The following is a 143452-nucleotide window of genomic DNA, read 5'->3' on the forward strand; positions in this document are numbered from 1 at the left end:
GGAATATATGATGAACCCAGAATTTCAGCATCTGAAACAAGATACTTTTTGCCTTAAAATGTAAGAGGCCTCCTAGATGAAACTGAAAGTAAGGATGGGAGAATCTTTCAGCCTCAGTTTCTCTCAGTTTTTCATTTTTCCACTCTTCAATTGAGTTCTCCATTCCTACATCAGTTTATGATTTAAAAATAAAAAAGGCCTTTGTGAAAATTCACCAGCGTTTTAGTGCAAAATTCTCTTAATGTACCTCATGTTTGTATGCAATGTTCCCTAATATACAAGCTGTTTGTGAAGAACACGACTTAGGCATCACCGTAAATAAGCAAATGCACCACCCCAAAAGAGGACAAAAACACAGCATGGATTTGCACAAAAATGGCACAGATGCAAATGGGGAAATTGCCTCTATCGTTTAAATAGAAATACATCTCACTGTAGCGGAGATACTGTGACCATGTGAGCTATGAACTTGCTCAGTCTACTCTCTCATGGACACCTTCAAGGCACTTCAAGAAGAGACAATCCTTCAAATAGAGGCCAATCAACTTTACCTAAGGACCTCTGGATGCTCTATGCGCATCAGAATGAAGTGGGAATGAATTGATGGAATCTTGAGTGATTATATTTGGCTGGGTGGGGTCCACATCCTCTCCCAAAACTAACTTGGTACCTTACCTTAACAAGAACCTAGTCTGATTGCTTGGTTAAACGAATGCCACCGCATTTAATTTTGATTACTGATTCCAGTAGAATTGGGAGTGGGTGTGCGAATGTTGAAATGCATTCGCCTAGATGTTACAGTGGTCACACACAATAAACATTCCAAATCACCAAGTTGATCACGTAAGTGCTTATTTGATTATGAAAATATGCCTTGGAGGCAGTAAACAAACAAGATTATGCAAATGCCCTTGAAAACCCACCGCTCCCAGGATAGGAATTCATCTTGCAAAGGTGCTTGGTAATATCATCTGCCTGTTCAAAATACACCTTCGCAAGGCTCCTGATAGTTCTTGAATCTGTTTTTAATCACCTGTTGGCTTGCTATAATACAACCAGGTTTTTAAACTGTTATAAGGATTTATAAAATGGATGCACTGTAGATTGAATGTTTTCTCCCCGCTCAGCACCCTGAACAAGTTACAATTTATTTTATGACAGAGGTAGGGAACTTCTAGACAGTGTTCCCCAAACTTGGGTCTCCAGCTGTTTTTATTAGAGTAATATTAGAGTGTTGGACAGTGAACTGGGAGCCCAGGGTTCAAATCCCCACTCAGCCATGAAGCTCACTGGGTGACCTGGAGCCAGTCACCATCTCTTAGCCTAACCTACCTCACAGGGTTGCTGTGAGCATAAAGTGGGGAGAAGGGAGAAATATGCACACCACCTTGAGGTCCTTGGAAGACAAAGGTGGTCTATAAGCATAATAAGTAAGTAAAAGGAGGATTTACAGCAGGGCAACAAAGGGGGATTTTGTGAGCCCTTATTGTTGCAGGGACATGGGTGGCGCTGTGGGTTAAACCACAGAGCCTAGGGCTTGCCGATCAGAAGGTTGGCAGTTCGAATCCCCGCGACGGGGTGAGCTTCCGTTGCTCGGTCCCAACTCCTGCCAACCTAGCAGTTCGAAAGCACTTCAAAGTGCAAGTAGATAAATAGGTACCGCTCCGGCGGGAAGGTAAATGGCGTTTCCGTGCGCTGCTCTGGTTCGCCAGAAGCGGCTTAGTCATGCTGACCGCATGACCCGGAAGCTGTACGCCGGCTCCCTTGTCCAGTAAAGTGAGATGAGTGCTGCAACCCCAGAGTCGTCCGCGACTGGACCTAGTGGTCAGGGGTCCCCTTTATCTTTACCTTTTATTCTTGCTAACAGCCTTATAGATGCCTATAGTTCAATGGTCTGAGGACCTCACTGCCCTAGCTGCATTTGAACACATTTCTTATAAATGTTTTTTAAATTACAGTGGGTGTCTTGACGGATATTGTATCCTCAAAGTAAGCTGATGTCCCCCCCCCCTTTCCCCTTTCACCCATTTTTCTTTCTTTGTTACAAAACAATTAATTTCAAAAAATTACAAGAGATGGAAAATGTTTCCTTGGCCCTGCAAACGGTAAGCGGCCTCTTTGTAAAAGCAGGCAAATGAAGTTCGTAAAACTGACAGATGAGTAAAGATGTCATGATAAAACGGCAGGGAGTCAGATGCAAGAGTTTATAATGGCAGCTGGTGGCTCACACTGGCTTCCTGACAGTGGGTATAAATTTGATTTGCTGCTCGGCATAATTGAAAGCATGATGAGGCTCCCATTCATTTTAATGGATTGGCGTCGAGAGCATTGAGATGGATATTTCCAACGTGTCGTTACTCCAAGGGCGGGGGTGGAGCAGAGGCGGCCATGCTGAATCCAAAGCTGCTCCATTCCCCCTGAGAGGAAAAGAAAGCTCCACCTCCCACCCTGGTTGGCGTGAGTGACAGCACTTAGGATACAGTGGTCAATCTACCGCTCTGCCCCACTTTGCGCCAATGCTCCCCGGCCAGGTTAGGAATGCTGTGAAAGTGTCCCAGAGTAACTTCACACACAAACTTTAGGCCTCAAATATCCCAAAGATTGCCTCCATTCCTGAAGACACCTTCTCAAGACTGACAAGAGGGGGCCCTCAAGAGGCCCATGGGCCAGAGGTTCCCAACTGGTACGGTGAGCACCCGCCCCCCCAAAAATTGCTATTGGGTGTCCCAAAACACAATGACAGTGGCTCTTACTTGAGAGTTAGAAAGAGAACTTTATTCAGGATAATAACAGTACAGGCTTAGTAACAAGCACTGGGTCCAGAAGTCGTGGTTCCAAGGTACACCAGTGTGGTGTAGTGGTTAAGACCAGTAGACTCATAATCTAGTGAACCGGGTTTGCTTCTCCGCTCCTCCACATGCAGCTGCTGGGTGACCTTGGGCCAGTCACACTTCTCTGAAGTCTCTCAGCTCCACTCACCTCACAGAGTGTTTGTTGTGGGGGAGGAAGGGAAAGGAGAATGTTAGCCACTTTGAGACTCCTTTGGATAGTGATAAAGTGGGATATCAAATCCAAACTTTTCTACTCTTCTTCTTCTTCCATTGTGCCCATCACACCACCTACTCCATCTTCAGAGTTGTCAGATACTGCAGCCCTACATCTCCAGAGAAGGGTGTCCTGTCCTCATCTCAAGACACCTGCCCCATCACCAAGGTCCCAGAGACACCAGTGGAGCTGGTTGCCAAATCACGCCAGATCCTGATGGAACCAACCAAGCAGCCCAGGACAAGTGGTTTCTTACAAGTTTGAGCAGTAGTCTGGACCTTTTGCATCTTCTCTGGGCACAGAGGCCTTGGCATTTGTCTGATTTTCTTCACGCGTGGCAGATCATGATTATTAAGTAGCAGACAGCTTTGTTAGCAGCCTATTGTCAGCTGGCAGGGGCTTTTTCTCCAGGAGCAGAGATATTGACTCTGTTTCTTAGCCTCCTGGGATGCGCTATCAAAAGTTTGCTGAAATAATATAGATCATTGTTAGTGCAGTCCTTCCAAACAGAGATAAAGCTGCCTTCAAAGGAGCGGCTGTCAGAGCTATCTCAACAGCCTGGGATATATAGGAAGGAATGAATGAATGAGAGAGAAAGCTAAATGCTAATATAAAAATACTTGGGCATGCAGCAGTCTATTGCTCAGGCTCCTTACTGAGCCTGCTCTGTGACACAGCGTGAAATAAAGATGGCATTTTTAAATAAGTAATGTGGCCTTTCAAAGCAAATTCCCTTCCTTGGGAGGGAGGAGATAAAGGTCTGCCCCAAAGGGGCTTCCCTTTCAGTTTTGTATATAAAATTTCCAAAATTTGCACTCTGCACCTTCAGCACCATTTGCTGTTCCCAGGGTGGCATATGAGAAGATTTGATAAAACTGCAACAGTGTGTTGCTATGCAAGATTGTCATCTGTAAATGACAGCAATAAAACAACAGTGCAACAGAGATTTTTTAAATTTTATTTTTAATCCTCTAGTGCCTATTGAACTACCGGCTCTGGACAAAGATGCTTCCATTTCAGCAGGTGTTTAAAAGAAATCATTTACAAGTTATTTCAATTGATCTTATTCACATGGGCGTAACCAGGATTTAGGTTTTTTTGGGGGGTAGGCTTTATGTTGGGGGGCAGTATTGAGTTATTTGTGACACAATTGGTCAAGTATTTTCATTTCATTTTATTTTACTGCCCCCCTGGCTACACCCATGCTTGTTCATTGTATTAAAAAAAAACCACACACTTTTGATGTACACTCCTTAGAAACTTTGGCAATTAGATTGTATATGAGTAGTTTAAATAAAAATTAGAAATAAACATTGGAAGCATGCATGTCCACTTAGAAAGAAAGTCCCACAGAGTAAAATGGGGCTTGACTCCCAAGCAAGCATGCCTACGATTGCACCATTAAGTTCTAAGGCTGCAAGTCCTATGTGGCTGACTTGGGAGTGAACTCAATGGGACTTTAGTGGCTGGGGAAACCCAGCCAGATGTGTGGGGTATATTATTATTATTATTATTATTATTATTATTATTATTATTATTCAGATATCCACAAGGTAACACTGTCAATAGGTAAAAAATCCTGAGGAAAGGCCTACTTTTGTAATGATAGGATTCTGTAAACTAAAACCAACCACAATGTGGTACTCAACCAGCATACTCAGATGTTCAGCGAAGGACGGTCCCCCTATTTTCCAGGGACAGTCCCAGATTGACAGAAACCATCCCAATTTGATCCCGAAATGTCCTGCTTTTCCTTAGGACATCCCTATTTCCTTTGGAAATTTTTCTCTTGATACTGTTTCATGATACAAGCAATTCTTAGTGCGTTGGAAGAAGAATTTTCCATTGTCCATCCTGAACCTAACGTGTGATGGCTATCTGCAAAATACCCTCTTATTTGCTTCCTCCCCGCCCTTTATGCTTCATCCTTAACAAGGCTCAATCCCTCTCACCTTTTCTCAGATGTCTCCTGATGGATCGGTTGCCATGGGCCTTACTTTCTTCCAAATATATCCACTGACTCATGTTGATAAACACTAGCAGAGGAAGACAAGCTTTGGGGTGTGAATTACAGCTCTTCTTTTTTTCACAGCGCAGTGAGTGATAGCAGAGCCTTGTCAGCATTTTATAAACAGAGGATTTCGATACACATCCTCCTGGGTTGGAATTTGGGGGCTGAGATGTTCCATTATCCTGGGAAAGTGCTGATATCCCCGGTAATGCGCTAACAGTTTAACTTTTGGCAATGGTTTGCCCGGAACCAATCCCAAACATTCTGCATTGTGTCCTCATACTTTATTACCTCTCTACCGGCAGCAGGATCCAATCTCAAGAACATGGAGCTTTTAATATTACTCTTCCCCCGGAGAAGATGAGAGCTGCCTTGTGTATTTATGAATTTATTTATAAGGGAAGAATTTGACATTTGGCATTGAGGATGCTCCCCAGATTCTCTTCCTCTCAACTTCTCCCTGTATTTTGGAATTACGCTGTCTTGTTTCCAAAGCACCCCATTAATGGGTTGGTTTCCAAACCAACCAATTAATAATCTTGCATTGCTCCATTAAAAAAAATGTACAGAGCATTGAGCATGCAAAGCTCACAGCAGTCTCTTCAGCATATCTCCTTTCTTCCTCTACATTTCTGACATGTGCACTGATGAAACACAAGGGAAATCTGCCACTTAGTTCTATTTTTTAGTGTTATGGTTAGCTGTACCCTTCTGCCTGATACTCTGAAAAATACTCGGAGTCGAGTGTGGTTTTTATGCTCTTTATTCAGCTCATAGTAGTGAGGAATGAAAGTTCCCCCCAAATATCTGTTTTATATACATTATTTACACAATGGGCCGGACATGATTGGCTAATTCCTGGATTCTCCTGTAGGCCAATCAGGTTGTGGATTCACTTCCACCTGGAGCTGGATTGGGGGGCTCCTGCGGACCAATCATACTGCTGCATTGTTCTAGGACCAATCAGACTGCTGCATTTTAGATCCTATTGTTCTAGGACCAATCAGACTGCTGCATTTGGATCCTATTCAACTCAGTACATAACATACTCCATTCCATTTCATTTTCCCCACCCTGGTTTTCCATTTCACTCTACCAGCAGTCTGTTAACATTCTGTGGCCCCTGAGCATGCCCAATTGTTTGACATTATTTTGGGTCACCCCCTCTTTAAAAAAAGGTACTGTATGCCTGTAAACCTCAGGGTTCCCCGAGTTTTGCTGATACCTTCCTCTTGTGTGTAGGGGTTGTTGTTTTAGCTGCATTACGCACCTGAAAACTGGAAATAGAATGGTGCAAAAAAAAAAGCAATCTTGATATGATTGTGCATAATGTTATGCTATTTTAATTTATTTAATTCCTATCCCTCTCTTCCCCACAAAGGGGCCCATCAAGATGTCTTTTGTATTCAGTTTTATCAATGCCTTTTCCTCCCTACACTTGCCCCAGCTGAATGAAGAAGGAAGTGGTGATTGTGATATTGGTATCTGCCCACCCACAATATCATTGGGCATTTGTGAACACACCCATCCATTGCTAGGACCACTTCGATCTGTTTTCAAATAGATGCACCGTGGGGTAATGCAGAATCCATCTACAATGAGCTTTTATTTTCAGAACAAAACCGGTTTTTCAAGAAGCTCTTTTCAGAGGTAAAAAAAAATATGCAACAAATTCAGCTTGTGTAGAAACAAAATAAAAAAAATTTCCTTCCAGTAGCACCTTAGAGACCAACTAAGTTTGTTATTGGTATGAGCTTTGGTGTGCATGCACACTTCTTCATATACAGTGGTACCTCGGGTTAAGTACTTAATTCGTTCCAGTGGTCCATACTTAACATGAAACTGTTCTTAACCTGAAGCACCACTTTAGCTAATGGGGCCTCCTGCTGCCGCTGTGCCACCGGAGCATGATTTCTGTTCTCATCCTGAAGCAAAGTTCTTAACCTGAAGCACTATTTCTGGGTTAGCGGAGTCTGTAACCTGAAGCGTATGTAACCTGAAGCGTATGTAACCCGAGGTACCACTGTACACTGAAACAGAAGTCACCAGACCCTTATATATAGTTAGAGAGTGGGGAGGGGTATTACTTGTGTAGAGCCTTTGTAAAAAACAACACCCACAAGTAGTCAGTGAGTCTAGAACACAATAATTCTAGAATAAAATGCTGTGTGTCTATTCAGCTACATAACTCTAGTATAGGATTGCACTGTTAAATAATAATCATTAGACCATCCTATTTTGTTCAGTTTTCTGAGACGCCCCTGATTTGATGATCAGCTGTTCAGAAGTCCCACTGTGTTCTGCCCCCTTCCACTATCGGTTGTATGTTTTCCCCATTCTCCACCAGTGATTATTCAGCTTTGCGGCTGGCGAAGGAATGTCCTCAGAACAAATTCCTGTAGACAGTTTTGTGCAGCAATTAGCATACTGACAGGGTTGGAGCATGCAGGAAAAAGCAAACCAAAGGGAAGCTAATGAAGTCAGAAGACCGCATGTTGCCACCCCATGAACTGGAGAGGAGAGGAAGGAGAAAGCCACCTGCCTTGAACATGTCCCGGAGGCCACTGCATCAAATGCAGAGAGAGCAAATTTGTTTAAGAAGCCAGAGACTCCAGATATTTTGCCCTATTTGTTGTCAGAGAGGCTAATTAGGTCAATGTAGGCCTCGTCAAATGGGGATGGTGCTTGCCTTTGTTCTGTTTACCGTACTATAGATATCCTGCCAGACAGCAAAAGATGGAGCTCAGCATAACCACAGACTGTGTTCATTGTACCTGGCTCTTCCCTCCCTCCGACATTTCCCTGATTAAATGGCTTCTATCTTAAGTTATAAAAAGGGACACAGGTGGCGCTGTGGGTTAAACCACAGAGCCTAGGACTTGCTGATCAGAAGGTCAGCGGTTCGAATCCCTGCGACGGGGTGAACTCCCATTGCTCGGTCCCTGCTCCTGCCAACCTAGCAGTTCGAAAGCATGTCAAAGTGCAAGTAGATAAATAGGTACCACTCCAGCGGGAAGGTAAACGGCGTTTCCGTGCGCTGCTCTGGTTCGCCAGAAGTGGCTTAGTCATGCTGGCCACATGACCCGGAAGCTGTACGCTGGCTCTCTCGGCCAGTAAAGCAAGATGAGTGCCGCAACCCCAGAGTCGGCCACGACTGGACCTAATGGTCAGGGATCCCTTTACCTTTACCTATCTTAAGTTATAAGAATGTAAGAAGAGCCCTACTGGATCAAGCCAAAGTCCTGTTTAGTCCAGCACCCAGTTCTCACTGTTGCCAACCAGATGCCTATGGAAAGCTCAAAAGCAGGGCCTGAGTGGAAGACCAACTCTTCACACTTTTCCCACAACATGTATATTTTCATACCTTTCTATCATGTGCTTGCAGGGATTCCCAAACTTGGGTCTCCAGCTGTTTTCAGACTACAGTTCCCATCATCCCTGACCACTGTCTTGCTAGCTAGGGATGATGGGAGTTGTAGTCTAAAAACAGCTGAAGACCCAAGTTCGGGAAACACTGCTTTTACAGGGTGAGAGTCAGTGCCGTGTCATCCTATGAAGGCAACATCAAAAGTCACACACACACCTTATGGGAGATTCCCATACTGTAGCTGCTCGCCATGTCACCATTTCCCCTCCTTAAAGCTAAGCTCCTCCCAGATGGCCTGAGGCTTTCGATATTTACATCTGGAAGATGAGTTGGAGCCATTCATCAGCTCCCACCATGAAGATACCAGTAGTGGAAGGTCCTTTGTTGTTTTTTAGTCGTTTAGTCATGTCCGACTCTTCGTGGTCCTATGGACCAGAGCATGCCAGGCACTCCTGTCTTCCACTGCCTCCCGCAGTTTGGTCAAACTCATGTTTGTAGCTTCGAGAACACTGTCCAACCATCTCGTCCTCTGTCGTCCCCTTCTCCTTGTGCCCTCCTTCTTTACCAACATCAGGATCTTTTCCAGGGGGTCTTCGCTTCTCATGAGGTGGCCAAAGTACTGGAGCCTCAGCTTCAGGATCTGTCCTTCCAGTGAGCACTCAGGGCTGATTTCCTTAAGAATGGAGAGGTTTGATCTTTTTGCAGTCCATGGGACTCTCAAGAGTCTCCTCCAGCACCATAATTCAAAAGCATCAATTCTTTGGCCATCAGCCTTCTTTACGGTCCAGCTCTCACTTCCATACATCACTACTGGGGAAACAATAGCTTTAACTATATGGGCCTTTGTCAGCAAGGTGATGTCTCTACTTTTTAAGATGCTATCTAGGTTTGTCATTGCTTTTCTCCCAAGAAGCAGGCGTCTTTTAATTTCGTGACTTTTGTCACCATCTGCAGTGATCATGGAGCCCAAGAAAGTAAAATCTCTTCCTTGCCTCCATTTCTTCCCCTTCTATTTGCCAGGAGGTGATGGGACCCGTGACGGGAGGCGAAGGTCCTAATGATGCACAAAGCATCATTGTTTACAGAAGACTTTGTTAGCAAAGTCACTAAAAACATAGATGGAATCCAGAGAGAAAAGTCGCAATAGCTGTTTACTAAGCAAACTGAATGAAAACAGTGTATAATTTGAGGATAAAGGAACAGAGAGCTTTCGACTGTCAGTACAGGCCTTGTATAGGGCAGGGAAACATACAACCAAACACATCAAGGAAAAATCTCCTCTATCCCTTCTTGGCTAGTTGACTTTAACATTAACAGAATTAATATTAACAGAATTAAGTTACAAAATGAAGGATCCCTGCTGTTGCCTTTGTAACAGACTTAGCATTCTTTATTTCTCCTCTGTTTTCAGAAGCAGAAATCGGGTGTTTTCTGCCTGTTTCTGACTTCCCCTTGTTTTGGAGACCGAGGGCTGAGCAATGTGCTAGCAAAAGCCATTCCAGCCAGGGATTTATCTCCCTCTTAAGAATGAGGCATCGCGCCACTCCACATTTTCAGTTCAGCATGGACAGAATTGTTCCAGGACAAATTATGGATGGCAGCCCAGTGCCTGCTCGCGCTTTTCTTCTTATGCAGGAGGAGGCACAGCCTCAATCCCATATTATAGCTCGATAATGAGCATGATTTTATTTCCATTTCATTTTCTTCCCCATCACCAGATTTGTCTTTGTCTTCCGTCCTCTTTACAAATGTTAATTCTAGCTAATATCTCAACTGTAGTCATTTCCCTGCATTGTCATTTGCAAGAGAACCGCTCTGTTATTTTTTGCAAAAGAAAGAAGAAGTAGGAATTAACAATGTGCTGAAGCAGCTGCAATGTGCCGAGAAAGCTACAAATAAATGACTGATGAAGACGACCAGGATAATAATCATCTATTCTGCAAAAAAATAAAAAATAAAAAAGTTGCCTGAACTAGTTGCCAGCTAAGTCCTGACTTGATATGTTCCCCAAGTAAAGTTATTTGAGGGCTTCTGGAAATTTCAAGTTAAAAATAATATGACAAGAGCTGTCATATTAACCCTCGGGGTGATTTCACACTAGGTATTTTGTGGGGAGCTGCCATGCTTAATTCACTCCCATTTTATGGGGCAGCTACATGACACTGGGTGCCACACAACTGTCAGAATTTTGCAGAGTGGGGTTCCAATGGCATATTATAGGTTTGTGCACTTAAATTGGACTCCTCCAGAGGTTCTTTTTATTGTGCATTCATGATGATTTGTACTCATGATGGTATCTGGGGTGGTTATAGGTGACCCCAACTTTCAACACTATTTGTGCCCGTAAATGTATTGGGGCAGACGTACTGCTTGGTTTCCAGTCGGTGCTTGTCCCATAGCTTCCTTCTGAAATCTCATCACTTTTCATTCCACAAATGTTCCGACTTCTTCTGTCCCGCTTTGTTGCCGTGTAGCACAAGTGTGCCCCTGCTGATGGCAATAATGCAGTAACACTGGGGTAGCATCGCAGAACAACTAATCAAATTGAATGATGTGAGGAAGGTGTACTAAAAATTGGTGGGGAAAATTTGCAGCTCTGATGACAATTTATGTTCACTGTACAAGTATGTCAAGGGTTAAGACTCACAGAGAGCTGAATTCCTAGAGAGAACACCTCTTTGATGTCATTTCCCTTGAATCCTGTGGTGGGAAACTTAAACAAAGGATTTTAATCCTTCGTATTTCCGCGTCTCAGATCGTCCTTTTTCATTTGCCTGCTGATGGAGATGGATGTGTAGTTTGCTCTCTTTGAGAACAAACACCAACTCCGCACATTTTAGAATGTAGAAAGTAACTTTTAAAAAATTGCTGCTTGCCTCGTATTCTTCCATGTGCTTTGCTGAATCCAGGCAAGACTTAAATGTGAGGAAATGTTGTATTCTCTTATTATAGAGTCTGTTGCTTGAATGCTTTTGTAGGAGGGAAAGAATGGGAGGGAAATCCAATCCCTATTTAAAGGCATACCTATCTAATTATTAGTTTCAAAAACACTATGCAAAGCAAACACATCCAGCCTTGGAAATCTGAATTTTGCAATGCACTTCTTCAGCCAAGGAATGTACACGAAAAGACATATACTGGGGTCAAATGTGCCTCAAAATGCATCTATTCATGAAAATAACGTGCACAATGCACTATATATAGGTAGTGCTTTTTTTTCTGAGGGTGCTCAATGGTACGGCGTACCAGAACCTTAAAAATATTAAAAGTGTGGCACTTACTGTGACAACTTCATGTTATATAAATATTAGGGAACGCATGCTTCATAAAATGTGTATATAAGGCAAAACTGCATGCAAAAAACCCCCTGCATGCTAGGGGGAAAATTGCACTAAAATGCTGATGAATTTTTGTAATTTTTTTTTTTTTAAATGCAAGCTGATTTGGAAATATGGAGAACAAAGCCTAAGATTGGCAAGATGAGGGAATGTAATTGACAGGTTTGCCCACCCTTGGTTGCCTGGAGAGCGGCTCTTGACCCACTCAGCCCCCCCCGGGTCACTTATACCTGTAGCTCAGCTGCCAGCTTCTTTGTTACATGGTGCCTCAGGCTTCCTCCTAACTATGTTGTGCACAGGTAAACTTGGATAAAGCAGTCATATGAATTGCTTGTCACTGAAAGTAAGTAACAGGGGATACTCCAACTTGCAGCCTATGAGCTTTGTGGATTGTCAGATGCTACCCTCCCCAAATGGTGGAGGAGACTCTTAAGAGTCCCATGGACTAATTCCCTGGAAAAGACCCTGATGTTGGGAAAGGTTGAGGGCACAAGGAGAAGGGGACGACAGAGGACGAGATGGTTGGACAGTGTTCTTGAAGCTACTAACATGGGTTTGACCAAACTATGGGAGCGAGTGGAAGACAGGAGTGCCTGGCGTGCTCTGGTCCATGGGGTCACGAAGAGTCGGACACGACTAAATGACTAAACAACAACAACAACACCCTCCCCAAATGCCCCATCCGTGTCTAGGTGTGTGCAAAATAGAAATGAAAGAGAGCTGCTCTTCCTGCTGCTCTCTGGGTTTGCAAAGAAGGAAGTGTACAGGGAGAAAAATTTCAAAGAAAGAAAAACGTGGCCTTTTATAATATGCACATTCTTCGTAGAAGCACAAATGCATCTCAGGGGGACATTTGGCGATCTTTACTAAGCTATTGGATTAGCCGCCACTGTGACACGCAGAAGGGACGCATTGCCTTCCAGCTAATTCAATCATGGGCTCATTTGGCTTGCTATTTAATTTGACCCCCCTGGAAATAGCCATTTGCATTTGGGGTAGCGAATGGCTTCACTCCCATCTTGTGATCCATTCGGACATAATTCACTTTTCGATAACATCTAGGGCACAAAAGCAGGCATTGGATTTAGAGCACTTTTTAAACTAGTGGAGGCTGATGAATTAGGGTGAATGGGGTACTGCGCCACCAACCTCGATCTCCCTCAGCAAACTCCCACCTGCCTGTTTTCTTACTTACAAGCAATCCAGGTGGTGGCACTGCCTGTCAGCTTCCTCCTCCTCTGTCCCTTGTAGATCTCAGCAGGGAGAAGGATGGGGGAAAACTAGAATTAGTTGGCTCTGCTGTCACTGGCTCTGGCGCCCCCTACTGTTGGACCTCCTGCATTCTGCCCTATCAGTCCCAGTGGGCACCAGCCACCAATGGGGAGGAAATATGAGCACCCCACAAGCAAATCAGGATGAATGCTCAATAAAGATAGGATCTCCTCTAACTTTTGCGTAAGCTTTGTGCAAGCACTTGAGGCTGGGTGCTGAATAAATAGGTCATTTGGAGGAGCCTGCAACCAACAACAGCAAACAACTGCAGCTGGAAGTTCACCATTCAGCACCAGCTTTCTTTGGCGAAGTGTGAATGATAATTACAGTCAATAAGGCATCTCCATTTTCTTTTCTTAGTGCAAAAAAAAAAGCGTGCCTCAGTGTGAATGTACTCTTTGTCCTCTAAGTCATGCCAGATCTGGGCTACTTTCTGACTGGTTTCTAGAACAATTGGAGGGGCCTGAACAGCCTTCTGGAACAGCAAAAGATGCTGCTGAGGCATCATTGCCTCAGGCTGGCTGGGATTGTTCTGCAGTGAAAGATGGAAAGCAGGATAAATAGTAGGTCAGCTCAAGTTAAAGCACAATGCTGGCTTGGTTTGCTGTAATGTCATCATTCAGCCGCCGGGACTGAGAGCCATCTCTCCCGCTCACTCACCCCCCCCCCAGCCAATGAATGGCGTCGGATCTCACTAATATTACTTCAGTTCCAGTGAGTCAATATTCTCTTCGTTGATAGCTCTCTGCACTCGTTTCTTATAGAGCTGTCATGTTGTGCTGCATCTGTTATGCTGGAGAAAGTTTACTTCCAAAGTGGAACTGCTATAGCAGCTGCAACCAGATTGACTTAGAATAAGCTCTGGGGTTTCTTTTCTCTTCTTTTTTTACTTTTGTGCAGAATCAATATGTTTATCTGTTGTTTCCTGTATGCATTGCAAGTGCCGCTGCATTTTTAGAACAAATATCTGTATTGTGTTTTTAAAAAGAGAGGGGAAAAGGAAACAAAATGGCATTTGGTATAGATGGCATTTGGGCAGCATCCCACCCTGCTGACTTGAGTCATCATCATCATCATCAACATCATCATCATCATCATCATCATCATCATCATCATTTATTAAATTTCAATACCACCCTTCACCTGAGGCAGGCAAAGGCAAACTCGGCCTCCAGATGTTTTGGAACTACAATTCCCATCATCCCCGACCACTGGTCCTGTTAGCTAGGGATCATGGGAGTTGTAGTCCCAGAACGTCTGGAGGGCCGAGTTTGCCTATGCATACCAAAGTAACAAATAATAACCAGGCAGATCAATGGAAAGCTTAACTTTGACTTCAGCAGGGTCACCACAAGGATCAATGAGAGACAAGAAGGCTGTAGCCCTGTTCAAGCAACATGACGTGTACATGAGGGGGGAGGGGGAAACGAGGGGAGAGATGTGAGCACACCTTCTGGTCCATGTGAACAGCCCCCTATTGTATATAGGTAATCAGGGATCCTGTTTTTTTGTTGGTCACATACTGTAGTCTATATGACTACAATTTTGTACATGGCTAGGATCTGTTCACACAGCCTAGTGAATCTGCACAGGTCTGGGGCAGGGCCAGCTGACCCTATTGTAACCATGCATGTATTATCCTATCCAGTTTTTATTTTTAATTAGTTAATTTCCCATTAACTCACCTTTTAGGTGGTTTACAATGTTAACTGTATTAACAGCAACAGTGAACTAAAATTCCACATTATTAAAACAACAGTCAAATTGCACTATCGTCATGCCATGTGAAACAGGGCTAGTTATTATTTTATTTTCATTATTCATTCAATTTGCATATATCACCCTTCATCCAAAGATCACAAGGAGGTTCACAACAGAAAAATACAAAACGGATACAAAATAACACAAATACAAAAATAAAACTAATAAATCCCTCCCCTCCCACAAACACATGTAACAGGCTATAGAATGTTAATCGGCCAAAGGTCTGGTTGTAGAGAAACATTTCTGCTTGGCTCCTAAAGACATGTAATGAAGGCACCAGGCAAGTCTCCCTGGGGAGAGCATTCCACAAACGGGGAGCCACCGCAGAAAAGGCCCGTTCTTGTGTCGCCACCCTCCAGACCTCTATGGAGGAGGAACACAAAGAAGGACCTCAGATCATGATAGCAGGGTCTGCGTTGTTTCATGTGGGGAGAGGCAGTCTTTGCCCTGCTTTACAGTATTGTAAAACCATGGCCTTAGGAGATTTCCTTCTACTTTTACAGCTTTATAGCCATGCCGGTGTCATCATTACAGTTTGATAAGCTCCTGCTACGAGTTTCCAGTCCATAATCTCTAAATATCGCAGGGGGCGGCTTGAGCATTTGCAGACAAATGTTTTTTCAAACCTGCTAATAATCCTCCTAGTTGCAGAATGTGCATCTGCACCACTGTTGCCTAATGATAGGTGGATATGGTGTTATTGCTGGACAACTTCTTTGTTCGGTTGTTTCCCTCGTGATGTTGTATGGTCTAATTCCGCCATCTAGTGAGCAGAGCCCCTAATGCACACTAGTTCCTTTTATATACAAGACAAAGAGGCCTTGTGTTACTTGAATAATGGATACCTCCGAGACAACTGTCCCTCTTTGGTTTGTGCCTCTGTGTAAGGGGGCTGGCCTTTCTATGTTTCTGTACGTGCACCATTCTGATTCCTCCTATTATGACACTTGCACTTTCTGTATGTAAACCAGTCTTCCTATTACGATAAAAGGAGCTCTGTTCTCTGGGTCAATCTGAAGGTTTTCACTTTTAAGCCCTACTAAATGGTAATTCAAACACAGTGGTGTGACCTTGCAGCTATCACGTCCCCTATCCATAATACCTCCATCTGATTTGCATCTGTTATGGAACAATTTGCCCTCATCCACCCCAAAGCCACCATCTGACACTAGGGGTTGTGTGTGTGTGTTGTGGAGTTTTTATGTTTATCTGGTAGGTACTAGATGGGGCCATTGCTTTGTTTATTCTCTGCATATTGCTGATTTTTTCTTACTGTTATGTGAGGATGGGCTGGTGTATTGATTTTTTGTTCCCAATACCTTGTATGGAATATTAATGTATTGTACGATTCCCCCCTATTCTATGGTATATTTATGCATGTATATACATATATAGGGCAGAAGGGGCTTGTCAACCTGGGAATTTAGTGCATCTGGGAGAAGAACTCTGATCCCAAACCTCTGCTGCCTTGTGGCCATACTCATTTGTGAGAAAGGCTTCAGGAGTAAACCCTGATGAACAATTGGTACTCACTGCCTTGTGGGACATCTTCAGGAAAAGAAAAGGCTAAGGACAGTTGGATGGCAGGTCCTCCAAGTGTCCCTATTTTCCAGGAACGTCCCTGATTTAGAGAAGCTGTCCCAGTTTCTGATTTGGTCCCAGAATGTCCCACTTTTCCTTAGGATGTCCCTATTTTCATTGGAGAAATGTTGGAGGGTATGGAGTTATCTGACCTCAGAGGTGCCTGAAGGCAATCCTGTATAGGCAAGTTTTTTAAAAAATGTTTTATTGTGTTTATATATATGTTGGAAGCTGCCCAGAGTGGTTGGGGCAACCCAGTAAGATGTGTGGGCTATAAATAGTAAAATTATCGTCATGGAATAGGATGTCCCTATTTTCATTGGAGAAATGTTGGAGGGCATGGGATGGTGCCTTGTACGCCCCCTTCCAGCAACTCCTGCTGCCAAACTGGTGCCAAATGTATTGCTCTGCTTTCCTTAGGACATCAGTGAGGCCAAGTGGGGGGTCTTGTTGTCTGGGCAGCCCAGGACCTCCATACACACTGCCTGTGCCCTGGAGAGGTCACTTTGGTGCTGCTAACACAGCAGCAGTTACAAGTTACCCATCTCTACAGCCACAGCAGGTGCTGTGATTCTCCAGGAGTTGGACTTCACCCCAGGAGGCGCACTCCATTGTCTCTCGAGACAGATGGATTCCAACAATAGCACCACACCCAGAAACAAAGAGTGGGTAACCATTGCGATCTTCAATGGGGTTGTTTCAGGACAGATCACCACACCTTTATAACATCTGCGCTGCTGCTAAACTCTGGGATAGGTGAAATATCTACAACAACAAAATAATCAAATGGAGTTGTGTGACTCAAATTCGGTATACTAGACCTAATTTATTTTAAGCAGTGTTGGCTAAATTTGCTTATGGGGCCCGAAGCTTAAGCTCCATTTCCTTCATAGTGATTTCATAGCCCCATTAGTTTCATAGCCCCCAGGTGGAGGGCCCAAAAGGATTCTCCACCTCTGCTTTAGGAGAGTGTCAGCACCCAACACCTTCCGGCAGTTGCCAGGCCCCCAGTGTTTCTTTCCATCATTTGGGAATTATGCTTTTTAAAAAAACAAGAACACATGAATGCACCAATACATCTTGATGTTCTCCTCTGAAATTGATAATTAAGTAATTTCAAGCTGTGTGTGGAATGTTCGTACTGGTCTTGAGTGTCTCCAGGCACACATCAGTTTAATGGGGTTGTGTGTGTGTGTCAATTATTCTCTTATTATATTGGAAAATTTTATATATATATATATATATATATATATATATATATATATATGTGTGTGTGTGTGTGTGTGTATATATATTAAAAGACCATGCAGTCCTCCCTCCCATATGCACACATAGTTATTATTTATTCATTTATTGATACTCTTTCTTATGTGCATTGTGTTTTACCAAGAACGAGAGGGCAGGTCCCTGCAGCAAAAGACTTCACAGTCTGAAAATAGACACTAGGCAGACAACGGAGGGAGGGAAGGAAATGATGGCAGTGGTAAAACAATGAAAGAAATACGTTATTATTTCTGTCAACAAGGCTGAGGTGCTAAGCACCATCGGATACAGTGGAATTGATTTCTGAGTAAATTTGCACAGGATTACACTGGTTATAGGAAATGTGGCTGGACTACAACTCCCATCATCCAGTGGTGAAGCTTCAAGCTCTGGCGGGGGGGCGGAGAGCAGGCAGGGGCGTTGCTGGTGCGCATCCCAGGGACGTGGCGTGCCGCCTGCAGGGGTGTGGCACCCAGCGGCGGGGGGGGGCAGCCATGATGGCACCCCATCGGGATCTTGCCACCAGAGGTGGTGCGCTCCCCCCACACCCCTGTTCCTCTGCCAGTGCCATCATCCCTTACCATTGGGGGTTGGAGCCTGGCAAATTTCTGGAGGACCATAGGTCCCCCACCACAGCAGAACAGTATTGAGACTGCAGGGTTTGTGTATTTAGATATACACAATGCTGACAATATCAGCAGCAAAGAAGGAGCAATAGCGATAGAGCCACGTTCTTCTACATGAAGGTCCCAGGCTCAAACCATTATCTTTTCAGCTAAAAGCAACTGATGAGTGTGGCGTTTGCCTCCTAGGTGGGTCATAAGGAAAGGGTTAAATGAGTGTGATGTGATTGGCCAGTGGGAACCCGAGGGGAGGAGTAAAAGTTAGAGTTGGACGTGTGTGGAAGTCAGTTGAGAGTTGGAGAAGGAAGAGGGAGGATAGGTTTGTGGGTTGGTAGAGTTGTGTGGTGAGAGAGTGAGAGGAACTGTTAGGTGGAGTCAGATAGATAGTTGGGATAATCAGTTTGAAGTTGTTAGGAAGTTGAAGTTGCTTATAAAAATAAACTTGATTATTTGTTAATGTTAACAACTGTCTGGACTCCATATGTACCCGAGAGCGAAGAGGTAATCACAGTGGTGGCACAGGGATCAATAGACCGTTAAACGTCCGGGGACCCTGTGTGATCGCTACAATGAGTAACACGCTTCTCTGCCTGGGACCCTGCAGAGCTGCTGCCAGAGTTAACAATACTGGGTTAGAGGGAAAACAAAAAATTTTTTTCCTTCCAGTAGCACCTTAAAGACCAACTAAGTTAGTTCTTGGTATGAGCAACTCATTACCAAACTTAAAACCATGGAGAGACCTGGTCTGAACAAAGACATTGGATTCTTATCTCATTATACATGACAAAGCCATTTTTCACCTTCTCACCCCTTGCTTTTTCCTGTAAGACCTATTGCAGTCGTTAAGAGTCGTCAACCGGCTCATCACAGCTATCTGCCAATCACCCATTCCCACCACCCTTCTGATTAATACCCCTCCCCACCTTCTCACTATATAGAAGGATCTGGCAACTTCTGTTTCAGTGTATCTGAAGAAGTGTGCATGCACACGAAAGCTCATACCAAGGACTAACTTAGTTGGTCTTTAAGGTGCTATTGGAAGGAAAAAATTTTTTTGTTTTGACTATGGCAGACCAACCTGGCTACCTATCTGTAACTGGGTTAGAGGGAGCAATGGTTTTACTAGATATAAGGCAGCTTCCTATGTTCTTAATAATCTATCTTATGAAAGTCAGCTGCTTCAACTGTCCTTATTTTCTCTTATCTGTACAATCTCCAGTTAAAGATTCGCCATGACTGGAAACAAACTGACAGCTGCACTTTTGCAGATCTGATATCAGGGTGGACAATACTGGGCTAGATCCCCCTTTCCTATTTTGAACATGTTTTATATATTTACTGTCTGTTATTTTGTTGTAGACTGTTCTCAGGGGTTTTACTGATGGGCAGCATAGAAACTTCACAAAACCAAATACTGTAAATCTGTTTGACTTAGGGTCAAGGCAATTTGTTTTATATGTAATGCATGTTTACTGCATGAGCCTCGTGTACAGGCTAAGAATGGCAACAAAAAGCTACAACACAAAAGGAAAAGGAGAGGGAAGAGGAAAGCCTGCTGCAAAGGACCAGCGTGAATGATCAGGAGCCCAATGAAGCTTGTCACTCAGCCACGTCAATGGAATGGGCCCTGTTTCCCATGCCTTCTCTGCTGTACGTACCCTCTCTGATGCCTGGCCACACCTTAAGGTTGGAGGTGGCAGGCGCTACAATTGCGTGGCCAAATATGCAGCAAGCAAGGGTTGTTCAGGAGGATTTCAAGGAAGACAACCAAAGCAGCAGCAAGCCTGTGCCAGCTTACTGGGAAGCAAGCCTTTGCGCAACACAGGAGAACACACGTCTCCGTAGACAGGGGTGCCAACTTGAATAAAATATTGGGGTGGGGGAAGCCCAGGTAAGCCTCATCCTGCAGAACTGATCATAATATGCGGCACACGCACACCATTTGGGCAGCAATGCCCATCAACTTGGGGGGGGGGTGGGCGGCGGCCCCCTCAAATATTTTACAGCAGTACCTCAGGTTAAGTACTTAATTCATTCCGGAGGTCCGTACTTAACCTGAAACTGTTCTTAACCTGAAGCACCACTTTAGCTAATGGGGCCTCCTGCTGTTGCCGCGCTGCCGGAGCCCGAGTTCTCTTCTCATCCTGAAGCAAAGTTCCTAACCTGAAGCACTATTTCTGGGTTACTGGAGTATGTAACCTGAAGTGTATGTAACCTGAAGCATATGTAACCTGAGGTACCACTGTATTGTTGTTGTTTAGTCATGTCTGACTCTTCGTGACCCCATGGACCAGAGCACGCCAGGCACTCCTGTCTTCCACTGCCTCCCGCAGTTTGGTAGCTTCAAGAACACTGTCCAACCATGTCGTCCTCTGTCGTCCCCTTCTCCTTGTGCTCTCAATCTTTCCCAACATCAGGGTCTTTCCAGGGAGTCTTCTCTTCTCATGAGCTGGCCAAAGTATTGGAGCCTCAGCTTCAGGATCTGTCCTTCCAGTGAGCACTCCGGGCTGATTTCCTTCAGAATGGATAGGTTTGATCTTCTTGCAGTCCATGGGATTCTCAAGAGTCTCCTCCAGCACCATAATTCAAAAGCATCAATTCTTCGGCGATCAGCCTTCTTTATTGTCCAGCTCTCACTTCCATACATCACTATTGGGAAAAATATTTTATTGGGAGCCCCTAAAGGAAGTCGTCCCCTGGCATCCGGCTCCTACGTCCACAGACCTGCATACGATCGCGAGCCTGTACGGCCTCCACGGCTCATCCTCGGCGCCCATCTAACGCACATGCAATTTATTCATTCATGCACTCACTCCATTCATTCTCGGCCCGCCCGTCCTTCTCCCCGCCCCTTGTCAAGCCCCAGCTAATCAGAAGCGGGCCCAGAGAAGAAGGCGGGCGGAGTGCTCGCGCCAAGCTCTGCGCAGGCGCGCTTCCTCATGAAAATATGCCTATGTATACATGTTCTGGAGCCCGCCGGCGCCTGGCTCCTCCTCTTCCTCCCTGCTCTTTCCCCATCCCCATCCCATGTGTTCTAACCGCGCGGTGCCGGCTTCACGCGCTCGTGGCGCTGCTTCCCCCTCCTCCGGTTCCGGCCTCGAGAGATTCGGCGCAGGCGAGGCGGGCGGGCCGTTTTTCCTCCTCGGCTTCGCGGGTGAGGGGAGCGCGAGGGGGGAACGGCCGTTAAAAGGGGCGGGGGCAAAGCGCGCGCATGTCGTGGCTGGGAAGGGGTCGCGGGGCGCGAGCTTCGAGGCTGCCGCGTGAGGAGGCGGCCAAACTGTCGGCCCCCCCCCCCCGCCAGAAAGGAGAGTCGAGGGGGGAAGGCGGTTAGACTGAGCTGAGGAGAAGGGCGAGCGAAAGGGGTCGCCTCTTTCCCTCAGCCAAACCCTCCCCATAGGCTGCCTCGTCTGTGGGGTCGTTCCTCTCTTTCAAGGGGGCCGCCTCCGTCCTTTGCGTACCACAGATGCTCAGCGATGCTGGATTTTTTTTTGGGGGGGGGAAGGGTGGGCGTTGGAGTCCAGAGACGACCCCCTCCCAAAAAACCCCTCAGCAGACGGATCAGGAGAGCTCCCCCCCCCGCCCCCCAGTGCAGAAGAGGTGGCTTTGCCCCGTATTTAGATACATGTCAGGGAAGGAGCTGAAGCATCATGAAGCCCAGTTGTGTCAGATTATCTATCTGCCCCACAGTTGGTGCTGGTTTTTGGTCAGCATGGCCTAGAGAGGTTGAAGTGTTGGCTCTAGGAATGGCAGAGACCCAGGTTCAAATTCTCGGACCTCCCCCCTCCCATGAAGGTTTACTTTCTCTGACAACCTTTTCTGCCTCGCAGGGTTGTTGAGAGGATAAAAGGTGTGCTTGCTTGGAGGAAAGGGAAAAAAATAATTAGGAGTACACCCCCTTCCTTCTTTTTTCTTGTCGCCCCTCCTGCTTAAAGAAAGGCCTCTGATCCCATCCTCAGTTGAATTCTGTGCCTCAAGAGGTTCCTATTAATGGTGTGCATTCCAGCCATACCCTAAACTGGGGTGATATTGCTGGTAATATTTCAAAACTTAAATGAAGATTATATTTTTTACCCTTTTATCTGATTGAGATTTTTTTGGTTCTCATCGATCTTCTCTTTCCCTGGTCTCTTTCCTCCCACCCTCCCCTACCCCAATTAATCCCCCCCCTAAATTTCTTGCAATATTTGTGTGTGGGGCAAAAACAATGGAATGTGCCTGGAGGGGCATCAGATGTGTTGGATATGACATGCATTCCAACTAAACGTACCATGGCAGCTTTTCCAAAACTTTATTTCATATGAACAGATGAAGTAATCTTTAGACTTCCCGCATCCCTGTGTTTGCTGCAATAGACAAACAGAATTGCTATGCTGTAAGTTTCATCAAATGCAAGTAGGCTGTGGACTGTGTAAGCCGATACGTTTGTTTATGACACTTTTACTATACAGTACTGTCCTTCCAAGGACTCTGGGATAATGTAAGTGGTTCATCTCTTTTCATTTTATCCTTGCAATGGATTAGTGACCGATGCAGGATCATCCAGAGGAACCATATCTCTCCCTTCTAGTCTAAGAAGCTAACCACTGTGCCACACTGGAACTTTCTTTTCCCACAGGAGTAGCCACGTCTCTTACAGCAGTTGTCAAGGTATCTGGCTCTTAAAAGATTGAACACATTTATTATGGCATAAGCTGTTGTGGACTAATGTTGATTTCATCAGATGCAATGTAGTCCACAGAAACTTGTGCCATGATACATTTATTAGTTTTTAAGGCTATTCATTCCGTTTGCTGTTGCTTGTGACTTAAGACACAATTAATATGCTGGATTTTATGGTGATGCAGGAGTCCTTTTGGCCCCACCCAGTCACATTACCACTATCATACATTTATATTCTTCTCCCTAATTCCATGCTGGAGGACACTGAACTGGCAGCAGTGGAGGAATTATGTCTACCAGAATGCCTCTTCAGAGATCTTACCGAGGTCAACCCCAAACTCTGCAAAATCATGCTGTTTGCCAGGGCTTTTAATCTGTGAAGATTTTCCTTTTTTGAAAGCACTGCTGGATGTTCCTGCTAGTTTATACACTATTGTTTTATTATTTTTGTTTATATTCAGATTCTAAATTTTATTTTGTAAGCAACCTTAATTTTTAAATATATATCAAAGGTGGATTAGAAATTAATAGCATAAATAAATGACCGATGGCTCCCATCCCTGTCTGTCTTTCCTTTATGATTTGTTCTCCTGCTTACGCAGAACAAGACATATTTATGATTTGCTGTCTCACTGTTCCTTTAAGCAAGGCATACACTATAAATATGAGTAGTGGATTTTATGAGGTTAATTATAGGTAAAAGAATGTGTTACATTAACTTTTAAATGGAGTTAGAAGTTTTGCATACAGTTGTTCCTGTTATGCACTGTGAAGAGTCAGTGTAGTTTGTATCAAATTTGTCACTAAAATTCTGGGAACTTGGAAGTCAATATCCTATTTTTAGATGGACTGCCGGTTTGCTTTGGCTGTTGCAAGTTATTCTACTTTTCACTGGTAGCTACATTATTATATTTATAGACTGCTATCAATATGCCGGGTGCGTTGTGGTTTAATTTTTACTCTGCCTGCCAAAAAAGTACACAAAGCTTACGTAAAACCAATACAAAACAAAGTAAGTTTCAAAATATATTAAATATCGTGAAAATGCAGAAATACAATCTAAAATGGAAACAAAATGACCAGTGAAACCATACAACAGTTTAAAGCAAAAAGTGGTTTTAAAAGCAGCAGAATACACAGTACAATCAACATTATAAGAAAACCTTCATTACAGAATACTCAGATGTAAATCCTGTTGACTTCAATGGGGCTTACTATATAGGAAGGTGTGTCTAGAATTGCTCCCTAAGGCAATAAGGGGATGGAATTAAATGTATAAATTAAGCCTAGAGTATAACAACAACATCCAAATGGAAATAAAGTTTAAAGTATAATTGTTCTGTCTTTATTAGTTTTAATTGGACAAAGTTCACAGAAATAAATTGGTTAAAATATCTTTCACATACCATTGACAGTTTTGTGCAGGTGGTGTTAGTGTATTTATTCTGTAAAAACTTAAAACATTTTCTGTTTCATTTTCAACATAGTTTCCATGTTTGGATTTAAGTACAACACCATTGTTCCAGTATCTAGGCAGAGATTATTATTATTATTATTATTACTGTGTTGTCAAATTAATTTTTCTTTTCTTTTCCAGGTATTAAAACAAATGAAGTACATTCTGGTAACAGGTGGTGTTATCTCTGGGATTGGGAAAGGAATAATTGCTAGCAGCGTTGGGACAATCCTCAAATCATGTGGCTTGCACGTAACTTCAATTAAAATTGACCCATACATTAACATTGATGCAGGCACCTTTTCTCCTTATGAGCATGGTAAGATGGAGAGAAAGAGCAAACTTTTAAAGATTAAGAATAAAATAATGCTGAGGATGTTTTGAGGGATGGTGGTGTATAATTGCACTCTTGACTGTTGCATTGGGATGAGGGTTTGGAATTGCCAGTGCTATAGATGGAGTTGGTGACGACTTTTTTAGGGTATAATATAGAAATACTGGTTAGTATTTGTAGGGAAGAAGGTAGTTACTGCTTCAAGCAAGTCTAACTTATGCATGTCACTTGGTTTTAGGTGAAGTGTTTGTGTTGGATGACGGAGGGGAAGTGGATTTGGATCTGGGCAACTATGAACGCTTTCTTGATATCCGACTCACGAAAGACAATAATCTGACCACAGGGAAGATATATCAGTATGTCATCAACAAAGAAAGGAAGGGAGACTATCTTGGGAAAACAGTTCAAGGTAGGATATTGGAACTGGGTTCACTTGGCTTTAATAGAGGTCAGCATATCACTGTTTCCAGTATTACGACAGGCCTTGTGCCTTTTGAAACACAAAGGCAATGCTTGGTTCTCTGTGTACTTCAGCTGAATGCCGTTCTGATCTGTACCTGGCAAAGATGGGCATGTTCACATTTATCCCTTCTGCCCATTCGTTCTTGACTCTCTTGGTGGCATGCACAGTTGAGAAAAGTATACAAATAATTCTAAAAATAAGGCATGACAACACTTGATATATACATATATATGGACAATATATAAATTGTTGTTATGCTGTGGTTTGGCTTGTGAAGTTCAAATTGATCATTTATGTTGTTTGCTGACCTAAAATATCTCTGCCTTGATTCATATTATTGTCAGTATTTCTACTGTTTGGAACAGGAGTGACAACTTCATGGGAACAATGTGTTTGGGACGAGGCTATGGTAATTCCTACTTCATCTGGGTATTTATTAGGAATATTGAGAGGGGAACTAAATCAAGTATATTAATGAAAATATATAAAGTATATCAAAGAAAAATATACCGTATTTACGTGAATCTAATGCACCTTCGAATTTAATGCAAATCTCAATTTTTGAAACCAAAGAAGTATTTGCTGGTGCCATCAAATCCAATGCGCACCCTAATTTGGCCAAAAAAGATGTGCAATAAATTTGGGTAAATATGGTACATAGTAGCCCTGGTTCTTGGTAACAGTTTTCCAGTGGCAGGGTCTGCTTATTTTAAATAAATATAAAAGAAGAGTAGTCTATGTTGAGAGGGTTCTAAAACTAAGACATAAGCTGAGGAATAGGATTTCACCCCTAGTCATGTTATGTGCAAGTCACAACAAATATCTATTGATTAATAGGGTATTTCTGTGTGTTGGGTATGTAGCATGTGAACTCTTAAAATACTGGTTTATTATTGTTTTTAGTTTAAAAATGGAGAAATATATTCCAAACTCTTCTCTTCTTCTCTTCTTGTCTTGTCTCGTTTTGCAGTTGTACCCCACATTACAGATGCTATCCAGGAGTGGGTAATGAGGCAAGCACGAATCCCAGTAGATGACGATGGCATAGAACCTCAAGTCTGTGTGATTGAGGTTGGTATCCACAGGTTAAAGGCTGAATGTTGATGTGTCTTGCTAAACCATAGTGTACTGCAGTGTGGGTGAGCTGTAGGAAGGTTGTACCTGATGCTTATTCTCTTTCTCACTTGGCCATTGTTTTTCATGCTGGCTTGTTTCAGACAAACCATAGTTAACATTAACAGTATTCTTCTATTTTGGATGAAACAACAAAGCAAAAGTGTAAGTGAAAATTTCTGATCTCTTCCTCCTTGTGTGGGAGGAGGAGGGGGGGTAGGTGGCATACGAGCCCAAGATTTGCTGCAGCTTGTTCTCGTCATCGTTTGCAGTAATCCATGTATTTTTTTAGAGTAGCATGCAAATTTGGCCAAAGAGTTGTATCTAATTTTAGTCATACTTGGAATGGACTCGTTGAAATTAACAAGCATGACTAACCTAGCTCTATTAAGTCCAGTGAGTCTACTCCGAGTAAAACGTAGATGGATGCAACCCAATATCTTTTTAGGAAATGTCATATATTGATAGTACTCTGGTTAGAATTCTGATAGGGGCATTTGAGAGAGTGTCAACAATTCCCTCCCTCCTTTTAGCAAATTTTATCTTTGTTCACCTAAGGATTTGTTTGCATTAAAGTAGCTTTTCCACCCTTGAGAGAGCAAAACCTTTCATATGTTCTCCAGATAACATATAGTGCTAATTTTCTGGGAAGATTTTGTTTGCAGTCACAGAATATAGAGGAAATTTAAAAGAAAAAATATTGGTTGGGACAACTGGAAATGTGAAAGTGTCAAACACCTAATTGTTCTGGGTTGATCTTGCTTGGTTGGCAAACACTTCTATTTGAATCCAGGCTGAATGAGTTGAACTTTAGTTTCATTCAAAGAACTGGGATAGGATAGTTAGTTACTGCTTAGTACCCATTGAAATAAATGAAATTGAAGTGGAGGTAATTTAGTCTGGATCCAACCTATGGCTTGCATCATCCAGCATCTTATTACATAGCATACTTTGAGGTGAACCACCGATAGTTATACAGAGTGACATTGACACTGTCTTTGTGTTCTAAAAACAGAGTATGGTGCTTAATTCCAGATCTCTCTGTTTTAGCTTGGAGGAACTGTAGGAGACATTGAAAGTATGCCCTTCATCGAGGCATTCCGCCAATTTCAATTCAAAGTCAAGCGGGAAAAGTTTTGTAATATTCATGTCAGTCTGGTACCACAGGTAAGGTATTACTGTTCTTTAATGATGTTGCTCCATCTCAGATGATTAGAAGTGTGTCCTTGGAAATGAGAAATGAAATTGGCATTTTTTTAGCATTATGAACACCAGTACTTAAAAAAAAATAGTATAAAAAAAGGCCTAAAGGCAAAAATATTAAGTAAAATATAGTAATTCAGGCAATATTCATATGTTGTGAAATGCAAACACTAGTTGATGTTTGTATCAAATTGCATAGATTATCTCTGGAGAAGTAACCTGAATCTACCAGGCACTACCTAAATTGTCCTGTACAGGTTTACGTGGAAGTACTTCCTATGTTCAATGGGTCTTCCCCCTTTTACATGATTTATATTGCAGCTTTGGCATCTCAGATATGACTTTTTCACTTGATATAGTCATCATAACAATTAGGTTACAAAATCCTCTATACAGTATTAAATCCTTTCGGAAATGGTAGGAGCTACTGCCACATAAACATTTCTTTTTATGTCAGCTTTTTGTGGCAAGGTTGCTATCATATAGTTGATTACTCAAGTATTTAATATCCAGTAAGAAATCACTGGTTTCTGAAATAATGTAAGTATATATCTTAGTATATGGCCATGACATTGATAGCTTCTTCCATTTGTATTGTAATAAATTTAGTGGAGCCTTACTTGTATGCATAGAAAAATGCCCAAAACTCCTGTGAGTTTTGTTCATCGAAATAGAAGCATTAAATCATGTTTCTGAAAGTATCTGATAAGGAATTAATCAGTATAGGCACATTTAATACTAAATTGTTCATCATGCCTTATTATAGCATGTGAAGCTGTCTTCTAATGATGTTCAGATAAAATCAATTTTACATTATTCTGGGCCAGTGAAAAATACTTCACTTTGCTGTTATTGCTTGCTGTTTCCTTCAGTGATTTGTTAGATTTGTTAAAACTTGGATGATGGCTGTATATGTTGCTGCAGTACATAATACTTTGGAGGGTGTAGATTTGACACACTGTCTTCTCATACATATTTCTTGATGCTTGTGTGCTAGCCAAGCTCTACAGGAGAACAGAAGACAAAACCCACCCAGAATAGTGTTCGTGAACTCCGGGGTCTTGGTCTCTCACCAGATCTGGTAAGTTTGCTGTAGCATGTAGAAATCACACTCTGCTGGTTTTATAGAAGTTTTCAAATATCATAAGTCATAGGGTGGAGAGAGTCGTTTTAAATGATGCCATATCGACAAATAGCCATGAAGCATTTTGTTTGCAGAAGGCTACAAGGCATATTTCATTAACCTACCAAGTGCTAAAGGTTAGGTTTATAACCTGGTGCAGTATTGTTTGATAACTTTTTGTTTTCATTCCTAGATTGTATGCAGATGCTCCACGCCTCTAGATACCTCAGTAAAAGAGAAGATTTCCATGTTCTGTCATGTAGAACCAGAACAGGTAAAAATTGTTTAAATGTATGTGTTTTGATACCGTTGGCACATTTATTTGTGTACAGTCGTACCTCTGCGTGTGTGTGCAGAAACGGTCCTCCGGTTGCGAAAACTTCGGGATACGGCCGGACCTCCTGTTCGCAACCGGAGGTACCACTGTACTTAGGTCATAGATCTGGTCTGTGCATGTAGCAAAATCTTCCCTTTGCAATATACAGCATATAAAGTTAAAAAGAAAAGCTCCTCCCAGGTACTAGAGCTGTGTATTATGCACATCATAAATGTGACAGTGAGCATTCTTTCTCTTATTGAACAGGTAATTTGTGTTCATGATGTCTCTTCCATCTATCGGGTACCTCTTTTGCTAGAGGAGCAGGGGGTGGTTGATTATTTCCGACACCGGCTTGACCTTCCCATTGAAAAGCAGCCTAGGAGAATGCTCATGAAATGGAAGGAGATGGCTGACAGGTGAGCTCGCTCATAGGAAGCAACTGTGCTATTCTGACCTACTGTGTTAGCAGAGGAGTGGCTAGGAGGAGAGCTTGTTTCCTTAGCCCTCCTGAGCTCCAGAGTATTTTGGCAAGAATAGATTCTCTTCCTAACTATTCACCCACAGAAAAACTGTAGATAAATCTTTTTACAGGTACAGTAAGTTAGAACTTGGCAAATTTTGCTGTAGACTAGTTCCTGTGTTAACCTTTATAGTTTTATCTTAACTGGACTGAAGTAGCTATAATATGTGGATGAGTACTTAGAATCATAGAGCTGGAAGGGACACCATGGGTCATCTAGTCCAACCCCCTGCAATGCAGGAATCTCAACTAAAACATCCATGACGAATGCCCATCCAACCTTTGCTTAAAAACCCCCAGTAAAGGGAATTAAGGGATGTGGGTGGCGCTGTGGGTTAAACCACAGAGCCTAGGACTTGCTGATCAACAGGTCGGCGGTTCGAATCCCCGCGACAGGGTGAGCTCCCGTTGCTCGGTCCCAGCTCCTGCCCACCTAGCAGTTCGAAAGCACCTCAAAGTGCAAGTAGATAAATAGGGACCGCTCTCCAGTGGGAAGGTAAATGGCGTTTCCGTGTGCTGCGCTGGTGCTGGCTCGCCAGCTGCGGCTTAGTCACACTGGCCACGTGACCCGGAAGCTGTCTTCGGACAAGCGCCGGCTCCCGGCCTCTTGAGCGAGATGAGCGCGCAACCCCAGAGTCGGGCACGACTGGACCTGTTGGTCAGGGGTACCTTAAAGGTAAAGGGAATTAAGGGAAAGATTTAAACTTAATTAAGGCTACAATCCTATACCACTAAGCTGGGAGTATACCCCATTGAGCCCAATGGGACGTTTCTCAGTAGACATGCCTTCATGTAGAGAAGCCTAAAAAAAACAACCCTTATCCCCATATCTTCATTCTGTAGTGGTAGAATCAATTTTACAACCTCAGTGACCTACCATCTTATTATTTGCATATATAGACCAGGCCTGAGAATTCTCATGCTGAATCATATTATTCATTCAACATTTGGCTTTGTATGCCTGGGCTCTAAATATATACAATGTTGCATATGTGCTGCCAAAGCGAGAGGCTGCTTGATCATTCAGGTCTGATCTTTTAACTAATTATTTTAGCTAATAGTATATAGTTTGTGCTTTTAAAGATAGAAGATATAGTGTTGTGCTTTTTTGTTTTGTTCACACAGATATGATCGCTTATTGGAGACCTGCTCTATTGCTCTTGTTGGCAAATACACAAAGTTTTCAGATTCCTATGCTTCTGTCATCAAAGCTTTGGAACATTCTGCCCTGGCTATCAATCACAAGCTTGAGATCAAGGTATGCTTTTCCACTAGCCCCAGCAGAATCGCTGTCTCCTCTGGATTCATGTTTAAAGCAAAGGGCAGCAATAAACAGGATGTACTTTCCTGTTTTGAGAATGGTGCTTCAGCAGCAGCCAAGGTGCCAATATTTCCAGCCCATAAATACTCATGCACAAAAAACTACTGTATTTAGAAAAAACACAATCCATTTAATGTTACATTCAAGCAGCACTGAGGATAAAAAAACTTACTAACCTGCTGCTACTTGCATAGCCATTGGACATAATTGGTGGTATAGAAGCATAATGGTGATTCTGTTTCGAATCCCCAACTGGGTACTCTTCCTTTCCAGGGGACAAAAGATTTTGGGAAGCTTGCCATATAAAATACATGAATGGGGCAAGAGGCAATCCATTCTTCCCTTGCCCCCCCACAAAAGTGGATAGGAAGGTCACTAAGCAGAATATAGGTTTTGTTTACTTTAAACAGCAATTCAGATCTAGAAACGACAGGGGAAGGGTAGGCAGCCTGGTGCCCTTCAGAAGTTCTGGGCTACATCTCTCATCAGCCTCAGTCAGCATGGACAATAGTGAAGGATGATGGAATTTGAGGTCCAGAATGTCTGGAGGGCTACAGTTTGCTGCTACAGGAATTCAAAACCCTCTTGGAAGAGCTCATGTATGTAATGTGACACCTTGAAACCTCCATCTTTGGAGCTTCAGAGCAAACAGAAGATAACAGTTGTCATGATGGCAGAAGCCCTCCACCAAGGGGAAGGCTCTTGAAGTGTTTCAGCCTATGTGGATGTCTTCCTTCACAAACTGTTGGATTATCTGATTGTTTCAGAAAAGATTGTTTGCATCCCACCCATCCTTCTCTCTTGCATTTCTTACTATACTCAGAGGCAGTCTCTGCACCTGGAGACTGGGCCTCCAATTCTAGAGCACCAAGGCTATTGGAGAGGGGTGGTAGAAGCCCTTTTAGCTCCAAACAGTAAAGATTTGTGAACAGAACAATAAATTGACCATCAAAAATAACATCTGTTTTACAATACAAGACCTGTATTTTTTGATGGGTGCAAAAATTCCATGCTTCAATAATTGGAACAGTTGTGTCATACGTAGTTTTGGGGAAACAAAAAGAAATATGTGTCGATCTCTTCAGATAGTGTTTGACCTGGTTGTATAATAATAATACCAGCAGTGAGGGAGGGGAAAAGCTTTTTGCTCCAATGAGCTAAAAAAGTGGTACCTCTGATTCTGCTTTAATCTCACGTTTTTTAAAAATGGATTTCTTCCTAGTACATTGATTCTGCTGACTTGGAACCAGCTACTCTCCAAGAAGAACCAGTTCGATACCATGAGGCCTGGCAGAAACTCTGCGGTGCTGAGTAAGGCATACATAACCTTGCTTTCCTCCTTGAGACACAGTGACTCCTACTGGCATCATTCTAGGCTTCTTTTATTGTTCCCTGGTTGGCTCAGTATTCTAGTCTGGCTGGGCCTGTTTATATAGAGTTAGAGTGGCTGTTTTCCTTTTTATCTTATGAGCCAAGTAGACAGTGGGTAGACTCGTGGAAATGGACGGCTGAGTTTAACTTAGGTACATTAATATCAGTAGGTCTGTTCAGGGCAGAACTTAGTTGCACAAAACCCAACGTGCCACACATCCAGTTACTCAACGGCAAGAAATCATACTGCCACAAATAAGAGTCTAGTTATATATTAATAGCCAGCGGTCTTTCAATAGCAGTTGACAGCAATTGTTACATAGATCCTGCATGCTCAGAGGCAATTTGCCACTGAATACCAGTTGATAACTCTGAAGAATAGCTCATTTGGTAGAGCATGAGACTCTTAATCTCAGGGTTGTGGGTTTGAGCCCCACGTTGGGCAAAATATTCCTGCATTGCAGGTGGTTGGACTAGATGATCCTCATGGTCCCTTTCAACTCTATAATTCTTTGATGATGGTGGCAGGATTCTGGAACAGAGTATATTAATGAGATTCACTTTTTAGCTGTGAATGCATCCTTTCCCCCCTAATAAATATTTTTATTGAGCGTTTATGTATAAAGATACAAAACAAAGGCAATATAGTACAATAAGACCACAAAAAGATAGAGTGGGACATAAACCAAATATATGTATACAATTCTATCCCGTGTATACATGATCAGAAGTAGTGTATATTGCATTTTAGTCGTGCACTCCAAATTTCCAAGGATACTGCAGGCAGCTGTTGAAGGTTTGCACTTCCTTGGAAGGAACGTCTACTTGCATCTCTGACCTTTGTCATACATAGATTGATACTGCAGAGCACTTAAATCATTCTGAATAGTCTCTTTTGGAGATGGGGAGCAAAACAGCCATGGTGTTCAGCCTTTGAAGCCAGTCCCCTTTTATATGCTTCAATTGCCTGGCTTCAGCAGGATTACTCTAATTAAACAACAGCTATAAATGTAAAACATTTGTTTGAGGGGAACTACACATTTGGTGGAGACTGTTGTCTGGAAACCTGCATGACTGCTAAGTAGCAAAGAGATTTTGAAGGTCAGACACAGCAGGCAACCCTGCACAATATACTTTACTTTAAGCATGCCTTTCTGCTGTTGCTTTGCAGTTATTTGGAAAAGATCCAAGAGTGTTCACTGAACTTCTGAAACTCCCGCCCCTTGAGAGTGATTAATGAAATGCACGAAAGAGATGGACAAATTAGTGAATGTCATATGTAGGAAGAATGGTAGCCATTAGAAAGTTAGTATGCTGAAAAATGGACATGTTCTACAGATCGTTGGCAGATGCAGTGGACATATGACCTGAAAGGAATGTATTTGTATAACCTAGTGCTGTAATATGCATTTTTGAGTCACTCTGTTCTGTTTCTGTGTAGACGTTTGAAGTTTAAAATAATAATGAAAAGCTTTGTGGAATGCAGATTGTTCACCTTCCTGCATTGCAGGGGTTGGACTAGATGGCCCTTCATGTCCCTTCCAGCTCTACAATTCTATGATTCTATGAAAGTGTAACAGACTTTCAGGTGTCATTGAAAGGATTTCTCCCCCCTTTTATGCAGTGGAATCTTGGTTCCAGGAGGGTTTGGTGTTCGAGGAACAGAAGGGAAGATCCAAGCTATTTCTTGGGCAAGAAAACAGAAAAAACCCTTCTTAGGTGAGAGATGATTTATTATTATTACACACCAGGTAGAGGTTTTAACTATTAGGCAATAATCCCCTCCAATACCTCAGGATCAGGTACTTGAGTTGCTATGCAGCCTGTCAAATGTAAGAAGCAACTGTCAAGAGGAGTAGTTTCTGGTTTACACTGATCAATATCTGTTTTCTTCATAACTTTGAGCTTGCTTGGGGGACATACAAGCAGAGATCAGCATCCCTGTACACCCCCCCATCATTGTAACCTTTTTGTCATCTTTGTGCTTATGTGGCCCCCGATGCAAATAGTGGTTGCTATGACAGAGTTATTGGGGACTTGAAGAGAGTGCTATGCTGTCTTTTTCTTCAGGAGTCTGCTTGGGAATGCAGCTAGCAGTTGTGGAATTCGCCCGCAATATCCTGGGTTGGAAAGGTAAATGCAATTATGTAAAAAGACCTCATTGGGGATGGATTTATGGGGGCCAGTACTTAAGATTGCTAATGATTGGTGTTTGTTGTGAATTGGTATAAATTACTACCTGTGACATTTAAATGACTAGCCTTAAAGGGGAACAGCACCCATTTTTCTTCACTCTGTCCTTGTAACTGTTTTCCAAGCCACAGACATCTGCTATGCAGACTGTTGTATTCCTCCAATTCAATTGAACTGATTGGAATAGGGGGCAGTATTCAATCACTACTGATCTTAGAGTTTCACAGGATAATAGTTAAGATCTGTAAAGCATGAGAGTGCTTCAGGGACATATTGTCTCCGTAATCCCTGAATCAAGTCTGCAGGATGGGTCACAGGTATTCATGATAGCATGACCAGTACAGCCCGGCTCACATCATGAGCACCCTGAAAAGTATTCTTTAGCTGCTTGTTATGTTAGTATTTCTGAGTTTTGTGCCTACAGGCTCCTTTTTGAAAAAAGAAGCCTTATATGGTATGGGATGTGAGTAGTTAACGGTTGGACTGTGAACCATAAGCCCATGGCTAAAATATGCTTTGGTCATGATCTCAAACCCTCACTTGCAGCCCTGCAATTTGGGGTTAATGCTGACCTATCCTGCAGACCTAGTGACTGATGGAAAGTTGGGGTTTGCACTGCTAGCCATATCTGATCAACGTTTGTAATTGGCAGATGCCAACTCTACAGAATTTGACCCCAAAACTACACATCCAGTGGTAAGTATGATGTAATTTTTGAGCCTAGGGTGGTTTAACTTCTTGCACGCCAAGACTATTCAGTGTTTTTCCACAGAGAACCAAAAATATGAAATACGTTGGCTGGCTTGCACAGAAATTAATGGCAAGAATAAACGGCTGGGGTGTGAAACATACTCCCCTTATGGTCTTATGGAATGCACCACAAATTGATGAATGGAGCATTGTGGCTATGGTGCCTATCTCTGTTGCATTGTATAAGTCAAAACTTTCAAGGTTGTCTTCAATTGAGTTTTACTCAGAGTCGAACCATTGAAATTAATGGTCCTAATGTAACCATAATCATTAACTTTTGTAGGTCTACTCTGGGTATGACAAGTTTTGGCCCATATGCCTGGAGAGAAACAACAACAACAAAACTTTATTAGCAAAGCCAACAGGCCACAGCTGTACAAGAGTTAAAAGTAAAAATAAAGATAAAAGGAGGAAAAGAACAGGCAAAAGATGGTCCGTCGGATGAACAAGTCTGTCACTCAGATGGTGGCCCTCAATTTCGCAGCTCTCTCGATGTACCTCGCGACCTTCTCTGTTATCTGACTTTCCGTATCAGATAATAGAAAATACAGTGTAATGTCTGATGAACGGCCGGGGTTGGAGAGAATGAGTGGAGTAATAATCTCATTCCTTAGGTCTTTGTAGAGGGGGCAAGAAAGAAGGACGTGAGACACTGTTTCCGTGTTACCATCTCCACATGGGCAGAGTCGTTTTTCAAATGGAGTCTTTTGGTAACGACCTTCGAGTACAGCAGAGGGAAGAACATCCCATCTAGCCAATGTAAAGGCACGTCTGTATTTCGGGATGGTTAGTTTAGACAAGTATGAAGCTGGAGAGTCAAAATGAGAAGGGGGAAAGTAGGTATACCATGGGCACAGTTTCTTTAAGATGGTCAGGTTGTTTTGTCGTTCGATGTCTTTCAGGCGCTGGCCTATTAGACTCTTTGCTTTGATGAGGCCCATTGATAATAGGGACTGTGAGTGCAGACCGCATGTAAGGAGTTTTTGATGCACGGTTTTGAACCACTTGCTTTTGTGAGAGTCTTGCATTACTAAAGGCAGTAGACCAGGTGGATTCAGATTAAGACGAAGCCAATAGTTGAATGTTCTCTGCCAAGTCCGAGTTTCCACAGATGGAAGGCAGGCCTCGAGTCTTAATGCTGCGTTGGGAACACAGGGGGGGACACCGAGAATCTGCCTTAGAAATTTAGACTGGACAGACTCAAGACTGGAGCAGTGGTTCCCCGTCCAGATTTGGGCCCCATACAGTAACTGCGCCAGAGGTTTTGCTTGATAAACTTCAAGGGCTGCTGGGATGTATCTGCCCCCCTTCGTGTAGAAGAAGCGGGACAGCATCTTGATACTTTGAGCTGCTTTTTCTTTGGCACATTTTTGATGGACATCCCAGGACCCAGTCGACTGGAAAACGATACCCAGATATTTGAAGGCTTTGACTTGTTCAATTGTCTGGTTATCCATCCTCCAGCTATACTGTCTGTGTTTCCTTGCAAAAACCATAGTTTTGGTTTTCTGATAGTTTATTGCAAGTTGCTCTCTCCTACAGTATGCTGAGAATTCACTTATGAGCCTATTTAAGCCTATTCTTGTTCGGGATAGGAGTATCGCATCGTCAGCGTACAAAAGCACTGATATTGCTTTGTCAGCCAGTTTGGGGGCGTGGAAGTCCGGAGATGACAAACAGTTAACCATATCGTTGATGTAGATGTTGAATAGAACTGGGGCCAGGATGCAACCTTGCTTGACCCCCTTACTGACAGAAACTGGTCCTATAAGATGGCCGTTTAACGAAGTTCTTACATGCAGCACCGTGTCTTTATACAAACAGCTCATCAGAAACCTGGAGAGAAAGCAAGACCCCTCTATCCATGTGGGACATAATGTTCAAATATGTTACAATATGGCATGTCAAATTTGATGCATCTAGGCCCAGGATGTAGGATCATTTACAGTTAATACCATATTTCTGCTTTTATGTTATTTTATTGATTTTTTAAAAATTTATGGACATTTATAGCCCACCTTTCCTTCAAGGAGCTCAAGGTGGCGTACAGGGTTTTCTCTCTCCGTGTTTTATCCTCACAACGGCCTTCTGAGGAAGCTTAGGCTGAGAGACAGTGACTCGCCCATGGTTCCCTTGAGCCTATGTTGCATCTCTCGTCTCCCTCCTTGCCCCCAGCCAACCTACAGAACTGAATGACTATCTGTTTTGTATGGAAAGTCCAGGCCGTTCCACTACAGAACCCCATGACTCCTCTCTAAAGTAATCTCTTGGCTTGATTGAAATGTGATGAAACCAGTCTTCTACTTGTAGAACACAAATGATTAAGATTGATGTTTATGGCCTTTTGTTTATGCCAAGAGCTACCCTTTGGTGTATGCTTATCTTCTAATTCCTTTTCAATCCCATTGTCCTCTTTTGAATTACTTTCCTCAGATCGTAGACATGCCGGAGCATAATCCTGGTCAAATGGGTGGGACCATGAGGCTTGGGAAGAGGAAGACAGTTTTTCACACCAAGAACTCAGTCATGAGTATGGCTCTTCCTAGACCTATGTTGTCTCTCCTTCTCCTTTGTATCCCACTTTCCTTTTGCTTACTGATGGTACAAATGCATGATCTATTGTGTTAAGTACTGGAAGATTTTGTGCTAAACAGCTTCCACTCCTCCTGTTGTTATTTTAAGTAATTGATCAGTCTCCTTCCACGTATGTTCCTTGGCGATGCACACAACATATAATAAAAGCAGTTTCAAAACGGCACAAATAAATAACAGATGAGTTTAAAAGCAATACAAAATGGATAAATATGGCAGAGATGTGTTGATCCAGCTGGAAAGTTTCTTGGAACAAACTTTTCAGGAACAGAGACTTTTTCTCTCATTTCATACCAAAACTTTGTGGTGGTACAGGGACTTAATGGTAGCAAGTTTAGTGTAGACAAGAAATACTACTTCATACAATGCATATGTAAATTATAGAATTCACTGCTAGAAGATGTGATGGCCAGTAGTTTTGATTTTAAAGGGGATTAGACAGCTCAGTCTGTGGCTGCTGACCATGGTGGTTAAATAGAACCAGGTCCAGAGATGATATGCCAGTTGCTGGGGAGTGACAGGGGGAGACAATTGCCTTGATGTCATTATTGAAGTTCTTAGAGGCATCTGGTTGGCCACCGGGATGTAGCACGGTCTAAATCAGGGATGCCCAAATGTTTTTCAAAGAGGGCCAGATTTGATGATTTTTTTTATTTTTAGGATTGAACTTGTTGAGCTTTCTTTAGGATTTGACCCCAATAAATATACTGCCACAGGGGGTGCCAATTAGGTCCCCAAAACAGACTTTGGACATGCCTTGTCTAGATAGACCCTAGGCTGGTCCAGCAAGTCTCTTTTTTATCATCTTTGGTGGTCCAGTAGAATTCTGAAATTTATTCTTTGGAGGTGAAGGTGTGGTGTTAATGTGTTTAGCCAGTCTGTAATAAGCACAGCCATATTTTCTCCATGGATAGGAAAACTGTATGGAGACGGTGACTATTTGGAAGAGAGGCACAGACACAGATATGAGGTATGTCATCTAGTATGCAGCAATATTTCTCAACCCCCGCCACCACAGTGGCTTTTCTGAAGAGAAGTGATTGTATGACACCACTTTCCCTTCCACAGGTAAACCCAGAGTTGAAAAACACCTTTGAAGAAAACGGTCTGAAATTTGTGGGCCAGGATGTTGAAGGAGAGCGAATGGAGGTGGTTGAGCTGGAAGGTAAGCACTTTAATTAGTAGCTGGGAGACTGACACTGTTGTCTTAGGTGACAACTAATATGGAAAGAGGAAATCTTCCTTCCTTGGATGGGAAGAATGAATGTCAAGTGCCACAATAGTTAGTAGATGCAGCAGAGAGACAGGATGATGGTACTCAGAAAAGCTTTATATTGCCTTTGTACTTTAGCCTGGCCTTGCCAATTGAGAGGGCTTCAGATAGTAACCTAACAAAGCATGTTACCATCTTCTCTCCTAGAGCATCCATTTTTTGTTGGTGTTCAGTTTCACCCAGAGTTCCTCTCCAGACCTATAAAGCCATCTCCTCCTTACTTCGGCCTCCTCCTGGCTTCTGCAGGGAGGCTCACACATTATCTACAGAAAGGATGCAGACTCTCCCCCAGGTAAGTTCAGCTTGAGTGTCTTGGCTCGTGGTATAACTGCCGGCTTGGCAGTGTTTTCTGTTCAGCATGGTGCACCAATGAAACACTCTCTCCTATTTCTGTTAGGCATAAAAACCTTAAGGCTGTATTGTATCTTCCTTGAACTTGGAACTACAATATCAGTAATGCCTTTGTAGAATGAAAGTGTAGGGAGTTGTGCTTCTATTGTGGCTCATTAGTCTCTGGCTTAATCTCCCTTCTTAGGAAAATTGGTCTGCTTTTATTTGTTAAGTACTGGAGAAAACTGCTGACACATATTTTGGGTATCAGTGTCCTAAATGCTCTTTGTCATGATTAAGGCCAGTCTTCTGGTATCATTCCACTTACAAAGAAATTGCTACCAAACAATCTCTCCCCCCTTTCCCTCCCAGTGTAGTCTGGCACTATAGTACTGCCTGCCAAAGGCTTGTGGAGTTTTGCCAGACTCAGAATGACTCTTCGCAAAATTGCACTCTCTAGGAGCTTTGTCTCGGAGAAGCTGCAAGGGGATGTGTGCACAAGGCTTACATTTTCTGTTCAACATAGCGAAGAGGGAAGTCCATTCATCTCCCCTGCATTTTGGTGTGTGTTCTAGAGATGTGGCAGTCTCCTGTATATTTCCTCTGGCAAAATGCATGCTCCCCCCCCCTTTGTACGCCACACATGGTATCCTTTATTGCTAGTCTGCCCAGCACTTGAAGTTGCCCCTAGAGTAAAAGGCTGCAAGAATCCTTAATGTCACCTGGTCAGTGCCTGCCCTCTGCACTAAGAAGGTCCATGCCTTTTTAACCAATTGGGCGATTTTAAAGAACAATACAAGCCACAAATTGGATGTATGAGAATCCTCAAAGGCTGGAAAGCAGGCCTGGTGTCAGCACCTGGTATCCTAGAGTAGCTGTTGGGACTTTGGTGGCCCAGCAAGGCCCACCAGCACTGATGTCTCTGCCCCCCCCTCCACCTCCAGTTAGGTGACTGGGGTCCGAAAGTCATATTTATTTCATTCTGTACCCTAGAGTGACACTAGGTCAGATGCTGTGGGGCCCTGTGAGAAATTAAAATGTTGCTGTTGTCACTGCCAGATTTGCTGAGAAGGACCAGCTAGGCTACTTTGTGGAAGTCTGTCATAGGCTGTAGTTTCTGACTGGCTAGGTCATTTAGATGAACTTGCATTTGTAACTAATGAGCCAGAGCCAGTGTGTAGAAGTGCTTATCTTTCTAATGGTCTGAATGTTACAGGGATACCTACAGCGATAGAAGCGGAAGTAGTTCACCAGACTCTGAGATCACAGAACTGAAATTCACTGCAGTGAATCATGAGTGATTGCTGGTAATGCTGTCCTTTCATGTTCTGAACTTTCAAATTATCTTTCTTCCATCTCTCCCAGTTGTGAATTTGGGCCAAATCTCTGGGCGTTTCTTAACCATGGGGGGAAAATTGTCTGGTCTTAGTGCTTTCAGATTGGGAGGAGTGGCATCTCAAAGCATAGTGCACAAATACAGGCAAAGCTAAATATACCATGAGATCTACATGTTGAACCTGGCTAGTGTGCCTTGCTAACAGTGACATTTCCATGTACATTGCCATGGGTCCTTTTGTGGAAAGGAAAAGCAGTGTGGTGTACTGGTTAGAGTGTCAGACTAAAGAGACAAGGATTCAGATCCACAGTTTGCCATGAAGTTCTCTGGGTGATGTCAATCACTACCTCTCAGTGACTAACCTGTTCTGTAAAGATGTGTCAGGAGAGAAATCGGCAAACATTTTATGTTACTAAAAGAAAGCTAGCATGTAAATTGGGCCACATTCCCTTCTGAGTAACTGTTTGGGGGCCATGTCAGTGGTGGGTGGTGTCAGAAGGAAACATACATTTGACTAGTTAACACTTATGCACACACACAGAGTATCTTCTATTCAGACAAGAGGCAGTCAAGAGTTCAAGGAGTTTCCAACCAGGCAAAAATACTCGAGAAAGTATGGAGCATGAGCAGTGAGGGGGTGGCTGAGGATGGTGTGTGGCCTGGGGAGACTCCCAAGGGCCAGATGGGAGGGTCTTGGGTGGTTTCTGGGCCTGAGGTTTCTTACTGTGATGTAAATATACTAAAACAAATGCATTTCTTTTATTAAAAAAAATCCTTTTGTCTCTCTTATCTACCCTCCTCCCCACTATTCCAGATATGCCTAATATTCAGAAGATCCTTCATTCCTTTGATGCAATAGTTGAACTGCTGGAGTCTCTTAAATCACGTCACGTTAATTGTTTTTTGAAAAATCATGGCACATTTCTTTTGTTCATTTAAACTTATTTTGTATTCTGAGAAGCTGACACAGTGGTGCTCACCCGTGCACGATGGTGAGCTTAAAAACAAGAACTTCAGAAACAGAGCAAAGGGGGGGGGGGGGAGAAATTCTGGATTTCTGAAGAGCCTTGATACACCACTGTAAATGGTCAGTGCTGCCAAGGAGAATATGTGTCTAGGCTTTCTGTTCACTTCCATTGTGGTTGGTTTAAATTACAGTATTTACTCTCTTGGTGGATTGTGGGAAGAGAGGTGCCACAAAGAGGGAATAACTTGACACATATTGAGAAGCAAAGTGGTGAGATTTGGTGCCACCATTGAACCTTTGTTCCAGGAGATTCCTTTTCCTGCTGGTCAAATCTTAGGGTATTTGGTTAATTCTAATCCTAAACAAGTCATATTATGCTGCAGTGATATAATTAAAATAGAGTATAACACCACCACCCCTTTTAGAAGCTTGTGATGGGCAGTTTTTGTTTTTGTCCTGCTTCCTGGACTGCCATAACTCCTTGCATCAAGGGGGCCACGTGTACAAGAAAGTGACTTTTCAGAAGCTGCCTTTGCAACTCTCATTGAGAGACTTGCCTTGGACTAAAAAGTCCAAGGCCCCACACTGCTGGGAACTTGTCATGTGACACATATGCAATATGTGGCCTGTGCTCAGCAATATATTTACTCCATCCCAAAGAAGAGGAAAAGGGCGACGCTAGGCTTCTGCAAAAGGCGGGAGCTGCATGAAACAAGTGTTTGTAATCTCCCCTTTTCCAGTGTAGGTTGTAAGCTGCCTTTCCAGCAAGCTAGGAGAAACTCTGTTACTAAAAAAATGTACCGCATATCTAAACACTTCTGAGTTTAATAAAACTTGGGGAACACCATCTGTGTGTCTGTTCTGGTTATCTATCAAACTTGACTCGTTTTACACTCGCCCCCCTTCACCATCTTGCTGTAAGATGGTGTCTGCTTCATACCTGATTCTCCTTCCTGCTAATGGGTTACGTCAGCAACTTCCTGGATAAGTAGTTGAAGAAAAATGCTGTTTTGGAAAGCAAGGGCTAATTATCTATAGAGATTGCTAATACACAAATTTTCCCTCCCACTTTTTCATAGCTTTACCACCATGTATGGCATTTTTCCATAGGAAGCAAAATCCAGTGGTGCCATTCAGAGTTAAAATGTTAATGTGCTGTCTTGATGCCAAGGGAGAATAATGCTCTCCAGTAGCCTTGAAGAAGGTACCCAACTTAGGAATAAGACCCAGTCATGGCTCCAGAATTCTTCCTGCAAACCACCTACAAATACAAGATACCTGTTAGACGCAAGCTCTTTATTGGGCTACATTTCCTTTGTGTGCAGGTTTTGTAACTGGTTGGCTTGTGGTGGTGTTTAGCTGTCACCTGAAAAAACAGCAGGTAGCATTGCTGGTATTTTGTTGTTGGAAGGCTTCCTTCTCCTTCAGCAAGCTCTCTACTTTCACCTCCAACTTCTTGATCTCCTCTGTCCATTTCTGGAGATTTATAAAAAGCAGGTGTTATTTCCTTTCAGATATTTGCAGCTGCTGCCAAATTACCTTTTTGTCCAAAACTGATCTCTGGCAGTGAGTTTTGCTAGAAGGGCGAATAGATTTGAGGGAATTGGCAGTATGTATTTCAGGCCAGGCTGTTTGGCTTGGTTCAAATGCAGCAGTAAGTGATAGCTACGGTGTGCATCATCAAGCAAAGAATAGCAATTGAAGGCCAAAGACAGCAGATAATGTGATTTATTGCATCTGCCTGCTATGGCTGCCACAATTGTCAGTCCACCAGGGATAGAATTAGTCAATAGTGCTTTTTTGAGCTAGAACGAAGTGGGAAGCTGATCAAAAGGTTTTATAATTTTTTCCCTAATAGAATCCATATTTTGAGGCATTATTTTTACAACAAGGTCCACTTCCTCACTGATAACCAATGGAAAGTAATTTGGTCTTAAATGTTTTAAAGGTCATTATTATTTATTATTAAATTTATATACCGCCCTATAGCCTCAGGGCAGTTCACAAGTCGGTTAGTTCTTATTCTTCCCTAGCTCCAGTGTAACATTTTCTGAAGAAAGCAGTGAAGGTGCCCGTCTGTGGCTAAACTTTCCCTACGCCTATTGAGCCACGTTGCAAATAATTTTGACAAAATAAAAACTCCCCACTGCTGCCACGTATCGAAATCCAGACCCAAAGTGACACACAAAAATCCACTTAGGGATTTCCTCTCTGCCTTTCATTTCAGCAGCCTAATTGAGAAAGGGGTGGGGGGTGGGGGAGAAAGCATTTTTGTTGTAGAACACAAGGAAAGTGCTCTATACTGAATCAGACCATTGGTTCACCCCTCAGTATTCTCTACACTGGCTGGTAGCTGCTCTTCAGGGTTGCAGGCAGGGGAGATGTCAGGAGTTAAGCTTGCATGCAAGGCAAATGATTATCACTGAGCTATGGCCCTTCCCCCATTTAACAATGGTAACAATTGTTAAAACAATTGGGGAAGCCTTGCATATCACTTGGAGATAGACCAGTAGATTTGAATCCTGCTAGGCTGTGCAAAAACTGAAAATTACCTGCCGGCACCACTCTTGAATGGCGCTACCAGTAAGGGGGCCCTGAATACTACCTTCTCGTCGCATGTATACTTCCCCTTGGTCTGTTTCATAAAGGAGAGGCATGTTCTGCTTTGGAGGATGAACACTTAGTCGAATAACTTTCAGGAAGATGCCAGTGTCTTCGGCTTTGATAACTGGGATGAAGCTCAGTGTGTAGTCCGATGGGAAAACCTGCGGTTTGAAGCCTTTCAAAAGAGCATCTATGAGCAGCCGGATCCTGTCTTCATCTTTGTGGTCACACCTGACTCCACGTACCATGCCGTTATCCTCAACCCCCACAAAAAGGCTGCCACCTTCACTGTTGAGAAATGCACACATATACTTCCGCACATGATGTTTTAGGGTACCTGCCAGATATTCCCCACTTCCACGTTTGAATTCCACGTTCCGGGTTTCGCTGCCCATGGAAGCTCCATAGAATAGGCACTCTTTCCCTACGATCGCTCTCTGGACAATGGCACTGTCTGAGCGGGTGCCGCTCAGAAAGGCCTCCGGCCGTTCTGCCATACAGGAGTAGTGAGGAAACTTTCTGATGCGGTTGAGATGGTGTTCGTTTAGAATCAACTTCCTGCTTCTCTCATACCCTTGCCCTTCCAGAAAAGTTTCTGAGCTGCTGCCAACAGAGTCACTCTGCAGACATGACAAGGGAAAACAGGTAAGGGCAAATCCCATGGAGATGGGCTATAGCAAATACAATTCTTTGGGGGTGGGAGGAGGTAACATTTAAACTAGGAAGCCATTTAGATCATGGCTATAACATACAAACCCCATTAACAACCCTCTCCCTGTCTCACACTGATGCTGGGAGTTAGACCTAACTCATCATCTGAGACATGCAAAAGGAGGCAATACGGTCTGACTCTGGTAGTGGCTGAGCTAGAGGAAATGTTAGGCCGAATTGCTGCGATAAAAATGAATGTATTGCCAAGGATGCTGTTTTTGTTTCAAACATTGCAAATTTTGGATAAAATGGAGTGTTTCAAGAAGTGGCAGAGAGATATTTCTAGATTTGTCTGGCAGGGCAAGAAGCCTCGAATAAAATTCAAGATATTAACTGATGCTAAAGAAAGAGGTGGATTTGCCCTGCCAGACTTAAAACTTTATTATGAATCAGCTGCTTTTTGCTGGCTGAGAGAATGGATGCTTCTTGAGAACACTGACGTGCTGGATTTAGAAGGCTTCAACAATGTTTTTGGATGGCATGCATATTTGTGGTATGATAAGGTCAAAGCACATAAAGCGTTTAAAAACCATATTGTCAGAAAAGCACTGTTTAATGTTTGGATAAGATATAAGGACTTGCTTGAAAATAAAACCCCAAGATGGTTGTCACCAATGGAAGTGAAGGCTCAGAAAAAGCTCAATATGGAGGCCAAATGGCCGAAATATTGGGAAATTTTGGAACAAGAGGGAGACAGATTAAAACTACAGAGTTTTGAAAAATTAAAAAATAGAGTGCGAGATTGGCTTCATTATTACCAGATAATGGAGGCATATAACTTGGATAAAAAAATTGGCTTCCAGGTGGAAAAATCAAAATTGGAAACAGAACTGCTAGATCCTAAAATTAAGAATTTGTCAAGAATGTATAACTTGCTGTTGAAATGGAACACTCAGGATGAAACGGTGAAATCTGCTATGATAAAATGGGCACAAGATGTTGGACATAATATTATGATGGCTGACTGGGAACAGTTATGGACCACAGGTATGAAGTTCACAGCATGCAATGCCTTAAGAGAGAATATAATGAAAATGATATACAGGTGGTACATGACACCAGTCAAGCTTGCAAAAATCTATCATTTGCCCGATAACAAATGTTGGAAATGTAAAGAGACCGAAGGTACATTCTTTCACCTTTGGTGGACATGCCCAAGGATTAAGACTTTCTGGGAGATGATCTATAATGAAATGAAAAAGGTATTTAAATATACCTTTCTGAAGAAACCAGAGGCCTTTCTCCTGGGCATGGTCGGCCAATTGGTGCCAAAGAAGGACAGAACTTTCTTTATGTATGTCACAACAGCAGCAAGAATACTTATTGCAAAGTACTGGAAGACACAAGATCTACCCACCAGGGAAGAATGGCAGATGAAGGTGATGGACTACATGGAACTGGCGGAAATGACTGGCAGAATCCGAGACCAAGGAGAAGAGTCGGTGGAGGAAGATTGGAAGAAATTTAAAGACTATTTACAGAAACATTGTAAAATTAATGAATGTTAGAAGGATGTTGGAATGATGTTATGTGACTTTAGCAGGAAGGATATAAAGGATTTGGGGAAAACTGACAGTTAATTGGTGAAAGGAGGGAAAGTAAAGCTACATTATACTAAGATAAATTACAGGACTAAAATTTGAAAAGATGGAAAGGATTTGCTGAAATAGATAATCGATCTAGAATACAAAAAAGGGAGGTGTGAGGAGGTCAAGGAAATAAGCTAATGAAAGATAAGTAATGGGAAGATTTGTTGTATTTTTCTTTGTTTTTTCTTTATTGTTTAATGGATTTTACTTTTCTGTTTTTTTTCCTTTGTATTTTATCCTTTTTTCTTTACCTATTGTGATGTGTTGTATTGTTTTTTGTTTAAAATGATGTTTTTTACTTTTTCTTTTTGTACCCCTTAAAACTTTAATAAATATTATTTTTTTTAAAAAAGAGCTAGAGGAAATACGTGTATCTAGTAACGAAACAAGTTGACCTGGGTGATTATTAAACAGACATTGGAAGCTTGAAAGTGAAATCTGGGGTGTTTGCCTTAGATGTTTGACTATAGAAACTATCAAAAAAATGGGGGCAGGAATGTAGGTGATTAATTTATTTCCTTTCACTGCTTGGATCAGTATCGAGAAATGTAATGTACAGTACTCTGAAGGTCTAATGAATATTCTCTTTTGTAGGAAACCCAGCCGGACAGGCGGGGTATAAATTATTATTATTATTATTATTATTTTCTTTCAGTGTTCCTATTGCTGGAGTCTTACCTCTCTGTTACCTTTGGCATGAAATGCAAACGTCTTGCCATGTCCCACAATGAGATTCTTCCCTTTCTTCACCAGCTCCTTGGTAAGCTCCGACTCTGTCTCAGAGGCAAGTAGCAGCTGCTTTATGACATGCTCCAAGCTGGAGTCTGTGGCTACCTGGACAAAGGCATAGGCTTGCCTGCGTTTCTTTACCACTTCGATGTTGTGTCTCTGGAGGATGACGCTAGCCATGCCCAAGATGTCCTTGAGCATGCTGCAGAGAACTTCGCGGGAATACTTGGGGTTCAGGTTGCCAACGTAGAGAACATAGGGACGTGCCTGCCCAGAATCTTCATAATCTACCTCCTCCTCAGCTTTCGCCTCTATCAAAGACTGCTCTGTGGCCTGGTCAACGTTGTCAACTGGTAATGCACATTCTACTATGATCTCTGGAATGGTTGTTGCTTCCATTTGCAGACCTAAAAAATGGTCTGAAAAATTCTAGAAGCGGAATTGATGGTAGTTGCTCTTATTCCTCATTGGGGTATAGCTGGCTGGTGTACAGGAGGCCAGACTGCCTTGCTAATTCTATGCTGAACTTACTCTTATTACTTAGCACATGACTGATGTATGGTCACTAGTTTCTGGCTTGTTTCTGTGGTCGATGAAGAAACAGGGAGCTACAGGAACTGTGGCGGAAAAGGCCTTGGCATGGTTTCAAAGCCTACGGGGGAAAAGAACCCACAATAAACTTGAATTTTGCTTCTAGCAGTCACTATGTCATCTGGAGGCAAGGATTGCAATCTGCCAGTAGGCGGTTGCTTTTCCTTGGCCCTCTCTTTTATATAGAGTAGGTCAATGAGACTTAAGAACATAATTGCCTTGCTGGGTTCAACCCAAGGTTCATATATCCCAGCACTCTAATTCCAAAAGTGGCCAGAAGATGCACTTAGAAGCTCACAAGAGCAGGTGCCATTATTAATCTTCAGCATGTGGTCCCTGGCTGCATGCTGCTCCTGTACCAAGAGGTTTTATTTACCTACAGTGGCTAATATTCATGGAGACAAGGTCTGTGCCCATCAATGGCTAATCCTTTTGAAAAAGCCACCCCAGCAAGTGGCCATTACAGTATCTTTCAGTATAAATGATGTTGAGAATTATCCCTACTGATTGCAAATTAGCCTGATTGGATACTAAGTTCTAGCAATGTATGAGAGGCAGAACATTCTCTCTACCCATTTATAAACGTCTGCCAGAGTTAATTTTTTGCCCAAGGATAACTTCTATTTCCCTACCCTCTGCAGCAAAAATCAAGTTACCATGGAAGGAGGTGGTGCTCATGCTGGACTGAACAGGTTTTTGTTGTTGTTCAGAAGCCCTGCTGCTTCCAGGTAGGCCCTTCTTTGGCCTGTCCCCTCAGAGTCTCTTTAATAGAGCTTAAATTGTGAGGTCATAGATGCCCTTGCTACTTACAGTTCTAACCTGTGTTCAGTTGGATCCCACAATGAAGCAGGAGGCCTATGGACAAACAGTACTTGCTCACCTAAAGGAAGATGGACACAACTGCTTCCAATTTGAAGCTTAAATACCACAGCAAGGTTTCAAGATACCAGCAATAGGAAGGCATTAGAATTGCAGGGAGCAAATGCCCGGACTGCAGCAACTGAGGGTGTGTCAGTGGTAGGGAACCCAAGTCTTAGGGGTCAAATGCAGCACTCCAGTCTGTTCCCACTGGTCCTTGACACTCTCCCCAGGTCACACCTTTTCATGATCCATGGCCTCCTTGAGTGTTTTTGCCCAGCTGGAATGTGTCACTGAATAGTGATATAAATGCTTTTGGTTTTACCTGGATTGAAAATTGAACAATGCATGTGCAGAAATCTCCTTTCGAGTTTTGCATGGCTGGAAAGCTGCCTACCATACATACAAAAGGTACGAGTTACCCTAACCATTACCTTTGTATGCATTTCAGTTGTGCTAGATCATATTTAAATGCATTTAACGTGTAAATGGAAGATTCTCTTGTAGGGAATGAGAAAAACAGGGTTGCAAGTGGAAAACTCGGTAGTGGTCTCTACTGCCTCCATCTCAGACTCTGTTGTTAAGGGCGTGGGGATGGAATGATGTTTCTCTCAGCTTTTCCTGATAAGCCTAGAGACCCAGTACTGATTTAGGATGGATGAATCCCTGGCCCCACTCTTTTGCAGTGTCTTAAGTTGTTCATGTAATCAATCAGCGGAGAATCACAGCACAGCTCCACCTATCCTATTTCCCCCCACTCTTTTATTTATAAACAAAATCAACAGAATAAGTGCAGAAAAGAATATTGGCAGCCCCTTGCCCCCCGTTACCTGCAGCAGGCAGTGCTCACAGAAATGGTATTCTGCAGCCAGGCAGTGATGGCAGACAGAGGTAACCACCCCCCTCCCACCAAAGAGAGCTACACCAGACAACCCAAAATATCGGCCGAGTCACACTAATACCCCATTGCACTGCAGTGAGCTCTGGCTCCTTCCTAGAAGTGGCTTATTGCCTATGAATTTTCATTGCTTGGGGTTTTTTATTTTTTGCATTATCAATTTAGGTTGTCTCTAATTTCTCCTTCTGGGCTAGTCTGAAATCACTCTTCCGCAAGAGCCTGGCATCCACTGGAAGGGTAGCAAGTTAGGAAGAGAGAAGTGCCTACAAGGAGATGCACCTTAAAGCTGCCCTTCCTCACTTTATTAGTGTAGGGCAGGAAACAGCCAAGCACAACTGAATCTCAAGGTCCATTTGTCCTCATCCCAAAGGGTAAGTTGCTAAGGCTACTCTCCAGAAAGTGGAGGAAAGGAAACACACACTACTTTGCTTTCTCAAAGCAAAGGAGGTTTCAGTCTAGGACCTGGAGAGGGGCAGAGCTTTGGGGCACCAGCTTAACCACCTTCTTTTCCCATTCTCATTGGCCAGCAGCAAAAAAAAAGCCCTCTACTATGAGACAACGCAGGCCACTGCCCAAGTGCCATAAAAAATAAATACATTAAAACGTTTTTCAGAATACATACAAACAAAACAATTCATGTTCCCAGTTTGAGTTTGGGAAGGACAAACCATCTAAATATACCTGTTTCCCATCCATCTGCTATCCCACACACTTGGTCAGGTAGCTACAACTGAACAGCTCTGACAGACTGGAGGGGTAAGTTGAATGGTACCGTTGTGGAATAAGAAACATTTGATTCTTCAGGAAAAAGGTTAAAACAGTTGCTATTCCCATAGCAAGTAGAAAAAACATTTCAGGATCTGGGGGGGGAGGGGGAGCTTGAGTTGTTCAGCTATGTGCCCTGCGACACTAGGGTAAGGGAACCTACATTTTCCTCCCTCTCTTCTTCCCAGCTCACTTAAGAGAGCTGCATAGCGATATCAACACAGATCCACTGCTGTGCCCTACCACGATCACCTTCTCCTCCTTGTTCCAAATAAATATTAGAGCTTTCTGCCCACATGCCTGCAACTCAGTAAAACTGCTAGCTTGAGACCTCCATGGAGGAAAAGGCTGTTAACAGCACCAAGTGAAGAGATGGCAGGGTGGCGTGTCCTCTGCCTTACCCACCCACCCTTGCCACCCAAGGGAGTAAACAATCTGGTTAGCAGCAGCTGCTTGTCACATGCCAGAGCTGGATTCTCGCAGTCAATCTGTCCTGTATGGCACAGAAAAAGGGAACACCGCCTGGCACTGCCAACTTTCGAGTCCAAACCGTACTCTTCATAAGGCATGAAGGGGATTCTTGAGGAGGGCAGCAAAAGAAGGCAGGGCATCTGAAAAGTAAGAAGGGCCAAAACAACCATATCCGACATGAGTGTGGCTCTGCCAGAGTGCCACACACATACACACACAGGGAGAAGCATATTCTTCCTTACAAGTTGGACTGCGGTCCCAAAACGCCATCAGCAGAAAATAGAGGAAGCATTCATCCCTTTGTACCAACAAGCCAAGTCTCATTTGATTGATAGGGGTGCCCAGGGTCTTCCTCCAGGAAACCACCTCCTGTCTGCTGGCGAAGGTGTCCTCATAGTGCTGAGATGTGTCGGGCAAGGAATGTAGGCACGCATACCTGCCTGCGTGGGGAGTTGAGAGCGCCACTTTGGCCAAGACTGCACCAGGAGGATTCTTTCTCAGAACTTGCCCTGCTTTAACCTGTCAATGTGGTAGGTGAGTTTCAGTGCTGGCCCAAGCTTCAAGCCCATGTACTTCATCATCATATCGCTGCGCAACAAGAGCAAGGCCTTGCCGTCAATCTCCTGGAAACACAGAACAGAGAGAACCACATTTGTCTGGCCAAGCCTCTCACAGCAAGATAATGCCTCAACATGGCCAGAAGCAAAACTTTAAAGAGACGGGCAGGGCTAGCACTAGTTTGAGATAACGCTATGGCTGGGCTGGTGGGCTTTTCAATGTTACTTGTATAGAAGATGGAACTTGTTCCAGGCCCTGCTTTTTCAAAGCTGTAAGGCACTATGGCATAACAAGCTGCACATACCAAAATCTCAGCTGCACAACCTTTAAAGCAGGCCTGGGGAATGTGTGGCCCGCCAGATGTTACTGGACTACAACTCCCATAATCCCTGAGCAGTGGTCATCATGGCTGAGGGAATGGAGTCCAACAACTTCTGGAGGGCCACACATTCCCCACTCCTGCAGTAGGATATTGAGACTATGTGGCTGCACATCTAGATATACACAGTGTTGTTGCATGCTAGCAACAAAGTGGGGCAATAGCTTGGTGGTAGAGGACATGTTTTGCATGCAGAATGTCCCAGGTTCAATCCATGGTCTTTCTAGTTAAAAGGCTCAGTTAGCAGGTGATAGGTAACACTGCTCTTTGCCAAAGACCCTGGAGAGCTGCTGCCAGTCAGAGTTGACAAAACTGTGGACTAGATGGACCAATGGTTTGATTAAATATAAGGCAGCTTCCTATGTTTCTATGTTCCGGCTCCAGCCCTGCTCCCAACACTACAATTGTTTAAAGCTGGCATGGGGAACAAGTGACGGGACTCCCAATTCCCGTCGTATCTGATTTTGCAAACTGATGGAAGTTGAAGTCAATAACATCTGGAAGGACACCCATTCTATTCCTATTCCAAAAGATGAAAAGGGTGGTCTTCCCTGTCTAAAGCCAGTATAGCTATTTGGGGAAAAGCTGACCTGTAGCAATTTTTTGTTCCTCCCCACAACCCAACTGCTCTTCACCAAAGGCAATTATGCCCTTTTTGCATATACATAAATAAATCCAAATTCTGCAAGCACAGAAGCTGTTTGGCACAATTCTGCTTTTGCTAAAAACAGGGAAGACAACAACTTCTGTAAGTCACTGGATATCTTTTTCAGTCTTGCCCAAATACTTTAAAGGCTGAATTGCATTGTTGGGTTGAAAGGAGAGATTGTCAGGGAGCCACATCTGAAAGCCCAGACAAGGTTTCATGCTGGCTATCAGCTAGTGTCAACCTTGCCTCCTTTCTCTCTCTCTCCTGACAATGCCCGCCACCAGCATTTTACCTCATCTCCCTCCCCTTCTTGAACTGTATAGGTCTGCTTCACCAGCACATACTCCCATGAATAAAAATGAAATCTAAGATGATGCTATCACCAGACGGGGGGAGGGAGATTTCATGGGAGCCTTTTATGTACTGTGGGAACAAGTCTTGCCTCAACTCTCCCCTCCAATCTATGCTTGGGTGTTTTGTTTATTCCTTGAACCAAATTTCACATGGTTCAAATTTCCCATGAAATCCCAGGAGGCCCCAGGGGAAGCAGACAGATCCTTATTAGATCCCAGCTATTAGTCACCTGCTAAAAGGTGCACAGAGGAGAATGGAAATGCAAGGGCTGCACTCAGTTCAATCAAATAGCTCACTATTCCTGAGCTCAGTTGCCAACTCAGTGCCACCAGGACTGTTACTACTTCACAGTTTCCAATATGTATACACACAACATTTTAAATGTGCAAAAGCTGGCGTTCTGTCCAGTCCCGTATGTCGCTTTCAATAGGGTAGTTGCACAGATCTGCACAAGACGTGCAAACCAAGATGGCTGTCATACAATACTTGTGAAGCTGAGCCATCAGTGAGGCACATGCAGCAGAGATTATCTCTTGTGCTTTGGTCTTTGCTCTACATCCGATGATCAAGCATATCCACCCTGCTGGAGCTTTGCTTCCTCTGACTAGACAAGGACCGAAGCTCCCCAAGCGGAAAGGAACTTGGTACAAAAGAAGTTTGGTAAAAAGTAAGGCTTCTTTGTTAAAGACTGCCTCATGGTGGCTGTGAGTGCTTGTGCCATGATTCTTGCAGCAGGAGGAGAGAGTGACCGTGAAAGAGACGCCCCACTCAAGAATCACCCATGGTGTTGGTTATATTTACATGCTTTCGGAAGAGGTCTGCATGGGGTCCCAGTTGTGGGTCAGCTTCCCTCACAAACTGCATGACATCTTCCACTGTCCAGCCAGATGGGTCTCGGCTGCCCAACCGTGAGGTGTCTCGAGGAGCAAGGTATCTGTCAGAGCCTAGAGGGGACAACGGAAACAAATCAACAAAACCCAAACACATTTGTGTCCTGGCATGACAGGATACTGCAGGGCTCATGATTTTTCCAGATGGTCTTTTTTCAAAAGACTGCCATCCGTTTTGTCAGTGTTAGTTTGCACAGAGCCGCTTTCACATGAACAATGGTGCATGTCACTAGTTGCTTCCATCATGTATGGGAAAGAATACATTGCAGGGAAACACAAGAATGGAGCTAGGGATACTTCATTAGAGAGAAAAGATGTTCTAATTGCCCTTACCCCCAGCACTAAGTCTATGCAAGGCAGAGGTACTGCACTGAGAAAGACTGGAGGGCTGGTGAAGGTGCCTGTATCCTTGAAGTCTGTAGTCTCTTGAATTCCTGCTGGGACTGGATGCACTGACAGCATTCAAGGCGGAGTCCATGGGGTCTAGGCGTGGCTCCAAGGGACCTGGCAGGCCATCACTCAAAACAAACGTTTCACCTGGAAGACATACAACCAACTAATGAGAGAAGTGCAGCCACCAGCCGCAATGCTGCAAAGTACCCAGAACATCCAAACTGCAGAAAAAGCCAGCTTCTGCCCAGACAGAAAGTCAGGAAAAGAACAAAGGAAAGGAGGAGGAGTAATCACTTTGCTCACAACTGAGTTCCAGTCCTTTTGGTGGCCTCCCCTTCTCTACCAGTTTCATTCACTAATCCAAACTTATTGCTACTTACATTTCATGTTCATCATTTAGTTTGGCCATCATAAAAAAGATAGCAGGGGTAGGGAAGAGAACTCTTTCCAGCTCAAGGGCCGCATCCCCTTTGAATCAATCTTCCAGAGGCTGTGGAAGGCACAATGTTCGGAACAATTCCTGCCATTCCCCAGAAGAGGAAGAGACATGGTAGTGGTGGGTGACTCCTTACTGAGGGGGACAGAGGCAGCAGTGTGCAGAGTTAACAGGATGTCCTGGGAGGTGTGCTGTTTTCCAGGCACAAAGATTCACAATGTGACAGAGGTTGCTGAGTTTGATAAGCCCACTGAACACAACTCTTTCCTTCTGATTCATATGGGTACAGGCGATACTGCCAGACACAGCCTTTGACATACAGCAAGGGACTATAAAACTCTGGGTAGGAAGCTGAAGGGCCATAGGGCATAGGCGGTTTTTTCATCACTCCTTCCTGTTGACGGTCATGGGTCAGGGAGAGGTCAATACTAGAAGTAAACCTCTGGCTGCACAGGTGGTGTCATCAGGAAAGGTTTAGCTTCTTGACCATGGTCTCCACTTCCTTGAGGAAGGACTTCTGGCAGGAGATGGGTTACACCTCACAGTGGTTGGTAAGAATGTGTTTGTTAAGAGTCTTGCAAACCTGATATGGAGAGTTTTAAACTAAATCCTGTGGGCAGATGGGTGGGGGAGACAATACTACAGGTGACAGAGGGAAACCTTTACCACAGTGATAACTTAAGAGAAAAAAGTGATCTTTCTGTACCCCAAGCTGTTTGCTACTAAACTCGGTGTACATGAAGTGCAGTCCAAATGATCCCTCAGCATCTGGGCTGGATTCACTGTACCAGTTATGTCTGTGGCAGCCTTGGGCAAGGACCTCTGTTTGCACAACAGGGCTTTCCCCCCTCTCCCCACTCTGTGTGTCCCTGCAATGAGTTCAGGGTAGTGTTTGGGAGAACCCCCAGAACAACATGGGGGTGGGGTGAGGATAGTGAGGTGGAATTGTTCCATCTGGCAAGTGAAATGCTTGTGCAGACTGAATGACTGAAGAGTGTGATGCAGTATTCCAACCTCTGTCTGCCTGCTTTTCCTGGCAAATCCTATCATTAGAAATGAACTTTACTGAGAGTGCAACAGGCTCAGTATCTGCATTCGTGAATAATCCCTAGCAGGCTCTTGCATGGGTTAAACTTGGACTGCAGACTGGAAAAAAAAGGTAGAAGGGCCTTGTCCATTCTCTACTGCATGATTGTGGAACCACTGGGCCTCCATATGTAGCTGGACCACAACTCCCATCATCCTTTACCACTGGTCATGTTGACTGGGGCTGACAGGAGCTGGAGTCCCATAACATCTGGACCGCCCCAGCCCCGCCCCCTCTACTGTATTGATAATCCCACAACATCATTGAGCTGAACAATGTTTTCAGGAATATTGTTCCAAGGGCAGTATACCTGGGGAACAGTACCAGTAGGATGGCAGGTGTGGGGTCACTCAACAGGACATTACAGACCGTCTCCCACCTACAGTGCCAACTCTTGCCAGAAAGAGAAAGAAACTTCCATAAGATGCTGGGCCATAACAAGGGTCCATCGTGCCCATCATTGTCCAGGAAGCCCATAGGCAGGACATGAAGGCAATAGCCCTCCTGTGCTATTGTTCCCCAGCAACTGGCATTCAGCAGTATGTTACCTCTGAAACCATCAAAACTATATAATAATAAAAGCTATAATAATCATAAGTAGATTCAGCTCCAATTGCTACTCAAGGATTATAAAAGCTCTTTGCAAGCCAAAGACCAGCAGCTTCATACTTGCATGCATTTGCTGTGGGGAACAAAACTGTATGGAGCTAGGGAAGGTTTCCAGCTCCAAAGTGTGATGCCAAACGAAGCTTATTGTGGAAAGAAGTCATGTTGTAAACATTGCATTTGGATTGTCTGAAGACAACTGGATAATTGTATTGTGTACAAGAAAAGGCAGAAGGCTTCAGGAAATGTAATGATTGCTTGAAGGGATGGAAAGAAACTCCCCTTTCCCCTGTCTTGACTTTCTCAAAATTCAGTAAGAGCTGGTCAGAAAAGTCTGGGGGGCCAGGAGTGGATTCAGCAACAAAAATATGTGGGTTTGGGTTGCTTCACCCCTCAATGGTGCACACAGCTAACAGGGACCAAGCAGGCTGTTCAATCCAGCACTGGAAGGTGCGGAAGGGAGGTACTTCCTTTTCCCTGAAACACTTACTTCAATCCTAATTGTAGATTCAAGAATAGACATAGAAAGGGCAGGAAGTTACTGTCTTGATAGCCCTAAATCAACCTTTGCCAACCTGATGTTCTTCAGATGTTTTGAACTACAACTCCCATCAGTCTCAGTTAGAAAAGCCATGCTGGCAGGAAGCTGTAATCTAAAGTATCTGGAGACCACCGAGTTGGCAAAAGCTACCTTAAACAATGAATGACCAGGATAGAAGCATGCTAGATTTGGAGCTGCTATATGTCTTCATACATCTTCATCAACCTATGCTGCTGATTCATAATTAATATTAACAGCCAGGCTGGGGAAAAGATGCTGTGCTCACCTTCCAAAGGGTGATGGTCATTCTTTGGTAACTTGGGGGAGAGAGCACTGTATGGAGGGGAATCTTGTAAATATCTCTTTGCACCCCGTCCTGGTCCCAGTAGAGAGCCATCTAACGAAATGCTCCTGTCTAGAAAGAGAGAACAAGCCCTGCTTAGGATCACAGTCTGCCTTGGGAATCAGCCATGCCCAAGACCACCAGAACTTCCACTATGCATGGAAGCCTGTATCTCAGTCAATAGACATCAGAGTTGCAGAACTGCACCACTGTTTTGGAATCTAGTTGGTTGAAAATAAATAATACCTGCCAGCACTTTGGTCCATTCAATAAAGGAAGGCTTATGAAAGGGACAGTGGCACTTCACATACTGTTTTCAAGCCAAGCACAATTCAAAGTGTTGGTGCTGACCTTTAAAGCCCTAAACGGCCTCGGTCCAGTATACCTGAAGGAGCGTCTCCACCCCCATCATTCTGCCCGGATGCTGAGGTTCAGCTCTGAGGGCCTTCTGGCGGTTCCCTCATTGCGAGAAGCAAAGCTACAGGGAACCAGGCAGAGGGCCTTCTCGGTAGTGGCGCCCGCCCTGTGGAACGCCCTTCCAGCAGATGTCAAAGCGATAAACAACTACCTGACATTCAGAAGACATCTTAAGGCAGCCCTGTTCAGGGAAGTTTTTAACGTGTGATATTTTACTGTATTTTTGGTTTTTATGGAAGCCGCCCAGAGTGGCTGGGGAGGCCCAGCCAGATGGGCAGGGTATAAATAATAAATTATTATTATTATTATTATTATTATTATTATTATTATTATTATTATTCTTTTACCTTTTAAGTGTGTGTGCAATTTAGGAAAAGAAATGATATTACTTCAGTTCTTCTGAATGTGAAACTGCTGAACATTTTAAATCAAGGCTCAAATTTTTCACAGCACTGTTTTAACAGACCACAGAGACCTAGGAGTTTTGGAGTACATTGTCAGCAATATGCTGATGACACACAGCTCTACTCCTTTACAACTGCAGGTGTGGCAGTAGATGCACTGGACGGTGCTTTTCAAAATGGTTCTCAAATATATTGGCTGACTGTAGGGAACCTGGGTGTCTTACTTTCAGTGAGCATGACTAAAAGTGTGAAGTTAGTTCACGTCTATGTATGACATTTCTGAACAGCGGAAGGGTGCAACCTGATAAAAATCAGTGTTCAAACTCACAGAAATAGATACAGCTCATCCATTATATCATTAGCACATTTTCTTTTGCACAGTACTGACTCCTATGTGTCAAATTCCTAAAGATAGAAACCACCCAGTGACATATGGGACAATTAGCACAGGGAAAAGAACAATTAATTATGTCTAGCCCTAAGCCTTGCTTTTTTGGCCAGTGCCTGCATATCTATCTATCTATCTATCTATCTATCTATCTATCTATCTATCTATCATCTATCTATCTATCTATCTATCTATCTATCTATCTATCAGACAGTAACCTCTATCTCCACCTTTCCAAGTAACCAATGAATTACCATGGCAGTTCTGAGACATGGTTACTAGCCAGCCGAACTTGTCTAATGTAACATTTCCAGATGGCTCTTGTTATGCAGACTGCAAGCACCATTCAGCAAAAGACCTAGTTCCTCAATGGGCGATGGGCGTTTTGGGTATCCAGAGAGTAGCAGATACATAGGGAATCCATTCAAACCCTTGTAATGCTTCACAGTAATCCAAGGCCACCACTACGTTTACAGGTTTACCATAATGTATTCAGAGCATAGAATCTGAGGTGTCCCATCACACAGCGCACCCAGCCCTGCTTACAAAGGAAGTGCTCTTAAACCCTTCCAGTTCTTTGTCAGGGGAAATAAAAAGTTTAATGAAGCTTTCGTTTCAGATTTTGGAGTAGCGTACAAAAGAGGCAGCCTGCAAGCAGAATGAACCCAAGGAAAAAAAAACACCCCAAAAGGCATTTGCCTGGGGAATAAATATATCTGCGCTATTGTAAAACCTTCTCAATCTGCAGAGATATACTGGAACAACTCTTAGCCCCAACTCCTACCTGGTAGGTACCTGTCGTGGTCGTACTCGCGTGAGTGCTGCACATGATGCTGAGTAAATGGCTGGTTCCCAAAGAGGTTGTCACTACGTAGATTGTGGCAGAGTTTCTCAAGGAAGCGGAGGACATAGGTGATGCTGTTGACTGCTGGTAAGGTCAGAGTATGCTGCTCATGATCAAACACAGCTGGCGGAGGAAAGAGAACAAAGCCAAATTATAAAAGGCCAACAAATTGTCTGGGATTGCTGGATCACATAGACCTCTCCTGCAATTCAGTTTACTGAATGACTAGAACCACAACTTTTCCTGGCTTCCACTAGAATTGCAGGAGGTGTCTATGTGAAAATATCAAACACAAATATTTAAATCTTGCTTTTTGAGGATTACAAACACCTTCAGAAGGTGAAGCTGCAGCAACTGTAGATGAATCTACCATGACTTAGATGAGTAAATACAATGGGTGGCATTCAAAGAAGTTTTACTCAGATCCACTGAAATTAGTGAACATAGCTAAATTAGGTCTATTAATTTCAACACGTCTAGACTTGAAAACTTAATTGAATACCACCCAATGACAGTATTCCAATTTACTTTTTGAACTAATAGAATTGATTCCATCAGGGGTCTGCTTTTAATTGGATTGATTATTTTAGATTTTCAGGTTGAATGAAATCAAGTAAACAACTGGTTTTATTTAATGTTCAGTGGCTGATGGTTTTATGGATTATATTTTTATTGCTTTATTATTGCATTGCAAACAACCCTGTGATGCTGTTTGGATGAAAGGTGATCTATAAGTAAAGTAAGTACATGAGCATCCATGAGGGGGGCAGTCCCCTCCCCCGGAGGAACCATAACTGCCAGATTCCCAGATTTCTTTCCTCTGCTTCTTCTTTTTAAAGCTTTTGTAAAGCTTGAGTTATAACGCAAAATGTGAAGGCACAATTCTCCTCAATTTTTGTGAGAAACTAGTCGTCTCCTTTCATTGTTGTTTTTTAAAAAGTTTTTATTGAATTTTACAATATTCAACCATATAACAGACTATAACATATATATATATATATATATACCCTTCCCATGACTTCCCTCAACTTCCCTGTCAGATTCTTAAAATATTTACTAATTCTGCTTAATTGTTGTCTTATTTTTATGATCTTATATCTAAATGCTCTTATTTTCTTATCAATTTTATACCGAATTTTCTTTCAAAATTACATCTTAGACTCAAGAGAGACTGCACAAGAGTGTGGGAAGAAAAGGAATTCCTACTGCCTCAAAGGGCAAAAACAGCAACACACCTCATGGTGCAAGTTTTACTGCTTTAAATACTTGCAATGTACCCCAGCAAGAGTGGGAAAATGACCCTGGCCTAATGAAGCCACACTGCAGTTGACTGTCTTTTCTTGCATACATTGAGATAGTCTTGAGAACACGACGACTGGGCTGCAGCTTGTAGAAGTGTTCCCCTGGAGGACACTGTTCAAAACAGGGTAGGGCAGGCAGACCTTACCTGAAATGATCTCGCCTCCATGACCTTGCTTCAGGAATGAGAAGACCGTATGCTGATGATAAGCACAATCAATGCAAGCTTGGACTGCTTGCTGCAGCACCACAGATGCTCGAGCTGGTCCAAAATGGTCAGGCAGCTGCTGGACTTTCTTTTTGTCCAGGTGAGGCCCAGTGCTACCATTTTTATTCAAGTAGATGCAAACTGTGAGGGGGGGGGGGAGGCAGAAGCCATTAATAACTGAACTCTGGTTTGCCTGTAACTGACTGTGCAGTTACTAACTTGGTAGGTCTGCTCCACTGAAAACTATCACGTGATGTTCTGAATAGCTTCCTTGCAGAGTCAGACAGTTCCCAAACCCTTTAACCCCAAGGGCCAGTTATCTGGCTGGTCTCAGTACTGGAGGACCGATTATGATGCTGCATCAAAAGGCTCTCATCACAGAACAGTAATTTTAAAAATGTGACTGTAAAATGAAACTGAGCAATTTCCCCCTCTTAAGTCTTCCGCTCCCTCCACCAGTATAGACAGAAATGGAAGGGGTTATATGTATGTATTACCAGCTTTAGCTTCTTTATTACCTTAAAATAACTTCCTTGTAATACCTGCCCCCCATAAAGAAATATTGCACCCAAGAAAGAGGATGAAATGCATTCCGCACCTGTAGGGGCCTGCATAGCAGAGCTAGGGATGGTTGCTGCATCCTGTGGTACTGTACTAGTGTCAGGTTCGGGAGTACTTGTTGTAGGGGAGGTTGGTGCTGGATTTAGTAAAGTTCGAGGTTTTCTCTGCAAAAAAAAAAAAAAAAGGAAAGACTTTTTTAAAATAAAAAAATCTTTCTAAACAGGCAAAAGGACAAAAAACAAAGTGGATAACATCGCACTGAGGACCTAATCTCAAGGAAGCCAGGAGGAAATGGTGCTGGGGGGGGGGATAACTTGAGATAATAGCAACAAGTAAGGGACGCGGGTAGCACTGTGGGTTAAACCACAGAGCCTAGGACTTGCTGATCAGAAGGTCGGCGGTTCGAATCCCCACAACAGGGTGAGCTCCCGTTGCTCGGTCCCTGCTCCTGCCAACCTAGCAGTTCAAAAGCACGTCAAAGTGCAAGTAGATTAATAGGTACCGCTCCGGTGGGAAGGTAAACGGCATTTCCGTGTGCTGCTCTGGTTCGCCATAAGCAGCTTAGTCATGCTGGCCACATGACCTGGAAGCTGTACGCCGGCTCCTTCGTCCAATAAAGCGAGATGAGCGCCGCAACCCCAGAGTTGGCCACGACTGGACCTAATGGTCAGGGGCCCCTTTACCTTTAAGGGGGCCTGAACAATTCAGTTACAAATGATAATAGGACAGGTATTTTAAAATGATGAACTTTATTAGATTGTTACTTTTCCATCCTGCCCACCTCTGAGGAGATCAAAAGCAACCTCCCAACCAGGTACTGGTCAGACCAACACCTTCACTTTAGAAATGAAATGGGTACTTTCAGACCTCAGTTGCACCTCTAGCCAGCCTGAAACTGTACTGAAGATGGAAAGTTGAATTGGACTACTTGTGCATTTAGCCCAGCACTCTGGGGTCTCTCATATGATGACATTCCCATTACTTGATACTGGATGTTTTAAAATGGAAATGAACGTAAGATGTTCAAGAAATCATGTGATCAACAACCAAACTATGACCCCCCCCAATCCCTGATTCTACACATCTATTTGCTTAAATAGTTATTGAAAGGTATCTAAGTAGAACTGCTCCTAGTTGAGGAAGCACACACTAACTGTAAAGTCATGAATACACACCTTACTGCCAGGCTTTGGTCCCCTCTTCTTGGGGAATTTCAAAGGCTCCACAGCTATGGAGGGGGTTGGAGTGGAGTGGTTGGTCAGAGCCTTGGGTGTCCGGCCTCGCTTACGACCAGGTTTGCGTCCCCTTTGTCCAGGCTGATGTTCCAGGAGAGTCTTTGTGCCACTGTGCATGCTGCCCTTTTCAGAGATCACATCAGGCACAGGGGGGAATGGGCTCTTTGGAATCACCACTACCACAAAAAAGGAGAGGGAAGACCATCAGGTACCAACATAGCCTTATGCAAAAGCACTTTCATGGACATCTGCATATTCAACTGTACACTCAACAGAAGAGCCGCGACTCAGTGGTAGAGCACTTGCCTGATATGCAAAAGGTAACAGCTTCAATCCCTCACATCCTGAGGTTAAAAACTCCAGTCTGAAACCCTGGGGGGTTGCTGTCAGTCAGTTTAGACAATACTAGTTAGGTGGATCAATGACCTGCCTTGCTATGAGGCAACTTCCTATGTGCTTGTCTACTCAGAAGTAAGATCCACTGGGAATAGAGATCAATGAGGCACACTCCCAGGTATGTGAGTATGGACCTGCAGTCTTAATATGTTGCGGCAAACGCAGTATGGTGGCACCTTAAAAAAACAGTGAGCAAGCATATGATGGCAGAAGTTCTCATGGGCCACAGCCCACTTTGTTACACGTGGCCCAAGAAAGCTTCTGCAACACCACATTTTAAGAGGTTACCAGACTTTGCTGTTCTGGCCGCATATGCTACATTTTTATGTGATTTTCTTTTAAAGAGGGTGATTTAGACTTGCAGCATGAGATATGTCACTATACATTGCTTCAAGCCAATATATGGGTGTGGTGCAAGCCAACATTGTACAATCTGAACTGAATTTAGATAAGCCCCAAGACAGTTCCAAGGGCCATGTCCAATATACTGCTAACGCTCGAAATCTGCCTCAAAGGCCAGGCGAAAGTTCAGTTCCTATTGGCAGCCATCTAAAAGACATTTTCTGTGGCAGTTTGCTCATAAAAAAGGCTCTTGGACGCAATCTAAGAAAAATGAGACTGTTTCAACTACTCTTTCATGAAGTTCCATACAGCCCATACGAAAACTCCAGTGCAATCTATAACCTTGACTATTGTTATGCAAGACTAGACATTAATCACAACAAAAAATCAAGTATTGCCTTTCCAAGAAAACTGTATGTTTATTTACAGAAAAACTTTATTTTGTTTAAATTGCCACTAGTCCAAGAATATGGTATTTTCTAAGATAGTTGTTCAGAGGTGTTATAGCTTCCAAGAGGACTGCTTGGAACATAAAAGCTCTTCTGAAATGAAAATCACAAGGGGAAACCAGAGAACCATGCCCTCAAATGTTCACCTACTAAGCAGTTCCAACATTAACAAAAGAGAGAGAGAGAGAGTACATTGTAGAGCTGGAAAAGGTTCACAAAAGAGCTATCAAAATAATCATGGGGCTGGAGCAATTTCCCTGTGAGGAAAATTCACAACATTTGGGGCTTTTTAGTTTTCAAAAAAGGAAAGGCAGGGAAGACATGACAGAGGTGTGCAAAGTTATGGTGGCAAATGTGGATGGGGACTATTCTACTCCCCCAAATACTGTAACCTGGGGCTAATCAATGAAACTGAATCTTGGAAGATCAGAACTGTCAAAAGAAAGTACTTCTTCACACAGTGTGCAATTAAAGCTTTGGAATTCGCTCCCACAACATGCAAAGATGACTACCGAATTGGATGGCTTTAAAACAGCACTAGACAAATTCATGGAGGATAGGGCTACCTATGCTTACTAGCCATAACATCTATTTTGCAGGTAGTATGCTGTTGCGGGCAATATGGCTCTGAATATCAGTTGCTGGAAATCACAAGCAGCAAGAGTGCTTTTGCACTCACATCTGCTTGCACATTCCCCAAGGCATCAATTTGGCTGCCGTGAGAACAGAATGCATGTCTAGATAGGCCTCTGGCCCGATCCAATAGGTCTCTTCTTATGTTAGCATCCCCCTAACCCTGAGACAGGATCATTTGGGAAGCATGCTTTAGGGATAAGATACTCTCATATAATCCTGTTTTATTAGCTGCATTTTGAGCAACCTTATCTTATGCCTTTCCAACTATTCTCATGAGGTTTCTTTCTGCTTCTTTAAGGTTACAGCACTAAATGTTGGTTTCCTTTTACTGATTATTACAAGATCCTGCATTTTTGTATCTCCTAACCTTTCTGCTGCTCAAAAAGAGGCAAGTTATGAAAAACCTGTTCCTCCCTCCAACATATAAGGGAATCATGGAAATTAGTGCTAAGTACGATGACCCCATCCTTTGCACTACCCAAGAATCTGGCTTGTTTATTGACAACACTTGTTTTGAAGTTAGCAGTGTTTCCAGATGCTTTGTAGTCAGTTCCAGAGCATAGAACCCCAAGTTTTGTAGTATGCGTGGCAGCCAAACCAACTACAGCATGAAGAACAGTAGGCTGGCCCAGGCAAGCTGCTTATTAGCAGAGGTGAGGTGCAAAGCACCTGCCCCCCCCAGCACACCTGCAGTGAGGTTTAATATGGAGGGGTGGAGAGGTCCTTCACCCAGCAGTTTAGCAAGCTGCTGGGAGAGGTGCCTTTCCAACACAGGAAAAGGACAGAGGTGTCAGATCTCACTAATTCTCCTGGACCTCTAGTCTTTCCATACCACTGACCACAGCATACTTCTGGATAGGCTCTCGGGGTTGGGAGTTAAGAGGCATAGTGTGCCATGGGAACACTGATTTAAGTTTATGCCTGGGAACTACTTCTCAGCCTCAGGGTGTTTGTGGGGTTCTGCAGGTTCCATCTAGTCTCCCATGCTTTTTGATATCTATATGAAACCTTGGTCACCTGGGGATTTGAGGTGAGGTGCTATCAACATGTTGATGATATCTAGCTCTAATTCTGCCTTTGCTCACACTCACAGAGGGCTGGATGAGGGCCAAGCAAAGGAGCTTGATCCAGGCAAGATGGTGGTTCTGCAGTTAGGTAAATAGTTTGTTCAAAGAGATGGATCAAGTTTTCACTCCAGATCTGGCTCCTTGATCCAACTTGTGTCACTGAAGGCCTGAGTAGCTTCTGTGCCAAGCAGTCCCTTTTTTTAAAATTTAGGCTGGTGGCCTTTGTTGGACAGAGACTGCCTGGCCACAGGTTTTCATTGTCTATCTTGGACCACCTACTGTAATGCAATATGTGTAGGGTTGACTTTAAAGAACGCTGGGCAGCCGACTGCAACCACTCATAACTTGAATGGCTACAGTCTGTTTCCAAACAAATTCAAAGTGCTGCTTCTTAGTCCTAAAACCCCAGACAGCTTAGGACCCAGGTACGTAAGTGGACACTTGCTTGTATACAAACCTTGAGTTCGTTTTAGAGACTCTTCTCCAGGTTTCCCTACCAGTCAAGATAAGGCAGGTAGCAACTAAAGAGCAGAGCCTGCTTTGTGGAATTCCACTGCAAGGGAAGCCACCCTGATGCCAACATTGTTATCCTGTCCAGTACCAGATAAGACATTTCTGTTCTCCCTTATTTTAAACTATATTATTTTAAGCATGCTGTAATTTATTGTATTTTAATTGTGTGTTTCGTTTTGTAAACTACTGTGGAGGTTTCCCTGAAAGGCAGCATAAAAATATTTTAAACACACCCATACCCTCTGTCGTTCTAACACCGTCCAAGGACTTAACTCTCTGAAGTAGTCAGTGGGTACAGTACAAAACAGTCTGACAACAGCTTGCCCACAAGGTTTGGAAAGCTGCCTGTTCACAGAATTCCCACTCGTATTCAGCTGCAAGCCAAATGCCTAGAAATGATATTCTCTTTCTAGGAAGGACTAAAGAACAACCACTTAACTCCCAACATTGAATCTTTTGCTCCCATATAAGTCAGCCAGCCCCCAAGATTCTGCTTGAAAGAGGACACAAGCAATGAACACTAGAAATACAACTAAAAACAAATGTCAAAATCTGTTACCTTTCCGTCAGAGGCAATTCTACAGTGTCACTTCGACTTATTCACCTCCTAGTAGTCCAACTGAAGGCACGCTACCCTAAATGGAAGAGGTGGTGTAGACGCTTACAGGTCTTCTTACAGAGATCCCACTTTCCTTAATTTCTACCTGAAGCTGTTCTCCCTTCCAGGCAAATGAAGTAAAGCTTGCCGGGCCCTTAATCTGTACACAACTGTTTGGAAAAAATGGCTGACAAATACAAGAAGAATGTATGGTGCCACTTAACACATCTCCATGGCAACTTAAAAACGATTAACTTTTGCTTGCCTGCTGAGCAGAGTAAAGTTGTGTTGAAAAGGCTGACTGCATTAACGGGAACAAAGGAAACTGGGGCAAGCGTCTGCAATTATGATCTCTGCTGTACCCACAGTAACGTTCATCACCCTTGGCACAGCAATGAAGGGAGTGCATCCTTTCTTAGGTCTCCTTTGCTTGGCAAGATCTTAGTGCGTTCCTGCCAGCTGGGATAGTGCCAAGGCAGAAACTCCACTCCTCTGCATTCCAGATCTCCTGATAAAGTGGAAGACTGCCTCTGGCTCACAGTCTGCCCAAGGACAGTTAACTCTTGCAGTCCTGCCACTCGGCTGCTGTATCCAAGAAACTTCCTCTCCATTATTGTAATGGTAATATTATTTATTTCCCAACTTTTCCTCAAACCGGGACTCAACACGGCTTCCACTGATTAAAACAAGACAGATACAATAATAACCATTAGTGCTGTCCAGCTCCACTAGGGTTTCTTATTGTCATGTTAAATCCCAAAAGTAAAGCTTGATGATGTGGTCCAATGGTGTATATGGCAAATATTCAGAAACTCTGTGAATGTTACTCTTTACCCTTTTAATATTTTAGGAGGTTAATGGTAAAAATGTCAGAAAACCTGACAACTACCACCTTAGGCAACTGTTTTAATTTCATCATTGTTTCCTTATAATCGCCCCTCCATCCCCTATGTAAGACTAGACAGGCCTCTGCGCAAGACAGCACAGATGATCAGATGTTGCATCAGATTTCTTCTCTTTATCACTATTGTCCAGTGCCATTTCTGTGAGCTGGAAATTTTCACCATGGGCAATTAAAAATGTACAAAGATGACTTGTGTATTACCAGAGATAAGGGTGTGTAAAGAAAATATACTGATGCAGACAAAAACCTTGTGTAAAATATTGTAAATTTGGTGTAAGGGGTTTGGTGGGTGGGATTAGAATTCAGTGGCCACAGGCCAAAAATGATTAGAACTCCATGAGGCCCAGAGCTGCCAATGCAGGAGGGGTGTAAGGGGGCCATCAGCTGCCATAATGGGCCACTTTGAAAGATGGGTATTGAGGTGTTGGGTTGACAGACTCCCTTTCTGAAAATGACCACCCGACAAAACTAGCTACATATTAAGAGAGAAGGAGGATAACTGGGATCATTTTCTGAAGGGATCCAGTAGTTCTGAAGGGATCAAATGGTTTCAAATATTCTCCTAAATGTCAGAGAAGAATATGTTCTAAATATTTAGCAAGTGCCTTGCTATGTACCAATAAATGATATGCACCACTAGATGACAGAAGCAAGGATGAAACTACATGGACTTAGTAAAATCCTTTAGTCATTCTTCAGACTTTCTGATCAGAGGTTTCTAATACTTTCCAGAAATTTCAGAATTTTCTTAAATGGAGAACCTAGTAGTTATTATACATGCAAACACACAAGCACACACGATCAGGAACTAGGATCAGGAACTAGGATCACAAAGACTTACACATTGGCCCTGGACATAAAAGCCTCCACCTAGATGATACAGAAAGTTATCTACTTGCTTACTTTATGACTCCATCTTCTTGATGTTTCCTTATCTGTTAATTATTGCATTTTATATGACCTTTCACACAATGTAAAAACTACTTCTAGAAATCTAGCCCATGTTTAGCATTCACTTCCATGTTAATTGTTTCCAGAAAAAAAACAACTGATTGCAATCTTGGCAACCTGGAAAATCATGGGAGTTTTGAGTTGTAAGATTCCTGCAGTTTTTAGAGATCGTGCCCCACTGCTCATGTAATGAAATTTTGGAAGGTATTTTGGCATACTACATGATTAATCATAGGGGAAAAGAAGTGCATATGCACAGAAAGAGTGGGAGAGTGGTGATATTAGTTGTGACAACCACAGATACTGGTGTGAATGAAATACAGTGGTACCTCGCAAGACGAATGCCTCGCAAGACGGAAAACTCGCAAGAAGAAAGAGTTTTCCGTTTTTCGAGGTGCTTCGCCAGACGAATTTCCCTATGGGCTTGCTTCGCAAGAAGAAAGCCCATAGGGAAATCTCCGGGGACCTCTTTTAAAATGCTGGCGGTCGGGAGCAAAGACTTTCGCCCACCGCTGGCCTTCAGAAGAGGTCCTGCCGACCCCCAGCATTTTAAAAGCCCCCGGGACAGCGGAGACTTCTCCGCTGTCCCGGGCGATCTTAAAATGCTGGCGGGCGGCAGTGAAGCCTTCGCTGCCGCCCGCCAGCATTTTAAAATCGCCCCGGGACAGCGGAGGCTTCGCTGCCGCCCACCAGCATTTTAAAATCGCCCCGGGACAGCGGAGAAGTCTCCGCTGTCCCGGGGGCTTTTAAAATGCTGGCGGTCGGCAGCAAAGCCCTCCTGTCCCTGGAGCTTGCGGGGCGGGAGGTGGGGAGAAGGGCTTTTCTTCCCACCGCCAGCCTTCAGAACAGCCTTCTGAAGGCTGGCGGTGGGAAGAAAAGCCCTTGTCCCCCCCCCCCCCCAGCCTTCAGAAGAGGTCGGGGGACAGACTGTCCCCGGACCTGGTCTGAAGGCGGTTTCCATAGGAACGCATTGATTGATTTTCAATGCATTCCTATGGGAAACCGTGCTTCGCAAGACAAAAAACTCGCAAGAAGAAAAAACTCGCGGAACGAATTAATTTCGTCTTGCGAGGTACCACTGTATAGCATCACATGGTGGCATGTTGATCACAGCCACAGTTCCATAATGCAACAGGTAATACAGTATTAAAAGGAACACCAGGAACCAGGACAGAAGCACTAGCATTATAATCAGTAAAACTAACGTAATAAATCCCACACCTGAATGCCGCCTGTGTATCTGAAGTTGGTGGCTCCCGTGAGTGGAAGATGGACAGGTGGATACTCTGCTCCCTCTAGTGCTAAAGAAGCAAAAATACTCCAGAGGGTTTTTTTTACAGCCAAGTCAAGTTATTGGGATGGGCTGAGAACCTAAATAGTTAAATTAAGTTCACATCTCCAGAACCCATGAGTACACGTCTTGCTTTCTAGCCATTATAATTTTAATATCTTAGCTACTGGAATATTAGCTCTTAAAGCAATAGCTGAAGCTTTGAGAGGAGTCATATGTGGATTTGTGGTAGCCCTAGCATATAGGAAATAAATGTTCTCCATAAGAACATAATAAGAATCTGCTGGATCAGGCCAATGGCTCATCTAGTCCAGTTTCCTTTTCTCACAGTGGCCAACAAGATGCTTTTGGAAAGCAGGACCTGAGTCCCAGAGCACTCTCCCCTCCTGCTGTTTCCAGCAGCTTGCATTCACAAGCATACTGCCTCTGAGTGTGGAGTAGCCACTGGTAGTATGCTGGGTTCCATGATCCAGAAACTGACATGGTCTGGGAAAGTATGTAGAAGTGGAGAACCACCAGCCCATGGGTCTAATAAGGCCCATCAGGCCTTCCCATTTGGTGTGCAAGGCCATTTTGGCCAAACTACACCCACTTGCCCTACACCCAACGTCATGCAACTTCTGGTATGGGACACATATAGTCAAAAGGGGTTTGCAGCCACTTGCAAAGCCTTGTGTGAAGGACTTTGCAAGCCCCCACAATCAACTGATAGGTTTTGCAGACTGCTTAGCAAGGGGCTTCAGAAGATCTGACAATCTGCTGATCATCAGGTCTTGCGACACGCCATGCAAAAGCTCTGCAATGTGGTCTTTAATTGTCAGGTCTTATGGAGTCCATTGCAAAGCACTTTGCAAGGACTCTGCAAGACCTGACAATCAAGTGTTCTTGTGGAACACTTTGCAGGCTACACATTTTCCCAAAGGGTTGGCCCACCAGCCATGTCTGACCCACCACCCAGATTCAGTTCCCCATCTCTGGAGCAGATACTCCCTTAGAAACCCAGAATATAAATCAAGGGGCGGGGGGACAGTAACAAACAACACTGAGCACACCTTTCAATTGATACCAGATGTATTTTCACAATTAAAACAGAGCTCATTGATATACAAAGAGCTGCATTTTTCTTGAAGCACTGCCCAGTGTGGAAGAGAAGAGACACCCCTGAACTTCTGGTTCAGAAGAGTTGACAAGCATAAGTAACTTTAGGGTCAATTCCTATGTTGGCATTCTCTAGTCTGAGCAGTTAATGGGATTATCAGGGTTGGTAAAGACAGCATAGAACAAGAAGATAGTTATGCATGGTCCTGTGCAATCCTTTTTTGGGCATGCTTCCAGCCAGGATTCCACAAATCCCCAGGAAAGAATGTTTCAGGCCCTCTGCCATCACTCACCTGCCCTTGTCAGGGCATCAACAGCACACAGATCTTCTCCCCCAAGTTATCTGAAATTGCAGACAACCCAAGAGAAGATTCAGCTTTCTCTGAAGCTCATTTGACCAGCCTTCCCCCACATGTTTGCCCAAGGACTTGGAGGACAGGAGGGAGATTTCTGCACTACTTCTGCCTACTCCAAAGTGCAGTGTAATGCAAGACACATGCACTCATGCACCCTGCCTATGTTCTCTGCATGACTGAGCCAAGCCAAGATTTACAAACTATTGCTTCAAAAGTTCACTGCAGTAATGTACAATCAATATTATGGGAAGCTGCTGTGAGGAGCCAGCCTTAATGAGAAGGATCTATGGAGAACATAAGCTGTGATATGCTTAAAGAGAGAGAAAGCAGAGACATGGCAAAGTATTTTTGTGCTTGACATAGCTTCCACCACAACCATGACTATACTGGGAAGATTTCAAAGCATCCCATTTGATAAACATCCACAGAATCCAATACCGCAACAGAGAGTGCAAAAGACAACACGAACAAAGTATTAGCTCACTTTTTAAAAACTATGTTAAACCAAAATACATAACCCTCCATCAAAGATATGAGCACAATCTATGTTGCCAGTCCATAGCCAACTATTAACCATTTCAGGGGTGAAATGTAGTAATGCTTTGATAGGACTCTTACCTTTCGTTCCAGGGGGCTGCAAGTTGTCACCGGTCAGTGAACACCAACCAACTGGAAAGATGTCGCGAGAATCGTAACGGCACCAGTAATCAAAGGCTCCCCTCCAACCATCAAAAGTGATGAGGACCTCAGAACCCCGCACCTCACCAATGGTGGCAGGGCAGATGAAATGTGGGTTTTTCCTATCTACAGCCTCCAGTTTCATTCCCATCTTAAAGAAATTCTGGGATGGAGATGGTGGCTCCTAGGAGGGGGAAGGGACATGAAAAAAGGATCAGACACAACTCAATTAATACGCATACGTGTGCATGTACACACACGGCTCACTTTACAGACCTATTCTGCTGACTTAGCAGTGCACTCATTAGCCCTTGTTTCCCAGCAGCTGCTGCACAAGGAATTAGATAAAGGTTACTGGTGGGCTGATTTACAGAACTTAAATTGCATCACAGGCCAAGTTCAGATGCAATGTTAAACTTTGGCTTATTTTTCTTAAACCAGGTTAAATTCTACGTTCAAACAACAGTACCTTCATTCATTTTCTGCTGTCAACCTAGCTTCTCAAACTGGGAGCTTAATCCAGGAAGTTGCTAACTGCAGTTCATACACTTGTCTTTCCTAAGTCCAAGTCAAATTACCCTGATGAAGGGTTGGTTAAGGATAACAAAGGAGAGCTGTATGGAACACTACTGGGAGAGGGGAAGCACATAGGACAATGTAGTAGCAGGAGTAGCACTCTGTGCATCACACACTAACCTGGTTCACTGGAACCTGAGGTCCTCCAGATATTGCTGTACTACAACTCCTAACATCCCTGACCACTGGTCATGCTAGCTGGGAAAGATATGGGATCCCCAATAACTTCTAGAATGCAACATATTTACCACCCCTGCATTACAGTAACCAGGGAAAGATTACACCCAGTATAAAAACAACTAGAATGTCTAAATGGGGACATTGAGAGTTCTGGCCCCCTACACCATCCTGTCAAACCTTGGTCCTCTGGCATACTTTGTGATGCCCTGCTGCCAACCTTTTGCTGAATTATTTTCTCCCTTTTACTCTCCACAAATATAATTTTCAATCTTGCCTTTTCACATCCCTACTTTCCATCTGTGCTCATGTTCATATTGTTCTTATCCCATCTTGCTCCTGCCCCGAAACCGATCCCACTTTGCCTTCTGACTAGACCCAATCCTTCTGTGACTTACCTCTTTGGCCAACATACCCCCCTCCCCCACCTGTAAATGTGCCATCCATGACACCGCCACATCAAACTTAGGGACATTCGCTTCCATTCTTTCAGAAACTTAGGGTCTTGCTATCTATATTCTCTGAACAGGAGTACTGTTAACGAGGAGGAGTGGAACAAAGCCTCAACCCCCCACTCCTTCCAGGCAAATGGAGAACCAAACTCATAAGCACATCAAAGGCAGCTACATTGTCTTCAGAACAGGGAACGCTGATGGCCATACCTTGTGGAAAATCCTAACAGGTGCCATTTCTGCTCCATTCAGAGTCTTCAGGAGAAACATGGGCCAAGAAGAAGCATTCAGTCGAAACCCTGCAACAAATAGAGGTGGAGGCCATAAAAAGCGTAGCAGCAGCTTTCAGTTCTGCCATCCTTCCATCATGAAGGTACCGATGTCTTCATCATAACGTTTAGCAAATGTACTGAAAATCAAGGAATATTTCTCTAAGGAAGCTTAGTTTGCACCATACTATTGGCTGGATTTTTTGTTGATGCAACTACTTGAGTACACCAAGATTTTCTAATAGGTAACATAAGCAGAACTTGGAAATAAATGCAATAGTATTTTAAGAATGTGAACTGGTCTTTTATAGTGGGCTTAATCATGACATCACAGCTAACACAACCCTCTTATTGTAATCCATTGTGGACCCATTCTGCTGGGAAAATAGAAGAACTTTCCTGAAAACTTCAGCTGTGTCACTTTTGACAGCGAACTACAGTAAAGCAAGTGATCTGCCCTGTACAGCCTCAGGCACACTTGTACAGAAGAGTGTATTACGGGTCCTTCTGCAAATTTAAATCTGCTCTTAATTCAGAGATGCAGAGCCACTAGCATGGCTACCTGTGGTCAGTAACAAGTGCCTAGAGCAGGGGTGAGCAAACTTTTTCAGCAGGAGGCCGATCCACTGTCCCTCAGACCTTTGGGCAGGGGGCTGGACTATATTTTTTTGGGGGGAGATGAACGAATTCCTATGCCCCACAAATAACCCAAATAAAAGCACACATTCTACTCATGTAAAAACACCAGGCAGGCCCCACAAATAACCCAGAGATGCATCTTAAATAAAAGGACGCAAACACGCTGATTCCTGGACCGTCCGTGGGCCAGATTTAGAAGGTGATTGGGCCGGATCCGGCCCCCAGGCCTTAGTTTGTCTACCCATGGCCTAGAGGAAACCAGGCAGGGAAGAAACATGAGTGGAGCACACAGTAGATACCTCTAAGTAAGCCTCCCTTCTCCAGAGCACTTCATATATTCAGATGTCATATTGCTGTTTACTGCAATTCCAAAGCTCTTTTGATCACTTGGAATCTAGAAGACATGATTATGGCATAAATGTAGCCCTTGGGGCAAACAAGGTTTCAACTCACCTAAAGGAGGCTGCAACATCCCTCCATTCTTTTCACAGTTGCCAATAGGCTGGATTTCTGCAGAATCCACCAGACGCCAGAAGTCATTCTTATTATCACTGCCATCCAGGCGCAATCGGAGACGGGCACCTGTCAATCCCACCACAGTAGCAATACAAGTGGAAGTGGTGTTCCTGGGGTCCTGGGCTTCTAGCTTCATGCTGATCTTGAATTCATTGGAAGGTGGGGTGTACGACTGAGGAGAACAAGGCTTTCAGCGTGACTTGAGTGATACATTTTTCTTCCCTCCCAAACCTCCTCCTTATTCCCTGAATTGTTCCCAGCACCTGAATGCCAAGAGCATATTAGAACTGGATGTCACAGTAGGCAATGAAAGAGAAACAAGGGTGAGGAACAAGTGAAAGAAATTCAGTCATCAACATGGTAAAAATTCTCCTCCAAAACGTTCACTTACAGCCACTAAACCCAAAAATTCTCTTCTTTTCCCGTTATTTTCCTTTTGTAATAAAACACCGCTGTCTTTCAAGAGAAATGGAAAGCCTTCTCTGTGGCAGCACCTATATTTCAGAATTAACATTAGGCAGGCACCTTTGCCATACTGTTCAAGATGCCTGCTAAAACCCTTTTTAGTTAAACAAGTCTATCCACTTATAATTTAATATTTTCTATTAAAATGTTGTTGATTTTATCTGTGGATTGTTGATAATTGTTTTATATTGTTTTATGTACAGTACATTGCTTAGAGAACCTTTTGATTAAGAAGTTTATGTCTATTAAAAAATCTAAATGAGCTCAAGCCAACCTGTCATGCGTTGTTAATGGTGCTTAACCCTGAGCTTGCACATCACAGCACTATGCTTATCTCCTTGATCAGGCACTCTTGGGTTCATTGGACGCTGACTTTTCTGAGTCCATCTAGCCCACTATTGCTTACTTTGACTGGCAGCAGCTTTTCATCTTGCACCTGACAAAGTGGGCTTCAGTCCACAAAATCTTATGCCATAATAAAATTTGTTGGCTGTTAAGGTGCCAAAAGGTTCTTTGGCTGTTTTTTGGGCTATCAACATCTAGAAGGGGCAGACGGGACAAGGTCCCCCTGAAATTTTCAAGGAGGGGGCTGGGTCCCATCAGTATTTTGCATCACTTGCGCAAGCTGTGTGGTGTGCGCACAGCACATCAGCACCTCAAACACTAGTGGTGTCAGCACATCGCCAGCCCCCTAAATCGCGTGGGCAAGCTGACGCATCTGGCTATCAGACACGAGTTCTTTCAAATTATCTCCAAATTAATCCAATTTAATTGGACATGTCAAGGATCAAACCTGGGATAGTCTGCATTCAACAATACTTAAAACTTGGCTTGGAGTCCTACTGTACTCTTGGACCTCCATTTCCTACCAACTCAATCAAACCCAGGCACTATGCTACCTTCAAAATTCAAGTATTTTTGTCTAGGCTTCACCTATAAGGCCGACACTTTCATTAGAAAGCATTTTAAAATTGTAGCCAAAGATGATGCCCAAACAATCATCTCATAACTCAAGGAACTACAACAAACATTTATTTTAACTTTAGACCTAAAGGAAACTAATATCAGCATATGCAATGATCCAGATACATACATAGCCCAAGCAGGGAGAAATCTAATGTTCCTGTTCAAACCTACCTGTGAACAAAGGTTCCTGAGCCTTTCACCAACCTTAAACGTCATGTGACTGCACCTTTATTTAAAAAGCTCTGTTCTGTTATATATTTTACAACCGGGTACCTGCATCGGTTGCTCTTCCCCCACAAAGAGAAGGCACAGGAGTTTATTCCACACTTGTCCATGAGCTGTCTAGAAGCTGACCCCTTCATCCCAACTCTTTTACAACATGGAATGCTCCATTACCTGCTTGAAGCAATGGGCAGGAGCAGGGATGGAGCATGTCTCTTTCAAGTATCTATCCCAGGCAAAGTGACCTGTGTAAAGGAGAAGAAAAAAAAGACTGCAATGGAACTTTTGAGAATAATTCTGGAAAATGACCAGTCTTTATAAGAACCTTAATGAAATACCTATAAATGTATTAGCTATTAGGCAGAGGAGCTGATCAAAATGAATTGCACAATGATAACAATTTCAAGTTCAAATGATCACAATGAATTGTTTGGGCTGAGAGTACAGAATTATCAATTGTGGTAGAGAAACTTAAATTAAGTCTAAAGCCAACCACAAAAGCTTTGTACCTGAATCCTAGTCTATGTATCTATTCATGTATTGCAGGTATCTTCAAGCTTTTCAGACCCAGGACGCACTTTTAACTCAAACAAGCATCTTTTACCATATATTTGCATGGCGCTAGCACTCCTGTTGTGACCTAGCTTGGATCAGGACACAACCCACTAGTGGGTTTCAATCCCCCAAGTTGAATACCAGTTATATCTTGCTCCATCTCCCACAGGCACACACAGCAGCTGACATACAGTATGGTTCATATGCTTCAGTTGTAGAACTGCATGCAGCACTTTTACATTATTCTCTCAACATTCTTAAGGTTTTCTCCATGCCTTAAGAAGCCAAAGAGACCTCAAGATGACTCATACACTTAGTAGCTGACAAAGTCAGTCAGCCAAGCTGGAGAGGGCACAGCTACATGTTACAAGGAACAGGAAACTCCAGTCCAAAATAGCAGCCACGGTCAAATTCCTTCCCTTTTCCACTTTTTAATGTGAAGTCCAAATTGTTCATAACTTACTCAGGGCCCTGGCATCATTCGAACAACCTCCATATATCATTGGCTGCTGCAGCCAGTGTCAAGGAAATGAATGCCACACAGATGTCAGAACAGTGAACACAGCAACTAGATGTTAAGGATTGAGAGGGAGGGAACTTGACACACACAACTAGCTGCTAGTTTAAGCGGCACCTCTCTAAAGTCTTCCCTTTTTATTGCCCAATACAATGAAAACAGATGTCTTCTTGGTTATTCAGATGTAACAGAACAAATATAGTACAGAGTCGTAGGGAGATCCTTTCTTTTTTATTTTAAATGCTAGGATTCTTACATGCAATCCTAAACATGTTTTGTAAAAAGCGAAGTCTACCAATTTAGGGCCCTATTTTCAAGAGAGAGCATTCAAGATTGCAGCCTTTATCTGTGTATCTTACACAGTAACTGGCCTGCAAGTGGCATAATAGCTTTTTAAACTCCTTGCACATGCCACACTACTGTAGACAGATTATGCCCACATTTCACCTGCCAGCAATTCCTAGGTAAAGAAACCAAAGAAACAAATCCTTTACTTTTTTACATTTAGTAATGGCCCATCTCTGGCATGGAGCACCACAGTACAACTAGAACATGTCTTTACAATGCAGAAAACCTGTTTTAGCCCACTAAACAATTAGCAGAATGCTATTTTGTTTCATGTGGTAGCGTCATGGTATTTTGATAAACTGTCCATCTTATTTTGTGTAAGTCCCCTTTTTCCTAAGGACTTGTTCACACTGAGCCACATGGAGGGTGGCATACTATGAGATGAGTGCTTGATGGAAGGATTCAGTTTGTACCGTAGAACTCCCTACTGCCCACCTAGAATCCTGAAACACCCACTAGTGGGCGGTAGGGACCTGGTTGACAACCCCTGATCTATCTATATAGTCCAGTATTGTCTACTCTGCCTGGCAACAGTTCCCTGGGATCTCAGGCAGAGGTCTTTCAAATCACCTGCTAACCAACTAATTTGATTTTTAAAAAGTCAAGGGCTTTCTTCCCCACTCAGTGATAATGGGTTTGCATTTGCTAAACTTTACTCTGTTATTCACTGATCCAAGAGTGTCCCAGGTTGGCATTAACTGTGAGTTGTTAGCCAAAAAGATTGCCTGTACAAGATAAGCTAGTGATTTCCCTCCATTTTTTCTGCCTTATTTATCACCCTTCTTATCTCAAGAGATTGTAAGACTGCAGGCAGAGGATGACTCGTGCTTTTAATTTTTGGAAAGCACCTAGATTTGAGGCAATTTAAAACTCATATGCTAACTCATTCAGGCAAACTAGATTTTCACCAGGCAATAACAATCCCCTCTGTTGATAATTACCAGAGAAATAAAGGAACAAAATACTAATTCTTTATCATGGCAGTGGGATGGTACACTGGCAAAGCCAATTAGGAAAATTAGCACGGCTGGTGCAGCCATTTTAACTTGCTAATCATGTGGTCTCTAGGCCTGTTCACCTGGTAGCTTTAAACTGATTTTTGTTGGTGCTTTTATTCCTGTCAGTTGATGTTTTTTGCTGCTGCCTTTATTTCCTCAGAAGCCACACATTCTGCATAAGCTGTAGGCCATATCATGCTCTTGCATGGGATTGAAAGATTGTGAATCCTCATAGGAGTTTGAGCACAGAAACACTGAAGTGTAACTCATTAAGTTTAATCACATTTATACAGAAAGGCAGCATGCATGCAGAGGTACAGTGGAAGCAGAAACACACCACAGTGATTATACTAAAAAAGGTCCCACCGTGACAGAACTACTGCCTTTGGACAAAGCAGAGTGAAGCCACGATAACCAGCAAATTAATTAGGAGCTCTTTGACTTGTCTGTGTGTTTCAAAGTTAGCCACAAGTTAGCCTTTTGTCACTGAGGGATTCCGCTGCTGATATTCACTGAAATCTAGGTTTTGAACTGTGTGTGTTTCAATGCCTTGGATGCCAGACATTGATGATCTTGGACAGCAAGATTCCATGTTGTTGCAGAGCAACCAAAGAAAACCCCTCTTTAGGCTGGTTCAGATATGCCATGTTCCACATGATAACTGCAACATCAAATGGAGACCTCCACATGTGAACAAGCTATCCTAAATCCATCAAGTCTCAAATATTTTGTATCACTTCAGACACACTGCTTCTTGATGGAGTTACTCTGTATGTTCAGTTCCAAGTCAACCAGAGACATACATGTATGCGTGAACCAGTCCTATGTACCTGTGCTGCATGAATACTATGCATTTTCACAAATTATTTGCAGAGAAGGGCTCCACTGCAATTACAGCATAATCAGGTATGCTAATAAAGAAGATGCAAACAGATACAGAATTATCAAATAGAAGCAGCTGCTCTGTGCAAAGCTCTTTAGGACTAAAAAGCTGATATCCCTCCTTCAACTTGGATTGATTTAGGAGTAATAGCTCACTGGCCGGGTATTTGCTCTGACTGAATCCTTGGCATCTCTATTTAAAAGATTTCGGGAAAATGGATTAGGGAAGAGCGCTGCCTGAGACCTTGAGGCCAGAAAGACCAATGATCTGACTCAATATATGACAGCGTCACATGTTCACATGGCCCATTCAAAGTTTATATTACCTTCTCTATATTCCTTCTCTTTTGTGGTCAGTAGAAAACTCACTAGCTGCTCTTCTAACAAAGAGGAACAGAAAAGAATGTGGATCTGATTCATACCTTGGTACTGAGACGGAGGTTCTGACAGGCGCCCATACTTGTGCTTTTTGCCATCTTTCCAGTCTATTGCTAAGACCAAAGAGAGAGAATAACCTCACAAAGAGCTTTTCCTTCATCAGCAAGAAATTATGCTCCATGTTGCCTACTGTTTCTTGGTCAACTGCAACCCTTCAATGTATAAGTGTCACTGTTTGGACCAAAATTCCCTTCAAACTAATTATGCTAGAAGTAAAATGAAACCAACTGCATGCTAACATATAATGAGATGTTTAAAATATTGAGTTTCAGAGGCCAACCTCAAATTAGGAGATCTGCCCTTTTCCACAAAGGTCACAACAGTCAGTGGGAAAATTTATTTTCCTTAGTCTCTGCTTATTTGTCTGATCCCTGCCAGCTGCAAAACACAGCAAAGACACTGCTGAGAACTGAAGAAAAAGCTCCATGCCCATGTCCAAATGGCCAAGTCACAATCTGTCAGGGAACTGCCATCTGAGGCGCAGGAGGTGAAAGGGCTCACGGAGGGTGAGAGAGACCATTCAGCTGAGGAGGGAACCAGCAGGGGGAGAAGTGGAGTTCCAAGGGAAAGTGAGTCGGAGGGAGGGCTCAGAGACACTTCAAGCGAGAACAGTGGGGAGGTTTCAGGACCTCCTATAGGGACACCCACTCCTCGCCGGAAACTGTCACGCCGAGAGTCCAGAAGACGCGTTTCCGTTAAGGAGCTTTTATGCTGGAAGAAGTTCCGTAAACGCCCACTGTCCGATCCAACGAGCGACTGATGGAGCCATGCTTAAGGAGCTCCGTCACAGACAGAGGTTTGTGGACTTAGCCAAACTCTGAGGGACTAGGATTTTACGCACAAGCAGCTCACCATCCCATCACAGCAATCGGACAGTCCCTGAAAGCAGCTTGTGCAGAGAGGCATCATGAGCAACCCAGCCGGAGCCGGGGGAGCAGGAGGAGCTGGAGAGGGTCCAAGCCTGGAAGAAAGGTACAGGGTGTTGGAAGTCCAGCTAGCACTGCAAACGGCGAGGCTAGAGGAAAGGAGGGCGCAGGATGCAGAAAAGGCAAAAGGCGCTACACTAGCAAGAAAGATGCCAGGATTGGTGCAGAAGTTTGGGGGGGACCCCAGGAACTACCAAGCCTTTAGGACAGAGATGCAGTATGCTCTCGAGCTGCAGTTTGATGACTTTCCCGACGAGGCATCGCGAGTGGCGTTTGTGATTGGCCATCTCGAAGGGGGGGCGAGAGACTGGGTCAGACCCCTGATGGCAGGGAATAGTGAAATGCTGAAGGACACGAGGAAGTTTTTTCGCGCCATGGATTTGATGTTTTCCAGCGAGATTGAACAGGGACTGGTGCGCAGACAATTGATGGCTTGTAAACAGGGTAGCCGATCGGTTCGTGAGTACTGGACTGAGTTTACAATGTTGATACATAAATTGGGGTGGGACCTATCGGCGGAACCCATTCAAATGCTCTTTGAAGAGGGGCTTTCTTCGGCGGTGAAAGACGAACTTTCCCGGGCGCCCAGGGCGGAGTCTATGGACCAGCTGAACAAATCAGCGCTGACCATTGGAGCGCGCCAGGAGGCAAGAGCCTTAGAGAAGCGGGAGGGGAAAGGAGAGCGTTGGAGGGATTTCCGCATTCCAGAGATTCCGGAGCCAAATCTCCCGCCAGGAGAGCCGATGGAAGTTGGAACAGCGCGCGCACGCGCAGTTTCAAATCCCAGTGAAGGGAGGAAGAAGGAGGGAAAGAGCGCCAAGAAATGTTATCTCTGCCAGCAGCCAGGTCACTTTGCCAGAGTCTGCCCGCAAAGAAAGGAATGGCTAGGGATGGCGGGAGCTGTTGGGGGGAAGGAGGAGGGAGTCCAGGAGCCAGTAAAAGCCAACGCCTGGCTGCCACCGTCAGGGCACTGCAGCCAGGCCAAGGAGCAGTAAAAGTGCCCACTCCGGAACCTCCAAGGCCAGCCCTGGTAATAGAGGTGTTGCTAGAGCTGGCAAACGGATACCCACTAAAGACAAAGGCGCTGTTGGACTCAGGCAGCTCCTGTAATTTTATGAGTAAGGAGTTTGCAGCTGAACACCAAATACAGATACTCCCTTTAAGCAACCCCCTGCAGGTGACCACGATCGATGGGAGGGAGCTGTTGGGAGGAGAAGTTAGCCTACAGACCGTCCCAATGAGGGTGGCCAGGCACACAGAAAGGATAGCGTTCAATGTGGCCACCCTGGGAGGGGCTCCCGTCATTTTGGGAATGAGCTGGCTAGCGTTGCATGATCCGCTAGTGGGCTGGCATCAGAGAGTGGTTTCCTTTGGGTCAGCACATTGCCTGGAACACTGCAGAGAGGGAAAGGGGCCAGAAGGGGCAAAAGCCTTTCTAGCAGGGACGGAAGTGGCGGACAAAGGGAAGGTGCCCAAACAATACGCTGACCTGAGCAAGGTCTTCAGCGAAAGGGAAGCAGATAAACTACCACCGCATAGAGCCTTTGACTGCCAAATTAACCTGGTCCCTGGGGCCCAGCTCCCCGTGGGCAAGCTGTACGCCATGTCAGACAGGGAAATGCAGGAGTTAAGGGAGTTTATTGATAAAAACCTGAAGAGGGGCTTCATCAGAGAGTCCAGAGCGGTGGGGGGGAGCCCAGTGTTTTTTGTGGACAAAAAAAACACGGATAAACCCAGGCTTGTAGTGGACTACCGGAGGCTAAATGCCGTGTCAGAACCAGTGACTTTCCCCATGCCCAGGATTGATGACATTTTGACCAGGGTGAGGAAGGGAAAGATATTCACGAAATTGGACCTGAGAGGGGCATACAACCTGATACGAATGAGGAAAGGGGATGAATGGAAAACCACCATGTTCACCCCTTTGGGGGCTTTTGAATACTTAGTTATGCCATTCAGATTGCAATCAGGCTCCGCATGTTTTCAATCGCTCACGAACCATGTCCTGGGACCTTTGCTCTACAAGAATTGCGTGGCCTTCCTCGATGACGTGCTGATATATTCAGAGAATGAGGAGCAGCATGTAAAGGATGTCAGGGAAGTGCTGAGCCAACTGCAAGCAAACCAGCTGTGGGTGAAATTGGAGAAGTGTCAGTTTCACACCAAGGAGGTGGAATTCCTGGGGTACCGCTTATCAGACAAGGGATTAGCCATGGACCCAGGCAAGGTCCAGGCGGTGCTGGAATGGAAGCCACCGAAAACGAAAAAGGATGTGCAAAGGTTCTTAGGGTTTGGGAACTTTTACCGTAAATTCATCAAGAACTTTGCCCACTTAACGGCTCCCATCACGGACTGTCTAAGCAGCAAGAAGAAATTCGTTTGGACGGCGGAGGCGGAGCAAGCATTTGAGGAATTGAAAAGGGCATTCGCTTCGGAAGAACAGCTCCTGCATGTGGATTTACAAAAACCCATGAGAGTGGAAACTGATGCCTCAGACCGGGCGGTGGGGGCGGTGCTGCTTCAGCCAGGGAGCAATAAGTCAGAATGGAGACCGTGTGCCTTCTTTTCGCGTAAGCTGAACAAATCCGAGAGGAACTACACCGTATATGATCGAGAACTACTCGCCATTCACGAAGCGTTCCGGAGATGGAGACATTTACTAATTGGCGCACAGCATAAGGTGCAAGTGTGTACGGACCACAAGAATTTGGAGTATTGGAGAACGGCACGAGTGCTCAACCAACGACAAGTGAGGTGGGCCCAGGAGTTCTCCAAATTCCATTTTGAAATTTGCTATGTGCCAGGTCCAGAAAACATCAGAGCGGACGCTCTCTCACGCAAACCTGAATATTTGGAGGGGGAGGGAGCGCCTGAAGAGAGACATATTATCCCAGAGGACCACTGGGTGTGTGGGGCAGCCTGGGTGGGGCAAAGGGAACTGGTAGAGGGAACGGTAAATGATGAATACGCCCAGAGGTTTAAGGAGAGAGGGAGAAGACCCCGGAGGTTTTGAAGAAAGAAACGGGGCATTGTATTACAAAGGGGCACTATATATACCCGAAGGGGAATTGAGGGGGAGAGTACTCAAACAGCTGCACGACAACCCCACAGCGGGGCATTTTGGGCAACACAAGACCATGTGGTTGGTGACCAGGGAGTTTTGGTGGCCCAAGGTGAGGGAGGATGTACGGGAGTATGTGAGAGGGTGTGACCAATGCCAGAGAGCCAAAGGAGAAAGGCGGGCGCCGGCGGGGTTATTAGAACCGTTACCCACACCAGAACGACCGTGGGAGGCGGTATCGATAGATTTTATGACTGATCTGCCTAAATCCCAGGGGAAAACCGCCATACTAGTCGTAGTAGACCTGTTAACTAAGATGGGTCACTTTGTAGCTTGCTCACATGCAGTCATGGCGGAAGAGACAGCGAAATTGTTTGTAGAACATATTTTTAGGCTGCATGGCGCCCCCTTGAGGGTGGTCTCCGACAGAGGGAAACAGTTCACGTCCAGATTCTGTAGGAAACTTATGAGCTTGTTGCACGTAGAGGTCAACTTTTCGACTGCCAGGCACCCTGAGACCAATGGGCAGGCGGAGAGGGCAAACGGTATCCTCCAACAATACCTGAGGTGTTATGTCAATGACAGAGAGAACGATTGGGTCGAAAAGTTGGCGCTAGCGGAATTTGCTTACAATAATGCGGAGAATGTGTCCACCGGGATGAGCCCCTTTTTGGCTAATTATGGGTGCCACCCCAGGGCGTTTCCAGGGGGAGGAGGGGAGAGATGGAGTGTCCCGGCCGCTGAACATTTTGTAGAAGAAATGGAAGCGATCCATCGTCAACTCCAACTCAACTTAGAAAGGGCCAAAGAAGAATATAAGAGGCAGGCAGACAAGAGCAGAAGGGAAGGTGAAACCATTAGGGTGGGGAGTCAGGTCTGGCTATCAACCCAAGGGTTGCCGTTCAAGGGGGGTTGCAAGAAATTGAGACCCAAAAGATTGGGACCATTTGAGGTCATCCAACAGGTCAACCCAGTGGCTTTCAGACTCCGGTTACCGAACCACATGAAACTGCACCCAGTATTCCACAGGTCATTACTGTCACCATATAGGGGGGAAGGTGAAGGGGTATCCACACGGGGGCCAGTCTTAGAAGAAAGGGAAAGCAGCAACCATGTGGCGGAAATCATCGACTCCAGGTGGAAGGGTAATCAGGTGGAGTATTTGGTCGCGTGGGAAGGGGAACCGGAGTCGGAAAACACCTGGGTGATGGCAGAGGAGGTCAGTGACGAGATCTTGATCGAAACGTTCCACCGAAGGTTCCCCAGGAAACCTCAGCCAGTAGCGAGGTTCAGGAGGGAGTACTTTGGCACCACCGACGATGAGGAGGAACTGGAAGGATTCAGGGAATCGGAGTTGGAAGAAGGAACAGACTCCGATGAGGAGGAGTACTTGGAAACCGGAAACAGCAACAGGTGGAGGGAAGTGTTCGAAACTTCGGAAGATGAGGGAGGTTCTTTCAGGGGTTTTGCTCCCTCGCCTCCCGCAGAGGAGGGGAGGGAAGGGGGTGAAGGGGGCCCTGGAGGGGAGGTGGATGTCAGGGAACTGCCATCTGAGGCGCAGGAGGTGAAAGGACTCACGGAGGGTGAGAGAGACCATTCAGCTGAGGAGGGAACCAGCAGGGGGAGAATTGGAGTTCCAAGGGAAAGTGAGTCGGAGGGAGGGCTCAGAGACACTTCAAGCGAGAACAGTGGGGAGGTTTCAGGACCTCCTATAGGGACACCCACTCCTCGCCGGAAACTGTCACGCCGAGAGTCCAGAAGACGCGTTTCCGTTAAGGAGCTTTTATGCTGGAAGAAGTTCCGTAAACGCCCACTGTCCGATCCAACGAGCGACTGATGGAGCCATGCTTAAGGAGCTCCGTCACAGACAGAGGTTTGTGGACTTAGCCAAACTCTGAGGGACTAGGATTTTACGCACAAGCAGCTCACCATCCCATCACACAATCCTTCTGATGTGACAGGATGCAAGCTGATGAAAACAGGATGCCACCTTGCTGTATCTAGTTTGTAACCCTACACTCCTCCTCCCTGTGCAGCCTCTGGTAATTCACACAGAAATAGGAGAGTGGTGTGTCAGGGGGTGGGGAGAGAAGAGAATTAAGAGAATTTTGGGGCCCACGAGACTTAAGTAATTTATCATGGGGGACAACAACAAAATCACAAGTGAGGCCTTGATCAATCAATATAGCCAACACAAACTTCTGAGCACTTGATGAAGATGCTGAAACATTAACAGAAGTTTCATTGTGAGCCAAATAGCAAACTCGATTGCCAGGAGAGTTGTGGAAACTGACTGTCATCTAGAAACATGAAATGTGCTTGAAATGCTAGTAATGCTGTTGCAAAATCGGGGTGGGGTGGGGATAAAATTGGAAAACAGCTTCTATTTCAACTGTTTTCCTTATAAACAGTTGAGACACCTTAAAGACTACCACATTTATTATGATTTACATCACATATCCTCCAACCTTGTTAATACAAAATATACAGCGCACATTAGTGAATAGCACAATCAAGTTATTTTCATTCCCCGCTTTTATCTGAGCCTGAGCGCCACATTCTTTCATGGGCAACCTTCTGAGTGCCGCATACCAGTGGCGTTTGGGGTCAGATGCAATAATGAGCAGAGCAATGGATGGGACTTTTAGGGTTACATTCCAGCCATACAAAAGTCAGAGATTTCTACACAAACACACACCCCTCCATCCTTCTTCCAGGCAAGCAAGAGGAGTTATCACAACTCAAGGACACATTCCAACCAGCAAAGGCATTCAAGGAGGGTGTGACCTGTGGGAGAGTGTGCGGCCTGGGAAAAGTCCCAAGGGCCAAACAGAGACAGGCCTAGAAACTGCAATGGGCCCCTGGGTTAAGGTTCCCCACTCCTGCACTTAGCAGTAAATGAGGGCCAAAGTGGAAGCAATATTTGTCATATGATATTCCCTTGTGAAGCTGATTTTTCTTCAACAAGTAGTGGGGGCGGGGGCGGCTAGGGGGACTAACCCCACCAGGTCTGCTATTGGCACCAATGGATGTTTTCCTCCCACTATGAACAGCAGGAATAGTGGGGAAGGCAATTACTATCAGACCATGTCAGGGACAATAACTTAGCCCCTCCTCCCATGCCATGTTCCCAAACCAGCTCGCTCTCTAACCACACTAGCTGTTTTTTAAAGAAATAAAAGTCAACCTGGGAGACCAGGGTTCGAATCCCCACTCAGCCATGAAGCTCACTGGGTGACCTTGGGCTAGTCACCATCTCTTAGCCTAGCCTACCTCACAGAGTTGTTCTAAGGATGAAATGGGGTGCAGGAGAACTATGTACATCACCTTGAGATCTTTGGAAGATAACGGTGGTATATGAATGTAATAAATATATAAATAAACCGCATAATGGCAAACAACATTTGTTTTGGCCCAAAGGGTTGTGGGGAGAAGTTCCTTTTCTAAAGTAACAAGAAATAATTCAAAAGTGATTCTGATATTTATATGGTAGAAATGTAAGTTGTGGGGCCAGGGGCCATAATTATTAAAAATGCATATAAATAAATATTTACATAAACATGCCTTAATGATGCTTGTTGTTCCATCTCCTCGCTCTTAAGTCAATAGGACTTACTTCAGAGTAAACACAAATAGGATTGCTAAACACTCTCTAGGATTCCTTAGAGAGTGGAATCTAATTTTTCATCCAATTTTCATATAGACAAAGCTTTGTTAGGGTCCAGTAGATGAAAAAAAGGAGAAAAACAGGGAGCTAAAGACACTCAGGAAGTGTACGACAGCTACTGCTAAAATAGTTCCATTACAGAAAACAAATACACCTTCAACTGCTTTCTAGAAAGCCAATTGCACTGATAGGAAACGGCCTAGCTAAAAGCACAGGTGCTGCTTTTGAAGCATATTGCATAATATTCATAACCAGAGGTCACAACGGTAGCAGTGGCTGGAGGATACAGATTCCATGAAGAAAATAATCAGCTGAACAGAAGGCTGAAATCAAAGACCAGACAACCACGCTGCAGACTAATCAACCAGCATCACTATTATCAAGTTCTCCAGCTGCCTCTCAGCATGCTCACATGGGCTTCTGTTTTCCTCCATTTACTTTCACACTATTAAAAGGACAAGTGGTGCTAGAGAGGGACTAACTTCTGCAAGATGAACAACTAGAGGTGCAAAAACAATTTGAAAGAAGTGGGGTGGCGGAGAAAGAAGGAGTAGCAGCACTGTAAATCAGACAAGGAATTGCTTGGAACAACCCTTGCACTTTGTATGGCATATATGAATAGAAAGCAGAACCTTCTTAGCTGGATTTCTTTCCTTCTCTCCTTTATGTCAAAATTGCTAGTCAACTGCTCAGAGTCAGGGAGAAAAAGGCTAATTCAGCTGCAAAGAAAAATCTGCCTTAAATGCATATGCCACAGACACAATCACGATTTGCCTTGCAGTCAGAGAAAATATTATAGTCACTAGAGGAAAGTGCCATGAGGTAGGCTGGTTGTTGGTTTCATGCCTCATTAAAGGGAAGGATGCATCTGCCAACACAGCACCGGCTTGCACCATGCTGGGAGTATAAGCAGATGGTGCCAAAGCAGCAACACAGGCTCAGAAGAGCTTCCTTCAGCTGGCCTAGCTGTAAACAGAATGGCAAGCTAGGCTCCCTTAAAAAGTAATTATGGGCAGAAAGTTCATTTGTGTGTGCAGAAAAGTGGAGTCTATGCTGATGGAAGCCAAAACACTTCCTATCACGAAGCAACATAGTCAAACTAAGTGCAGTATCAGCTACAACTACATTGCAACGTCAGTGGCCAAGGCAGCATACAAAATAAACTTACATAGAAGGCAGACCCCTGTCCAACTTAAGCTTGACCAAGCCATTACTTCTTTAGATATATACCAGTGAGCAGTGCAATCCAAACCCTCCTGGTGTTGAATGGGGTGGATGAGGATACTGCATAGTCTCTCCTCTGTTAAGTCTTCACTGGAGAGGAGGAGTGACACTGGGGTTTGCTGGGGGTGGTGGTGCTGAAGAGGGAGCTCAGCCACAGTGCAGACCCAACTTGCCCACTCAGATGGCAAGCTACTGCCAGGTATTCTCCTGCAAGAGGCAGCCAGCGGAAAGGGAGTATTGAAAGGTGGGGTGCCAACAGCTTTGGATCAGAAAATCAGAAAGTAGTGCCTCCACCTTCCACCCATGCCAAGGATGTGCTAGTTAATCCCCTGCTCTGTCCCACAATCAGGATTAAAATTGTTCATTAAGTGCTTCTGAGGTCTATGGGAGTATGTTTACAAAAGACTGAGTCCTCTCCAGGGAGTACAAGTTGTCCCGAAACGCTTTTTTACTCAAATCGCACTCACCCACCACTGCCATCACTAATGTGGTCACCTGGTAGGCACCAGGGTGGGGTTAAATCCTGTGCTAGCAGGGTGTCCCTGTTCCCAACACTGTGTATCCAATCTGAGCAGATTTTAAGCCTGCTCATTGGTTGATGAGGAGCTTAAATCCTGTTCACTTTTGCAGGATTCCATGCAAATCCTACCTGATTCAGGAAGGGGTTGGCATTGCAATCCCCTGCTAAGAGTTTCTCCTCATTATTTTTGCAAAGGTTTCCATGCAAACTTGCATGGGATCCCATGCTAAAATGATGGGAACACTCACCCTTTAATGGGAGATTCTGAGGCCCCCCCTTATCTGATTCAGCAACAGGTGTGCATCAGGATCCCATGCTGAAATTGAGACTTTTTCTATCATTGTTTTAGCAAGGGATTCCATTCAACCCCTGGCTAAGATGAGGTAAGAAACCCTCCCTTTTAGTAGCACTTTGCGAGGCGCTTTGAGGTCCCAGCTTCAAGTACCTTACACATGATGTCAGGTGGCTGACAAGTGGGAGGCCCTATCCACTTGCCAAATTTGGTCCACCAGGGTGATCCTGGTAAGGATTTGGCCCATGAAGCTACAAAGGTTCCCCACTCACGCTATACACACCTCAATCTTGGAAGGGGCTATATGCTGTGTGCACACTACTTGCTCACTAAGAACTGCTCCATTTGCAGCTCAAAAGAACTATTCAAATAATGAAAATGAAAAGTCCAAAAAGTTCAGTAAGAATTCAAGGTAACATTTCTCCTTCAGCTGCGTACTACTCAAGTAATAATAATAATAATTTTTTATTTATACCCCGCCCTCCCCAGCCAAGGCCGGGCTCAGAGCGGCTTACAAGCAATAATAAAAACAAGATGAATGATTACAACTTAAGTCTCAGTGCATCCATCCCCAGCTCCTAATGTCAGGTTGCCAAACTGTGTCGTACTTGTTTATCATCATGTACAAAAGTTTGGTTTTGAAGATATCTGTACGCATCTGAAGAAAAACAACTCATCACACTGGGATGACAAAGATGGCTGAGAGGTTGTGCTAACATCTGAATGAAATGCTCCATTATAAATGTAGAAATAAGGCTTTTGGCAATGAGATCTGCCCAGCCTATGCTGTGAATATTCTTTGGGAAGATACATATCCCATATTACATATTGTCTTTCACAATAAAGTTGAAAATCCCTTGGAGATTTACTTCAGAGTGGGCCCCACTGCACTGAGACATATACATGCATTCATCTTGCATAATGAATCACGGTGTAATAAATTTTGTCTGGTCTGAAGCAGCCCTGAACACACTCACAAAAGAAAAAGGATGAATTTATGTACAGATCTGTTGGTGTGAAAGAAGAAAACAAAATGGGATATGCATGTCTGTTAATTTTATTTCTCCACAGAAATCTGAGGTAGTTTTATGGACCTGGTTTCCAAATATTGTCCATAATTTTGCTTGTCCAGATGGTTGAAAAAGCATCTATAGCTTTCATCTCTGGCTCCAGTTACATGGGCTTTCCTTGTTTGAGGATAACTGCTTACCTTTCTGAGGGCTTGGTTTCCGCATTATATTGCCTCTTACAGGTCCTCACCCTGGAACTGGCTCCGCTTTTCTAATCTGAATTTATCTAGGGGGGAGGGGAAGAGATGAAATATTACAGCCTCTTAGGAACTTCATGACTTTTTTGCAACCAATATACAGGAAAATAAGAAACCTCAGCTCCATGATTTCCTAAATTAACCTGATTTGGATCTATTATAGTCTGCTTTCAGGCCTGGTTTTGGAACAGAAAGTGAGAAGGTTATCCTAATGGATTATCTGTGCCAAGAGATGGATAGAGAACTGCTACTCTACTATACTTTGAGATCTTTTGATACCATCAGCCATGGTACCCTTCTGGGTTTCCTGGCTTTGATGGGAACACGCAACACCACTCTTCGTTGGTTCCATTCGTATTGGGACAGATGGATCTAGAAAGTGGAGACTGCAGATAGCCGTTTTACCCCAGGTCCTTTGGCCTGGGGGAAACCACAAGGCTCCTTTTAGTTAGAAGAGGGGGATGGCATATCAAGAGTGATTATGTTTTCTAACCAACGCATATCTCAAAAATATTGTGGCCAACTTAAAAATAATTTATTCTGTTAAAAACAAATCATTATTGTAATATACTGTAACTCCCTCTTTTTCTAAGAGTTGAGTTCACTGCAATAATGCTTTCAAGTTATGAGTGCCAGAAATGCAGCTTTGCAACAAAAAGTTGAGATTTGCATGATTTCCAGTGAGACTTCAAGGTGTGTAATAAAAATAAACTGACAACTTTATGAAACAGTCAAGGGACCAACTCACTAACGAGTTCAACAACTGCTTTCACCATAAACATCAAACTTTAAGTTTACAGGTATAATTGATAGCATAATAAATTCAGAAGAACATCCTATGTCTGCTTTTTTATATTTGACCCCAAAAAAGGTTTTGCTCTTGGCCTTTGTTTAAGAAGCAAACAAACCTGATAGTTACAATAATTAGGAGAACAAAATAAATAAAGCTAGCACAATTATAGTCACCAGCCATTTGGGTTTTATTACACAAAATGTTTTTGTGCCCACTCAGTTGATCTTTGTTAGAGATATTTACAACCTGCTGCTGTGCTAATTTATTCAGAAATAAAAGTCATGCTAAGTCCCAGAGGACTTACTCCCATCCCAGGCAAGGTCCTAGTGTGGAACCGCCAATTTTTTAAAATTAAAATGAACAGAATGCTAACTAATCGTAAAGTTATCTTGTGCTAAATTAAAATTAATTGTGGCAGGGAAACAGTTGTTTCCCCCCTGCAAGAGATGAAAATGATTTGAAAGATGGCTTGCAACTTAAACATGTGCAATCATTTTACTTTTGTGTTGTTTGAAAAACCTGCTTTGCAAGAGGTAACCATGAGATAACTATAGTGTGGATATAATATAGAAAGTGTTACCGCTCTCAAAAACTACTCCTGATTCTAGCCTTTGGCCAAAACACCCCTGCCCCACGTCACCTTCCTCAAGTGTTCTTACAGTTTTTCCAAAAAATAAGCAGAATGTGTACATAGAGACCAAGTCCCATAGTAAACACCCCTCTATATTGCAGGCAGCCCATCTTTACTGCAGGGAATATTTACCTTCCAGTAAGCTCTTCTGAGCTGAAAAACATCCATGCACATGGAGCCTACTTTCTGGCTACTGGCCTCCTCTTAAAAGAGCAAAACAGCAGGGGATACTGGAAGGGCAGAACAGGGCAAAGACCTTCTGGCAGTCAGCCCAGAAAGGATCTGAGCTAACAGGAATGCCAGGAGGCAGTGACCAGGGAGCATAAGTTCCCTGTCTACTACTGAGAAGTCACCTGGCTGCGTGTTCTTCAAGCTGGAGCCAAGCCTGCTAAGCAGGAGAGGGCAGGAGATAGGCCTAAGCTACTGCAAAAAGGGGAGAGATTTCTGAATATACAGGCAAAAGAAGGATCCTAGACCTGTAAGTCAGCTGAAGACAATTACAAGGCATATGAAGGAAGTTCTTGGCATGTCTCTAAAAGTCTTATCTTTAATGTCACGGAATATAGTGTGAGAGACCAAGCATAAATCATAGGACTAAGAAGCTTCTAAGAGAACTGGTTTCCTACATCAGCAACTGGTATGTGTACTCACAGGATCAACTCTTTAACCCCCACCTCCCCAAACATTTATTTACATCCTTCTAAACACTGAAGGCATCATTAACACTCTGGGAAAAACGCTACACTATGCTCTCAGCATGTTCAATAGGAGAGCAGCAAACATTTCCAGCAATTTATAAACCGGAGTAGTTCCTCAGATAGCGTTATCACAAAGGAGTGGGAGTCTCTTGTAGTATCTGGCACAGTGTCAGATGTTCCAACCGTAGAACAGACTGTATTTTTGAATGGGAGAAGAGCTAACAGCCACATATACTTGCATGGTTACAGTGACATGCCAGAAAAACCACAGCATGAAAGGATTCTGGACTGCTTTGCTGCTGTAGATGCAAGAGCAAACTAGAGCAGGAGCCAACATTTTGGGTGAATGTAGAAGTGCCAACTTTAGCAAAGTAGAGGGAGTAACCTCAGAGGGTTTGTGCGAATTTATATTTCTGATGTCTAACAGGCACCATGATCACTGACCATTTTCAGTAATACTGTAGAAATAATTAAGAGAGTTAAAAGTCACTAAGTTCTAAAGTTGATATACTGCCTCTCCTGCATATACTGTTGCAGAGTTATAAATATCCTGTGAGAACAGGTCTTACAACTTTGCCTTGTTCTGAGATGAAGAAAAGTGTTTCCCCATGTTCCCTTATCAAACAAGAACAATAAAATGACAATTGTGGAAATTCTCACTCTGATTATGGAGATTATGGAGCCATTTTTCAACAGTTGTTCTCAATGCAGGTTACAAATAAAGAAAAACAAGTAACTCTGAAAATTACAGAAATAGTAGTGGGGCATTATAAAAATTGCAGATGAAAAACAGAGAGGTGATGCTGAAACAACACTGTAGTTATAAAAGGCTTGCCAAAAGAGAAAGAACTTGGCAACTTGTTTTAAAAGGGCCAATCTCCTGAATCTGTTATGCTGAATTTAGCAACTGATATCATAGTTTGGAAGCCACCAGTGAAAACAATTTTTCAGTGCCGGTCACAACACTAATAGGTTATGAGAATGCCAACAGGTTTTCCCTCCTAGAACTCAAAGAGGAGGAACATAAGGAAGAAGGTACTCCCACAGCACTAAGCACCTCTGGAAAGTCCATCATAAGGATATATACAAACCAGAAAGGTGGCCTTCACCAGCATCTCAAATGGCTGATCTTGAAAGAGGAAACCACATCCACTTCCTATGATACAAAAAGACAAAAAACAATTGATGGTCAAATATACCATTACAACAGCCTTGCTTTTAACAAGTCAATCTAATATTTCTTTCAGCTTCCCTTTCTGGGTAAGAGTGGGAAGCTTGCGGGCTGGGTTCCATAAGTGGCATAGGCACTGTAAGTGGCCATAGGATAAAATGTCTCTCTCTCACACACACACACACTCTCTGGTGGTGCTATATTGCTCTAGTCAGCAGGTCAAAGGCAAAACTACCCCTAAGGCACAAGTGGCAGCACATTGTAAAGTGATACATTTACATTTTTTGAACTTGGCTTGTGAACTATAGGATACAGGGCCAAAATAGATGCACCATGCAACATTTATTGTTTGCCCTTGTGTGTCCTTTTGCTAGAGGAAACAAGCCAACAGCCAGTTCGGGGAAGCTAAGCTGAATCAGGACTGTGGCAAGAGAAGAGGGTTTTTTTTAGTTTAGTTTTTTTAAAGAATTGTACCTTCACACCTGCTCCCATTGGTACCAATGTAAGCTTTCCTCCCATTGTGGGTTGATGGAATTCCAACCAGGATTTCAACTGGGGCCAACCCCTCCATTGGCCCAACCTGGTTACTACCCACTTGAACCTATTGACAATCAATTTCATTGAGCGACTGACTACCAATTCTCCTGTTACGAGCAAGGAACAAAAAGTTCTCGCTATGCACTTCTTCCATACCATGTATAATGGTATATTTGCAAGAAAATACGAAGACAAAGTTTCATTTTACAAGAAGCATATTTCAATTGCACTTTCCAACGGAACCTTCCTTCAAAGAGCTCCTCCATACTTCTGTTTGCCACATTGCTTTCCTCTTTTTGCCACTGAGCTGAAACAAATGGCAAGCTCTCATGCAGATTCTGGAGGCTCTTGTGAGATCTTGTGGGACTGTCCAAGATCTTGTAAGAGTCTCCCAGAGCCCGGTAAGCAAGTTTGAGAATTTTAAAAGCTCTTTAGTTTTTAAGCTATCCGTGTTGGATGCATTTTCAGCTGCCCAGTTGCCAAGCATATAAAGCTGCAATCGCGCAAGTTAAACGTGTGCAAGATGTGAGTCAACTGTATTTTAAAATCAACGCCTCTAGGCATAAATCAACTTTCTTGCCATAAGTAAACTTGGTCAGTTTCCAAGTATCGCGGATAGAGGGTAACATTTCCATATTCTAGAAAAGCTTAAGCCCAAACACTTTTCTTCAGAAAAATTACCCACAGGTAAAACCACAGCTTTTCTTTGAACCTCCAAGGGATGACAGTTTCACAATTATTCTAGAGTTGATGGACCTTTAAGTAGCTTTTGCTAATGCTTATCTTAAACTGGTCTTCATTTAAAAGTATTTCTTATAGTACTGTATCTGGTAAACTAGAAGAACAATTTTCCTTCCTCTTTCTTAATGGACGGTTGCACATTTTTATTTATTTATTACCCCACCTTTCTTCCACATATAACACAATGCAGCATATATAAGGTTCCCAGGCAGTCTCCCTTCCAGACACTGCCTAGACCCAGGCCTGCATAGCTTCACAAGGCAGCTGCATCACATGCCTTCAGGCCAAGTGTACATTTATTCTTATAAAAAGGCATCTAGAATTTGGAAGGGGAAAGCAGTGGAGGGGGGCAGTTTTAAGTGGCAAAATTACCAGCAGGGAAAGGGTGATTATTCTCCAGACAAAATTGCAGACTTTTGAGGATGCTTTTTAGTTAGCTTAAAAAAAATATTTTAAAAAATTGGGCGTTGGTACATACATATGTTACATTTCTACTCTGTGCCAAATGTTTCCCAAAACACAATCTTTACTATGTCACATATTGGCTACTGTGCATCTGTACATCAAAAGATGATTCGGTAGCATGTTACATATCCTAGCATTTCAGTTATAATCTACTGAACAACACAATATATTTGCCTTGTTTGCAGGTAATGCTGAGCCAAAAAAACAATGAGTGATAAACCAATATCAAACCTTGGTTACAGCCAGTGTTTGAAACTCCCATTGTTCTAGGCGCATTTTGCGACAGGGAATTTCATCAGCACAAGCAGTTTATGAGCTCTGGGTGCAGTACTGCACCTAAGATTTCAGATTAAAACTGCAGTGTGGAAGGAAAGGAGGACCTTTTTCTCCCTCCCCACCTTCAGCTAATTTCTGAAGACTGGAGAAGAGACCCACTTAAGAATATTAGGGGGGTGGGCAGGGGAAGAACTAGACCATGTGAAAAATGAACACAATATTTTAGCTACAGTTCATTCATTTTCAGCTTTGTATTCTTGTTATAAAAAGAGCACGCCTAGACATTCTGTTGTTGCGCCCTTAACATAGGTTTAAGGTGCCATTCAGCTCCTAGCTTTCATATCTCAAATTCTAACACTGGTTACAGCACATGGTTTGTTTGGAATGAGACAAACCTAGGTTCACACACAATGCTAAGTCAGGCCATAGCTTAGCTGTGGGGAGCACAGCAGCAGCAGGACCTGGGGAGGATAGAAGTAGATGAGATTTTTGTTCTGGGTACCCACAAGCTTGCTTGCATTTGCTAAGCCATAGTTTGCATTTGCTAAGCCATAGTTAATATGCGAACTGGGCCACTATAATCTGTATAGCTTCCATTTCAGCAACATGAAATTGCCTCATTTAGATGGCTAGGTCCCTCCTTGTTTTCCTGAATACATGTGTTTAGCCAAGATTTTAATCCTTTAGAGGAGAGACTACATACATCCTTTTCTGACAGGCTAGACAAGATTCTAGAGTTTACTGATGAGTGAACAATCACCATGACAGACCAAGCATCAATAATCAAAGCAACAGCTACAGCAAGCCTATCAACTGACTGCAGTATGCAGACAAGTACAGTACAGGACTTTTTGCAGGTAGCATTTAATATAATTCATCCTCACTCCTAAAATGATTGTGGAAAGCAAGTCTCATTTAGTTCAGAGATTTGACTAGTGATGTGCTTAGAAAGTTCATTTTGAACTTGAACCCATTCCCCAGAAGGGAATACGGCAGTTTATCAAAATGTCTGTCATTTTTTTGTTTTGTTTTTTAAGTTGTAACTTGTAACATAGAACTACACTCAGAGTAGAAAGATGAATCCCCTTAAGTTGATTTGTGCATTCGGTTTTCAAAACTGCAAGAATGACAGATATATACTGACAACCAAAGCAATATATACACACATTAGAGACCAAATGATATATATTTATATTCCACATTTGTTCATAACACAATACACTATGCTATTTCCTAAATTCTATAAACTATCCTGATGCCATATACTTCATACAGAAACTTTTTATATATTAAACTTCTTTCATTCCAACAGAACATACATCCCCACCTGACAATATGTTTAGGATCTGAATGTGAGACATTGCTAAGAGAGGACATCTGGATAATAGTGGAGGATGGAAAAAGTTCAGACTAAGTTCGTCTATCAATAATTCAACACATTTCAAAACAACAATAATTAAAACCAATCTGGTAATAAAATCCACAAATGAGCTCATATCCACATGTGACAGCCTCAGTCACTTTTACAGATTCAAAGCAATCAAGGGGAAACAGTGAAGCAAATGAAAAAGTGCAGGTAACACCCAAGTCCCAACACAATATTGAGTTATTCTGGAATAAAGTAGAAGTATATGGGGAGAGGGTGTTAGTCCAAAGTGTGTGTTTAACAGCCTCCTGTAAACTTTTATTTTGAAAGAGCCAAAAGACTGATAAGGGACGATTCCCAGGTAAAGGAGATAAAGAAGGGAAGGGAAGGGCATGGGTGAAAGATATCAAAACATTGGATCACAACTTGAAAGGCAGTCTTCTTAAATAAGGAAAAGCAGTCAGCATGCATGCTGTTTCCAACAACTATCCTGCCAGATGCCTCCAGGAAGCCTTCAGCAGGTCAGGAAGGCAGCTATCCTGGCCGCTTATATGCTCCCCCCCTCCCCCAGCACGTGTTATTTCAAAGGTATACTGCCTCTAAACACAGAGGCTCCATTTTACCATGACTAACAGCCCTCGATAAATCGACCGGATCTATCTTCCTCCATGGATTTGGCCACACACACAAAGTGGCCGTCGCCACATCATATGGCAGCCAATTCCATATGAATTAATTAGACTCGTGTGCCAGAGGATGCTCCAGAGATGGCGGGGGGGGGGGTTGGAGAAGAGAGAGCAAGGCGAAGGAATAGAGGAGCATGCTTCGTATAACGGGGGGTGGGTGGTGGATTTTGGAACAATAATTCTAACAATGAGCGGCCACAACAACAACAACAACAACAACAGCACCCCGTTAAAGCGAGTAAGCAGCACCCACCAGACAAGGAGACGCTGCACCCCACCCAGCAGGCCCGCGGGGTCAGGAGGCATCACCCCAAGGAAGGGGCAAAGTCAGGGCCCACGATGCGTGAGGCAGGCAGCGCTATGGGCCGCTCGCTGTCACTCCGCCAGGATGGGCTCGGCTGCCCCTGGAGGGCCCGGGCCTTTGCTGGGCTGCGGGGAGCACAGCCGCCCTCTCCCCAACCCCTCGCTGGGCAGCCAGGCCGTGCTCCGAAGCCCCGCTGCTGGCAGGTTCCAGGCCGAGGAGGCCTCCCCGCTTGGAAGCGCCGCCGCCGCCGCCGCGGCCTCTTCGCTGCTGCTCACCTGCGGCCGCCGGGGTTCCCTCCTCTCACTCCCTCGCCACCGTTATCGCCGCCGCCATGTTCCGAAGCGCAGGGAGGTGGTGATGGTGGGGAAGGGGGTGGGGGGGATGAGGGAGTGAAGGAAGGAGCCTGCCCGGCCCAGCCTCGCTCGGCCCAGCAGCGCCGCCCCCTGCCGCCTCAGGACGAGCCGGGGAGCCCCGGCCTGTCAGGGGAAGCGGGAAAGAGCCCAGACATCCTCCACCTCCGCCTCGCGCCGGGTGGCGGGAGCAGCGCCGCTGCTTTACAGCGCTGAGACGACGACAGCCGAGATGAGGAGGAGCCTCGCCTGCAACCCCGGAGGCGGCGGCGGCGGCGGCGGCAACATCAGTCCGCGGCCTCTCCGTGCCGTTTCCCTCCTCAAAAGGCCGCCGCCGCGTCTCCGCCTCACACAAAACAAGAGGCAGTTAAATAGGCCCAACACAAACACACACAATTCCAACCCTCCCATCGCGCCGCACAGATATTCTGCTTTTCCAGCTGCATTCGCTTTTTAACGCAGCGTTGTTGTTTGCATTTATATACCGCCCTATACCCGGAGGTCTCAGGGCGGGTCACATAAAAAGATCACAGTATATAAAATAAAAATAAACGCAAAAATAACCCAATCAGTGCCGGATTTAACGTATAAGCTAAACAAGCTGTAGTTTAGGGCCCCACTCTTGGGCCCCCCCCAAAAAAATAAAGGGAAAAAAAACCCCCTACATACAGCAACAGTGTTTTGTGTTGTTTAGGCTCCTATGATGTAAATATTTTGTTATGTGCAAATGACTTTACATACCTATTAGGTAGATAAATTACCATATAGTATACTGTATATTCAATACAAAAAAACAGCGACCATTTGTTGTTGACAAAGGACAGCTGGACATATAAAAGGCCCTACTACCTTCAGTAGCTTAGGGTCTCATCAAACCTAAACTCGACTCTGCCCGGAGGTCTCGGCGGTTCACATAAAAAGACCAACAGTATATAAAATAAAAATAAAAGCAATAACCCAATAATACCCTGCCCCCCTGTACTGTTGTGCTTTAAATGTTGTAACCCGCCCTGGGAACTTAGGATGAATAATAACAATAGTAACAGTAATAGTAATTTTCTGGTTCCTCATTCCTGGGAAAGCACTTCAGACGTTATAATTCATACACGTTTTGGGACGTGAGTGAGAGGGAGAAATGGGCTTATCCTGCCTGAGTCGCAGATGGGGAAAGGAGATGGTAAAACGGTGAGGACCAGAAGGAAAGGAAATGCAGGAAAGTTGTTAATTAAAGAAGAAGGAAAAATAGCTCTTGATAGCACAGACTTCTAGCACTGGAGAACCAACACTAGTGTTAGGAAATTCATCCTCTTAATTCAATTCACTGGATGTCTGGATGAATTGCAATTTGGCGGTTTCACTTTGTCTCCTTTTGAAGTTCCCTTTGTTCCAGAATAGGCACCTTAAGGTCAGTTACAGTGTCCAGGAGGTTAAAATGTCCCCCACTGGTTTTGGAATATTGCTATTTCAGATTTCTGTCCATTTATTCTTTTCTATTGTTTTCCTTTCCTTAGGATCACATCAGCAAGGCTGATTCAGTACTAATTTGGAAACATACCTTATCAGAAATGTTTGCCTCTGTTAATAATAATAGTACAGTGGTACCTCGGGTTACAGGCACTTCAGGTTACAGACTCTGCTAACCCGGAAGTAGTACCTCGGGTTAAGAGCTTTGCTTCAGGATGAGAACAGAAATTGTGCGGTAGCAGCGCAGCTGCAGCGGGAGGCCCCATTAGCTAAAGTGGTACCTCAGGTTAAGAACAGTTTCAGGTTAAGAACGGACCTCCAGAAAGAATTAAGTTCTTTACCCGAGGTACCACTGTAATAGTAGTAGCAACAACAACAACAATAACAGCATCATCTTCATCATCAACAACAGCTTTCTGCATTTCCCTAGAATTTAGAAAGACTTAACTGGGAAGTTAATGTGTTTTGGTGGCGTTGGCGGCGGTGACAGGGGGAGCAGATAGATCACATTGGTTCTTGGTGCACCATGGAATAAGATTAATAAGAATGACATTGGGGAGGTTATAAACTGATATATTCCACAGCATATAACTTTCATTGTCTGCTACTTATCCTCCATATAAACTCCCCACCACAGTAGCATCCTTCCTGTCCTTAAAACATTGTGTCCCTATATAAAACCTACATGGGTCTCTTGACAGGTGAGGCAATATGCCATCACTTCAGCCACCCTCCCTACAATAACGATAACTGTTGCATTCATAATACAGAGAGTTCCTAACAATATTTATACCCATTAGACACCCTGGTTATTTTTTCTGCAAGTTATCAGCTATATATAGGAAGCATGCATGAATGTGAAGAGTTTGGACTGTTCGGTCACCTATTGTTTTCCCTGTCCCCTGCTTCCAAAAAAAGTATTCATAAGGACACATTCAGCCAAGGAAGAGAACTGTGCCTGGTGTGTGACATGCAATGAGCATGAAACGGATTAGGTGCATTGTCCAACAAGGATTTAGCTGAGGTTATTATGTTCCTGGCTAGGACATCCTGCAATGTTCCCTTGTCTTCCCACCCTTTCCAATATCAGTAGATTCGTACAGTATATGGAACATGTCAAAACAAAATGCTCAATGCCACAGATGCAGATTAGTTGCAATGAGCAGGCAATATTTTATAAATCTTTTCAATATTAGAAGGAATGTTTTAATATTAGAAGCAACAGAAAGACAAAGGATATGCAAGGACTGGAAGACTGGAAGACTTTACTTGGAAGACTGATCTCAAAAGAGAAGGCAAAAATAACAAATCTTTGTAAAGTAAGAAAGCTGTGAAGAGACATTTACAGTGTTCTATGCATGTTTATGCTATGTCCCATTGAGTTCAATTAGACTTGCTTCCAGGTACATGTGCATGGATTGTAGCTTGAAAGGGGATGAAGAATGGGGAAAGGTCAATAAGGAAGGGGGGGAAGAGACTGCTGAGGAATATTTGGTAATTTAATGAATTCCAGTCAGCATGGCCTAATAATGATATTCAGTGAAGAATTCTGAAGGAGTGAGCTGGCCACATCTCAGAAGCACTATGTATCACATAAAACAATACAGTGGTACCTTGGGTTACAGACGCTTCAGGTTACAGACTCAGCTAGCCCAGAAATAGTACCTCAGGTTAAGAACTTTGCTTCAGGATGAGAACAGAAATTGTGCGGCGGCAGTGGGAGGCCCCATTAGCTAAAGTGGTACCTCAGGTTAAGAACAGTTTCAGGTTAAGAATGGACCTCCAGAATGAATTAAGTTCTTAATCCGAGGTACCACTATATAACTAGACTTCAGCAAAATCTGTGAACTAGGTGCCCATGCCGTAGTGGGAAATACACAAAGAAAGGAAAGCTGGAGAAATTAAAACCATCTTTGGTCCTGAGCAGACCGCAGAGAACTTCAACATAGATTTTGGTGGGAAGACAAATCGCAGCGGAATGGAAACGACGCTGCATGCGATGAATACAGGACAGAATGGGAAACGGTGCCTTTTTACATCCATACCTGGAGAGGTCCAAAGGAAAAAGGCTTCATGTGCCAATCATAGCTCTCATTGCTGTTTGGGCTGACGCTTGTGAGGGAAAAGAGCATTGAGCAACTGTTGGGATATCTGCTATGAGTCCTTTGCTGCGGTTCCTCCACATGTGCCTGTGATTGTAAAGGGTCTGTAAATACCCAGGAGTGTGTGTGTGTGTGTGTGTGTGTGTGAGAGAGAGAGAGAGAGAGAGAGAGAGAGAGAGGAGGGGAAGGATGTATCCCATTTCACCCAAATGTGAGGAAGCGAGGCTGGGTGTGACTATCCGTTTCCAATGCTATCTCCAGTTAGTTACACATCTCTAGACCCACGAGACTGGCTCTGGTGCTAATTTGCCATAATTTTCAGAAAGGTGTGTGAGAGTTTTGTATGTCTAGAGTTCCCAAGAATCTCTCCGCAGCAGGGAACAAATTATTTTGTTTATATATCTTAAATCCTAAGTGCTCCATGTGGGAATATTTAGTCATTGAGATTTGCAGCCTGCCTGTCTCAGGGGCTTGGGGCAGGCAATAGTGTTGTATAAATATTCCTTGTCCAAAGGCTCATGATCTAAAACAGAGAATGGGAATCTGGGTGTGTGTGCAAAAAAGGAGAAGGAACAAAATGGAAAGGGAGGAAAATAAAGCGGGGATGCCATGCATAAGTTTTACATCTATTAAGTGCTTTTTTCTAGGGGGACGCAGGGGCACGCATACCACTAAACATTTTGTGAATCTAAGTTTGTCCTCATTGTGGGGGTAGTATTTCAATATGAGTAGGAAAACCAGAGTACCCCTAAACATTTTTTTTAAAGAAAGAAAGCACTGCATCTATTCTTTCTAAGGGAATTTAGACCCCCCCCCCGTGCAGTCCCAATTCTCTGTGGAAATAATATTTTCTGCTCTCTTACGAAAAGCAAATCTGCAGCATAAAAACTCAAAATGACAAGCACAGATGTCCCTCGTGCAGCAATTTTCTCTCACTCTCAAAACATGTTAATTTCTACATTCATGCCCATGTTGTTAAATTATCACAGTATTTTCTTTTTTTTAAAATCAACATTTAAAAAAAAACTTGCAAAGGCTAGATTATATGTGGAGAAGGTGCCTAAGGGAACTCAGTCGGGGGGTTTTTTAGGGTTTCAGTCTTAATTTGAGCCTTTGTACAGTATGATATGTGGTATATACCAAGTTTTGTCCTTATTTATTTATTTAGATTTATTTATAACAGTATATCTAGACTGCCATATCAATTGAAACAGCTGCAAAGGCCTGTCAGCATAAAAGGGTATTTGAGAGATGCCTGAAAGTTAAAAATGAGGGTTATTGAATCTCTGCTGGAAGAATGTTCTACAGTACGAGACCAGCAACACCAATACCACCTTTCAGGGTCAAGGGTTCTCCCAGGATGGTTCACAATTAAAAGCATGAAATGAATTTAAAATATAATGCAATGCAAAGCATAAAACAATAGCCATCGAACAATACCAGTCGTTAAAATTATAACTCAATAACATTATTCAGTTAAAAGGGTTGGAATAGCCAAGACTTAAAAACCCATTTTAAAACCACAAGGAAGGGAGCAAAATGCACATCCTGCACATGCCATGGGACTACTGCAGGGACAGGGCCAACACTGAAAAAGCCCTGTTTCTTGGCTGCCAATCGGATAGATCTTAACGGTAGACTTGTGAGGTCTGAACTGGGAATAAATAACTAGAAAAAAAAGAGATCCTACTATTTGGGTTGTGATGATTAGTTCAATGAAAATTGTCAGCCCCAGAGTGCAAGCAGCTGTGACAAAAGTGGATTCCATTCCAGGGATTATCAGAAAAGGGATCACAAACAAGGCTGGATTTAGGTTTGATGAGGCCCTAAGCTACCGAAGGTAATGGGGCTCTTTATATGTCCCTTGTCAATAACAAATTGTCGCTGTTTTTTGTGTTGAATATATGCTATATGGTAATTTATGGACCCAATATCTAAAGCCATTTGCACATTTAGGTATCTAAAGCCATTTGCACATGATGCCATACAACCAGTCCATGCAGAATGTAGGCACCCTATATATAGAAACGAGCAAACCAGTGATATTTTAGGGAGCAGGCTAGCAGTCCATGACTTACATCATAGGAGCCTACCCAACACAAAACACTGTTGCTGTATGTAGGTTTTATTTTATTTGTTTTTTATCTTATATTTTGGAAATGTACATCCAGGTTTTTTCCCCTTTAATTTTTTTGGGGGGGACCCCCAAGAGAGTGTGGCCCTAAGCTATAGCTTGTTTAGCTTACGTAAATCTGGCACTGATCACAAATAAACTTGACCATATCATCATGCCCTTGTACAGATCCACAGTGTGGCCACACTTTGAGTACTGCCAAAGCCCAGCTCCACATTTTCTTCAGGGAAAGGTATTTGAAGTGAAGTGGCCAAGACCGTGAAGCACTTCTAGCCATGGAGGTAATGTAGCATCTCAGGCAGTTTCCTGATTAACTCACCCAGAATGCTTCACTCTGAGGAAGAACCCCGCCCCACCTGCTTGGTGCTCCTTCTGAGTGCGACAGGTGCATACGTTGCCACCCTCCCTTACCTCTCTTCATGAAACATGGGAGCTAGAGGCTCCACACGCTAATTTGGGACCCTGTATTCCCTTGCTTACCTACAACAATTTGGATCCCAGTTCCATAGTTCCCTCTGCTTCCTATGTCCCCCTCGGAGGCAGTGGCAGTGGGGCCCTGGCGCCATGTTCCAAAATAGTCGCCACATTGTGGAAGAATGGAAGAAGTTCTTCTACAATGAGCTGAGGCAAGAAATATGAGTTGGAGACAGCTTGGGTCCCTCCTCGTTTGTGACAAGGTCTTTGCTTCTGGACCTCTTGCAGGATGACACAGCTAGGGAAGCTTTTTGCACTGGATTGGATCTAGGCTTCGTTTTGTTTAGAGCACACCCATTGAAATCAGCATGACTTATGCCGACTCTCTATTTCAACAAGTATCTAAGTTCTACGTAGGGATGGATCTTTCAGTTTGGGGTACTTTCAGTTTCTCATTTTTCCAGTCTTAAATTCAGGTCTCTGTGTTTCTGCAGCAATCTGTGTGTGTGTGTGTGTGTGTGTGTGTGTGTGTGTGTGTGTGTGTTTAAATCCTTATGGAAATTTGTTGGCATTTTAGTACAAATTGCTCCCAATAAACACATTTTTCTATGCAATTTTGCCTAAGACACACCTTTTTTTTTGCAAAGTAATATCCCCGTATATCATGTGTTTTTGTATGTTACCATGCATTCATATGCGCACTTTACCCATATGAATGCATTTTTGTACACATCACTCGTATGAAGTGCACATTTAGAAGGATGCTTTTGTTTCAGTGCATGCGTTGTTTCAGAAAGTGTGGATTCTGTAGGTTTGCCTTTAAAAGTAAACTTAATCAAATTTCACCCCCCACCTCTAGTTCTGAGTATGCCCCGGAGTGGATCCAACCCGTTGTTTTTTACTCCTCAGTGGCATAGCGTGGGTTGTCAGCACCCGGGGCAAGGCAAGTAATTTGCGCCCCCTAACCCGTGGATTTGCTCTAACCCCCAGATGTTGCGCCCGGTGCGGCTGGCCCCCCCCTGCACCCCCCACGCTACGCCACTGTTACTCCTCTCTATGTCTTGTTCACTAGCTGAAATTTAAACTAGAAATTTGGTTAAGGATATAGAAAGAGTCCTGCTGGGTCAAGCAGATGCTGGTGGAAAACTCAGAAGCTGCACATGATCACAATAGCACTTTCCCGTTCATGATGCTCAGTGACTGGTATTCAGAAGTGTATTGCCTCTGATACTGGAAGTAACCAGTACAGTGGTGCCTCAGGTTAAGTACTTAATTCGTTCCAGAGGTCCGTACTTAACCTGAAACTGTTCTTAACCTGAAGCACCACTTTAGCTAATGGGGCCTCCTGCTGCCGCCGTGCCGCCAGAGCACGATTTCTTTTCTCATCCTGAAGCAAAGTTCTTAACCTGAAGCACTATTTCTGGGTTAGCGGAGTCTGTAACCTGAAGCGTATGTAACCCGAGGTACCACTGTAGCCGTTGATAGCCTCAACCATGAAATGGTCTAATCCTCTTTTCACCCATCCATGAATGGCCATCACTACATCTCTTGTGATTAAATTCCATAGTTTAACTTTGCACTGTGTAAGGACGTACCTCCTTTCATCTGTTCCGAATCTCCAACCCTTCAGCTTCATTGGATGACTCTGGGCTCTAGCATTAGGAGAGAGGGAGAAAAGCACCTCCCTATCCACTTTCACTGCGTCATGCACAATTTTATGCACATCCATCACTGTCTAAGTTAGGCGAGTCTGTCCATTTTGTTTTCTCTCTATTTCTCATTTCTTCAATTTTAAGTTCATTCCCCCACATTTCCACATTGGTTTGCAATTTAAGTCCTCATGACCAGCTAATTTTTCTGATAATTTCCCGAATATATTCCATTTCTGGATGCAACTTTCATGAATATATGCACTTTTATGCACACTTTACCCTAGTATGTGCATTTTTGTCCACGTTACTTGACTGGAAAACTGCTTTGCCAAATTTCAAGTGTGAATTTCAAAGTGCAGCAGTGTTTCGGTTCACGTACGCCAGGGTTTCCCAAACGTGGAAAGCTGTTCCCAAAGCTGTTTTTGGACTACGGTTCCGACCATTCCCAGTTGGCAGGACCAGTAGTCAGGGATGATGGGAATTGCAGTCCAAAAACAGCTAGAGATCAAAGTTTGGGAAACCCTGGCATATGGTTTTGGAAAGTGATATTAAGTATTTTTGCTCTTGAATGCAAACTGAATCAAATTTCTCCCCCTTCTCTAGTTGTGCCTTCCTTTACTCGCTCCCCCCCCAACCAAAAAAGCCCCAAAGATTGTAACTTTTCCTGATAGGGTAGTTGCTCCAGTCCCTTGATAATTTTGGTTGCCCCTTTAGCATCAGAAACAACGATTTAAGACCAAAGGATAGAGTTCTACTTCCATCTGTTTCTGCATTGGGCACAGGAGCTTGGTACTCAGGATTAGCAGATGAACGGGCGCTTTACATCTTTTCTGAATCATGTTTTGATGTTGTCCTTGCGGTTGCGATTCTTTGTTGCTAATTAAGAGGAACCATGATTTCCTCTGAGACTGTGACAGTAGCAGCATCAGTCTACAATCCGAGTCCCTGTGAAACTCCCTTCAATTGCTTTTATATGGCTAATAGCACTCTGCAGAGACCCCTCGTTATGTCAAACGTGTGGAGTGTTTTGATCAAAGTCCTCCTTTCGCTTAGAGAGAATTTAGGCGTAGGTTACAGGAGCCGGCACAGAGCTCCTGCAATCAGAAGTTACGGATGACTCTTGTCTTGAGTAAGCTCATGCATCTCTCATGAGTACATCTCCTCCCTGGCAAAGTTCAGTAGTGATTCATCCGCACATGAATTAGTTTTCCTCGGGGTTGTCCTCATTTTCTAAAAGAAGTTGATTTCCCTCTACATTTTCTTTGGGTTGCAAGATGCCCCCTTCCAAACTTACCATTCCATTGGCAGAGGATTGGAAGAAGGCATTTCACCATTTTTCAGTGCGGAGGGCAAGAATATATATCGTGATCCTGAGGTGGGAGGGAAGTCCGCATGTTTGCCTTAGGTAAAGGTAAGGGACCCCTGGATAGTTAATTCCAGTCAAAGGCGACTATGGGGTTGCGGCACTCATCTCGCTTTCAGGCCAAGGGAGCCGGCGTTTGTCCACAGACAGCTTTCCAGGTCATGTGGCCAGCATGACTAAACCGCTTCTGGCGCAACGGGACACCATGACAGAAACCAGAGCACACAGAAACGCCGTTTAACTTCCCGCCATAGCGGTACCTATTAATCTACTTGCACTGGCGTGCTTTCTGCTAGGTTGGCAGGAAATAGGACAGAGCAACAGGAGCTCACTCCCCAGATGGACGGGGTATAAATAATAAATTATAGGTCAGGACATTAATAGGCAATATGTTAAATTGTTTTTATATGCAACAACTGCGGCAAGAGTATTATTAGGCCAGAAATGGAAACAAGAAGAACTTCCGACGAAAGAAGAATGGCAGACGAAATTAATGGACCATGCAGAATTGGACAAAATGACAGGAAGGATTCGAAACCTGCGGGACCAGAGATTTACAGAAGATTAGAAGAAGTATATGAATTATTTGAAGAGCAACTGTAATCAACAAATTACGCTAGTAGGACTACAAGAAGTTTTGTAAGGAGAAATATACGAAGGGTTACAAAGTATAAAAAGATAGAGATATTGGTTATGAGTTTGAAATGTAATAGGGAAGATAAGAAATGCATACTGAGAGATTAGATTGGAAAATTTTCAGACAGGATTGATGGAAGTCAAAAATTTGAATAAGATGTAAAAGTATGTTTAATTACTGTTGAAAATGATATGTTAAAAAAACCACTAATAACAAATTATATTAATAATAATAATAATAATAATAATAATAATTATAATAATAATAATAATAATTACTCCGTCGTGGGGATTCGAAACACCAACCTTCAGATCGGCAAGCCCAAGAGGCTCAGTGGTTTAGACCACAATGCTACCCGCATCCCATTGTTTACCTTAGATACACATGTAGCCTGGTGAATGGAAGCAGTAGCTTCATATCTCCTCCTTCCTTCCTTGTGGTGGGGTGTGCTATATTGTTCAGTCAGTCACCGGGCTAGTAAGAGCTCTCCCTGCATATACTTGAGTGACAGCTCCAGATACTGAGCTCCGTTTCTCCTTGTTAGCTTGAAATTGCCTCAGAATCTCCATCTGACGTTAAATTTCACATTATCCCATGGCATAAACCCTGCCGTAAGAGAATGAAGGTCAGCGTGACAGCTGGCTTAAATGAATACCTGCTGGGCAGAAGGACAGAGCAAGCGTTTAAGTGCCTGTGCTTATTAGCACGCTTCATGCCTTGGTCGTTTTGATCTTTCCTTCCCAAGCGATAAAGACATCCCATGCGACACAAGGCACTTCTCACATGAAAGAATCGATTTGGGACCGTTGGCTTGGCTGGGCCATTCCGCTAAGTTCTCAAACCCATCCCGCCGCTTATCAAAAAGAGATCCCGCTTGTGAATCTCACACCGTGTGCCTGGCCCTGTTGTAACTCATTAGCTGCCTTTCAGGTAGAAAAAAAATATCTCTGGTTCAGCAGACTGGTGGGAAGAGCAGTTAAAACAGACTTAGGCCACAGAATGCTAGAGAGAGGACTGCAGACAGAGAATCCTGGAACTGGCTTGACCATATAGACCGGAGTGTGAGAGTCCCTTTTCAGCTTGAGGGCCACACTCCCTGGTGAACAATCTTCTAGGGGGCCCACATACCAGTGGTGGATGAGGCCAGAGGCACAAAGTGGGTGGGACAGGGGCTATGACTGCTCTGTACAGTAGGCTACACCCCAGCCATGCAAAGTCAGAGGCTTCTTCACCCACACCTCTGTAGCCTCCATCCATGCATTTTGTTCTCCTTAACAAGAGCCATTATTATATCCTGGCCAGGCAAAAGCATCCAAGAAGGCCACAGAGGAAGGCTAGTAAGGGAATGTGGCCTGGGGAGGAAGAGCAGCCAAATTCCTGAGAGTCACATAGAGACATACAATGGGACCTCGGTTCTCAAACGCCCTGGTACTCAGACAACTTGGAACCCAAACACTGCAAACCCAGAAGTGTTCTGGTTTGCGAACCTTTTTTGGAAACTGAACGTGCTCTGTTTCGAGTGCCACCCTTCAGTTTTGAGTGCCACACTTCCATTTTGAGTGTTACCCTGAGGTCTGTCTGTTTTTGCTATTTATTTTGCCGTTTTTTGTTTTTGCGGCTTTTTTGTTTTGCTTTTGTGACTGTGTGGAACCCAGTTCAGCTACTGATTGACTGACTGTGTGACTGCAGTACATTGTTTATTGCTTTCATTTTATGGATCAGTGGTCTCGTTAGATAGTAAAATTCATGTTAAATTGCTGTTTTAGGGCTTGTTTTTAAAAGTCTGCAACGGATTAATCCATTTTGCATTACTTTCCATGGGAAAGCGTGCCTTGGTTTGGGAACGCTTTGGTTTTGGAATGGACTTCTGGAACAGATTAACTTTGAGAACCAAGGTACAACTGTACCAATATTTTATCTATTCCAGGCACCTCTCCAGGAGAGAGGGCTCTTAGCTGATAGGAGGCATTCACGTCAGTCTGCTGTGACATAACACTCTGGGTGTCCAAGGTGGGCTTCTCTCCTGATAAGTCTGCTCAGCCCTTCAATCTGGATCTGGATCAGAACCTCCCAACCTTCCGGGCCCCTCCTCAAGGATCCAATTCCACATTCTCATCCCAGTCCTCCTCCCCCTCTGACAAATCCTGCCAAGATGTCTCCATGGGTCTCATGACGGATGTGGTCCAGTGTGCTGTTCTCACAGTGGCCAGTCAGATGCCTGTGGGAAGCCTACAAACAGGGCTGGAATGAAAAAGCACTTTCCCCACCTGTGGTTTCCAGCGATTAGTATTTCAAAGCATACAGCCTCTGGCAGTGGAGGCAGACCATAGCCATTGGCGGCTGGTTGTTATGGGGGGCAGGGGAATTGTTGCACAATCTGGCCATTCCAGGATTTAGCTATATATAATGTTCACATATTAATTCGAATTGGTGCTGACCTTTAAAGCCCTAAACGGTCAAGGTCCTGTATACCTGAAGGAGCGTCTCCACCCCCATTGTTCAGCCTGGACACAGAGGTCCAGCTCCGAGGGCCTTCTGGCAGTTCGCTCATTGTGAGAAGTGAGGTTACAGGGAACCAGACAGAGGGTCTTCTCGGTAGTGGCGCCCACCATGTGGAACAAACTCCCTTCAGATGTGAAGGAAATAAGCAGTTATCCTATCTTTAAAAGACATCTGAAGGCAGCCCTGTTTAGGGAAGTTTTTAATATTTAATGCTGTACTGTTTTTAACGTTTGATTGGGAGCCACCCAGAGTGGCTGGGGAGACTCAGCCAGATGGGCGGGGTATAAATAATAAATTATTATTACTATTATTACTATTACTATTATTATTAGCCCCTCTAAGGGCAGATCCACACCATATGGTTAAAGTGCATTCAATGCACATTTAAACCACATGACTTCCCCCCACAGAATTATGGGTGCTGCAGTCTACCAACACAAAGCTACAATTCCCAGTACCCTTAACAAACTACAGTCCCCAGGATTTTTGGGGGGAAGTCATGCGCTTTAAAAGTGTGTCGGATGTGCTTTAAATATATGTGGATCTGCCCTATGTTTCTCGGGAAAATGGCCTTGCGGGCCAAATTAGGAACACTGTCGGGCTCAGGCAACATTCACACCATGCATTTAAAGCACAATGATGCCATTTTAAACAGGCATTACTTTCCCCAAAGAACTCTGGGAGCTGAAGTTTGTTAAGAGCACTGAGAGTTGGTAGGTGAGCCCTGCTGCCTTCCCGGAGCTACAATTTACTGGGTGGTTTTGCAGTCAAACCTTCTTTCCAAGGAACTCTATGGCAAATACTTGTTGGCTATTGTTGTATTTTGATTGCTGCTATGCTGCACTAATATTTGTCTTTTGTCTTTTAATTTTGTAAGCTGCTTAAAAACGACATTGTCTTGTGGGGCAGCACACACACACAAACAGAAATTTATGAATCACTTCCCATAAAACATTCTGAAGTGAGCTAACAATTGAAACGTATATAAAACCAATTTCAAATCCAATACATTTATAGGTTGGGATGAAAAGGAAAAGGAAGGCCTTCAACAGGTATTGACGGGATAATGAGAGTTGGTACTTGTCTGATATGTAATGACAAGGAGTTCCAAAGGTTAGATGCCACCACACTAAAGATTGGATCTACACTGATCTTTTTTTAATGTTATTAGAACAATATTAGATGATCGTTCTAAAACGTCATAGGGCATACTGGGAAATTAAAAAATGTTCCTTATCTTGTTTTGTCCGTATCAATGCAGTTTCCCTAATGCTGGTTCCTGTCTGCTCTGCAGCACCCTCTGATGTCACATTTTAATAACACATTATTAACATTGCAAGCAAAACGTCATATGTCTATCTATGCTATGAAAATCGGTCTTTAACTCTTCCATAACGTTAGAAACCATGAGTGTAGATGTGCCCCAAGTTTGTATGTCATACTGAATGGACCTCCTGATAAGGTGTGTGTGTGTGTGTGTGTGTGTGTGTAAGCTAAATAAATAAAATAGTACTTGCCTCTGCACATTTTAAAAAAGGACCACTGACGGACAATATCTACAAATCCTTCACAACTAGTGAAGTCTGCCTGGAGCCATCATTAACATCATTTCAGTTCTAGGTAAAACCTGATCTCCTGTCCCAGGAATTTGATTGATTATGGTGATGTTGTCGCACACTGATTATATATTTTTTTGCTGCTGTATAGCTTTATTGGTTCTGTCCTGTGCGTCCTTGCATGCTCCTAAGTCACCTGGAGACTTATTTGGCAAGCAACAATAAATTAAAATAATAATAATTAATAGAACAACATAGTGTTGCCTGTATTTTATACCTGCATCTCTGTGTACTCCAGTGGGGAAAAAAAAAGACTCTTTGAGAAGCCACCCTAAATCCCTGGGAATCCCTTAAGGATTTGTGTGCCTGCGTGCATGTGTGCGCATGGCGTCTTTGAGCCTGTAAGTCACAGCAGCAGCTCAGCTCCGTTACTCATTCCCCCCCCTCCCCATCCTTCAGCCCTGCTCTGGAGTCTGAGACGCAGAGGAGTAACACCGCCAAAGTAAATGTTCATAACACGATAAAAAGCAGAACGCATGGTTTCCTTGGCAACAGAATCTTTCGGGTAATTGTAGCAATTTGGTGCTTCGAAGAGCAGGATTATTTTCCCCCAGTAGAGGGTGCTGGGTGTTTGCTTCACAATAGAGCTCAAAACACCACTCCACGCTCACCCCCCCCGCCCCGCCATTTAAAAAAAAAAAAAAAGGCTGGGAATGTTGCCCAGTTATTGTCAGGAAAATGTCTACCAGGAATCTCTGATAACGGCCATTCTAGCTGGTTCATGAGCTGAAACTTTAGATTACCGCAGATACGTGAAGCTTTGCTCCCCCCCCATTTTTTTTGCTGAAACTTGCAAACAGCCGTTATTAATTAATTAATTGGGGAGGCGAACCAGTTCATCCTGTCTTGTGGATAAAGAAGCAGGGCTGATTTGATGTGTGCATTTGTCTCTGTTGTGCCCCCCCCCACCAGTGGGTACTCAGGGCACTTTATGTAAAAAATAATAAAATTAAAGAACTTCTTCTTCAAATGCACTCTTTGAAAAAGAAAGGGGAGAAAAGAAGGAATCAAGAGAGGAGAAAAGAAGATGTGCTAAAGGAGATCCAATGTGGATCCTCTAACACAGGGGCTGGACCACATTCCTTTACAGGTGATATTTGATACCTGCCATTGATATGCAGGGCCAGAGGTAAAAAGTAGGTGCAGTCAGAGGCTAGAAGCATGAGAGGAGCAAAGCAGACCTTCCAAGTGTCCCTATTTTCCAGGGATGTCCCTGATTTAGAGAAGCCATCCTGGTTTCTGATTTGATCATGGGATGTCCCACTTTTCCTTAGGACATCCTTATTTTCTATGGAGAAATTTTGGAGTGTATGGAGTTATCTGAACTCCTGAAGACAATCCTGTTTAGGGAAGGTTTTTAAAAAATGTTTAATGTTTTATTATGTTTTTATATGGGACGCGGGTGGCACTGTGGGTTAAACCACAGAGCCTAGGACTTGCCGATCAGAAGGTCGACGGTTCGCATCCCTATGACGGGGTGAGCTCCCGCTGCTCGGTCCCTGCTCCTGCCAACCTAGCAGTTCGAAAGCACGTCAAAGTGCAAGAAGATAAATAGGTCCCGCTCCGGCAGGAAGGTAAACCGCTTTTCCGTGCACTGCTCTGGTTCGCCAGAAACGGCTTAGTCATGCTGGCCACATGACCCGGAAGCTGTACGCCGGCTCCCTCGGCCAGTAAAGTGAGATGAGCGCCGCAACCCCAGAGTTGGTCATGACTGGACCTAATGGTCAGGGGTCCCTTTACCTTTACCTATGTTTTTATATATGTTGGAAGCTGCCCAGAGTGGCTGGGGCAAGCCAGTAAGATGTGTGGGGTATAAAGACTAAAATTATCATTATTGAATGGGACGTTCCTATTTTAATCGGAGAAATGTTGGAGGGTATGGTAAAGGATGCCGCTTTTGCTCTTGTGCAGTCAGTGACATTCCAGCTATGTGAAAGCTAAGGGTTTTATTGGATCTCATTTTTTAGTTTGTGGGTGGGGAAACAGCCCTCCAGGTTTCTCTCTGTGGACCTCAGGACTTTTCTCAAGCCTCTCCCAAGGTGTCCACCAGAACAGCTCTCCATCCATCTAAGCAAGAGGCATTATTACCAGGCCAGGACACAACTCAACCAGGCAAAAGTAGTCGAGTGAGGTGGGGAGTCGGGGACATGGCCTTGGGAGAGGGCCAAGGGAAGTCCTGAGGTCCAGACACCCAAATTGGCGGCCATCTTGCAGGAGCAAAATTCATAGCTTAACCATGCACTGTGTGGAAAACTACTTTCTTTTGTCTGCCGTCAGTCTTGCAACAATAGGGATGGTAACAACAGGAAGGCCCGTTGTGCTGCCTGATGTCTCTCATACACATTTGAAGCTGGCAGCTGAAAGGATCTTTCTTCAGCAGTGTTGATGGGATCACGTTCTCCACAACACTGGTGGGTAGCAAGTTAGCCTAGGAGAACAGGCTGTGAAGTACACTTGGTTCTCTACTCCAGCAACTTGCCATCGCTCTCTGCTCCCAGAACCCACTTCCTGAGGCAACTGGCTACCTCTGCTTAAGTGCAGAGCCGGTCCTATGAATGGGGATAGCTGGAACATATGCTAGGCTGGTCGTGCTCTCGCCCAAAGACCTGAAAGTGTCTCATGGTGATGAAGTTACTCTTCTGTGAAGAAGGGACCTTTACTGTGTCTCTTTAATGCAGCACAGATTGAGAATGTCCCTCTCTGAAAATGATGTATCGATGGTATATTACTCCTACTAAAATGGGAAAAATGGATAGAACAAGCTCCAATAAGTGTTGGAAGTGCAAAGAGAAAGAAGGCACGTTTTATCACATGTGGTGGAACTGTAAAGTAATCAAAAGCTATTGGGAAATGATTTATAATGAAATGAAAAAAATGTTTAAGACAACCTTTGTTAAAAGAGCAGAAGCTTTTCTGCTAGGCATTACAGGTCAAGACTTGCCAAAAGAGTGGAAGAAACTGCTTATGTATGCTACAACAGCAGCTAGGATATTACTAGCCCAAAAATGGAAGATACCAATGAAAGAAGAATGGCAAGCAAAAATGATGGACTATGCTGAAATGGTGAAGCTCACTGGAAAACTTAGAGACAAGGACAACAGAGACTTCAAAAGGGACTGGGAACTGTATATGGTGTACAGTGGTACCTCAGGTTACATACGTTTCAGGTTACATACGCTTCAGGTTACAGACTCCGCTAACCTAGAAATAGTACCTCAGGTTAAGAACTTTGCTTCAGGATGAGAACAGAAATTGTGCTCCAGCAGCGCGGCAGCAGCAGGAGGCCTCATCAGCTAAAGTGGTGCTTCAGGTTAAGTACAGTTTCAGGTTAAGAACAAACCTCTAGAACGAATTAAGTACTTAACCCGAGGTACCACTGTATTTACAGAAACATTGTAAAGAAGTGGACTCACTAGCAGGGTTTGAGTAAACACAACTGAGAAAACAGTTGTAAAAGTTAAGATGTAACAATTGGGAAAGTAACAAAGTGTAAGAGGTAGTTTGAAAAAAATATGGTATAAAAATGATAAGACTGTAATAATATTTAGCTAAAAAAATACAAAATTAAGGTAGAGTAAAATAGGCAGGAGAAGCAAATATCTAAAGAACCAGAAGAGGAAGTTGAGGGAAGTCAAGGGAGAGGGGAGTTTGGGACTTACATATTCTTTTGGTGACAATGATGATTGTGTTGAATACAAAATTGCAAAACTTAATAAAAATTATTACAGTATATATAAAAAAAGAGAATGTCCCTCCTCAGGGTTTTAGCTATCCTTTGCTATCTCCCATCAGCACTGGTCCCAACATTGCTTGGACAAGCCCCTCCATTCCATACACTTTGTGGCATTAAATATGAACAGCTCACTTATCAGCGGGACTTTCTGCCGCCTCAGCAGAAACGGTGGCAAAGCAGCTGAAGCCATCAGAGGCGTGGTACTTTCTAAGTGCTGTGTCCTCATCTGACCTTGGGCCTGGCCCATAAGGACAAATGGAGCACGGGCAGAACAAACTCAGGCTGCTTGTGTTCATCTGTAAGCTGCAGGAAAAAGGCAGACACGGTTCTCCACCAATTTATTCTCACAATGTCCCTGTAAGGTAGTACAGTGACCGGCCCAAAGTCACCACTTGGCAGGGTAGCAGAAGGGCCATATTTTGGTACAGCTCTTGCTTTGCATGCAGAAGGTCCCAGGTTCAGTTCCTGGCATCTCTAGGCAGGACAGGGGACGGGCTCTCTCTGAAATCCTCAACAGTCACTGCCCGTCAGTGTAGACAATACTGATCTCGATAGACCAATGGCCTGAGTCAAGAGAGCTCCCTATTTTCCCTCTGTCCAAGATATGCTAATCAGCAATCTTGAAAATACAATCCATGATGGCTCTGCTGTGCTTCCATGGTTGGAGACAGACAGACACTCCTGAATACCAATTGCTGAAAATCACAGGAGGCAAGAGGGCTCTGATCCTGCTTGTGGGTTTCCCACAGGCATCTGGCTGACCACATGGAGAACAGGATGCTGAGCTAGATGGGCCATTGGCCTGATCCAGCAGGCTGTTATCTTCATACAGGGCTGTCTTAAGTATATCCGGCGCAGTGGTGCAAAGATCCCTCTGGCGCTCCCCCTCCCCCCATTACCCAGAGTTGCAGACCTTTTTTAGGGAGGACGGCACTGCCAGAGACGCACCTAGCTTTGTGGGGCTGCAGGAGGCGGGCAGTGGCTGGAGGGCAGCTCCTCTGGTGGGGAAGAGGCAGAGCCTGGACGCCACGTCCAGCCTCAGCCTCTTCCCTGGCGCCCTTCAGAACTTGGCAAATGGCGCCCTGTGCCACTAGCCTCTATGGGTAAGACGCCCCTGTGTTCATATGTGATTTCAGAATGTGTTAGCAGTTGAGTAGAAACAGCAGTGGTAGTTTGTTCTGGACTTTAGTAATGAAGAATGGATTCCTTCCTTCCTTCCTTCCTTTCTCTCTCTCTCTCTCTCTCTCTCTCTCTCTCTCTCTCTCTCTCACACACACACACACACACACACACCTGCAGCACCCAGCACAAACTGTGGCGTACATATCTGACAGATCTGTTCATGCTTCATTGCCCAGAATGTACAGCCTAAATGCAGTGGTGCAGCTTTGCCTCTAGAGGGACCCAATGACCAACCCAATTTGAAGGAAACTTCGCTAGAGTACAGTGGTACCTCGGTTTCAGAACAGTCCGGTTTAAGAACGATTCGGTTTACAAACTCCGCAAAACCGGAAATAGTGCCCTGGTTTGAGAACTTTACCTCGGTCTAAGAACAGAATCCGAACGGTGGAAGGGCACCGGCGGCAGAAGGCCTCATTAGGGAAAGCACACCTCGGTTTAAGAACAGTTTCAGTTTAAGAACGGACTTCTGGAACAGATTAAGTTCGTAAACCAAGGCACCACTGTATCAAGTTCTGCTGGAAGGGACGAGAAATAGTAGCTTATATAGGTTCAGTTCTGCAAGAAGTTGGGAGGAAGGACTTTCCATACATAAGCAGGGTGCTCACAGTGCTTTCCTGATCTTGCAGTCGTACAGAGATAGAAAGCGAATTTTCCAGGACTTAAAAGCTGGGCTTCTTGGATGACCAAGGGATAGATGTATTATCAACTGCTGGATCTTCAGAAGCCCTTTTCAAAATAGAGTTTTGAGAGGGGCTCCGGAAATCCCCTGTGGGCAAAAATAGTCATCTGAGTCAGCTCCGCCCACTTGGCCTGGGTAGGGAGAGGGAGATAACAATCTGGATCATTGGGCTCAAAAGATTTCCCACAGCTGCCTTCAAGGGCTTGGGTCCAGATTATCTGAAGGACTACTTTCACCCATATATTCCTTCCTTTGCCTTCAGATCTATTGCAGTCCTTGCTGAGGGCCCAGTGCTAAGATCAGTTGGGTTGGTATGCAGAAGAGATAGTGGCCTTCTTAGTGGTGTTCCTGAAATTCTGGAACTGTCTTCTAATGGGCTTTCTCCTTGGCCCTTCAGCACAGACATTTGGGCCAGCCTGGAGGATCTACTTCTTCACATTGTCCTTTAATTGCTACCATAAGTAGCTTCTCCCAATGATCTGTCCTACTGTGACTGTTTTTCTGTTGCATCTCGTCTTCCCCTCCTTCCTTTGTATATCACTTTGCGAGAACATAGCTCTAAAAACTAGCTTAAAATATTTGTTGTTGTTGAATATTTTATTCATTGGTCAATTCCAGTAGAGTGTTACATGCTTGTATCAGTGATAGATGTGTTGTGTTGGATGCTCAGAAACAGCGAGATCTCAAACTTTCCCTTGCCACCTATCACAGATGGTCCCTGGGAATCCTTCCAATGGAGAGAGATCTCTAAATGGGTAACAGTAAACAGCATGCCAGTTAGATCGTTTTGTATAAGGGTTTAGATCGGAGTCTAGTGATAGAAGGGACAGAGCTGGGTTTGGGTTCAGTAGTTGACCAACAATATTGGGAGCAATGTCATGAATGCTTTGCCAAAACCCCAGTAAGCTTGTCGCACTTCCACCATAAATGTATGAAGGTCCCTCTATTGTTGCAGGCCTGCTAACATCAGGATGAAGTTGCAGAGGTGATGTGAGAGAGCTTGAGCATGGTTTAGTGGCAGCAAAACACTACCTCCTGGACTCTGGACGAAATGGTCTTTATAGGAAGCTTCACCCATATATTAGCCCAGGCATCTTAAAGTATTTTAAACAAATAAACAACAAAATAAGAATGTATGAGGCGTCCTAAGAGCAGCATTCATATGTAATATCACAAATCCTGACTGGAAGCTGACCAAATTATCCCCCCTGAGAAAGTTTTGAAAAGATTCATTTTTTTTCAGTTTCCTAAAACTTAACAAAAATTTCTTTGACCCTTCTCTCATTTTGGTAACTTTTAAGAGAGGTGTCTAGATATAATGATTTCGGGAGACAGTTCTCTTTCCAGCGGCTTGTCATCTTGCACCCACACACTTTATGACAGGTGACAAAAAGTTCCGTTTTTAAAATCACTTGAGCAGATTCCACTTAGAAGTCATCCACATATATATTTGGAAGTTGGGAGGAGCAATCTAAGCTCCGATCTGACATGCTGGATGGGGTTTGGATGGGGGTGTTCATCCACCCAGCTCTGCATGCCTCTGCCACTGGGGGAGCCCTGTCACTAAGGAGCACTCCAGTGTCCCAAAAATGGTGGACAGAAGCTGCAGCTGGTAGCATTCCTGCTGGTGATAACCAGTGCAAATACCCAGAATGGGGTGTTTCGGGGTGAAGGGTGTGTGGCAATGTGGTGGGCCATGCCTTGCAAACCAGGAATTACCGACATCCCTTTGTTTGGGCCATCGCCTCTCCTGTAGTGGATCAGGACTGTGGATCACAAGACTCAGGTTAGCTGATGGGAAGCCAGGTATGGTGGGTCAGTTTATTACATAGGAAACATTGGATTGTATCCAACAAAGTTCTGCTCTGAGTAGAGCCATTGAAATTAATGGGCCCAAGTTAGCTAGATTGAATATAACCCATTATTTCTCATTCTTTGTCAGGTGATGAAAAGGCTGCTGCATCTTTTTCTTCTTCCTGTACAATGTGCCTGGGAGGACACTGGGAGGATGGCAATGCATGTTTCAGAAGCCATTCCAGGTAGCTATTGCATGTTGATGTTTTTAATGGTTTAAAGTCACCAGATCTTGTTAAGAGTAGAAGATCCAGAGAGCACGGCCAATGATCAGGGTTGATGGGAATTGTAGTCTAGAAGGATATGAACTGGCGACAGGTCCTTCACCCCAGATCTAGGCACATGAATTGCAATGGGGATTAAAAAAAAATGTAATAATACAGTGGTACCTCGGGTTACATACACTTCAGGTTACAGACTCTATTAACCCAGAAATTATGCTCCGGCGGCGCGGCAGCAGCAGGAGGCCCCATTAGCTAAAGTGGTGCTTCAGGTTAAGAACAGTTTCAGGTTAAGAACGGACCTCCAGAACGAATTAAGTTCTTAACCTGAGGTACCACTGTATAAGCTTAGTAAATTAAAAAAATAAGGCAATCAATGGGTGTGAAGGGGGCATAAATATGGGAAAATATAGAAACAAGTGGGAAGTTCGTGGTCATTCATTCTTCTGTATCTGTTGCTCTTCCATTCCCCTTACACACTTCTGAAATCTGGTCACGTTGATTGCCGAAGACCCATTGCTTGGCCACGATGCCTCGAGACCAAATGGTTGGAGCAGTGTCTCCCTGGTACAGCAGGGCCTTGTTCCATTCCTAGCGCTTCAGAAGACTGCTGAGTGCCAACCCACAGGGAAACGAAGAGGGACATCTGGGAAGTTCTGGCTAGCTGCAGATTTGTTATGATGCTAATTAGCAGTGCAGCAAAGCAAAGGGTGAGCATGTGCGATTTGCGTTGTTGGCAAGGGTGAGGCTCGAGCGCGCGGCTTCCTGTTACATTTCGGCTTTGGCGATGGGTAGCCGCTTGGCTCTGAATCACGGGGAAAGGAATGTACTCCTTCTTAGCACATCTGTCATTAAACTAAAAATAATAATAATAAAAATCCGCACTGACAAATTGCTTGGCGTGAGTTGTCTCGGGGAATTCGCAGGTCTGATTACCTGCCATGTGCAGATAAAATCTGATCGCCCTGCAGATGGCTGGAGAGCTGCAGAGAGCAGCCATGGCTTTGCTGTCAGGGAAAAAATGCTCCAGTTGTTTGAATCTCTGTGGAGAAGAGGAGGAGCTGGCTGCCATTTGTCATCTCAGAACAATTGGTCTAAAGTAGGGGTGGGGAAACTCAGACCCAGAGGCTAAATGTGGCCCTTCAGCCCTCTCCATCTGGCCCCTAGGACTCTTCCCAGGTTATGCGCTGTCCTAAGCCACACCCCTCAGCAGGCCTGAGATGCAGCCTCCTTGGGTGCTTTTGCCACCCTGGTATATGTCCTTGAACTCTGACGATGCTTTTTGCTTGCCTGGACAGAAAGCAATGGACAAACTAGCCTACTGGTGAAATATAAAATTCACACTGGTTGCTCCACCCACTTTTGCCTCTGGCCCCGCCCACCTCTGGCATGTGGCCCTCGGAAGGTTGCACAGAAGGGAATGTGGCCCTCGGACTGAACAAGATTCTCCACTCCTGTTCTGACATGCACCATCCAAGCTTCTTGGTGGTATTTTTTATTCTTCTTATGTAATAAATTGGACCTCCTTTGGGGATAAACCTCTAGAGCCCAAACTTCTTATATGTGGCAGTGCCCCAATTGTGGAATTCTCTCAATTAGATTTTGATTGGCCCTGTCCCTCGTTGGGATTTTTATTTTTGGACAGGCAGCAAAAAACAAAAACAAAAATCCTATCCCACTTGGCTTTTTAAGAATTATATGAGATGGAATGTTTTAATTCTGCTCGTCTTGGCTTTAAAGCTCTGGTTTAACATGTTTCATTGGTTAAACCTCTTTTTGTGATTCACAATTTATTTATTTATATTATTTGTCACTTTGGGGGTCTGTTAGGGTCAAAAGGCTGTATATAAATGCCTTTCTCTTTTACACCACACATCTAAAGCATATTTAAAAGCACATCCGCCCCCCCATCCCCAAATCCTGGGACCTGTGATTTGTCCCTCACAGAGCTACTATTCCCCTCTTCCTTAACAAGCTACATTTCCTGGGATTCTTGTGTGTGTTTGTGCTTTAAATGTATTCTCCCTTTTATAGGAGCAAACTCCTAGGGACCAATTGCCTCCCAATAAAATATTTGAGGGTGCCAGGCCTCCCCCAAAGTTGATGGGCATTGCCATTCAAATGGTGTGCATACACCATGCCATGTGATCAGTTATGTGGGGCAGGGCTTACTGCCCCCCCAATATTTAATTCAAGTTGGCACCCTTCCTCCCTTTCTCTTTCTCTCTCAAACCTGCTGTCTGATTAAGCGGTGGGACAGCACATTTTTAGTTGCTTAACAAAGCAATCCTACAGCTTCGTTTATGAACAACTTGGATTAAGAACACTGCAAACCCAGAAGTAGGTGTTTTGGTTTGTGAACTTTGCCTTGGAAGCAGAACATGTCCCGCTTCCTGTTGAGTGTGTTCCATTTGTAAATTGAGTCCTCTGCTGCTATGGGAAAGCATGCCTTGGTTTAAGAATGCTTTGGTTTAAGAACAGACTTCTGGAACGGATTAAGTTTGTAAACCAAGGTACCACTGTATTATCTTCTCTGAGGTCAGCTCCAATGAATTCAGTGGGGCTTACTCCCAGGTAAGTGTGCAGCTAAAAACATTTAAATCAATGAATATCAACAATTAGTTACCCAAACCTTTGCCATTGCCTCCCTTGGCTGGAATACAGTAGTGAGATGAAATGCAAATGAACATTTCATAGTGGGGAGCTTTCTAAAGAGTTTTTGCTAAGGTGCACTTACTGTTAGTGGCGGGCCAGTGGCACCATTCTCTCTCATTGGTCATATCCACACAAAGCATTGAAAGCACATGGCTCCCCCAAAGAATTATGGGAAGTGTAGTTTGCTAAGGCTGCTGGGAATTGTAAGCTACAGTTCCCAGGATTCTTTGGGGGAAGCCACATGCTCTAAATGCGTTTCAGCTGTGTGGTACATTTGTGACATCTCTATCTTTCCAACAAATGTTTCGTCACTGATGGTATCAGTTGTTCTCACCTCCCAAGTTTTAGGGACCCCTTTCATTTGCCCCAGAAAAAAACTTGAGCAGAGAGTTGGAACCCTCAGACTTTTGACTCATCTCTAACCTGAAGGTAGGCGGGAGAGGTGCTCCAGACTGTTACTTTTGCAGTATATACCAGAACTTCAGATGTGTGCTATTAAGGAGGATTAAAGTTGCCTGATGCAACAAATCCAAAACAACAGATGCTTTGCAGCTAGGAAAGTGATGGGCAAATGTGTTGAAAAGTGCATGATGAATGAATGATTGATGGGAAGGCAGATAAATGCAGTATTATGCTAATCAGGATGAATTGTATAACCTTCCCGCACACAGAATGAATGCTTAATAAAGTTCGGGCATAGTATAACCCAGGGGGTCAGCAACCTTTTTCAGCCGTGGGCTGGTCCACCGTCCCTCAGACCATGTGGTGGGCCGGACTATATTTTGAAAAAAATAATGAACAAATTCCTATGCCCCACAAATAACCCAGAGATGCATTTTAAATAAAAGCACACAGTCTACTCATGTAAAAACACGCTGATTCCCGGACCGTCCACGGGCTGGATTGAGAAGGTGATCCAGCACCTGGACCTTAGGTTGCCTAACCCTGGTATAACCTGTTAGTATTTGTACTGTATTTGTTAGAAGATGGATTGTACAAAGAATAAATTCTACTGGGGAAATGAAAACCTATGTAAAGTATTGTAATGCAGCAGCTGCAAAATCTTGTGTCTCCAATTAAGGCCACAGAAACGCTGAATCATTGCCTTGTCAATTTGTTAATTCCCCTTAAAAGTGAGCATGTGTATGTCTTAGGTAGTGAGTGGAGAGATGGGTTTTGGAGGTTGGTTGGCTGGTTGTTTTGCCGAGTGTGGAGACTCCAAGAACGTGCTGCCCAGAGGAATTGGTGAGCACAGACAAGCTATAATTTATGGACTGCTTCAAAGGAGTTTTGGAAGCAAGAAGGGAGAAGACCCTCTCTTGGGCTCAAGGGAGAGAAACACATTGTAAATTGGACTTGATACGCATAAATACTAGAGCTTGTTAATAGCTGCCGCCCTATAAGTAATGAGTCGCCTTCAAAATCTGTGTGGAGTCTACTTCCTCACTAGGGCTTTGAGGGTGAAACCGCTGCATTACTCTGTATGACTAAAAGCCAACATAACCCCCACATAAGTTTTGTGGAAGCAAATGAGTGCTCAATAAACAGATCATCTGGAACGAGATTGGCTGGTGCTCCTTGAGACTAGTGGGGAGCCCAGCAGGGCTGGATTTAGGTTTAATGAGGCCCTAAGCTACTGAAGGTAATGGGGCCCTTTATATCTCCAGCTTTCCTTTGTCAACAACAAATTGCCACTGTTTTTTGTGTGGAATATGTGCTATATGGTAATTTATGGACCTAATAGGTATCTAAGGCCATTTGCACATGTTGCCACGCACGCAACCAGTCCATGCAGAATGTAGGCACCCTATATATAGAAAGGGACAAACCAGTGATTTTAGAGAGCAGGCTAGCAGGCGGGGCCCATTACTTATATCATAGGAGCCTACACAACACAAAACACTGTTGCTGTATGTAGGTTTTATTTTATGTGTTTTTTATCTTATATTTTGGAAATGTATATCCAGGTTTTTTTTCCTTTAAATTTTTTTGGGGCCCCCAAGCGAGTGGGGCCTGAGCTATAGCCTGTTTAGCTTATACGTAAATCCGGCACTGGAGCCCAATGATAGGCAGGGCTAACTAACTTTGCTTGAGTAGCCATCTGCCTCCCTGCTGATTTCTACAAAAAGAATCTCAGTCTGAAGCAGCAACTGAAGTGAGGAGTGAAAAAAATGTGAAACTGAAATTGAAGTATTCACTCAACACTAGCTGGCGAAAAGACTCTCAGGCTGAAACTCTAGAGGGCCACTTCCAGTCAGTGTAGATAATATGGAGCTAGATCAGGCACGTCCAACAGGTGGATCGGCAAATTTTTGGAGGACCATAGATCCTCCACCACAGCAGTACAGTATTGAGACTGCAGGGTTTGTGTATTTAGATATTCAGTGGTACCTCGGGTTACAAACACTTCAGTTTGCAGATGCTTCAGGTTATGGACTCTGTTAAGCCAGAAATAGTACCTCGGGTTAAGAACTTTGCTTCAGGATGAGAACAGAAATCACACTGTGGTGGTGCAGCGGCAGCGGGAGGCCCCATTAGCTAAATGGTGCTTCAGGTTAAGAACGGACCTCCGGAACGAATTAAGTTCTTAACCTGAAGTACCACTGTACACAATGCTGACAATATCAGCAGCAAAGTAGGAGCAATAGCGATAGAGACATGTTCTTCTACATCAGGCATGTCCAACAGGTAGATTGTGATCTACTGGTAGATCACTGGATGTCTGTGGTAGATCACCGGCAGATCACTGGCTCACCCCAAAGAAGCTCAACAAATTTGGCTCCCCTAAGAAAAGCTCAACTTTTTTGCCCTGAACCCCCCAAAACAGGGCTTTCCTTCCTAAAAAAGCTCAGCAACTTTGACCTGAACCCCCAAAAGGGGTAGATCAATGCCAGTCTTTAACTCTGTGAGTAGATCACAGTCTCTTGGGAGTTGGCCACTCCTGAGCTAGATGGAGTAGCTTCCCACGCTTGATTTTAGGAATGTTGCCCACGCAGTCTGATCAAGAAGAATTCTAAACCGGAGACCTTAGATTTAAGCCACTCCAGTCTCATTAACTCCCATAATGGACTTTTCCCACAACAAAACAAAACGGCATGCAAGCACATGTATTGTAACTAAATGCATCTCTCAATTAACCTCTCCTTTGGCACCAAATTACTCATCAGCTCTCGGAATTTTGTTATCTGAAATGCAGGCTACTGGTCTGAGACGGGCTCTCAAGCTAAATCCCTTTTCAACCTTTTAGCCTCTTTGAAACAACGAAAGAATATTGTTACTGGGTGGGGTATATAGCCAGAAACGCAGACGGCACATGATCAAATATGCCACCTATATACATATTAAGAAGGCTGAATGTGTGAAGAAAATTGATGTAAAGGTCAACGCAAGGTGCGCAGAATGCAAGCCTGTTCGAGTGATTAGTGCCAAAATTCATAATCACCTAGTTTGGAATGCAAATTAACTCATAATTAGGACTAGAAAAATCAGTCTATTTGCAGTCCATGTCACTTTCAGACGTGTTCTTTCAGAATTCCATCCCATCTCTGAATTAATCTGATTTTTTAAAAAACAAAAATAATCATTGTTGATTTAAAAGATATATGCTGTCAAACTATGCATTTCTAAGCACCTAAGAAGAGCCCAGGTCTTCTATCCCAGACCTCTTCTATCCCAACAGTGGCCAAGGACATGCCCATCCAGGGGTAGGAATGTCAGAGAATTCTGATGAAGATTCAACTGGGAGCAAAATATTCACCAGTACCATAGCTGTTTCGTACTTGTGATCACCAGTGACTGGAATCCAGAGTCATTTTCCTTCTTATACTGGAGGTAATAATGTAGCCATCATGACCAGTAGCCACTAAGAACCCCTTCATGCATGCATTTGTCCAGTGCTTTTTTTCTGGGGGGGGGGAGACGCAGGGGTACGCATATCCCTAAACATTTTGTGAATCTTTGTACTTTGTCCATTTGCTGAGGTCCAGCGCCAAGAGCCTTTTGGTGGTTCCCTCACTGTGAGAAGCCAAGCTACAGGGAACCAGACAGAGGGACTTCTCGGTGATGGCGCCCGCCCTGTGGAACGCCCTCCCATCAGATGTCAAAGAGATAAACAACTACCTGACATCTAGAAGACATCTGAAGGCAGCCCTGTTCAGGGAAGCTTTTAATGTGTGGCATTTTAATGTATTTTTAATCTTTGTTGGAAGCCACCCAGAGTGGCTGGGGAAACCCAGCCAGATGGGCAGGGTACAAATAATAATAATAAATAATAATAATAATAATAATAATAATAATAATAATAATAATAAATTTTCCCCGATTTGAACTATAAAATGGTGGTATTCTTGAGTCAAAATGAGAGTACCCCTAAACATTTTTTTAAAGAAAAAAAAGCACTGGATTTGTCCAATTCCTTTTCAAAGTCATCCAGGCTGGAGAGTGTCACCTTATCTCATGGTAACCACTTCCTTGGTTTAACAATGAACTGTGTGAAAAAGCACCTCCTTTGTTTGATCCGAATATCCCACCATTCATCGGATGTGACCCCGGGTTCTGGTATTTATGAGAGAGATAAATGGTATTTATGAGAGGCATAAAAACATATCTCCCCTCAAATTCATCTTTTAAAGACATTTTGATATGGATGGAGCAGAGGCCTTGTACTAGAGAATATTCAGGAAGTTTAAGTGCACTAATTTCAATCGGTCTACTCTGAGTAAAACTTACTTGACTACCACCCCTAATTTATTAGGATTAGCTGGCAGTCACAGCATGGACTTCTAACTGCATAGGTTCAACTTTTAAAACACATAGAGGTTTGAATGAAAGGTCTTCAGTCAGCTGAAATGCGACCTTTTAATCAGATAATCAAGTCAACCTTGCAAAGAAGTACAGTGGTACCTCAGTAATTCGTTCTGGAGGTCCGTTCTTAACCTGAAACTGTTCTTAACCTGAAGCACCACTTTAGCTAATGGGGCCTCCTGCTGCCGCCACACCGCTACTGCGCGATTCCGTTCTCATCCTGAAGCAAAGTTCTTAACCCGAGGTACTATTTCTGGGTTAGCGGAGTCTGTAACCTGAAGCGTCTGTAACCTGAAGAAGAAGAAGAAGACTTTGGATATGATATCCCGCTTTATCACTACCCGAAGGAGTCTCAAAGCAGCTAACATTCTCCTTTCCCTTCCTCCCCCACAACAAACACTCTGTGAGGTGAGTGAGGCTGAGAGACTTCAGAGAAGTGTGACTGGCCCAAGGTCACCCAGCAGCTGCATGTGGAGGAGCGGAGACCCGAACCCGGTTCCCCAGATCACGAGTCCACCGCTCCTAACCACTACACCACACTGGTGTCTGTAACCCGAGGTACCACTGTATTACCATTTAAGCTGCTGGGATGGAACAGGAATCCTCTCTGTATGTTCATTTCCTTCACTCTCCGACGTCCTCTTTGGTAGTCAGTCACCAACAGCAGCGAAACTTGAACGCCCCGCTATCTCCTCATTAATCTGCTAAAGCAGGGAGCACTTGTCCATTGTCCCGGCGCTCTGGCAAATGGCATCGTTGCTTCTGTTTGACCCAGAGCTGTGCTCCTTCCCATTCCTGTTCTAGCTGCATACAAACAGCTCCGCTGGTTAAAGCGTGGTGCTGAGGACACCAAGGTTGGAGGTTCAGTGTCCAAAAAGGACAACGGCATATTTCTGCATTGCAGGGGACTTGAATTAGATGATCCTCAGGGTCCCTTCCAACTTCATAATTCTATGATTCTAACTACACCAGCGCCCGGGAGACTTATCTGTGTCTACCTGACCTTGAACTCTATAAAGTATTTCCTCTGAGGTCTAGACCAGTCCTGGATGATGGTGGGACACAACAGTTCTCTCCCCGCAAGTAATCGCCATTTGCTGCACGTGATTGAGGCTTTGAATAGCTGTAAGGCAGGACTCGCAGTTCAGCTGTGTGTTGACCTCATTTGCATCCTTCTGCTGGGATTACTGAGTTCTTTTTTTGCTTTTTCTGCAGCTTGGACAGATAAAGGGTGTTGGAAAACATTAAAAAACCCAAAAACAAACCACGCGCAAATATATATGCAGGAAGTAGAACGCAGAATCTGAATGGCATTTCTAACAAATATGTGCCTCCATGGGGAATAAAAAAGGTGAATCGAATCCCTAAGACAGTTGGTATCTTGGATGCCTCCTTCCAGCAACACTTGCAGCCAAACTGGTGCCAAATGCTTTCCTTTCCACTGGACCATAGCAGCCCAAGACCTCCAGGCACACTGCCCTGGCTTGAGCCCTGCATTAGCAGCACAAACAACGTGGGAGGCAACAGTTACGGGTTATGAGCTCAACCTGATTGGCGTAAGGACCTTAGGATGGATGTTGGGCAATTTTTTATTCATTTGCATTTACTGTGGTACCTCAGGTTAAGAACTTAATTCGTTCCGGAGGTCTGTTCTTAACCTGAAACTGTTCTTAACCTGAGGTACCACTTTAGCTAATGGGGCCTCCTGCTGCCGCTGCGCCGCTGCCGCACAATTTCTATTCTCATCCTGAAGCCAAGTTCTTAACCTGAGGTACTATTTCTGGCTTGGCGGAGTCTGTAACCTGAAGCGTCTGTAACCTGAAGTACCACTGTATATCCCACCTTTTTCTCCTACGAGCTCAAAGTGGCTTACATGCTTCTCCCGGTCTTAATTAAATCTTCACAACAACCCTGTTATGTAGGCAGTGCTGGATTTACGTATAAGCTAAACAATCTATAGTTTAGGGCCCCACTCACTTGTGGACCCCCCAAAAGGAAAAAAAAACCTGGATGTACTTTTCCAAAATATAAGATAAAAAACAATTTTAAAATCCTACATACAGCAACAGTGTCTTGTGTTGTGTAGGCTCCTATGATGTAAGTAATGGGCCCGCCTGCTAGCCTGCTCCCTAAAATATCACTGGTTTGCTCATTTCTATATATAGGGTGCCTACATTCTGCATGGACTGGTTGCATGGCAGCACGTGCAAATGGCTTTAGATACCTATTAGGTCCATAAATTAAAGGTAAAGGTAAAGGGACCCCTGACCATTAGGTCCAGTCGTGGCCGACTCTGGGGTTGTGGCGCTCATCTCGCTTTATTGGCCGAGGGAGCCGGCGTACAGCTTCTGGGTCATGTGGCCAGCATAACTAAGCCACTTCTGGCGAACCAGAGCAGCGCACGGAAATGCCGTTTACCTTCCCGCTGGAGTTGTACCTATTTATCTACTTGCACTTTGAAGTGCTTTCGAACTGCTAGGTTGGCAGGAGCAGGGACTGAAAAACGGGAGCTCACCCCGTCACGGGGATTCGAACTGCTGACCTTCCGATCGGCAAGCCCTAGGCTCTGTGGTTTAACCCACAGCGCCACCCGCGTCCCTTCAGTAGCTTAGGGTCTCATCAAACCTAAATCCAGCCCTGGATGTAGGTTAGGCTGAGAGTGGCCGAAGGTCAACTGGTGAGCTTCATGGTTGAGTAGGGAGTTGAACCTTGGTCTCCCAGTTCCTATTCCGACACTCTAACGACCACTCTGGCTCTCATCTGCACTAAACTGACTCTCATTTATTATTATTAATGCTAATAATTATCATTTTGGATAATATTAACAATGGGTCATTTGATGAACATTTTTGGTCTTTCCTAGTCTCCTCTGCTTTGATAGTCAAGTATGCAACACACACACACACACACACACACACACACACACGTGTGTGTTTGTGTGTTTCAGTCCAGGGAGTTGTTGAATTTGCGTGGCTTTGTGAGCTAGCCTCGTGTTTTCTATGTGGATTGGGCAAGGTTCCCTTTAAAATAAGAAGGCGGGGAGATTATGGTGGCACCAAGCAGACATGAGGGGAAAGTTGTGCTCTCCCCCAAGCAAGCTGGGCTGGCAGAGACAAGATAACACACCAGCGGGGAGAGGAGCTGCTTGAATCACCTCTAAAAATGCTCATCCGATCAGACACTCATCACCTTAAATCCTCTGCTTGTCCTAGGTCACGTACCACGACTGGTCTATTACTAATATCATTAAGATCCCTTTTCTGGCGCCTAAATAATAAGCAAAGGCGGGGATGCTGTGATTAATGGAGGCTTGATGGATGAACCCCCCTGTCACCATTTAATACCTGTAACAATAGATTCATTAACTAGGATTAGTTTCAGACATAAGCTTTCTATACCCATGGCTATTACTCACTCAGTTCATTAACAGGACAGCATTAGTTCTGGTACCTTTGAGCGCGGATACATCCTGCATACAAATTACGCTTGCACTCTAACTTTCAGGGAATTGGAAGTGGGTCTATAAAAAAAAAAAGCAGAAAAAAACTGGAATCTCTTAATTCAGACCTGTCAGGAAATGCAGCCCAGCTCTTATTTTCTACCCACTTAATTTCTTAAGGTGGAGGATGCGGGTGACGTGCCAAATGGAGACAGCGGCTTATTGCTTGCCCTTGGCTCTTGCCTTTGAGGAAGGGAGTCACATTAAAGCATTTTCCACCCCACCCCCCGCAACCAAACAATGGGCTGCACTTTCTCACATACGACATTTGGTGTCACTGTTGTTCCCCACGAATTGATTCCAAAGTGTTTTATTGATGTGGCAGGAAAAGGGACACAGAAGCAGCAACTTGCCTTTCCCCCTCTCTTCCCTTTTTTCTTTTTAGTCTCCCCGAATCTACAGATCTGGATGACATTTGTTAGAATGCACATTTGATTTCAAACGGCTCGCTTCCTGTTTCATGTTAAGAGAAGCTCACAAGTGATGCACTCCAAGCTGAACAGAGAGGCAGTGTAATCTAGTGGTTAGAGCAGCCTTCCTCAACATTGGGTCCCCAGATGTTTTTGGACTACAACTCCCATCATCCCCAACTAGCTAAGGAAAGGCTGGGTTAGAGTGTCAGGTTAGGGCTTGGGTTCAAATCCTTACTCTGACCACCAGGCTCACTGGGAGACCTTGGGCAAGTCATTGGGTTGTCTTCAATATTGTTGTTGTTGTTTAGTCGTTTAGTCGTGTCCGACTCTTCGTGACCCCATGGACCAGAGCATGCCAGGCACTTCTGTCTTCCACTGCCTCCCGCAGTTTGGTCAAACTCATGCTGGTAGCTTCGAGAACACTATCCAACCATCTGGTCCTCTGTCGTCCCCTTCTCCTTGTGCCCTCCATCTTTCCCAACATCAGGGTCTTTTCCAGGGAGTCTTCTCTTCTCATGAGGTGGCCAAAGTATTGGAGCCTCAGCTTCAGGATCTGTCCTTCCAGTGAGCACTCAGGGCTGATTTCCTTCAGAATAGATAGGTTTGATCTTCTTGCAGCCCATGGGACTCTCAAGAGTCTCCTCCAGCACCATAATTCAAAAGCATCAATTCTTTGGCGATCAGCCTTCTTTATGGTCCAGCTCTCACTTCCATACATCACTACTGGGAAAACCATAGCTTTAACTATACGGACCTTTGTTGGCAAGGTGATGTCTCTGCTTTTTAAGATGCTGTCTAGGTTTGTCATTGCTTTTCTCCAAAGAAGCAGGCATTAGTCCTGCTCAAAGGAGACCCATGGAAATTAATGGAGTACAACTTAGTTGGATATCACCCACTGTCTCTCAGCTTGACCTACCCCACAGGGTTGTTGTGGGATAAAATGAGAAGGAGGGAAATTATATATGTCATCTCTTTGGAATAAATAACAATTATCCATGTAATGTGAAAATATCCCCACCCTTCTTTAGAGTGGTTTCCTTATTTACTCCCATTTTTTTAAAAAAGCATGTTGGCCAGAATCGATGTGGCCAAAAGCACACCTACCATCTTTCCAATAAGATTCTTTTCTAAAATGAGTGATTGGCATCAGTCATGCATTTTAAAATTTTTTATCATGCTTTTGCAAATGGCTTTCTGTTGAGTGAGCCTTGAAGCCACTTGGTCAACAATGCCAACCAGCAAGACGGGTTACAAAACATTTCTAGGGAAACCCACACTTGCTGCTTGGTGATTGTAAGAACTAGATAGGAAGATAAGCTTGATAATAAAATTGAGTAAGCTGCCCACGATGTTTTTCTGGTGAGCTGCGCTCCGTAAAATTTTTCAAATAAAAAAAATATGAAAATAATCTGCCTGGAGTGGTAGGGTTGTTTTTGTGTGTGCGTGCCCCAGAATTTCACACTAAAATTGCAAAATACCTGCTGGTTTGTGGCTCACCATTCATAACATCCCACGTGACCAAAAAGTAACCTTTTTTTAAATAATAAAAAATAGATCTGTAATTATCATGAATTCAGTGGTTAGAAAAGAGGCTTCATTGTGATGAAATGGAGGCAGCGAAAGTTTAACTGAGTCAGTCCGGATTCCTCCAGGGACAGAGTGAGAGAGCTGACTCAGTCTCAGGCTGTCATTAAAGTGCTCCCAATTGACTTCGGAAAGCAGAGTTCTGAAAGATTCTGCCTCCCAAGTCCAGCCAAGGCTTGGGTGGCCTGCCCAAAATCCCTCCAGCAACTGTGGGAGGAGAAGAACAGGTAGATGGGAGGACAAAGTAGCGCAGCACCTTTAACCAACATATTTTTCAATTCAGTTCACCTTCATTGGCGAAGAGCATGGGTAGGCAAACTAAGGCCCAGGGGCCAGATCTGGTCCAATTGCCTTCTGAATCCGGCCCGCGGACGGTCTGGGAATCAGCGTGTTTTTACATGAGTAGAATGTGTTCTTTTATTTAAAATGCATCTCTGGGTTATTTGTGGGGCATAGGAATTCATCCCCCCCCCCAATATAGTTTGGCCCACCACAAGGTCTGAGGGACAGTGGACTGGCCCCCTGCTGAAAAAGTTTGCTGACCCCTGGCGTAAAATAACCCACCTATTCTTTCTACCTCTCACCTCCAAGATGACCACCAGGGCTGGATTAACCTGGCAGATTTCCACCTAGCACAAAGGATCACAGCTGGCGCAGTTCGCAAAACATTTCAACAGGCCTTGAAAACAAACAAAAAAACAAACAAACAAACGGTGAGATGGGGGCTTAAATTGTTGGGTTTTTTTAAATAAAAAAATGCTACAAGTGTAATTGAAATGTAAAAACTACATTTGCATGATTGTACGTTTGGTTTTAAAAGGCTTCTCTCCTATATTCTGGGGTATATTCACAAATGGCGCATTCAGGACCGAGGCCATGATCCTGTGTACATTTACCTGGAAGGATGCACCCTTGGACAAAGTGATTTTTTCCCTTACTTCTGACTCAACCTGCATAGGATTGCATTAGTTTGTGATTCTCTGCACACTTAACTATAGCCTGGAGTAGGCAGGCTTGGACATACTTGATTTTTTTTTAAAATAAATTTATTTATTTGGTTTTTCAGATTAAAGTTTTACAATCACATATCCAACATGCAACATAAAAACAAGATTCCAAAGAATCTCCTGGGCTTCCCTCCTCCCCTTTGTGGGTCCTATTGTTAATCATTTCCTCCTGTATCTTTTATGATAATCCAAATCTTTTACATCTCCATTATGTTCAAAATTCACCATTAGACTACAAGTGTTATTTCAAAACTACTAACAATTTTAGCTGTTTACAATGGTTTTTAAGATAAATTATAAGTTTCCCCCCATTCCTTATTAAAATTTTTAGTCTTCCTGATTTCTGATTCTTCCGGTCATTTTAACCATTTCAGGATAATCCATCAACTTAATCTGCCATTCTACTCTGGTAGGGGCTTTATCTTCTTTCCATTTCTGGGCCAATAATATCCACGCAGCCGTGGTCACATACAGAAATAGTCTTTTCTGCTCCCTTGGGATTCTAGAATTCCTAAAAGAAAGGCTTTGGGGTTTTTTGTTTTTTTTAAGAAAAAGTTATTTTAAACATGGACATACTTCAGTAGGAACACACTGCATCAGCCTTTCTTAGCAGCGCTGCTGAAAGCGCCTTGAGACCAAGACTGTACACACCATATATTTAAAGCAAACCCCATTCTTGAAACATGGGAACTGTAGTTTAAGGGTGCTGGGAACTGCAATCCGTGGGGTAAACTATAGCTCACAGGATTCTTTGTGCATGTGTGTGCTTTAAATCTATGGCTTTAGATTCATTTTGTCTTATGGGAAATCTTGAGACTAACCAGTTTAAATAAAGTGTTCTGGCTCAGCTGGTGCCATCCCCACCCCCACCCCAAACTTGAGCCCTTAACTACATGTAACTGAACTCTGATAACGTTTTTAATCAGAAAAGCAGCTTCGAGAGGAACGGATTTAGAGCAGGGCGTTGTGTCTTAACTCTTCTCCTGTCCCCCGTTTCTTGCTTGCAAGAGACTAAAGCAACATAGATCTTGGATTACAGCTGCATGGGAGAATGCAATGATTCATCTGGCATGTTCTTTAATATGTAATATGGAGTGGATACAGCATTGAGATGTCCAAGGGGGAATCAGGGTTTGAAGCACCACACGCTGCCATGAGGCTCATTGCGTGTGACCTTGGGCCAGTCATCATCTCCGGGGAATTAGAATCAAAGAATAATAGAATCGTAGAGTTGGGAGGGGCCTCCAAGGCTCATCTATAATAAATAAATAAATAAATAAATAAATAATAAATTTATAATAATTTATTTATACCCCGCGCACCTGGCTGGGTTTCCCCAGCCACTCTGGGTGGCTCCCAACAGAATATTATTATTAATGATAAAAGTGATAAAAGACCAAACATTAAAAACCTCCGTAAACAGAGCTGCCTTCAAGTGTCTTCTAAAAGTCAGATAGTTGTTTATTTCCTTGACATCTGATGAGAGGGTGTTCCCCAGGGCAGGCACCACTACCAAGAAGGCCCTCTGCCTGGTTCCCTGTAACCTCACTTCTCGCAGTGAAGGAACCGCCAGAAGGCCCTCAGAGTTGGACCTCAGTCTGAACGATGGGGGCGGAGACGCTCCTTTTGTGACCCCAAAAGGAATCACAACTGAAGCATCCATGACAGATATCCATCCAACCTCTGCTTAAAAACTTCCAATGGAGAGTCCACAACCTTCTGAGGGAGTCCGTTCTACTGTACAGCAGCTTTTACTGCCAGAAAGTTCTTCCTGATGTTTAGTCAGAATCTCCTTTCTTGTAACTTGAAGCCGTTGGTTCAGGTCCTACCCTCCAGAACAGGAGAAAACAAGCTTGCTCCATCTTCCATGTGTTAGCCCTTAAGATATCGGAAGATGCCTATCATATCTTCTCTCAGGCTCCTCTTTTCCAGACTAAACATGTCCAGTTCCCTCAACCATTCCTCATGAGGTTTGGTTTCCAGACCCTTGATCACCTTGGTTGCCCTCCTCTGCACATGTTTCAGCTTGTCAACATCCTTCTTAAATTGCGGTGCCCAGAACTGGACACAGTACTCCTGGGACTCAGCTATAAATAAAATATATGTTTTAAGTGTCTTTTAAGTGCAATATACAATGTGGCACTCGATGGCAATGGTGAGCCTTATGGAAAATTCAATTTATTTTTATATAAAAACGCTTTAAAAAAAGAGCAGTTTCAGAACGGTTTTTATATTTGTGTAGATTCCACCCAGGTGTGGTCTGACCAAGGCAGAACAGAGTGCTACTATTACTTCCCTTGATCTGGGCACTGTACTCGAGGTGAAATAGGGTACCCTCACACAAATTACCCCGAGGAAGGGATTAAATTGTGTTAAATAAAGAATTTGGTTTCTCCAAAATGAGCTCCTCTGAGAGCTCTGGTGTCTGTCAGCCTGCCTGGCAGTGTGGGCTCCAGAACACCCTCCCTGCAGGGCCCAAGAGCTGGTAAGTGCAGCAACCCATGTGGAAGCGTTCTTTAGAGCCAGGGGTAGCTGATGCCCTCATGGGCTGGGGAGGGCTGGGGTGGGGGAGAGAGTTCTAAGGGTCAGATAGAGAGGCTTTGAGGGCCACATTTGAAGCATGCAGGGGCAGCCCCCCTGCTGCCCCTCCACTGAAGACTTGCTTGCTGGGGTGGTGAGTCTATGGCTTCCAGTGAGATCTCGTGAGAGGTCTGCACAATCTCACTGGAACCTGCAGCCACTTCTTATTACCATTTTTTGTGTGTGTATAAGACTAGGTTTTCCCCTCTCAAAAATAATGTCCAAAATTTAGGGGCATCTTATACATGAATAGATCTCCCCCCATTTTCTTAAATCTGAGTCCCCAAAAATATTATACATAGGGGCGTCTTATAGACAGGAAAATATGGTATTTTTCCGCAGGTGGGATCTTGCTGGACGCCGCCACCACTTCTCCTTGCTTCTCTGGCGGCAGGGAGGCTCCTCACCTTTAGGAGGGATATGTATGAGCCCGTCCCCAGTTAAAAAACAAAAAAAGCAAAAACCACCTAAGCAGTTTCTTCTTGTCCACACAGAAGGGTAAAGTGCGGTTTGACCAAAACAGAACTCGCGACAATCCTGTGAGGTAGGATCAGCCCAGAGATATATAAATGTGCTTCTTCATTCCAAAGATGTCCAACCGAGCCAAACTGGGAGCCACTTCCCCTCCTCTCCAAAGCAAAGCGAAACATGTCCCAGTGGACCCATAAGAGGCAATGCGCATGTGAGTACCAGTTGCGGATATGTGGCAACCATAAGGAAGGCCTATTATTATTGCCTTGATGCCCCGCTTGCGAGAGGCACCCGACTGGCCGCTGCGTGACACACAGGATGCTGAAGTCGATGGGGTGGCTTTTCTTACTGGGGACGAGAGAGCAGCTCCCCTCCTTCCTGCTCGCTGTCACTCACTCTCCCGGCCGCCACCGGGTCCAACGCACAGCAACGTCTCCTTCTCCTTTTTATTAATGCTGCTGGCATCAAAGAGAGAGGGAGAGAGAGAGAGAGGGAGAGGGAGAGAGAGAGAGAGGGATCTTTGCCAGAGCGCAAAGCGTTTTGTTCTTCGGGGCTCGGCGGTTCAAGTGTTTGGAAAGGGCAGCGCTTCCCCGCGCCTCCAATGTGGGGGCTAATGATAATCTAAATTAGTTATTGGAAATAATTACCGCGGCTTTTATTGTGCCAAGCCGAGCAGAGCCCTGGAGAGCCGTCTCGCGCAGACACCGCCGCGCAGCTAAAAGCTTTGATGCCTCATTAATATTCCAGGGGAGTCTTGCCAGGCCTCCCTCGTTCCCTTCCCCGAGCCGGCGCGCCCGGCGCTCGTCGTGAATGAAGGACTGGCTGGCTGGCTGGATGAATGAACCCAGTCCGGCCCCCCATGCAATGCAAAGCGAGCGAACCTCAGGCCTCTCTCCCTCCCCCTCCCACCCCCCAGCCCCGTGGGGAGGACGAGAAGGATGAGGATTCAACCAGCACCACCAGCCGAGCGCGCTGCATGGAGGCGCAAAGAGGCCGGAGGTCAGCGCCCTCGTGGTTTCCGCCTGCAGGGCGGGGGAAAGGGGCGCTCAGATCAGATCGTGGGGGCTCCGGAGCGGCAGGGTCGAGGCAGCTCCCTCTCTTAGCTCCGGGCGAGCGCTGCCTGCGCCTCCCTTTGCAAGCAGAGATCAGAGACTCTTAAGTCTTGGAAGGGATCACGAGGGTCATCTAGCCCAACCCTCTGTGATGCAGAAATCTTTTGGCCATTGCGGGGCTCGAACTCATGACCTGGAGATTAAAGAGTCACAGTAGGCCTATCAGGCGTCGGAGGGAGCAGCCGCAAGGTCGGCTGCCTCTTATGATAGCTGCCTCTGCCTCTTTCTCACCGTGTGATGGGCAAGCCAGAAGCGTTTGAACTATGTTCACCAAGGACACAACAGAGAGCAAAAATATTCAGATTTTTTTTTTGGGGGGGGGAGACCCTCAGAAGAAGCCTGCTGGATCAGACGGAAAAGCCCTGCTAGACTAGCTGTTCCCCAAACAGGTGCCCTTCTAGATGGTGCAGGCTGGTCCGTTTGGGCAAATGGGGCAAGTGGCCCAGCCCTCTCCTGCCTGCCTCCGTACTTACAAGCAGTCTAAGGTGGGAGGCGGACATGGGTGGCGCTGTGGGTTAAACCACAGAGCCTAGGACTTGCTGATCAGAAGGTTGGTGGTTCGAATCCCCACGATGGGGTGAGCGCCCGTTGCTCGGTCCCTGCTCCTGCCAACCTAGCAGCTCGAAAGTACGTCAATGTGCAAGTAGATAAATAGGTACCGCTACCGCTCCGACGGTGTTTCCTGTGCTGCTCTGGTTCGCCAGAAGCGGCTTAGTCATGCTGGCCACATGACCCGAAAGCTGAACGCTGGCTCCCTCGGCCAATAAAGCGAGATGAGCGATGCAACCCCAGAGTTGGTCACAACTGGACCTAATGGTCAGGGGTCCCTTTACCTTTACCTTTAAGGTGGGAGGCACAGGTTGCCAGCATCCTCCTCCTTCTTGTTAGGGTTACTTTTGCAGAACTCCGCAGGGAGGAGGATGGCACCCAAAGCATAATTTGTTGACTCTGCCCACCCTTGGCTCTAGTCAATTGTCTTCTTTTCCACCAGATGGAAGCCACAAAGAAAGGGCACAGAGGCAGTAGCCCAGCCTTGCTTTTTATTCCCCACAAAGTAGCTTGCATGCACAGGTACGCTGCCCTTGGACAGGGAAGCTCCATTTAGCTATTATAGTTCATAGCCAGCTTTCAGATCCGCCCCCAGTGGGTTTGCCATATTTCTCTTCAAAGCCATCTCCACTGCATTTTGTGCCTGTGAATCCCGCACGTTACTATGACTGCATTGCTCTTTTCATTTTGAATTGTGAAGAGGAGGAGTTGGTCTAGACAATACTCAGCCTGATGCACCAATCAGGCAGCTTCCCCTGTTCCTAGATCTGCGTGGGGAATTGTCCCGAGAGAATGAGCGCAGGCCACTGAAGGAAAGCAGAAAACGCAACCGCTTCTTCGTGGAGGTCCGCGGGCAGCAAAGCAGAACCTTGCAAACTTGCTCCGAGTCTCTCGTGGCTTGCTTGGTTGTGGCTCTCTCCCTCTTGGTCCCTGAGTTATTGGGCTTCTCATCTGCTGAGCGGGCACAAATCATCGAGGCCTGTCAGGAGTGAGAATGGAGTGTGCCAGCTGCAGAAGTCCACCCTAGTTCTTTAACAAGATTGATGCCCGGCAGCCTCCCCAGGTCTGAGTTCAAGAATCTATATTTTATTCGTTTTCTCTCTCTCTCCCCCCTCTTTTCCCTTTGCCTGCCCCGTTAAAGCTGACGCGCAAACAGGCACTTATAATTCCTGGTCAGGTCTGTGTGTGAGCCAGTAATGCGTCTCCTCGGGAAGGGAAAATGGTTTCTTGAAAAAGATTTATGAGGAGTAAATTATTTAACCTAACACGACTGGCTAGGCTGGCTGTTGCCCAGCAGCGGGTGGTAAACTCTTTCTAGGAACGAGATGGGACTAGGCTGGGCTGCTGCGTCTCTCTCTCTCTCTCTCTCTCTCTCTCTCTCTCTCTCTCTCTCTCTCTCTCTCTCAAACTCCTGGCCCTAGAGAACCCAGATTATCTGTAAGTAAAGTAAGTGCATCTAGAATTTTGGTTCTCCAAAGCTGAGGTGGGACTTCCTCAGAGAGACATCGTTGGTTGCCATGGCAATAATAAACATCTGTCTGATTCCAGACTCACGATGTATCCCCTAATGCAGGGGTGGGCAGCCTCTGGCCTGTGTGCCTAATCTGGCCCACCAGGCTGGCCCACCAGGCTGTTCTGGGCAAAACCATGCCCACCTGATAAGTGGGGAGTCTGGCCCACTTCGCCAAAAATGTTCCCTGACCCCTGCTTTAATGGGCAGTGCCAAACCAAACCCTCCTGGTAGATGCAATGCAAAATCTCTGTGTGCTGGAACAAAGGGAGCTGCCTTACACCAAGCCAGATCATTGGTCCATCTAGCTCAGCACTGGCCATTGGTTTCAGGAAGAGCTCTTTCCTACTGCAACCTGGAGAGGCCAGTGGCTGGATCTGGAGCCTTCTGCAGGCAGAGCAGATGCTGCTTCATGAAATTATGTGCTTGAGTTGATTGCCAGGGTTGACAACCAGAAGGACCAAACTATCTCATCTTCTTCAGCATGGTGTTGAGGATCTCTTCCCTATCTGGGGCTGAAAGAGCCCCGCACAATTGGACCAAAGGACCATCTCCTTGCACACTGTGCTTTGAGGGAGACTATGTTCAGTTCTGGCTAAGCTGCAAAGAATTTTGAGGGAGAGAGACAGTGAAATCAGGAAAACCAACATGGAAAGGCCTGCCATTCTAGAGAAAAAGAACCAGGACTCATTGGTCAGGTAGAGGTGCTTCAGGACCCTGGACAGGTCCCAAGGAACTTGCCACTTGTCCCAACAAGGGCTTGGCATTAACTTGAGGCAGGGGTGGGGAACCTGTTGTCCTCCACTTGTTGGATCACAACCCCCATCATCTGTGATCATTGGCTGTGCTAGATAGGGCTGATGGGGGTTGTAGCCTGATAACGTCTGAAGGGAGCAGGTTGAGGAAAGCAGATATGAGGGCTCTGCTCAGGGGAAGAGAACCTTCGCTCTCCATATGTCAATGTTCAGAGATGAGGAGAGCTGTAGTCTTGAACATCTGAAGGACACCTTGCTTGGTGTGTTGCAGTGGGGAGGACAGTGGCCCCTCAGAGGTGTTTGGCACAGGAGATCCATGGTTGCTAGATTTGGGCTCAGAGTCAGGGCGCTGATCCTGTGTCACTGCCATTTCTCTCTCGTGAGTCCATGCCTAGCTCCCTGGTGATAGTCTTGGCCATGACAGGACATAACTAGGGCCATTGAATACACCCCACTATTGCTTCCATCCAATGCATATTCAGTGACATAGAGGTAGTGCAGTGGATCAGTGCATCTGGCTGTTCATCAGAAGGTTGGTGGTTTGAGCCCACGCAGGGATGGCTGTGGGCAGGATCCCTGCATTGCAGAAGTTCGGACTACAGGACCCTTGAGGTCCCCTTCCAACTCTGTAACCATCAATGTATACCAGGGATGGGAGATTTGTGGCCCTCTGGGTGTTGGTGGACTGAAAGTCCCATCGTTCCTGATCATTGGCCTTGCCAACGCAAATGATGCCCTAAGGCTGTAGATAGGTTCATATCCTCTTAGTTGCCAACATTTTCCCATTAAATTGTTTGCAAAAGAATAAGGAATAGCTGGGATGGAGAACGTGCAGACTTCTGGTGAGATGATATAGAGAAAGTGGCACACTGGGTGAGTTAATCTGGATGTTAACCATAAGGTTGGTGGTTTGAACCCACCCAGGGATAGCTGTGGGCTGGATTACTGCACTGCAGGGGGTTGGACTAGATCAGGCATCCCCAAACTCGGCCTTCCAGATGTTTTGGGACTACAACTCCCATCATCCCTAGCTAACCGGACCAGTAGTCAGGGATGATGGGAATTGTAGTCCCAAAATATCTGAAAAGCTGAGTTTGGGGATGCCTGGACTAGATAACTGTCGGGGTCCCTTACAACTCTACAATTCTATGAGGTTCACAAATACCCCACAGTCATCTCAAAGATAAAGTAAGCACAACAAATACCCTGCACTCCACCCATGAGAATTCCCTTTCCCATCTGATAATTTTTAAATGCGATACCTTTTTGCACTAATTTATGGGGAATAGTTAAAAAAAATGCAGGGTAATATTTTGGTGCATAACTTTGTTTAGGCATGTGGATAATAACCATAGATACAGACAAAATCAAAGGACATGGAAACTAAACTTTCACAACTGTGTATTTATTTTAACATGGGGAATACTTTCCCATTTTTTGTATGCTATGCATATCCCATATCAGAATAGCATACACAGCACCGCACCCTTATTTTTATCTTCATAACAACCCTGCAATGTAGGTCATGCTGTAAGAGAGTAGCTGGCCCAAGATTAGGCACTGAGCTTTGTGGCTGAGCGGAGGTTTGTGGTCGAGTGAAGATTAACCGCTATACCAGTTGGGCTTGTTTCGGCAGTGAAAACTGAACGAGGGTTTTGTGTGCATTGTCCTGGCATTAAAGAAGCTTTTTTTTTTTTTACTTTGAAAAAAATCAACTGGAATTTTCCAAAAACTTCCCCTGCAGCAACAGATGATGTTATATAAAGATCTAGCTTTCGAAAAGATCCTTACATTTCTGCCCAGTTCTTGTCATGCATTTGCAGAGCATTTTGGAGTCCCGACCGTTCTTCCTTCTTCAAAGCTGCTTTTATAGAATGCAGCCCTGTGGCTTCAGTCTATGGACTGCATAAACAGAGATATCAGGATGCCCAGAAAAAATATGGGGAACATCAAGCTGTCCCCACTATATTTATATATATGCAAGGCATGCTGTGAATCCAAAACAAAGCACAAGGACTCACACAGTGATGCCTCCAGCTTTCAGTTAAAACTAATTTTAGCCATCGAACACCTGCCAAATTGATTTTATGGGCTTGACACCAGTTAATCACTTTACATTTCAAGCTTCAGCAAAATTTGCATTCTGCTAAACCTGGGGCCCGGTCATCTACAGTACAATATGCAGCAAAAACTGTAAGGTAGAGTTTGGAGCTGGTAAAATGGACTGCATGGGCTTCTGGTGGGGGAATCTTGTTTTCTGAACATTCCTGTATGTGGAAAATCCCTGCAGCT

General features: G+C 44.2%; 3 protein-coding genes and 1 long non-coding RNA gene across 13 annotated transcripts; 1 reads left to right on the forward strand and 3 right to left on the reverse strand.

The window, feature by feature from the left end:
• The first annotated feature begins 21223 nt into the window (after positions 1-21223).
• CTPS1 (CTP synthase 1) lies at positions 21224-42432 on the forward strand. 3 transcript variants are annotated; one of them, XM_053398473.1, is made up of 20 exons: positions 21342-21418; positions 22570-22636; positions 24521-24698; positions 24952-25122; positions 26147-26247; positions 27340-27456; positions 28490-28573; positions 28809-28889; positions 29199-29350; positions 30580-30712; positions 31998-32086; positions 33771-33865; positions 34217-34279; positions 34992-35035; positions 37523-37619; positions 38596-38651; positions 38750-38846; positions 39102-39246; positions 40501-40591; positions 41435-42432. In XM_053398473.1, exons 3-19 carry the CDS (start codon positions 24533-24535, stop codon positions 40583-40585), a joined length of 1776 nt encoding a protein of 591 aa, XP_053254448.1. In that variant the 5' UTR covers positions 21342-21418; positions 22570-22636; positions 24521-24532; the 3' UTR covers positions 40586-40591; positions 41435-42432. The 3 variants fall into 3 exon arrangements, with proteins under 3 accessions (XP_053254447.1, XP_053254446.1, XP_053254448.1); XM_053398471.1 differs by lacking the exon at positions 22570-22636 and having other exon boundaries at positions 21225-21418; XM_053398472.1 differs by lacking the exons at positions 22570-22636; positions 27340-27456 and having other exon boundaries at positions 21224-21418.
• On the reverse strand, positions 42395-47634 carry SLFNL1 (schlafen like 1). 2 transcript variants are annotated; one of them, XM_053398474.1, is made up of 3 exons: positions 47170-47634; positions 44193-44811; positions 42395-43063 (listed from the first exon to the last, which is right to left on the reverse strand). In XM_053398474.1, the coding sequence occupies exons 1-3, from the start codon at positions 47617-47619 to the stop codon at positions 42849-42851; spliced, it is 1284 nt and encodes a 427-aa protein (XP_053254449.1). In that variant the 5' UTR covers positions 47620-47634; the 3' UTR covers positions 42395-42848. The 2 variants fall into 2 exon arrangements, with proteins under 2 accessions (XP_053254449.1, XP_053254450.1); XM_053398475.1 differs by having other exon boundaries at positions 42869-43063; positions 44140-44811.
• Positions 47635-49411: 1777 nt separating this feature from the next.
• SCMH1 (Scm polycomb group protein homolog 1) lies at positions 49412-98978 on the reverse strand. 7 transcript variants are annotated; one of them, XM_053398463.1, is made up of 16 exons: positions 98595-98978; positions 93865-93929; positions 90595-90680; positions 79679-79747; positions 76131-76201; positions 74241-74475; positions 73090-73178; positions 71615-71858; positions 62336-62571; positions 61198-61324; positions 60540-60740; positions 59033-59215; positions 56983-57111; positions 53967-54170; positions 53545-53687; positions 49412-51426 (listed from the first exon to the last, which is right to left on the reverse strand). In XM_053398463.1, the coding sequence occupies exons 3-16, from the start codon at positions 90617-90619 to the stop codon at positions 51301-51303; spliced, it is 2082 nt and encodes a 693-aa protein (XP_053254438.1). In that variant the 5' UTR covers positions 90620-90680; positions 93865-93929; positions 98595-98978; the 3' UTR covers positions 49412-51300. The 7 variants fall into 7 exon arrangements, with proteins under 7 accessions (XP_053254438.1, XP_053254439.1, XP_053254440.1 ...); XM_053398464.1 differs by lacking the exon at positions 93865-93929; XM_053398465.1 differs by lacking the exon at positions 79679-79747.
• On the reverse strand, positions 67034-71160 carry LOC128418621 (uncharacterized). The gene is made up of 3 exons (XR_008331724.1): positions 70702-71160; positions 69344-69720; positions 67034-68580 (listed from the first exon to the last, which is right to left on the reverse strand). It is a non-coding gene; the product is annotated as an uncharacterized LOC128418621 (long non-coding RNA).
• Positions 98979-143452: the final 44474 nt, after the last annotated feature.

Source organism: Podarcis raffonei, chromosome 8 (assembly GCF_027172205.1).
Source record: "Podarcis raffonei isolate rPodRaf1 chromosome 8, rPodRaf1.pri, whole genome shotgun sequence".
Lineage (NCBI taxonomy): Eukaryota > Metazoa > Chordata > Lepidosauria > Squamata > Lacertidae > Podarcis > Podarcis raffonei.

What these genes read in the sequence shown, in the direction of transcription:
- CTPS1 (XM_053398471.1), top strand. Translation starts at nt 24,533, where the DNA reads ATGAAGTACATTCTGGTAACAGGTGGTGTTATCTCTGGGATTGGGAAA. An exon ending in CAGAAACTCTGCGGTGCTGA is followed by an intron (nt 32,087 to 33,770) that starts GTAAGGCATACA and finishes CCTTTTATGCAG; the next exon opens with TGGAATCTTGGTTCCAGGAG. An exon ending in CAATATCCTGGGTTGGAAAG is followed by an intron (nt 34,280 to 34,991) that starts GTAAATGCAATT and finishes TGTAATTGGCAG; the next exon opens with ATGCCAACTCTACAGAATTT.
- SLFNL1 (XM_053398474.1), bottom strand. Translation starts at nt 47,619, where the DNA reads ATGGAAGCAACAACCATTCCAGAGATCATAGTAGAATGTGCATTACCA. An exon ending in ATGCCAAAGGTAACAGAGAG is followed by an intron (nt 44,812 to 47,169) that starts GTAAGACTCCAG and finishes TCATGTCTGCAG; the next exon opens with AGTGACTCTGTTGGCAGCAG. An exon ending in AGTATACATGCGACGAGAAG is followed by an intron (nt 43,064 to 44,192) that starts GTAGTATTCAGG and finishes ATAAATCTCCAG; the next exon opens with AAATGGACAGAGGAGATCAA.
- SCMH1 (XM_053398464.1), bottom strand. Translation starts at nt 90,619, where the DNA reads ATGCGGAAACCAAGCCCTCAGAAAG. An exon ending in GATGTTGCAGCCTCCTTTAG is followed by an intron (nt 73,179 to 74,240) that starts GTGAGTTGAAAC and finishes TATTTGTTGCAG; the next exon opens with GGTTTCGACTGAATGCTTCT. An exon ending in TGGAGGCGAGATCATTTCAG is followed by an intron (nt 59,216 to 60,539) that starts GTAAGGTCTGCC and finishes TTCCTCCGCCAG; the next exon opens with CTGTGTTTGATCATGAGCAG.